We start from the raw sequence: 110,627 nt of genomic DNA, 5'->3' as shown, positions 1-110,627 counted from the left end.
GCAGGTGGTGGGATCCGGTGGTGCTCCTGCAGTGTGCCCTCAAAGTAATTTTGCCCAGGATGATCCCTGGGAGGAGAAGTCAAGCCAGATTATAGGTGCGGTTTAGGTAACAGTTCCTCGGATCCAATGTCCTGGAGCTGAATCCTCGGACTGGAGGAGATGGGGTCAGCAGAGCAACTCTGAGGGCTTGGCAAGAGGTTGAGGTCTTTTCGGGAACCTGGGGACACAAAGACAGATCCCAGCTTGGTTTTATTTGTAAAGTGTGAGATGGGATTCATGGCAGATTGGGCCAGCTAGTTTTTAACCAGAACCTTTGAAATAAACTTTTATTGAATTCTCCCTGTGTTTTCATTATTATCTTGCCCCCTGCCATTCTCAGGTCACATCCTGACCAAAAGCCATCACAGCCAGAAACAGTAATACAGTGGAGTGGCGCAAAGTCCCTCCTGAATGGACTTAGTGTCCTCGATAGCCTCCAACTGCTCACGACACTTGTTGAGGTTTTGGTGTGAGGTTCACACCACCTTCATCATGTTTCTGCTGTGGATGTTGTCCTGCAGTCCGCATCTGCTCCAGGGACTAACAGGGGGACACCAGCTACATTTCCAAGCAGTCAAACACACATAATTATGGTTTCCTGAGCTTAGACTATGGATGAGAAAAGTCTCCCCTACCTTTAGTCACCTGAACATTTAGTTCTAATATTCTTCTAGGAGCACAGGTTATTAAACATCTCTTGTATGGTGTTAAGGAGGAACTCATTGCTGATTATAAACCATTTGAGCTATGAACTTGTCAGTTATGATTAAATTTTTAATTACAGGTAACTTCAGATACATGCACTGTAGGTGATCCTGGGATTATCTAGCCTCTGCTTATCCTCAACAAATTGGTGGAAAAATACACTACAGGACAACAATCCTTCCTTCAGGGTGTCATTTTTTATTAAACTACCCAATTCTGTGAAACACCCGCACACCCAGGACTAAGAGCTTCTCCAGCTTAAAATGTCGTCACTGGCTTCCCTGGGGACAGGACAGAGATGCTCAAGGTGTAAGGTGGTTCACAGCGATCAGCTAGACCTGAATATTGGATGGTCTTGAGCACACCAATGCCTGGTGGTAGCTGAGTTATCTCCTCCCAGGAGAGCAGCTCTGTAGGACCTCGGCGCTGTCACCGCCGTGGTGTCTGCAGCTGTCCCAGGTGTGATGGCCATGGTGGGGTGGAGGATGGAGAGGTCACCACAAACACACCCTCAGCAGCTCTGAGGTCCCTGCTCCTGCTCCAGGCAATAGTGAGTGAGATGCTCCTCTGGGGAAGCTCATCTCGTTTGGAAGCAGATGTCTGGCATAGTTGGAGAAATTGCACTGTGAAAATGCTAGACATGAAGCTGTGGGGACTTGCTCAAGTGTGACTAGCAGATGTCAGCCCAGGAGGCTGCTAAATCCTGTATGAAAAAAAAAAAATGACTGAATCACAGAATCGTTCAGGTTGGAAGACACCTCTTGAGATCATCTTCATTGTCTGCAACAAGTTCCCCAGGACTGTGCAGCTGATGGAGATGGAGACTCCATGACCTCTCTGAGCAGCCTGTGCTGGTGTTTGGGTGAAGGACAAATCCCTTCCCTGTGCTATGGTTGCACCAAACAGTAGCCTCCCTGTGCCATCCCCCTTTCCCAAGCACATCTGGCCAGGTGTGGGACAGGGTAGCAGAAGCCAACCAGACCTTTCCGAATGAGTCCCTGGTACCTCTTGAAGGCCAAGTCCTTTCACCTGGGAGCTCACACTCTTCCTAGCTGGGACCACCCTTTGGGATGGCAGAAGAACCAAGCCCCATGCTACTCCAGCTCAGTTCATGACTTTCCTTTCATCTCCTTTTCTTCTCTGTCTTTCCCTTTGCCCTCAGACTTGTCTGAGATACCTTCTCCCACTGTCTGCGATCGCATGAGTCTCCCTCATGCTCCAGATCGTTCCTCTCCCTGCCTGGAGCCCAAACCCCCAATGTACCACCCTCACCTTCCCTGAATCTGCAAATCTGAAAATGTTTTTGCAAATCTTCAAAAACTGCCGTTTTGCAAATCGACACTGCTACCACTCCTGCCCCACCCCACCTCGCATGCTCCTTTCTGCTCATCTGGTTTCTGTGGTCGCTTCTTGGAGCACCTCTTGGTGCAAGAAGACCAAGGGCACGTGTCCCCTTTTCCCCATGCAGGAGGCAGGATCTGGTCCTGCTCCATGGACACGAGAGCAAATAACATCAATGCTAAGCCATGGTCACGCTCAGCGCAAACGGGACAGGTAATGGCTCTGCTCGTTTCTATGCATTTTCTAACGAACACCTTCTGGAGCAATTTCCCACTTGAATTTCTGTTTGCATCCAAGCGGACACAGTGCCCCTGACAATGGAGCTCCTGGGTGCTCGTGTTCAAAATACTCCCCGTAAACATGCGGGAGAAGTTGAATTTCCGAACATGTTTGTTTCAAAACACCAGTTCTTACACTTGGGTGGCAACGCCAGTGAAAATAGCGTAAATTGGTCTCTCAGTGGCTTTTAGATCTGTGGGGTTTTAGAAATGTTTTTCAGAATAATTAATATCCAGGGATGGGATAATCAGGGCTTGCACGGCTGGTGCTGGAGTGTTCCAAAGCCTTGGAGAGCCCCAGCCGCTGATTGCACAGGTCCCGGTGAGCATCCAGTAGGAGTTTTGAAGGTCCTAAACCTTTGAACTGTTTTGTTTTTGCAGGCCTGGCATGTTAAGAAGCTCTGGGTGACTTGGTCGATGGAGACAAGTTCCACTCTGGGCTGCTCTGCAGACATGGGGTATCATCCTGGAGCCACCTTTTGTTCTCCTATAAGTAATAAAGCCATGGACACTGCTCTACCGTGAAAATGTCCCAGAGCAGCGCAAGTGCTTTCCTTCTCCTAATTATGACTTGCTGGAAAATACTTCCATTTTCACATATATGTTAGATTTAAAGAGAAAAAATCCAGCAAAGGATTAATCTAGGTCAAAAATTCTTACATTTATGCCATGTCTTTATTTCTTTAAACAAAATAAAAATAACATGTCTGCATAAAAATAAATTAGCAGTGCTTGGCCAAGAGCATAAGAGTGCAGCTGATGCCCAGTTGTGTCAAACCATGGCCCAGCTCACCCCAGTGGAGATGCTGATGGGGACAGTACCTTCCTGGGCTACCCTGGGTTCACACAACCACAGCAGCCAAAACTGTCACATCGTCCCTTTGCCATCTGTTCATGGATCCCCCTGCAGTGCTGGGCCAGCTCTGGGTCCTCAGCACAGGACACACATGGAGCTGCTGGAGAGGGGCCAGAGGAGCCCCAGAAATGACCCGAGGCTGGAACAGCTCTGCTGGGAGGACAGGCTGAGAGAGTTGGGGGGTTCAGCTGGAGAAGAGAAGCTCCGGGGAGACCTTAGTGCGGCCTTTCTGGACTTAAAAGGGGCCGAGAAGAAAGATGGGGATAGACTTTTGAGTAGGGCCTGTTGTGATAGGACAAGGGGTGATGGTTTTAAACTAAAGGAGGGAGATTCAGGCCGGACATAAGGGAGAAATTGTTGGCCCTGAGGGTGGTGAGAGCCTGGCCCAGGTTGGCCAGAGAGGTGGTGGCTGAACCATCCCTGGAGACATCCCAGGCCAGGCTGGACGGGGCTCTGAGCAACCTGAGCTGGTGCAGATGTCCCTGCTCATGGCAGGGGGGGCACTGGGGGAGCTGGGAAGGTCCCTTCCAACCCAAACTATTCTGTGATTTTATGATTCTTGAACTTGAACTTCTGGTCCTCTGCATCTCTGCAGCGTCATGGGCTGCAAATCCCCAAGTTGCACTGCCCGCTGCATAAAACCGGATCTTTCCTGTTTTATACCAGTCTTCTGGCTTCAGTGAGCATCCCCTGGTCCTGCTGCTGGGGATGTTCAAATGTCACATCTTATCCCCATAGCTTGAGTTGCCAAAACAAGGACAGAGAGGGGATGTTGCGACAGGATGAGGATGACACCTTCCTTCCCCCATTGCGCTTGTGTTTTTTCTGTTTAAGAGGCATGTGCCATCCTGTTAAAAAGGGGTGCTCTGCAGGTGAGCAGACCCAAATTTATAGGCAGGGCTGGGCATTTTCTGTGCAGCAAGTGGAGGTGGCTGTCAGTGTTTTGATTCACTGGGAAATTTGTCTGAACAGCCCTGACCTTGCAGTTGGGGAAACTGAGGCTGAAGGGAAGCTGGGATGTCCCCAGGACCCACTCAAGGTGTGTGTGGGTGCAACCCTTGCTCACACAAAACTGCAACAGTGGAAACCTAGAGCTGTCATTCATTTTTTCCTTTTGCCTGGCTAAAAGTTGTCAGACAAATTCATTTTATTTTTTTAAAATTTCCTGCCTTTGCCCAGGGATATGCACAGAATTAAAATCCATCCGCAGCCCCAGGAGTGTCTGCGGAGCTGCTGGGCTGAGGGACGAAGGATCCGTGGGGCTCGGGGGATGTGGACTCCGGGACTTTGCGGGCTCCCTGCTTGCATGGAGTGCCCTCCTTCTCTGCTCTAACACTGCCACCCCCCGGCACATCGGCACACAGCTCCCCGGGATCCGCCGGACCCCTCCTCTTCTTTGCCAGTGGCAGAAGAGGTCATCCATCCACCCATCCATCCATCCATCCATCCATCCATCCATCCATCCATCCCCTCCGTCATCCATCTCCATCCTGGGCTGCGGTGGCTGATGTCTCTGCATGTTCCCACCAGCTTTTCAGCAGGCAAATACCCCCCAGGTAGTTATTTTCTGGGGGGGGATACATGGCTCAGGTGACTGGCACTTGGGTGGGAGTCCCTCATGCCTTACCTCCTTGCAGTGTCCACGCAAGTCACACAACCTCTTTCTCTATATGTCATTGAGGTTTTCACTTACGGAAGGGTTTATCATCAATGGACACCCTTTTAATCCTCCTTTGTGCCACACTATAGAATCGTAGAACCATAGAATCATAGAATCACAGAATCACAGAATCATAGAATCACAGAATCATTTTGGTTGGAAGAGACCCAAAAGATCATCGAGTCCAACCATTAACCCAACCCTGGCACTAACCCATGTCCCTGAGAACCTGATCTATGAGATAAAAAAGGATTTGGGATTATATTAGCACAGTCCTAGCCCAGGGACTTGGACTAATGCGCTGGTGGAACAAGGCTCACCAGGGTTTGCAACATCTGCCCTGGACTCACAGTGAAGACTCTGGAAGTGTTGGCTGGAAAAACCTTTCTGGCCATGAACCCAACCTCCCCCTCCAAACGGGACCATCACTCACGTGAGTCAGGGCATCAGAGCATCTGGTTTTTCTCAGTTGAGCCCAAAGGAGATACCTGGAGGTGGAAATCTCCACTGGGTCAGGTGAAGCCCTATTGTGAGATGTGGGCTGGTCAGGGCCCTGCAAACCTCATGTTAGAATCATAGAATGTTTTGGGTTGGAAGGATCTTCCCAGCTCCCCCGATGTCCCCCCTGCCATGAGCAGGGACATCTGCGCCAGCTCAGGTTGCTCAGAGCCCCGTCCAGCCTGGCCTGGGATGTCTCCAGGGATGGTTCAGCCACCACCTCTCTGGGAACCTGGGACAGGCTCTCACCACCCTCAGGGCCAACAATTTCTTCCCCATGTCCAGACTGAATCCCCTTCCTTTAGTTTCAAACCATCATCTTGTGTCCTGTGGCAACAGGCCCTGCTCAAAGTTCTGTCCCCATCTTTCTTATGCGCCCCTTTTAAGTCTGGAAAGGCCGCACTAAGCTTGGAGCCTTCTCTTCTCCAGGCTGGACAACCCCAACTCTCTCAGCCTGTCAGGAGGGAAGGACCTGGGATGTCAGTGGAAGAGAAATTCAGGGTTGCTAAATAGTTAATGACTGTCCTGACTCAGGGAAACGTGGAGTAGTAAATGGTTTTGCTCTTGGGGCCACTGTTGGACCATCTTATGGCTGAGGTGGCTGCTGGCCACTTGGACACGGGTGCCCTCTTCTTAATTGCTCCTGCAACTTTTGAGAGTTCCTCCCAAGCAGGACGATTGCTCACATGTGGACATCTTCCTCTCCTATTCAGAAAATCCAATTAGCCTGGCTTAATGAGAAGGTGCCATTGTGCCTGGAAGGTATTTTTCTGATGTTGTTGCAGCTGAGCTTAGCCCTTCAGAGGGGTGGCCAAGTGTCCTGCTCATGGGAGGCTCTTGGTGTAGAAAGGAGATTGGTGATGGAGCATGTCAGCTCTGCTGTGAGACCTGATCATCACTTGGAAATCAAGAAGAAAAAAGTTAAATTTTAATACTTTGAGGCTGTTTTGTGTGTTGCTGCTCAGGCTCTGATGGAGATGACTTTGGAGCCTGCTGACTGTCACCGTGGCACTGCCCTCCTTGGCCATCAGCAATACCTGGCTCTAAGCTCAGCTTATCTCTGCTCGCAGCTGGCACGGTGGGGCTTAACGTGGTTCCTGCCTGTTTTCTCAGCTGCTTTCACTCTGAACTTTTCCAGATTTTCAGCCTCTCGCTGTGACTTTCCAAAGCCGTCAATGGAAGTGACTCTGTCCTAAGTCCTTCAAAATAAGTCCCAGGCAATTTTAAACTATTGAGATTATCTAAGCTCCCCCTGAACTCCTCTTTCACTGTTTTAGACTCTGTCCATTCCCTTCCACTGCAGGTGTCTACATTGCTCACATCTGCCATTGACCTTTGGGTGAATATTGGTGTGAAAAAGTCATTCAGCAGTGTTGGCTAGCAATGCCACCATGAAGCAGAAGACCAGCTCCTCCCTGGGCTTCCTCCTTCTTACATGCTGGTGGCCATCCTTGCATCTCCAGTTGCTGTCCTTGTGTCTCTGGTGGCCGTCCTTGCTGGCTTCATCTCCTCTACATGCTCCAGCTGCTCTTCAGTATTGTCCCAGCCACGTTGCCCAGTTCCCACCTTCTCTGAGTTTCCTTCTTGGCTTGAGACCAGAGCACCGAACCATGCAGAGCACCCAACCATGCTCTTACAGCACTTTTTGTCCATCCCTTGAATTGAAAATCCCTCATTTCTGTAAACTCCATTGTTTTGGACCTTGTCGGCTGCCAGCAACGTTCCCTCCACCTGATCTTCGTGGCTTTGTAGCAGACCCACACAACAGTGTTCAGGTTCTTGTCCCATCTCTTATGGACTTTCAGACTGTTTAATGCTTGGTGTGGTCTGAACTTCAGAATACATCTGTACCTCTGCAATGGTTCAGAAACCATCATGCTCCTCTTTCACTCCTGTCTGCCCTTCCTGAAAATGTTAGTCCTTTTTCTATAATTAATCTAGTGATGGAGATTTTTTTGCTGGGTCTCTGGTGGTGCAGTATGAGCCACTGACCCAAGTTCAAGCTTCCAGCTCTTCCTATGCCCCTCCACACCCCTCGCATTAAGATATAGAGAAGTTGGGTGGACTAACCCATCATCATCTTCATCCCTCTTTTCTACCCCTGTTAGGACTAAGCTTATTTCTGTGTGGGTCTAGATCCTAGTCCTGCTCCATCCCTACTCTCCCCACTTGCTGCCTCTGCTCGTTTTTCAGGATTCATGGATGAAAGCCAGTGAGATGCTCATCACACAGCCTTCTCACATCTCCACTGGCCTCCTTCTCATCAACAAAGCCTGTGCTAAGGAAGAGCAATTTCAGGATGAGTTTTGTTATTACTCGTTTGTCGTGGCGAGGACATGATAAAAAACAAACCAAAACCCAACCCAACCCAACAACAACAACAAAACCCAAAAGCCACAAAAATCGAACCCAACAAATGAGCAAGTAAGCAAACAAACAAAAAAAACCCCAAAAACTCACCCCAAAACCCAATGAAAACATCTTTAACCTGCAGTATTGGCTTTTTTTGTGGGAAACTCAGTTTGAAGTCTGCTGGAGATGATCTGTCCTTCTTTGTCCCTTGGCTGTCCTCCCATTTCAGCAATATCCAGCTGGTGGCATCACAGAGAGTAAATTCCCCTGGGCTTTTTCTTCCCCTGAGGGTTTTCATATCTCATGCATTTCATGGGCTCCATTTCTTGAAGGACAATATCTCTCAGTCCTGTAGATTTTTAACTGAAATTCTCCCAGGTGGACTTTTATGATGGCAAAATGATTTTTTAAACTACTTTTGGCCCAAACAGTACATTGCTGGACCACACAGCCTGGCCTTAATTCCCCAGGGCTTTCCCATTCTAGAAGACAACTACAGTTCCTTCTCATCCCTTCAGATTTGGTGAGATCTGGCCTTGGTGGGGTTACATTTCAATTGATAGGTGATAGTAGACATCCTCAAAAAAAGAGGAAAAGAATATTGGTGGAAATGGGAAGAACGCGGCTCTTTATCAGGACTGTAATAACATTTACGTACATAGTAATTTATTTAACCTACTCTAGGAAAGACAAAGTGGATCATAATTCAGATAGCTTTGAGGGCAGATAAAGGCACAGTTTTTCTAAGGATTTCTGTGGATAAATTAATGTAAACTTTCACTTCAATAACAACTGCAAATTACAAGCGCTTCCAAGAAGCAGGAACTCGTTCAATTATTAAGCGACAGGCGGTGCCCGCCTTGGACTCGCTGTGCAGTCTGGCTCAGTGACTAATTACTTTTCAGTAAGATGCTTCTTCAGAGAAACTCTGCCCTTCCTTATAGCATTGCTATCGTCATTCAGGTCATTAGAAGCAATTAAGAGCTAATTGTAAGCCTGCATGAGCAGAAAAGCTTCAGGGAGTGGCAGGAGATGGCAGGACCTCATGTCTCCCTGTTAGATGTGGATCGAGCTGCCCACGCTGGACATGGTCACGGGGCTCTTTCCCAAATATCAAGCTTCAAAAAAATCTTCTGCCATCACACATGTCATTAATTAGTGTCCATCTTCTGCATTTTAAAGCCACACTGAAAGGACGATGGGCTTAAATGCTCACCCAGCTGATGTCCTCGACCGAGGAAAGACCTTTTTTTCTGTGATGCTCTGACTTGTATGATGTGTATCATTAAAAAAAAAAAAAAGGAAAGAATTTTAGACACTAGCCTTTATATAATGCCTTTAGCTCTCCTAATTAACACCTAGCAATCAGATATAGCGAGGGGTAGAAATCTGGACCAGACTGCGAAGCATCATGACTTGCAAGCTGGTTTGGTTTTTTTGAACCGAATTACAAACAGCATTATGGCCTCTGTCCATAAATCGCAGTCTCTCTGACACGACATCCCCGAGGAGTGAAGCGCATAATAGACTCGAAACTCTCCGAGAAGTGCATCTTGTGCAATTATGCAGCAACATAAACGCTCTGAGCTCGGGCAGCCTCTCAGCGTGGTGTTAATCCCCCGCTGGAAGGTTTTCAAGTCAAAGCACATCCCTCAGTAAACGTTATTGCTTCTGTGTTATTCATAAAAAACCATTCTCGTCTTTTGAAACATTTTCCGAGACTGAGGACATCTCACACATCACGGTCCCGAAAAAGTTACACCCAAGGGAGTGGGCTGGTGGTTTCGCAAGAACAGAATTGGGGAAAGTTGTACATTTTCCCTTTTTCTTTTTTGTTTTCCTCCTCCTTACCCAGGGCAGGATTTCTCTCTGCCCCTCCCCAGCTATTGCTGCCGATGTTGAAACCGAGCCCTGTCGCAATTTGCTCTCCTGTAACACTGCTCATTCATAAAAATTGAAATTTCAGTTGAATATATGCCTTGAAATTTCCCTCCTCTGCTGCTCTGGAAGAGCTTTGGGATGAAGTTCAGCAGCAGAATAATAAGGATACTTCTCACTGTGTTTGCACAGCCCACAAGATTCCTCTTTCTTCAGGACAGGAAGGAAAGTCCCGTGGTTGAGGGACAGGAAAGGGAACCACAAGTTCAGCCCCTGTTTTTGTCTTTGGCTTTCCTCTTCTGAACGCAGCCTGAGTCGGGATCTGTGCTACGGCTGCCGACAGCTCTCGGTGCATTAAAAGGCGAGGGAGGGGATTCAGAAAGCAGCCCCAAAATATATTGAGGCAAGGTAGCTCATGGCCACCGGTGGAGTTTGGCCACTGAGTTTAGATCCCAGCTCTGCAAACAATTTCTGCAGAATTCAAAATGTTTGCATCTCAGAGTTTGGCTGTAAAATGTCAGCAGAGCTCAGATGTAAAATCACAACTCTAATTCAGCTGTTTTTTCCTAAGCCCACCCGCAGTGCCTCCATCTGAACTCCAGCTCGAGAATCCTCAGCACAGGACATGGAGCTGCTGCAGAGGGGCCAGAGGAGCCCCAGAAATGACCCGAGGCTGGAACAGCTCTGCTGGGAGGACAGGCTGAGAGAGCTGGGGGGTTCAGCTGGAGAAGAGAAGCTCCGGGGAGACCTTAGTGCGGCCTTTCCGGACTTAAAAGGGGCCGAGAAGAAGGATGGGGACAGACTTTTGAGCAGGGCCTGTTGTGATAGGACAAGGGGTGATGGTTTGAAACTAAAGGAGGGAGATTCAGGCCAGACATGAGGAAGAAATTGTTGCCCTGAGGGTGGTGAGAGCCTGGCCCGGGTTGGCCAGAGAGGTGGTGGATGAACCATCCCTGGAGACATCCCTGGCCAGGCTGGACGGGGCTCTGAGCAACCTGAGCTGGTGCAGATGTCCCTGCTCATGGCAGGGGGGGCACTGGGGGGGCTGGGAAGGGCCCTTCCAACCTAAACCCTTCCGTAATTCTATGAAAAGGATCAGCCTCACAAGTAGAGAGGATTTCCATTTCCACAGGAGGACACCAAGCTGCTTCTTTGCAACCCCTGCCATGAGCAGGGACATCTGCACCAGCTCAGGTTGCTCAGAGCCCCGTCCAGCCTGGCCTGGGATGTCTCCAGGGATGCTTCAGCCACCACCTCTCTGGCCAACCTGGGACAGGCTCTCACCACCCTCAGGGCAACAATTTCTTCCTCATGTACGGCCTGAATCCCCTTCCTTTAGTTTAAAACCATCATCTTGTGTCCTGTGGCAACAGGCCCTGCTCAAAAGTCTGTCCCCATCTTTTTTCTCGGCCCCTTTAAGTCCAGAAAGGCCGCACTGAGGTCTCCCCGGAGCTTCTCTTCTCCAGGCCTACAGCAGAGTTGGGGTAACCAGCACAGTCTGGGCAGATATGAGCTCACCAAAGTGGCCTCTTCCAGGCTGAAAGCCCTGATTTATTCATCTCTGTATATCTCTAATCTTAGACATGTGAAATTTTATAATCTCTTTGCACAAGATAAGTGTTGCTACCATTTGCTGCAAACTGGTTTTAATTGTTCCAAGAAATAGTCCTTCCACTGCGTCCTCTGGAGGATTTAACATCACTGAACTGGCTGTAATGAGATTGGTATAATTTTCCTTCTATTAAAGCACTTCATGTAGCCCATATAGGTTTTAGTTTCTGGGGGTTTCTTAATGCTCGCTTTTTAATAGGAATTATCCTTTTCATTTACATGGGATGCAGTTGGGGTCTTCATGTCCAAATATTTGAAGGTTAAAGGCTTGCAGTGACCTAAAAGCTGAAAAAGCTGCAGGAAAGCTCTTGGTCAGAGAGTGGCAGCAGCAGGCAGGAGACGGCTCCAGGCTCGGAGCCATGGGGCTGGCCCACCAGGAGAAACACTAAGAGTTTATGGGCTTTTTTAGAAGCATAGAATCACAGGGTGGTTTGGGTTGAAGGACCTTCCCAGCTCCCCCAGTGCCCCCCCTGCCATGAGCAGGGACATCTGCACCAGCTCAGGTTGCTCAGAGCCCCGTCCAGCCTGGCCTGGGATGTCTCCAGGGATGGTGCATCCACCACCTCTCTGGCCAACCTGGGACAGGGTTTCTTCCACATCCCTTCCCCATATGATGCAATAGCAATTAATATTGCTAGCCGATAAATAGCTAACACGTATATAGCTCATGGAATTCCTGCAGCCCAAGAGGATGGTGGCTGTTGTACATCCCTTGCACAGGGGTGTGGGTGGTGGCCATGGCCACCCACTGTCCCATGGCATCCATTAGTTTAGAGCCAAATTCCTCTTTAGCTCTAATGCTTTGCAGAAAGCTGTTTGCATCCTGCAAGGGAAAAAGACATTTGGGGCTGCAGGAGGAGCCTGTCTGGCCGCGGAAATGCAACTCGGTGATGTGCCATCGAGCAGCCGGCTTGGACCAGTGGGACAAGGGTGTTGTTCTGCGATGCGACCATGCACCTCTGCAAACCAGGATGCTCTGGCAAACACCTGGGATGGAGCAGCAGCTGGTGCACTTGCAAAGCTCCTGCCGGCTCACAGCAGCTGCAAATGTGGTGCTGAGGAAGAGGAGTCAATAGATGGTGCTCTTCTTTCATGCAATATCGCTGAGTGGTGTTGCTGCTGGAAGGGGTGTCCACATTTCCCTGCCGCTCTCTAGGCATGGGGGGGTGAGAGTCCCTTGGCCCAGGCCATTTTGGGTGTCTGTCTTTCTCCTCTGCAGCTGGAGAGTCTCTTGCACCAGGTTATTCCCTCATACCAAGGAGCTCCGACCTCCCACCCAAAAATTCATCACATTTTGTGGGTCCTTGGGTGCTGTCCATGTATTCTCTCTGTAAAGAAAGGAGTTACGCAGCTGTAAAATATTAATAATACATTTTTTTTAGAGATCCTGAGATTTTGCAGAGCCGACAAGAGCTGATAAAGTTTATTTTCTCTGCAGTGCATTATCTGTCTGATGCAGCCCTGCTTGGGAGGACAGCTCAGGGTCACTTGGGCGAAGAGTATTTTTGAACGTGCTGATTTGGCTGTCTCCTACTTAGCACAATGTATAATATCTCTGCTGCTTGAGCTAATAACGCCGTTGTTTAATTATTATTTAATGAGCTTGTGTAGGGAAGGAAGATAATCTTCCCTTCGGAAACATCAAGTGTCTCTGGCCAGCGCGCTCTGTTTCCCATGGCCGGTCTGTCCCACCTGTCAGACCCCAAGAAGAAATGCCAGGAGGAAAATAAGACTTTGCCTTTCTCAGCTGCTACTGCTGCATCACTGCCCTGAGTTGGAAAATATCCCGTTTGGAGCTTCCATCTGGGAGCTTGTTGTGGCTTTTGGGATGAAAAGAGAATGGGCAGCCCGCTAAAAGGATGGACTCAGTCGTCCAGAGGTTTTGAAATCCAGGTATTCAAAAAGGTTCAGGATGACCTGTTTGGTTGGTTGCTTTTTCATTGTTATTTCTTTGTATTTTTTTTTTTTAAATATGCACACAAATTGCTTTTATGGAGGCTATAAGGTGAACTGGCAAAAGCATTTGCAGGATAAAGGTGCCCGATCCACTGAGAGAGCAGCAGCTCGTGGAGTCTCATGACATTTGGTCTGAAAACGTTACCTCCAGAGACTGGATTATCAAACGAAGCAGTTAAACACCTTCAGCATTAATTGTCCAGACCCAGTATCTCACACCAGCCTTGCTTTGCTCTCTTCATCCCATCGAAAGCTCGAGGGAGGCAATGATGGTTGCAGCAGTCCCGGAGAGCTACCAAACCTGCGCTCCCCTGGACCGAGGGCATGACTGAGCCTTGGAGGATCCACAACTGAGGTTGCTCTACTAAAACTTTCCCTCCTTGACCTTTCTCCACAATACCAAGTTCCTGAGCAGCCCCTGGGCTTCCCACCACCGTGGCACAGCAGCAAGTGGAGGGTGAGAGGGGAGGTAGCTGGAGAGGGACCATCTTCCCAGTCCCACCTAAAGGCTTTATAAATCAGGCTCCGCATCTGGGCTAGTCCATCTGCAGATGGTTCTCAGATTTTCTGAGCAAAGAAAGGTATGAGCAGGGTTAGGGCTGGTGGGGAGAGCCACGTTTCCCAGTAAATGGTAGGAGTGCAGGTGTTTCAAGCTGCAAAAGGCCAGCGGGGATGGAGGTGTGGGGGCTGGACATCCAGGGACCCGTTTTGAGAGGGTTGGTTTGTGCTGCTCTCTGGAGCAACTGCCAATATCTCCTGCAGTGTTTGGTGATGTTTCCATCACCTCCTTCTGCAGAGGTGACTGAGAAGAGCCTTCTGGGGCAGACTGAGCTCCCAGGGTGGGTGAGGTGAGCGTCCTCAGAAGTATTTCCAAGCACGTGGGTTAAACACAGCACCTCCAGTCCAGTCCCATCGGGGACCACATCCTCACAGCAAGTCATAGAATCATAGAATCATTTCAGCTGGAAGAGGCCCTCAGGATCATTGAGTCCAACCATAACCTAACCTAAATGTAGCACGAACTCATGTCCCTGAGAACCTCATCTCCACGTCTGTCCAACCCCTCCAGGGATGGTGACTCCACCACTGCCCTGGGCAGCCTGTTCCAATGCCTGACAACCCTTTCCGTGAATAATTTTTTCCTCATATCCAATCTAAACCTCCCCTGGCACAACTTGAAGCTGTTTCCTCTTGTCCTATCACTTGCTACTTGGGAGAAGAGACCAACACCCTCCATACTACAACCTCCTTTCAGGTAGTTGTAGACAGCGATAAGGTCCTCCTGATGTTTCCTCAGCTACGATGAGCTAAACCTTGTCTTGCTTTGCCTCACCAGTGATTGTTCCCTTTGTGGTGGGTTCCAGCAACTCCCGGGTTCTGTGACAACCTTCCACAGCCCTGCTCAAGCACAAGATAACTGAGATTTTCTTTGCTGATGCAATGTGCTCAGTTTTGTGTCGCTCACACCAAGAAAGGCCTTGAGGTGCTGGAGCGAGTTGGGAGAAGGGAACGGAGCTGGTGAGGGGCTGGAGCACAAGTGTGATGGGAGCGGCTGAGGGAGCTGGGGGTTCAGCTGGAGAACAGGAGCTGAGGGGAGACCTTCTGATCTCTGACCTGCCTGAAAGGAGCTTGGAGCCAGGGGGGGTCGGGCTCTGCTCCCCAGGAACAAGCGCCAGGACCAGAGGAAACGGCCTCAAGTTGCGCCAGGGGAGGTTGAGGTTGGATGTGGGGAACAATTTCTTGCCCAAAGGGCTGTGGGGCATTGGAACAGGCTGCCCAGGGCAGTGCTGGAGTCACCATCCCTGGAGGGGTTGGACAGACGGACATGAGGTTCTCAGGACATGGGGCAGTGCCAGGCGTGGGTTATGGTTGGACTTGATGATCTTGAGGGACTTTTCCAACCAAAATGATTCTACGTGTCTGAGTGCAGGCAACATCTCATCTCCCTCATCTCTCTGCAGCACAGAGATGGCTGGGGACCGGTCAGCTCCATCCGTGGCACTGTGGGCACACATGGGTCACCATCCCCAGCCAAACTGGCAGCAGATGGAGCGAACATAGCAACTGGGAGCGAGGAGGATGAGGAAGATGTGTTGAAGTCTGATGGGGCTGGTAAGCAGCTGTGCTGGCATCCAGGCAGAGCATCCCGCCTGGGTCCAGACAAAGAGATCCCCGATGCCCACCCACAGTCCTGCACACAACCCAAACACACAAAAGCACCAGAAAAAAACCCAAAGGGAGAAATCCCAGCTTCCCTTTGACAGCTTTCACTGGGGCTGCCTGTTTGTTAACTCCTCCTGTTCTTATCTGGAAAAGCCTCAGTGACTAGTGGAAAAAGAACGAACAATAGAGAGAGTTATTGAAAAATGAATAACCCAGGGTTATACAAACAAACACACCTGATCACAAATCCCAGGCTAACACGGCAGCTTCAAAAGTTAAAGAAATAAATGCAGATAAAGCAATTGGAATAAGAAAATGTAAGGAAAAAGCTGGGGTGGGATGGGACCCTTGTGCATCGGGGAGAGGGGATAGGAGGCAAGAGATGGAGCAAAAGCAGAGATTAGTTTGGACTGGGACTGTGTGAGCAGTTTGCAAAGCCCCGTTTCAGCAAAACGCATGGGTAGCTCTGTCATTTTTGGATTGCAGCTTCAGGAAAATGAAGTTAAAAAAAAACCCCAAACCAACAAACTATTGAAAGAGATTGCAAAAGTTTTGGTTCAAATGTAGTCCGGCTTTTTGAAATTGCAGCCTAAGCCCCACCTCCACACACCCATCCCCACCTCCCAGCTGGAAAGTAAAAGTGGTGAATGGCCTCAGCAGCTGCTGTCGGAGGAAAACTTTTGGTTTTGCTCCCAGTGCGGTGGGATTGGGATCCAGAGAGTCCTGAAATTGTGAGTATGGCAGCACCATCGCTGCGAGGAGGTGCTGAGGATGACTCCGGTCGGGATCTGCCTCCGGGCTGCAGGATGGGTTGAGGGCTCGGTAGATGTGAACTTTCTCACGCCGCTTTTCCCTGTGTCGTTTTGCAAGAGTCTTCGAACTTGTTTGTCTCAGGAGCTGGATTTTTCCAGCAGCTTAAAAGATAAAGGGGGGGAAAAAAAAAAAAGAGAAATTACAAAAGTTCTTCACTGAGCTTTCTGCACGTGTATTTCGTCGCTTACCCTCTGCTTGTGCTTATTTATTGGAGTCTTTTTTTTTTTTTTTTTTCCCCAGTAATGTAGTTCTACTTTTTTTCTCCCTTTCCAGGGACTTTTCCCAACCTCTGAGGCTGCCACGGTTGGTTTCTCTTACAGTTTTTCTTCTTCTTTTTTGGCAATGCCTCTTCTCACCTCAGGTCTTGACGGGCTTTTGGGGTGGATGCCAGGCAGGTGTGGACCTGACCCATCCCTGGGCTGGCACAGGGTTGGTGTCACACAGGGACCTTGGCCAAACCCAAGGTTTTCCAGCAGTGCGTGGCTTGGGAGAAGAACCTATTCAAAGCAGGATCACTGTGCTGGTCAGAAAAAGCTGATGGGACCTCCCGGCTCAGAGAAAATTGGTGGCAGGGAGTGGTAAAGGGTTAATGCTGGGTAGGGAAAAGTCTTTGTGCAGCTCTGTGAAGATGCCAACAGCCCAGTGACCAGGGTGATGGGTTGCATCCTTTTATTTGTTATGTGCATTTTCTGCTGGGGCTTAGCCTGGGAACAAGCCCGGGGCTGAGCTGCCACCTCCACCTGCTCCTGCCTGTGTTCTGATGGGTTTTCCTTAGCTGGACCTCAGGTGAAGCAGGTTTCTCGGTTTCTCCTGGGTCATGATGGGTGGACCTGGTGTTTCCCTTAAAGCGGCCGATGCTTAAAGCCTTGGAGGTGGGAGTCAGCTGTGGTACCAACCTGTCCTCCCTGAAAACCCTGAGTTTTAACACTTAAGAGGTGAGATTAAATGCTGGAAAAAGAGGGTGTTATGCCCAAGGCTCTCTGCAATGTGGGTGTGTGGATGCAACCTGGAACTCTTATATTTCTGGTGTTTTCAGGCAATTGCTGAGTCAGAAGGAGAACAAGTGTGCTGGGAGCAGCTGAGGGAGCTGGGGGTTCAGCTGGAGAACAGGAGCTGAGGGGAGACCTTCTGATCTCTGACCTGCCTGAAAGGAGCTTGGAGCCAGGGGGGTCGGGCTCTGCTCCCCAGGAACAAGCGCCAGGAGCAGAGGAAACGGCCTCAAGTTGCGCCAGGGGAGGTTGAGGTTGGATGTGGGGAACAATTTCTTGCCCAAAGGGCTGTGGGGCATTGGAACAGGCTGCCCAGGGCAGTGCTGGAGTCACCATCCCTGGAGGGGTTGGACAGACGGACATGAGGTTCTCAGGGACATGGGACGGTGCCAGGGGTGGGGGAACGTTTGGACTCGATGATCTTGAGGGGCTTTTCCAACCCAAATGATTCTATGATTCTATGATCTCATGATCCCTCCCTCACTCCTGTATCACCTGGATACGTGTCTGAGGCACCTTTTCACCGTGTCCATGGGTTGACAGCCATGCCATGGACTTTCTCCAGCTGGAACTCCTGCAATGCATTGGGAAACAGGTGGGATCTCTAGACCATGACGCTATCAGGTCCTGCTGCTTTGTGTCCAACCGGAGAAGGCTCCCAGCTCTTCACTGCTGTTCTTAGTGCTCCAGGTCCACGACAAAAAGGAAAATGCCAGTCAAGGACGTTGTAGTAAATCAAAGAACGAGGGCAAATAGAGCAAAAGAAGAGATAGTCAGGGCTGGTTATGAGCAGCACCAGGGATACCCAGCCATAAAAAAAGGCCAGAGTTGAGCTGCTTCAGGAGCTTATCAATATTCCAGTCTATATTTGACTCTACTAGCTGTGTATTATAACCTTACATAGCATCTGTTCGAGGCAGTGCAGCTCACCCACGGTTGCTGGTACGGCTCCAGCAGGCAACGTAGCTTCCTTTATCCAACCTCCCATCAGTATCAGATTCCTCACCAGTGCTCCAAGCCGTATCGATTCCCTCCAAAGGGCCTTTTATCAGTTGCGTGCAGAAATTTCATGACTGCATTTTTTTTTCTCTCACTCGCTGTGTTGGTCTACGGTGTCTTGTGCTCAGGCAGAAGATGCCAGAAAGGTGAAATGTGTTAGAAAGGAGCGTTGCCTCCCCATCCATCGTGGCATCCATCTGCTCTGCCATCCGCTAAGAGGCAGTAGCTGTTGAAAAATGTGTAGTCTGAACAAAGTTTTACCCCCATCTTGTTTGAACAGACACGTATAAACCTGTGCTCCTGCTTCATCCAGTTCCCTCATAAAGCTTCTGAAGGGCTTTTGGGGGAACCACTGGCATCAAGTTGGCGGTGAGAGCCCTCCTGACTCCCAGCCTTTCTGGCTGTTATTTAATATTTAGTTATTTTGCAATGCGCTCTAATTTATCTTCATTTTTCCCTCCTACTCTTCCAGTTTTCTTGCCTTTGCCAGCCGTGCTGCTGGGTGTGGGTGGGATTTCCAGTCTCTGAAATGTTTAATCCTGTTTCACATGAGTGTTCCTAACCCAGCTTTGCTGAGCTCCTGGGTTTGCTGCCTCGTCCACAGCAGCCCAGGCGTCTCTGGGGACCTTGGTCTGGTCAAAAATAGATCCCAACATGTTTTCTTTGTTATTCCTGGCTCCCAGTTTGGTCCCAGTGCTTCCCTGGGCATACTGGTACTGGTTCGTCAGCACATCCCAGCTTTATTCTGAACTTTCTGCATATGCTTGAGCCACCTCACGGATTAAATATTTGGTGTTTTGAGCTGTTACCTGGATAAATGTGGACTTGAGGTATGTCTTGGGAGCCTCATTACTCATCTCAGCACCTGCCCCCGCAGGCTTTGAAAATGTTAATTTTCAAAAGAAATGGAGGCAGCAGCGTGAGGTGCTGCAAAGCTGCGAGCGAGGTGGGGAATTTCTGGCTTGAAACTTGATTCAAATGCTGCAAGGCTCTGAAATATAGACATAAGGGTATATATACACTCCAGGAGAGATTGATAGTGGGTGGCTGGCTGGAGAAACCCCAGGACAAGATTTCTGCCAGGGTTGCAGGAGAGGACTTGACACCGGCTGGGTGCTGGGCTGCAGACAGGCAGCTCATCTGGGGCCAGATGTGGCTCCAGCTGCAGGTCTGGGGACTTCCAGCGAACGATCTCCTTTTTTCACTGGTCTTCCTTGATCCATTGGGGCGTTCCAGCCCGTACCTGCTCTCGGGGTGAGCAGGAGATGCTTCTTCCAAAGGGTGTAAGAAAACCTGGCAGCAAAAAGAAAAGAAGTAATATCCCTCCACAGTAAAGACGACTTTCTGCAGTCCATTAATATTAAATAATGGAAGAATGACTTTTAGTTGTGATGGGAACTAATTCCCCCTTCTACCCGAAATACCCCGATGGCTTCGCTGGGCCGGGTCTTGCTCCAGCGCTTGTCCTTGTCCCAGCATCGCCCCGTAATGTCACCAACTCTCTTCTACCCTCAGTATTTCCTCACGGGTGTTTACAACCAGCTCCTCTCCGTGTCTCTTTTGCTGGCTAAGGAAGTTTTTTTCACTTCTCCTAATCTCTACTCTCAGTTCCCTGTTCATCGTAGCAGCATTTCTCTGCACCTGCCCTCCGAGCAATCCCTCTCGCGTGCGGGTGGCCGGCACCATTCCCAGCTCCCAGTGAAGCAAATCTTACTAGTTTTCCCAAGATGTTTTGGGGATGCTTTGATTGCTAATCTGTGGCTTAGTCTGGAGGGAGCAAAGAGTTGCCCTTGAATATCCCATGGAAATAAATGAGTAGGAAGCAAATGTGTGTAGGTGCTCCTCACACAATACTCAGCATCAGCGTGGGGGATCAGGTCCATGGTCCTGGGAAGACTACATGTGCAGGTGTAAAATTCTCATTTTGAGGTTTTTTCAGAAGTTATAGATAATATATAGCAGGCAACATCTGGATTTCTCCAGGAAGACTGTGCTCCAGGGAGCTATTGGGGCTTTCACTCAGGATGCCTGTGTGAGACACGAGGCTTTTGCAGCGTCTCCTGCTCTTCATTTTGCAATAGCTTCCTCTTCAAAAAGTTAGTTTTTCTCATCAGAGTGTGTCTGCATCCATCAGGCGCTGGAGCCCCTCTGGCCGCTGCCTTTTTGTCGCTTTTATACCTTTCTTCCAACTCCTCCTTGCGAACGGTGCTGCAAAATCTCACAGCTCTTTAGAAATACTCAGCAAAAAGCCAATATTTTCCTCAGTTTCATTCCTGTCCAAGCATCAGTAAAGCACAGAGGAGAAAAATTATCAGGGAGATATTTATGATGCATGAAAACCCCAAATTAGAAAAACTCTGGTTTGCGACCACCTTCCTTCAGTCTCCTTTCGGCAGATGTTTCTCTATAGACTCGAGCAGCATGTCTATGGGAAGGCAGGTCCTCCTGAAAAAAAGGGCTTTTCATACTTAATTTGTTGTTTTTCCTCCTACTGCTGCTTGGAGCGGGGAGTATTTCCCTGCCAAACACACAGGAGGTGGTGCTAAAATAGAAAATCCCCACTGAGGACACAAGTCATGACTTTTCCGTAGTACACACCACATCTGTTCTTCCCCCCTGCTCAGCATCTGGCAGGGTCCAGAACAGAAGGCGAACTTTTTTGTTCAATGTATTGCAAAAAAAATCTTAACAGAGAATGAGTAAAACTTGCAAAGCTGTGAGATTCCTGTCTGGCAAATGTCTTGAATACCCTTGAGCGGAACTTAGTTCACCCGCAGCACAAACTGCCAGCACAAGCAAGCCCAAAGTTCACGTGGGGAGAAACAAGGGCAGGAATTGCACTGAGGTTTAACGAGATGTTGGTTTTGCAAGGAGTGGGATGGATCCCGCGAGAGCTTGGGAAGTAACAGGAGAAAGATGGAGAGTGGGGGTTCTTTGGGGATAGCAGACCCCGACATCTCTAGAGCTCTGGGCAGCCTTTGAAAATGAAACTGTGCAAATTACTCGTGTCATTATGCAATTCCCAGCCTTGCTGCTTATGTAACTGGCTGAGATTGGGGACCTCAGCTGCAACATCTTGCCTGTAATCTCTTCCCTCTGTGTTCCGAGTCACTTTTGCTCTTGGGACACTTTGTCCTCTTGCAGGCGAGGTCAACCCAACCCATGCGATGGACGCCGTCTTCTTCCCAAGAATGTATGATGATGGCAGTCACCACCATGAAGGTCATCCAGCACCCAGGGACAGTCCCCAAGCCAGGCTTATGGCTCTGGTGGCCTTGATCTGCAGAGTTGCAGGGCAGCTTCATGCTCTCTCAGTGATGACCACCCAAAAGCAACCCATTTTTTTTCAGTGCAGAGACGTCCTCCCTTTTATCCTGACAGAGTGGTGAGAGCCTGTCCCAGGTTGGCCAGAGAGGTGGTGGCTGAACCATCCCTGGAGACATCCCAGGCCAGGCTGGACGGGGCTCTGAGCAACCTGAGCTGGTGCAGATGTCCTTGCTCATGGCAGGGGGGGCACTGGGGAGCTGTGAAGGTCCCTTCCAACCTAAACCCTTTTGTGATTCTATGATTCTATGATTCTTCTGTTGTCCATAGAGTGGGCCATGGAAGTGATGGTCTCTGTTGACTGCAGGCATAGTCCAGGAGATGGTCCAGATGTCCCCAGTGCAGAGGTAGGGTCAGGTGCACCCCACAGCTACGTGACAGCACCCACAGCTCCAGCTCCTCCACATTGGCCTTTTGCAGTGCCTCGTCTCCATGGGGGATGATGTGAGAGCTCCCCTCTCTATTTCGGTATCGCCAGGTGGGCTCTGACCCCCTCACCGCATCATGGAGCAGGTGAGGACCCCTCCAAGAAGGTCGCTTGCTTCCAGCATCTGTCAGAAACTGCTGGGTTGAGCAGGGAGGTCTGGGAGACCCCACCAAAAAAACTGGGAGAAGGGCTTCACCCTGCCCAAGTCAGAGCGGGTCAGGGACCTCCAGAGAGCACCCAGTCCTGCCCTGCAACTGGTGCCCCTGTCTCATCGCCCATGGTTGTGTTTCATGTGTTTCAACATCAATTTTCTCTTTTTTCTAGTCTTTTAACTTCTCAGTAACAGATCTCCTTGTGCTTTGCTTCTTGTGGGGTTTCTGGGATGTGTCATCCCTGACACATTTCTCATTACAAAGAACCACCGAGCTGGGCTGATCTCATTTTCACTTTCTTTTTGCTGGTTGGTGCAAGATGGAAACAGCATTTAGGCATATCTACGCATCCCTTTTATTTCTCAGTCCTTTCTCAGGCAGGGAATGATTTGTATACACTGTTTTTTTCCTTCTCTTGTATTATAAAGCATCTTTGCACCCCCATTTTCCAAGTCAGCTTCCCATTTAACACAGGCATGCTCATAAATACACACACTGACACTATTCCAGTTTTACCGCCGGTGGATGAAAATTATCTAGAAATTCAGCAGAAGGAAGACAAATTACGGGATATTTGCTGGCATTTTGTCTTCCCTGCTGGGATTTAATTTGCTGTGTTACATTCGCGGTTATTTACTCAAGCTCTGCTGAGCCCAGCATGTGTTTTTCTTTGTTCAGCTAACAGGAGCCGTGCTGCTATTAATAAAGTCATCATGACAGATTTGTGTCCTTGGGAATAGGATGGTGTCACCAAGCTTGGTCCCCTGTTATCATAGCCAGGACCATTGCGCAAGTTCCAGAGAAACGGAGAGGTTTTGGGGTAATTCTGCTGCCCAGGGATCAAAGAAAGGACAGCGTGGGGACAAGTGGAGCATCTTAATCTGCACTGCAAATCTTTATGAGATTATCTGTTTGAATTCTGTGCATATGGGGGTTATTCCCCAGATTTTAGCCTCCCACTTTGCCACTTTGCAGGTCACTGACTCCTGGGAGCGGTCATGTCGTACAAGCAAGGCTGTAATTAATGGCGATATTTTATCATAGCCTGATGGCATCAGTTACTGTGGGACTGACCTGCTGGTGCATCCAAGCTCAGCTTCCTGTACCCACAACACCCAGGGCGTGTTGTACTAGGTTCTACTGTCCCAAATGATTCTGTGACCCAGGTTAGAAATGTGGAAAAAATGGGGCTCTGAGGGAAAATCCTTCATCTGCAGCTGAAGGAATAATATCAGCTGATGGCTCTGTAGCACTAGGCACCTTTGCTCTCTGAACAACCACCCATCCATCACCTTCCCCGAAGTCTATGAGTAAAACCTGTGGGTGCTTGGTAGGTGCTGGTTGGGGTCCTGCTGCATGAGCTGCTCCGCTGAGCACCTGCACTGAGAACATCATCTCCGGGATGTCACCCTTGGTGACACCTGGTCACCCCTGCACCTCCTAGACTCCTAAACACTGCTCTTGAGCATCGAGAGTCCCTCTGAGTTTGGCAGGAGAAGCAATTTTGCTGGAGAGTTTACTCGTAGGTGTATAAGGAAACAATTTTCTGCTTCGTCAGGGTGCAGCGCTGGCTTTAAAGGGCTTTGTCTTTGGGTTAGTGACACCGCTTACGGTCACAGATCCTGCCACCTCTGCCTGTCACCCTCTGTCCCAGCTGTCACCATCCTCTCGGTGGCTGTGTCTCCCAGGCAAATGAATTTCACGCTCTTGTGGTTCGGGGGAGAAAATGTGAAATGCACCACTGAGAGCTCCAACGGAGCAGCATTCGGCATCGTAAATATCTCGCTGGGCTGAGATCACGCCTCTCCCCTCTGATGATGTGTGTGGATGAATAAAGCTGTGTCGGAGCGATGGGTACAGCTCTGCACGAGAGAGCAGGGCAGAAATTTCAGGTCTGGCTGCAGCGTCTTCTTGGCTGTGGGACTTTACTCCCCACAGTCGAGGAGGAGAAAGGAAGACGAACAGCCATGTGTTGGGATGAAGATGCTCAGAGGGGTTTCCCAGAACAGAATTGTGTCATCGGGGCTGGTCTGTGAGATACTGAGATGTGAAGATGCGGAGCAGACACTGGCTGAGTTGTCTTTAGTTGCCATCCATGGTGAAGACCATCCCAGAAGGAGGAGACCCCAGCTGCTAAGGCGTGTTAATCGGGAGGTGTTCAGGGAGAAATGTGCCTTTGCCATTGCTCCTTGCCCCACTGTTGTGTTTCTTAGGCATCCCATCCCATCCCATCCCTGTGTGGGTCAAGTTCATCCCCTTTGGTCAGCGAGAGGCCATCAGCTCACCAAGCAGGCTTCCAGTGGCCATGTTGTCCTGATTAGTGTCTTACAAGGAAGAGCTGACTGAAGTTAAGCTCCAGCTTTGCGGAATTGTCCCATCACCATCACCAGTAGACCAACATGCAGAAACCATGTCTCTGAGGCTGGCTGGGAAGGTCTCAGGAAGGAGGAGGGATGTTGTCAGGTTGTCCTCGGGTCTGAAAGGAGCTCAGAGCATCCTCTGCCCTCGTTCCTGCAGGCAGAGATTTGCCTGTGGCCCCGGCAACATTCTTCAACCACCCCAGCCCTCTAAACGTAGAATCAGAATCACAGAATCATTTTGGTTGGAAAAGACCCTCAAGAACATCAAGTCCAACCATTCCCCCACCCCTGGCACCGCCTCATGTCCTGAGAACCTCATGTCCGTCTGTCCAGCCCCTCCAGGGATGGTGACTCCAGCACTGCCCTGGGCAGCCTGTTCCAATGCCCCACAGCCCTTTGGGGAAGAAATTGTTCCCCACATCCAACCTCAGCCTCCCCCGGCGCAACTTGAGGCCGTTTCCTCTGGTCCTGGCGCTTGTTCCTGGGGAGCAGAGCCCGACCCCCCCTGGCTCCAAGCTCCTTTCAGGCAGGTCAGAGATCAGAAGGTCTCCCCTCAGCTCCTGTTCTCCAGCTGAACCCCCAGCTCCCTCAGCCGCTCCCATCACCCTTGTGCTCCAGCCCCTTCCCCAGCTCCGTTCCCTTCTCTCAACTCGGTCCATCATTCCCCAGCTGACAAACAGCAGCCTCTAACACTCATTAAGCACATTGTATAGTCACAATATGCTGTGCAAACACAACCTAATTGCTCTCGGCTAGCTAATTAACATAGGTCGGTCGGCTGGTCATTTTGGACTTGTGTTTGTACGTGGTGCTGGCGTTGCTGCATCCACAGCATCTGCAAGAGCCTGGTCTGGAGATTCCAGGGTTAGATCCTCCTTTACGATGCTGCAGACAGGGTATCGCTGCTTGCAAAAAGGCTTTGCAAAATGCTTTTCTGGGAAGGAGCTTACTCACCCAGACTTCACCCGTGTCCTGGGCTGCATCCCCAGCAGCGTGAGCAGCAGGTGGAGGGAGGGGATTCTGCCCCTCTGCTCCGCTCTGGGGAGACCCCCCTGCAGTGCTGGGCCAGCTCTGGGTCCTCAGCACAGGACACACATGGAGCTGCAGCTGTGAGAGGCTTAGAAGCTGCCCCTCGCCCCGCCACCCTGAAAAAAACCCTCTTTGGCTTAAAACCCTCTCTGTGTGTGGGGTGGGTGACCTTGGTCTGACACCCTTCTGGTGCGGTTTTGAGGAGGTTTGACCTGGGACGGGTGCTGGGCTGTGGGGGTTCTATGGAAGTCATGAGGCAGCCCAAGCTCTTGCAGCAGCATCTCAGCTCCTGCTTTATTGTTTAGGACAAAGTTCCTTGGAAGGCACAGCGGGGTGCAGCCTGCAGCCGTTGCAGGGAGGAGTGAGCAGGGCTCTTTGCAGCACCCTTTCCTCCCCGGCACGGATGAGGAACCGCAGAATCACAGGATGGTTTGTGTTGAAGGGACCTCCCCAGCTCCCCCAGTGCCCCCCCTGCCATGAGCAGGGACATCTGCACCAGCTCAGGTTGCTCAGAGCCCCGTCCAGCCTGGCCTGGGATGTCTCCAGGGATGGTTCAGCCACCACCTCTCTGGCCAACCTGGGACAGGCTCTCACCACCCTCAGGGCAACAATTTCTTCTTCACGTCCGGCCTGAATCTCCCTCCTGTAGTTTCAAACCATCACCCCTTGTTCTATCACAACAGGCCCTGCTCAAAAGTCTGTCCCCATCTTTCTCATCAGCCCCTTTTAAGTCCGCAAAGGCAGCACTAAGGTCTCCCCGGAGCCTTTTCTTTTCCAGGCTGAACGCTCCCAACTCAGCCTGTCAATAGCATGCTGCTATGTTCATGCATTTTTTTATTTAATCTATTTCGTCTTATCTGCCTTTTTATTTGGTCCGGTCATTGTCCTTTTTGCTGGATTGAAGCACTTTTCTGTTTTGTTTTATTCCTAATGAAGCATTGTGGATCAACAATATCTATATGCAATAGGTTATTCTCATTTTTAACTGCTGGCAACCTGTGCAGCATTTCAGATCTCTGCCAAATGTGTTTCCTCCCCGGGTCTTTCAGCCATTCACACCCCTTCCTTCTTTCATCGGCAGTAATACTGAAATAAGAGTAGGAAACCTCACTGAAGGTGTCCATGGTGGGATGGAGTCAGATGTGGCCGTGCATCCTCAGCCACCAGCTGCTGACAGATGATACGGGTCATCCTTAATGCAAAGAACAACCCTGGAGAAAGAAAAAATGAGTTTTTCCATGGTGGTCTGGGAAATTTGGGGTGATTATGGTGCACAGCAAAGGGTGAGGGGCTTTTAGACCCTGCTTGGTCAGGGATTAGCGAAAACATTTCTACCAGTGCTTTCTACCATTCTCTTCTACCAAGATGACTATGTAGGAAAGAGGTTGGACTAATTCCAGGCGTGGTATCTTCCTGGACACCTTGAAGGGTTAAAGGATGCACACATTTAAAGGAGGACGTGGAAAGGATGGGCAGGGGCACCAAAATACTCCTGGAGACCACGTGATTTGTTGTTTGTACATCTATTTAAGTGCATTTTTTGTTGAGGAGGGCGGGCAAAGACATGGAATTGTAGAATCATAGAATGTCCTGAGTTGGAAGCGACCCACGAGGATCACTGAGTCCAACTCCTGTCCCTGCATATAACAACCCCATAGTTCACATCATGTGTCAGAGCGAAATTAAAACATTAATATAGTCAACCAGGGAAAGAAGGGTGTTAAGCCTGCAACGGATACCAGCTCCATGAACAAACCCATGCCTTGAAATCCAGGCTCAGACTCCTTTTTGTTTCCTCCCTTGCTACCCCAGAACGATTTTCTTCCCCCTATGCCTCTCCTGAGCTTTCAAGAGGCTCCAGCAGCAAAGTCATTAGCTGTAAATAATTAATCACAGCTCTGCTCCCAGAGACAGGAAATATTGGATGCCATGGTCTGGAGACAGGCGGGTGCTTTTTCTCTTGCACTGCTTAACCCTCTAGAGGTTCAGAGGAGCTTTTCATGGATGCTTTAATTTACGATCGAATTTACTTTATTGATCCCATCCTGTATTTCGTCGGAGCAATATCTCGTCTCTTGAAATGGGGCTGAGGGCAGCAATCGTTTTTTGCAGAGGATGCTGTGGAGCTTGTAACTCAGCGGCGTGCAGGTCTCTGCTTGAATTTACCTCTCCTGCAAGCTGCACTTAAGGGTGGTATAAATACCACAGTTAAGACAGTCTCCTCTTGGTAGAATTTACATCAGCCCGTGCATTTGTTAATTTGTTTGTGGCTACGGTACTTGCTCCTTCGCCTCTCATCATGGGGGAAATAGAATAACACAGAATAATAATGTAAAGCCTTTCACCCCATTTGCCGTAGAGCTTGCAGAAGCCGCTGAGATGGAAACATCTATCAGAGTGCACTGAACAACAAGCTGAAGCCTAATGGGTTTAACGTGCCTCCAAACAATGCAGCTTCCTGAGCGGGAAGTCTGGGGACTAAAAACCCAACAAAGACATCATCCTCCCCCACATCATTCACCCCACAGATGTGGCTGGTGAGAAGGGAGGAGGGCCACCAGGTCCGAAGGGAAGGAGGCCAATGGTGCAGGGATGGGGATGCTGGCTATCCACTGATCTGTATTTCTTTGCGTGGTTAAACATAGGTGGTGGTTGGGAGCCAGAGAGCAAGCGAGGAAGGATTCTTCCAGGGGAGGTACAGAAACCCTGCGGGTAAAAATGAGAGGCAGGAAAAAGAAATTTAGAGCAGCCCCCAGGAGAAGGACTTGGGGGTGCTGGGGGTGAAAGATTGGCCATGAGCCGCAACGTGCGCTTGCAGCCCAGAAATCCACCCGTGTCCTGGGCTGCATCCCCAGCAGCGTGAGCAGCAGGTGGAGGGAGGGGATTCTGCCCCTCTGCTCCGCTCTGGGGAGACCCCCCTGCAGTGCTGGGCCAGCTCTGGGTCCTCAGCACAGGACACACATGGAGCTGCTGGAGAGGGGCCAGAGGAGCCCCAGAAATGACCCGAGGCTGGAACAGCTCTGCTGGGAGGACAGGCTGAGAGAGCTGGGCTGTTCAGCTGGAGAAGAGAAGCTCTGGGGAGACCTTAGTGCAGCCTTTCTGGACTTAAAAGGGGCTGAGAAGAAAGATGGGGACAGACTTTTGAGCAGGGCCTGTTGTGATAGGACAAGGGGTGATGGTTTGAAACTAAAGGAGGGAGATTCAGGCTGGACATGAGGAAGGAATTGTTGCCCTGAGGGTGGTGAGAGCCTGTCCCAGGTTGGCCAGAGAGGTGGTGGCTGAACCATCCCTGGAGACATCCCAGGCCAGGCTGGACGGGGCTCTGAGCAACCTGAGCTGGTGCAGATGTCCCTGCTCATGGCAGGCGTGGGACTGGATGAATGGGGAAGGTCCCTTCAACCCAAAATATTCTGTGATTCTATGATTCTACGAAAGGAGGGTCTAACCCATCAGAGAGCCAGTGTATGGAGGGATGGAGAAGGGCTTGTTGAGCCCTCCTCTTGCAGGTAGGAGGTGCCTGTGCCTCCTGCCTCTGACCCTGTAGAGGAGTCCCAAAAACCCACCTTCATTTAGGCAGAGCAGTGGTTGTATATAACCAGACAGTGTCTCCAAAACTGGTTGATGTCATGCGCACAATTCTGCATGCCATGCCCTGGTGTGACCATCAGCCCTGTGTGATGGGGAGCTAAAACCAGATACATACCACTTGGACTTGATGATCTTGAGAGTCTCTTCCAACCAGAATTATTTTATGATTCTATGATTCTATTTTATATATCAGCAAACGTGACCTCACCCACAGATGGTGAGCTTGGACTTGCCTTGGTGGGATCTTCATGTCTGGGCAGATCCCCCATACGTGGCTCCAGCACCATTCAAGGACTGAGCTGATGCCCATCTGGGTTTTTCCTCTCAACCCCTTTTCCCATCTCTTCAGTGCTGTGGGTATTTCTGACCTTCAACTACAGTGTCACCACGTAATGCACATCGCAAACATACCTAAGACAGCTTGATATAGGGCAATATATAATGTAGAGGCTGGATCCTGGTCTCAGTGGTGTCTAACCAAATCAGAGGAGCTGCTCTGGGTTTTGTGGAGCTGCACTGCCATGGGAAGGAGAATAAGGCTCATGGAGATTTGCACCAGCATAGTGGAGACCAGAGCCTGCCCCAGGCACTCTATGAAGACCCTGGGATGCACCTTGTGGCTGGAATTCAGGGTGGGATTAGGGGAGGTCCAGAGATCTGTTTACTAATTGAGATGGTCGGTGTAGGTGTGTGGTCGACACCAGACAAAAAGAAGCCAAGATGACTTCTGTGATTCAAGGATATGAAGAGGTTGATCAGGGCAATTAGAGTCCCATAGCTTGGGACAGTAAAAATTGTCCACCTTCCTCCTACTGGTATTGAAATGATTATTACAGGCTCACAGAATGCCTGAGGTTGGAAGGAACCTCTGGAGATCCTCCTGAAGAAGCCTAGCTGGCTTTCCTTGCCATGAGGGAGTGTTGCTGGTTTGTGTTCAACCCCAGATCCTTCTCTGCAGAACTGGTCAGTCCCCAGCCTGTGCTGGTGCCCGGGGTTGTTCCTCCCCAGGGACAGGACTTTGCACTTCTGGTTGAACTTCATGAGGTTCTCCAGCCCCTTGAGGTCTCTCTGGATGGCAGCGCAAACACTGTTGGCGCCAGCCACTTCTCCCAGTCTTTTGTCTCCTGCCAAGTGACTGAGGGTGCACTCTGCCCCGTCACCCAGGTCGTTGATAACGATGTTAAACAGTAATCATCCAGATAAGGTTTAAACAATATTGTCCTTTCTTATCATAGAATCATATAGTCATTTTGGTTGGAAGAGACCCTCAGGATCATTGAGTCCAACCATAACCCAGCCCTGGCACTGCCCCATGTCCTGAGAACCTCATGTCCGTCTGTCCAACCCCTCCAGGGATGGTGACTCCAGCACTGCCCTGGGCAGCCTGTTCCAATGCCCCACAGCCCTTTGGGGAAGAAATTGTTCCCCACATCCAACCTCAACCTCCCCTGGCGCAACTTGAGGCCGTTTCCTCTGGTCCTGGTGCTTGCTGAACAGCGTTGGCCCCGGTTAAACTCTGGTACGTCTGGGATTTGCGAATACGAGGGTCCTGGCCCAGCACTGCTTTGTTGCTTTGAAGTGAAATGATTGATAATTTTTAACCTCTCAGGTGGCCTGGTGACTAGCACTTTAGTGTTTTGCTTTGCTGCTTCGTTGCTTTGCAGAAGCAAAATGCTGAGAGAAAACGAAAAAAACCCAGGAATAATTAATAATTGCTTATGATGACCGTGTGCCTGCTGTGTGGGTGTTTGCAAAGCATGAGAGGACTTTGCTGTGCTGAGCAAGGCGAATTCAGGCAGAGCAACTTAGCATTGTGCTGAATGATTTATTTTGGCAGGCGGATAAAGCAGACCTGACAGAATGACAAGCACCGCTGCAAAGAGCAGCTACCCGGATCAGTCCCAGAAAACACTCTGCAGGAACCCATTTCTCAGTATCAAGGTAAATACTTCCTGCTTTCTATAATCCCCCCTTGGATTACTGGCCTGGTAAAGAGGAGTTTAGCTTTCTGCAGAAGGCGTTGATAGGATTTCTGTTTACAAAATGTGTTTGGAAATGGATGGGGTGCTCCCCACAGCAGATGGATGTGCAGACACCTCCACCCAAAAGCGAGCGGTGGGACGGAGATGTTGCAACGCAAGTTTAACTTTCAGATTCCGCAGTATTTAACTTCTGTCAGTGGAACTCCCGGAGCCCAAAGCAAATTGTCAAGAGAAACAAATCACAGATCTTCAAGAAGCCATGAGCCTTGGTCTTGTGGAAATGCTTTTTTATGGTATCCATGATAATTGCGTGTATGTAAAGGGGGCAACAGAGTGGGAGGAAAGGCAGAATTGATGCTCACTATTGGAGCTTAGCACACAGCAACCTGCAAATCTTTGGGTATTAGCCTCCATTGAAGCAAGGGCTGGCATCTAGTTGGCTTAAATCCTGCCCTTGCTTTAATTTGTTCACTGAAAACCTATGTCCTAAGCAATGATTCAGAACACACCCCCCTGCAATACCTCCTGCCCTTCCTGTAAGTTCACCCAGATCCTCTTGTTTTGCTGGTGGGTGTCTGGGGTCGTATAATAGAATCATTGAATATTTTGGGTTGAAGGGACCTTCCCCATTCATCCAGTGCCCCCCCTGCCATGAGCAGGGACATCTGCACCAGCTCAGGTTGCTCAGAGCCCCGTCCAGCCTGGCCTGGGATGTCTCCAGGGATGGTTCAGCCACCACCTCTCTGGCCAACCTGTTCCAGTATGCAGGGAGGTGGTTTCTCCATCTCTTCACCCAAGAGCTCTGCCAGGTCCAGTGCAGGCAACAAGATGAGTGGACTTCACTAAACCCTTTGGAGAAGGCCCGAAAGTTGGTTGTGGTGGTAACGGCAGGAGCTGGTGGTCACTTCTGCACAGCAGTGTGATGGTCAGAGGGTGCCCAGGGAAGGGAGAGGACCAGTTTGACTTGTTTAACGTAGATGTGAAGCCACATTTCCTCTGTCCTGGAGCACCCAAACCACCGAGTCATGGGGAGCTCTGGGTGAAGGTCCTTTTTTCTTCCCTTATCAAAGCTGGGAAGAGGTGTGAGGCTGGATGCAGAAGAAGCTGAGATCTTCTGGTGGTGTGGCCAGTGCTGCCTGTTTGGGATTAGCATCTTGATCTTGATCTTGCCAGCAGATATGCATGGCCTCTTGTGTCCTTCCCATGGTTGTGTTGGTGCCAAGGAGACTCCTCAGCTTGTTCCTTGCAGAGGAGGATCCATGATCCTTGGCTATGGAGGTGGTGGGGAATCCTTTTCTCTCTGTATAGTGCTAATGGCATTTTTTAAAAAGTCCCATGTAACGATAATGATCACAACACTTATGCAACTGGTGTTCTGCTGCAAGGTGCTATTGGAGAAGTGTGGCAACACACAAAAGAAAAAATGTGTAAACATTTAGATAAGACGAGCATCTGCAAAGTGGAAATAATAATCAGCGTTGAACACTGTGATGTTGGAAAAACCAAGTGCTCAGGCTGCGTCAGAATCAAGTTCATATTTCCATCTTCTTTTTCTTACAAAGAGGACGTTTCAGAAGTTTTGTGCTCTTCTTGTGCATCGCAAGGAAGCAGGAAACTAAAGCTGAGCCAGCTGTAGGTCTAGCTGGATGATAATTGTTATGTTCAATGGAGCATGTCGTTTGGCTTGTAAGCATCGGCTTTCAAGAAGCTCTTGTTTAAACAAACAGAGATGGCAGGTACAAAGTGTTTTGCTGTGGGAACAGACTACTGTGAAGCGGGAGCTCGAGACACAGAGGTCTGGTGGAGCCTAAGGTGGTGCGATGTGGGAGCAGATCAGAAACTGCTGGCTGAATAGATGGAGAGCAAGGTGGAAAATGCTTTTTCTGTTATTACGCAGCCACAGGTTTGGGGATTTTCTTTTTACGCCTGTGGTATGCACACAACTGATTTAACATGAGCTTTTCTTAGCGTGTTGCTGCAAATGTGTGCAGGAAACGATGGTTTCATTTACTTAGGAGAGTTGGTGTTGGCCGGGTAAGCTGGGAGACCACATTCATCATGCTCTCTGTTGTCTCTTGATGTAATTTTAGCTTAAGACACAGCCAGCCATATAAACCTCGCTTTTTCAAAGTCTTACGGCAATGCAATGCTGTGAGTGTCCTGCTGGGCTCGGTGCAACCTCAGGTCCTCTCCAGCTGAAAGTTCGAGTAGCTCTTTGCAGAACCATGTGCTGCACCTGGGGTGGCTCCTTCTGTCCTGTGGCACCTGGTTCATTCTCTTTTGGCTGAATAATTGTGCTTTATGAGTAATTATAGCATTATCATCAATTTATTGCTGCATTTGTTGTGTCGGAAGCCAGTTACCCGACTTGTTAGACAGTCTCACCAAGCTGTAGAGCAAAAGATGATGGCTGGTGTTAAAGGCTTCAGATCTGTCACTTCTGTGGGGAAGAGTTTGGTGGGTTTGTTTGTTTGGTTGGTTTGGTTTTTGGTGTTGTTTTGGTTTTTTACCTGCCAGCAACTTCATCTTTAAAAATAAAATCCCATTGATTTTTCCTTGCAGGGTCTTTTTAAAGGGATTCGAAACTCCAAAGATTAAAGACACTGAAGTGCAAAGTCATCCTGGGCCTGTGAGAGGAATCGATGTCTCTTTTCCTTAGCAAGGGTGTCTGTGTGAATGTAGACAGAGAAGAAATTCTGGGTGGGGGTTGTTGCAGACCAGACTTGGGCAGGACAATGGACAGTTGTTTTCTGAAGTCTGGGCCAGGCTCTCACCACCCTCAGGACCAACAATTTCTTCCTCCTGTCCGGCCTGAATCTCCCTCCTTTAGTTTAAAACCATCACCCCTTGTTCTATCACAACAGGCTCTGCTCAAAAGTCTGTCCCCATCTTTCTTCTCGGCCCCTTTTCAGTCTGGAAAGGCCGCACTAAGGTCTCCCCGGAGCTTCTCTTCTCCAGCTGAACACCCCAGCTCTCTCAGCCTGTCCTCCCAGCAGAGCTGTTCCAGCCTCGGGTCATTTCTGGGGCTCCTCTGGCCCCTCTCCAGCAGCTCCATGTGTGTCCTGTGCTGAGGACCCAGAGCTGGCCCAGCACTGCAGGGGGGTCTCCCCAGAGCGGAGCAGAGGGGCAGAATCCCCTCCCTCCACCTGCTGCTCACGCTGCTGGGGATGCAGCCCAGGACACGGGTGGATTTCTGGGCTGCAAGCGCACGTTGCCGGCTCATGGCCAATCTTTCACCCCCAGCACCCCCAAGTCCTTCTCCTGGGGGCTGCTCTCCATCCCTCCATCCCCAGCCTGGACTGACACCGGGGGTTGCCCCGACCCAGGTGCAGCAGCATCAGGCTGGGACCAACCCCAACAAAGCCATTGCCGGTTGTTCTCCTGACATTGCCAGGCGTTATCCTGGCTGCAGCCCATGGCCAAGGGGAGAAAATCCTCTCTGCCAATTCTATGTCTCCCATTAAACTGCTGAACTACTTGCTTTTACCCCAAAGGCAGAGCTGACCTGACCATGCATGTCACCAGGCCCACAATTAACAGCGGATGTTTTCCTCAGATCTCTTTTTTTTTTTTTCTTTTTTTTTTCAAGAAGTTAGGTCAGCCTCTCCGGTTTCTAAATGATTTCCTCAGAAAACATAGCTTCAAGTCCAGGGTTTGAATGTTTCTTGCAGAAACACAAAACCATTGCTCAATGTGGTTTATGAGTTTGAAGTGGCTGAAGGACCAAAAATCACAGCACTGCAATTTTTATAGATATATATATATATATCTTCAGAGAGAGAGAGCGTGTCATGAAAACTGGCTGCCACGTGTCAAAAGGCAACTGAGAGGCATAACTCAAAGCTGGGGAACACTCCTGGGGCTGATGGATCCTGAGCCTTTAGAGATCCCTGGCATGAATTCCTATGGTCCATCAGACCAGGTTAAATTAAATTGTTGGCCCTGAGGGTGGTGAGAGCCTGGCCCAGGTTGGCCAGAGAGGTGGTGGCTGAACCATCCCTGGAGACATCCCAGGCCAGGCTGGACGGGGCTCTGAGCAACCTGAGCTGGTGCAGATGTCCCTGCTCATGGCAGGGGGGGCACTGGGGGAGCTGGGGAGGTCCTTCCAACCCAAACTATTCTGTGATTCTATGAAACTGGAACAAGCTGATTTGCCCCAGACCTATTTTCTCCTCTCTGTAAGCACAGCCCATTGCATGGGATTTTATCATGTGCAAAGGCACAAAACCCTTTCCTAAAATAGCAGCAAAAGTCTCCCAAACACATGGCAACAGCGTGATAGGGACTTCCCTGTGATAACTGGGGCAAGACTGTGCGTGGCTTTCAGAGCCCTTACATGGAGGATTCGTTGCCAAACTGCGCAATCAACACTAGAAGCACAATGGAACCTTTGTAAGACTTTTTTTTCAGACCATGAAGAGAGGAGATATTGATGTTTAATCCCCAGTTCTGCAATTTATTCTATGATTCTATAAATTTATTGGCTGTTTAGAATTGGGTTTATTTCTCTGTTCTCTTATACGAGTGGAGTGGGAACAGTGATACCTTGCCAACACAATGCAAGGCTTAGTAGTGGAAAGCCTGTAAAAATATATTTAAAAATACAGAGAAATGCAGAAAAGCAGCAAGTTCCTCCAGAAATTCTTGGTTGCAGAGAAGCTCCTCATTCAACCTGTGGTAGAGCAGAGATGGTCTCATCCTGGTGCTGGTTGTGGAAGGTGTAGGCATTGGGTTGGGGCGTCATTGCCTGTGGTTGAGGGTTCCTCACCAGACATCTGCCAGGGATGATGCCCTTCCCTCTGGGGCACTGGGAGGATGTCCTGGGCGCTCTCCATGACTCATGGGTGGTGGGAAGCGGTGGCAGCACAGCTCCAGAGGAGGAAGGTTGCTTTGCACCCTGGCTCTGCAAAGGAGTTGTTTTTTCAGGGGCACATTGATACCAAGCACCCTCTGTCCCTGGTCTAGCGTGATAATTGATGTTATCCCAACACAGAACCTGAGGAGGCTCTTATAATAATAATAATAATAATAATAATAATAATAATAATAATAATAATAATAATGCTTCACGGATGTTTATTAAAAAATAACACATTAAAAAAACTCTCCCTTCCTTCCTCCTCAACCTACACATGCGCTCGTTTGGATTCTCTGAGTTGTTTTGATTCTTCTGGTGTAGAGGGGAAAGGATGTGAGCGTGGTTTGGCCCACAATGGGAAAGAAGTGCCAGACAGCTGGGCTTGGGGTTGCTTCTGCGAGCACCCAGCTCTGGGGCTGCCCCTGTCTTTCCATGAGTACGTTCTGCTGTCAAAATCCAGGTCTTGGGAAAAGGCTGGTGTCTGCAGACCCAAGTCACCTTCTGGTGTTCTCCCACTGCTGGGGTAGGTCATCAGACCCAGGCTGGCTGATCCCATCAGTCCCAAGTCCAGGTGTGGAGGGACCCCAACTTGAAGTCCTTGGGAAAAGTAACTAGATGGCACAGAAAGACCGTGCAAGAGGATCTGCCTGCCCTGTGGTGTGTGTTATACCCCAGACCCGGCTGAGAAAGGCGCAGGGTGGCATCTGGGTCTGCATGGGGTCAACCCTACACCATATATCATGGGAGGTCTCAGAGGAACCTTGTGATAGACACACTGCTGAGACTCAACCACCCACTGCCGTCATCACAGCTACAACAGGGCAATCTGGAAATCACACACTAGCAATTACCGGCTCTCTATTTCTCACTCGTTAAAATATTCGCCAGACTAAAAATGCCCTGTGGTTAGAGTGGTTGCCCACAAAGACTCCCTGTGGTGCAAGAAGGAGACTTGGCCTTGCAGAGCTTCGATTGCAAGACCTCCCACTTTGCTACCTTAGGGAAGTAAACCACCGTCTTGGAGAAACGGGAAACACAGAAAATCCGGCAGAACCTGCAAAAAAGCCGAGTTTTTCTGTGACATTTTCCCAGAGCTATTTGACTGATAATCGTTGCAGAAGTTGGAGAAAACGTAGGCAATTTTCTTCACATTCCTGTTTGTTTCTTCCTTCTCAAACATTTCCATCTTGATTTTGACTTTCTAAATGTTCCCCTGCTTGCTCTTGGCTACAGTTCTGACTTGTGTCTGAAAACCATTGTGCAGTTACCATCCAGGTATCCAGGTTTTTACAAATCTCTTGGTCTTTGCTCTTTCAACACACAGAGTGCAGAAATGTCAGACGTTGGAAAGGCTTGTGTTTGGTTTAGCAGTCATTTGTAAAAAGGCGCACGTTGAAGAACAGAGGTCGAAATGTTTAACTAAAACCTGCTACCGATAGCTTGATCTCAGGAAGCTGTTCCAGGCAGCCCCTGGGGATCTCCTTCCCTTTGTTTCATGCTGCTGTTTGCACTGTGGTCTGATGCCTTTTCAGCTCTTTCACCACCTCCGCTCCCTTGGAAGGACAAGGAGCATACTTGAGGGTTCTGGCTGGGTTGTCTTTAACCAACCCACCAGCTCCTGGTGTTACCCAGACCCCCTGTCCTCCACCTTTGGTTTCCTTGAGCCACTGCAATCCCCTTGGAATGTCCCACCACCACCAATATCCTAATTGCCTTGCACTGACCCAGGATTTAGCTCTTTGCTGTGTTCCCCAGGACCTGCAGAACTGATTTTTTTCTTGCAGAAATGGGAAAGAGAAGCCTGTAAGAGTGCATGGCAGATTTCAGCGAAGGAGCTCTCTTCACTCCAACTCTGCATCTTTATCCCCTGGAAGTCCTGACCTCCAGGCTGTGGCTCCAGGGAGACCTTATTGTGGCCTTTCCATACTTCAGAGGGGCCGATGAGAAAGATGCGGACAGACTTTTGAGCAGGGCCTGTTGCAACAGGACAAGGGGTGATGGTTTTAAACTAAAGGAGGGAGATTCAGGCCGGACATGAAGAAGGAATTGTTGCCCTGAGGGTGGTGAGGGCCTGTCCCAGGTTGGCCAGAGAGGTGGTGGCTGAACCATCCCTGGAGACATCCCAGGCCAGGCTGGACGGGGCTCTGAGCAACCTGAGCTGGTGCAGATGTCCCTGCTCATGGCAGGGGGGCACTGGGGGAGCTGGGAGCTGGGAAGGTCCCTCCAACCCAAACCCTTCTGTGATTCTACTCTACGGTTCTATGAACCGCCAGAGTGAAGACTGGGAGGGTCACAGGTGCTGGTTGCTCTGTGGGTTGCAGAAAGTGAAGGATCCTTCTTCCAGCGTAGGGTTTTGGTCTGGATGACTGGAGCTGCAACCAGCAGCTTGCTGGGAGAAAACCAAAACCCTCTTTACAATGAGCATCGTGTTGTGTCCATCTTCTTGGGCACGTCCTAAAGGCAGGACCGAGCTTGCCCTGCACCTTCACCCCAGCACAGGCTGGGGACCATGGCTGTACGTGCTGACTCTGGTCCTCATATCAGATCCTCCAGGGATGGAGGGGGCTTTTTGCGTACCGAGACCCCGAGCAGACCTCAGCATTACAGCTCATTTGGCTGCACCTCTGAATCATCACCTACTCCATGGCTTGGCTCTGGGCAAGCTACTGCCTTCCTTAAAAAACTGGGAAGCAGAGGACTCGACACCTTTCCCAGCAAGCATTTTGAGTGGAACCACCCTATTTTGAAAACTCATTGAATTTGGTAGGATGAGTGCAAGTTAGTCAGTGCCCACTGGCCTTGGCATCAGAGGACAGCTCAGCCTTTGGGACTCAACCAAAACTAGGCTTGCAGCCATGTGTTTTAATGGAACAGGTTTGAATCACGGCTCTTGGTGTCACACTCCCCTTTCAAGCCCACGTTAAGCTCATAAATACAGCCTGCACTTTGAGAGGGTGGAACAGAATGCTATAGGTTGGGAGGTTTGCTTTCTGGGAACTGAGAAGAAAACATAATTTGATTTTAGTGTGTTGCCTTTATTCTTGAAAACACTGCTGTCTCCTGCTTCTCCCTCCTTTTGCTGGGAGTATGGAGAAGCTCTGCTGGCAGGGAAGGATGTAGATGAAAGTGGAGTTTGTCTGTAGGGTTAGTCCTGCTGAGATCTCCTGGAACAGGAGAAGCACATTAGAATCATAGCATCATTTTGGTTGGAAGAGACCCTCCAGATCATCAAGTCCAACCGTTCCCCAGCCCTGGCACTGCCCCATGTCCTGAGAACCTCATGTCCGTCTGTCCAACCCCTCCAGGGATGGTGACTCCACCACTGCCCTGGGCAGCCTGTTCCAATGCCCCACAGCCCTTTGGGGAAGAAATTGTTCCCCACATCCAACCTCAACCTCCCCTGGCGCAACTTGAGGCCGTTTCCTCTGGTCCTGGCGCTTGTTCCTGGGGAGCAGAGCCCGACCCCCCCTGGCTCCAAGCTCCTTTCAGGCAGGTCAGAGATCAGAAGGTCTCCCCTCAGCTCCTGTTCTCCAGCTGAACCCCCAGCTCCCTCAGCCGCTCCCATCACACTTGTGCTCCAGCCCCTTCCCCAGCTCCGTTCCCTTCTCTCAACTCGCTCCAGCACCATGTTGGTGCGCATGTCCCTATGACCTCTGGGAACCTGGAGGTGCTGTAGGTATTTGTGCCTTGTGTCTCTCAAGCAGAGCTGAGCTTATGCTCTGCAGCAGTTGCTCCTCAGTAAATCTCTCTCTCTGTTTACAAGGGTCACGCTGGTGTCAGTGATGGTCTCTCATTCCAGGCGTGAAGACCATCTGTCTGGGCCATACAAGTCAAAGAGCCAGATGTCTCGGTCAGAGACAGAAACGTAAACGAGAGATTTTTGCAGCAGGACAAAACACAGCATCGTGTGTGCAGCCAAAGACAAATAGGGTCATATATCTCTCTCCAGCAGATCTAAAGTCCGTGAGGCTGTTCCTTCTTTTCCTGGCAAATCACCAGCTGTGCTGTGATTTGGTGGCTAACAGCAAACAGCCCCTGGAAACAGAAGAAGTGGGGTTCTTGCCCCGTGCTGACACAAAGTCCATTACAGGGACATCTCTCTTTTCTGTGCTTTAGTCTGTCCGGATTGGGGAGAATAAAATACCAGATCCCCAACCCATTTTGACCTCCTGTACTCAAGGGGATGAGGGGAAGTGGTGGGCGTCTGCTGAGCTGCTGTAAACCAACATGCCGTGAAGGTCCTGGCTTTGGATACCCAAATGTGAATACAGATGCCTGGAAAGGAATTAATCTGTCCTCAACATTTCCATCCGGACTCATGTATTCAGGAAACGGTGCCTGGACTTAGCCAGCGTGTCCTGCAGGAACACAGGAGTTTTAGGAAAGCTGACTGTGGAAAAGGTTTCCTTTGGCTGGGTGACATTTTCCTAGTTCAAACATGGTCCACCCCTCAGTGGTGACACGAGCCTGGAAGGGGGAAGGTCCTGGATATCATCCTGCTTTGCATGATGCCAACACATCACTTCTGGTGGTGGTACCCATACCCCAGTGCTCCAGCTATCAGGGAGCCAAAGGGGCCTGGCCATCCTATCTTTTATAATGAGGGTGGTGAGAGCCTGTCCCAGGTTGGCCAGAGAGGTGGTGGCTGAACCATCCCTGGAGACATCCCAGGCCAGGCTGGACGGGGCTCTGAGCAACCTGAGCTGGTGCAGATGTCCCTGCTCATGGCAGGGGGGGCACTGGGGGAGCTGGGAAGGGCCCTTCAACCCAAACCATCCTGTGATTCTATGATTCTATTGTCCCTTTTTGCACTGTAAATTGTCTCTCTGCTTATGAAGCAGTCTGGTTTGGCAGTGACCACACTTCAGACCTGGATCAGAACAAGACATAGCAGAAACCCAGGCCAAGCTGAGCAGCTTCTCCAGGAAAGACTCCTGCCCGGTGGGAGCTGGCTGCAAAACATGCAGAGCCGGAGCAATGCCCTGCTCTAGCCAGCGACTGCAAAAACATCTACCGAAAGTCGCACCCTGTGGCTTTGGGCAGCGTCCGAGGTTGAGGGCAGCAGCTCTACAGGTTCCAGGGATATTCAGCCTGTCCTGCAGAGAGACGAGTGGTCTGTCTCCTTAGGGCATAGAATGTCCCAAGTTGGAAGGAACCCAAAAGGATCATCGAGCCCAACTCCTGTCCCTGCACAGGACACCCCACAGGTCACCCCGTGTGTCTGAGGACGTTGTCCAGTCTCTTCTTGAACACTGTCAGGTTGGGGCCGGGACACCTCCCTGGGGAGCCTGTTCCAGTGTCCAGCACCTCTGGGTGAAGAACCTTTTCCTCATGTCCGACTGACCCTCCCTGGCACATCTTCCTGCCGTTCCCTGGGTTCTGTCACTGTCACAGAGAGAAGAGCTCAGCCCTGCCCCTCCTGCTCCCCTTGTGAGGAAGCTGCAGCCCCATGAGCTCTGCCCTCAGCCTCCTCTTCTCCAGGCTGAACAAACCAAATGACTTTAGCTGCTCCTCACTCTCCGGTAGCTTTATATCCTTCTTATACATGCAACAGTTTGGGTTGGTTACCTTATTTTAACTCATTTTGGGGAGTGGAAGGCTGCTTGTGTAGAGCCACATGGCAGTAGGGAAGGACATGGCTTGCTGGATCTTTGCTGAGTATTTTGCAGAGCTGTGGATGAAGAAGAGGTGGTTTCCATCCCCCCTGGGACAGTTCATTCAGCGCTTGCGAAATATTTCAATATAAGGGGCAGGAAGATGGATGCTGCTCTCAGTAACGGGGCAGCTCGAGCCATGTGTTCGCCTGGGCAGCCCAGCACCAGTACATCCCAAACTCTGGAGGGGATGAGGTCAGATGATTTTCTAGGTGATGATGATGACCTTTGACAAGGTTTCCTTCTGGAAGCAGAAAAGAAACGTCACATTTTCCCAGAGGGGACACATCATTTCCACCCAGGGCTTCCCAAGAAGGAAGCGAAAACAGAAAGTCTGAATTGTTCTCCCTGACCTTCTCCTGACTTTCTCTGAAGAAGCTGTTTGTGACTGTGTTTGGAAGGACTCATTCCTGCCCCAGAAGAGCTTCTACCAGCACTGGGGATGGCTGCCTGCCGCAGGCTGCATGGGAGCAGGAAGGTTGTGCAACCTCCCACTTCTGCTGATGGATCTCAGGGTCAAGGCCAACAAAAACTCACAGCGTCCCAAGGGAAATGGTCTCTTTCTCCAAAGCCACTTTCAGCTGAAGAAACTACACTCTCCTTACAAATACTAACCTTACTGTCATGTTTGGCAGAGGACTATTTAATAACCTTGACCTAATTTCAGATGACCTCTGATGGCAGGAGTGAGGGTGATATTTCAAAGGCTCATGGTCGAAGGCTCGTGTTCAATAATTGTGTCTTTGTGCAGTAGATGACATTTGTTATGTAATCATAGAATCATTTTGGTTGGAAAAGATCTTTAAGATGATCAAACCCAACCATTAACCCACCCCTGGCACTGCCCCATGTCTTGAGAACCTCATGTCCATCTGTCCAACCCCTCCAGGGATGGTGACTCCAGCACTGCCCTGGGCAGCCTGTTCCAATGCCCCACAGCCCTTTGGGGAAGAAATTGTTCCCCACATCCAACCTCAACCTCCCCTGGCGCAACTTGAGGCCGTTTCCTCTGGTCCTGGCGCTTGTTCCTGGGGAGCAGAGCCCGACCCCCCCTGGCTCCAAGCTCCTTTCAGGCAGGTCAGAGATCAGAAGGTCTCCCCTCAGCTCCTGTTCTCCAGCTGAACCCCCAGCTCCCTCAGCCGCTCCCATCACACTTGTGCTCCAGCCCCTCACCAGCTCCGTTCCCTTCTCTCAACTCGTTCCAGCACCATGTTGGTGCGCATGTCCATATGACCTCTGGGAACCTGGAGGTGCTGTAGGTATTTGTGCCTTGTGTCTCTCAAGCAGAGCTGAGCTTATGTTCTGCAGCAGTTGCTCCTCAGTAAATCTCTCTCAGCAGTAAATCAAATCTCAGCTCCCTCAGCCACTCCCATCACTCTTGTGCTCCAGCCCCTTCCCCAGCTCCGTTCCCTTCTCTCAACTCGCTCCAGCACATCCAAGGCTTTTTTGTAGTTTATATCTTTATCTTGCAGCTCTCAGTAATCATGCTGGATGTTCTCTTTTTGTATCGTCAGTTCTTCGTTTTCTGCCATGGACTCCTACAGCTCTCCCAGCTCTTGGTCTCCGGCTACCTGAAGAGCTCCATCTCAACCATTGAGAAACGATATGGCCTCTCCAGCCAGACGTCAGGGCTGCTCGCATCCTTCAATGAGGTGAGAACCAGTTTGATTCTCCTCGTCTACCTGGCCAACACTCTTCTCATGCTCCCGTCATTCCCTTGTGAGACCTCTTGATCTATGTGTCCTGCTGCAGGTTGGGAACACGTTGCTCATCGTCTTCATAAGCTACTTTGGGAGCCGAGTGCACAGACCTCGTTTCATCGGCTGCGGTGCCATCCTTGTCTCCTTGGCCGGGTTCCTCATGTCTCTCCCCCACTTCATAACTGGACCCTACGAGTATGATCAGTCTGTTGCCAGTAGGTACTCTAGGAACTAATTTTATGCCTTTTGGGATAGAAAAAGGAAATTACCTTCCCTTGAGGGGTTGGGAGCTGCAAGCTGTGGGTTTGTCCTCAAGGAATTTTAATTTTCTGGGAATTAAATCATCTCAGTCCTGAGAGGCAACAGCTGATGGTGGGAATAAGAGCCAGAGGACAGCTGAAACCATGAGCAAGGGCATGAAAACCATCACAACATGGGCTCTGCCTTTGCTTCCCCTTGTCTTCTGCACATCCATGCAGTAGACAGTGACTAGGTAGCAGGAAAGTCTTCTCCAACCATCAGAGCTCTCATCTTCTATGAGCTGAGGCAAGTTGTCCTCACACACGTGAACTGCTCCCTGATTTTCATAACATAGATAAGAAAAGGTCTCATGAACTCCGTAGCCCTTTACAGGAAGGAAACGAGTTATGGGAGGTAGCTTGATTCAACCCAATGGAGAAGTTTTGGAGGTGAAACACTGTTGTTTGCCATTGGGAAAAGTTGGTTTCACACCTAACTTCTGCTTGAGGGACACCTCACGTGTCTTCCCATCTCCCTGAGCTGTCTTTGAGGTTTTAGATCTCACCAGAAAAAAACAACCTCTTGTGAAAGAAACTTGAAGGTGTAAATCACTTTTGGAGGAGCAGGTCAGGGTGGATTTGGGATTTTCTCACTGAAAGAAGGTGAATGGATGAGAAAAGTAAGAAAGGAGAAAAACCACTTTCTCATTACCTTCCCCAATCCTGCCATGAAGCTCCAGCAAATCTTGTAGAAACCTCCACTAAACAGCTTCTCTCTTGCTCATCAGGGAGCACAGCTGGTTCACTCAGCTGCAGACACCAAAGGAAGACTAAATAGGTGAAAAAATTGCAAACGGGTCAGGTGCTAACAACAATTTGGAAACAATTAACCATGCATTTCAGGAGTGCTGGTGGCCCTGTGTGTAGCACTCAGAGTTGTGTATGATTTGGGGACATAACCATGGAAATCCTGCTATAAATATCCCCTCCCCCAGTGTTTTAAGGAAGATGAGAGTGCTAGAATCAGCACTTCCACTTAGGCAGCTTGGTGATCCATTTCTGGGTAAAAGGAGTTCTCGTTTCCCGAGCAGCTATTCATGAAATTTGCAGTTTTGCTCACTTACCTTTATTGCAAAAATCTGTCAAAGGTCCTGGAAGTGATCTCAGCTCTGCTTTTTCCATGGAGGTGGCTTTTCATGGCACATGCATCCATCTCTCTGTGAACATTTACACAACAATATATGCACTTTCTTTGCATTTTCTTCCATTTGACATCTACTGGGTGCACATCTACATGCTTGCTGCTATCTTAGGGAAGTTGTTTCTCCAGACCAAGCTCCTTAAACCTGTTCTCCTTGTCATCTCAGGCATGTTCAGCAACACCACCGACCTGTGCCAGCCTGGGCTCCAGGGGAACCTCAGCGATGGCAGCTGCACCCCCCACGCTGCCAGCGAGAACCACGAGGTTCTCCTGGTCATGTTCATCGCCCAGGTGCTGTTGGGCGTTGGTGGTGTCCCCATCCAACCCTTCGGGATCTCCTACATCGACGACTTCGCCAGTGAGAGAAACTCCCCCCTCTATTTGGGTAAGGCTGGGGCTGTTGTGAGGAGAGGAGAAACCAGAATTACTCATCTATAGGAAGGCCAGACAATATTAATTTGCGTTAATGAGGGCAGAGCTTGCCATAGCCTTTCTGCTCCAGCCAGTGCTAGGAAGGTTTCTGCAAAAATGGTTTGTCTGCCTCAAGATGGACAGACTGCAGACAGACCAGCAGTGCTGGAAAATGTGATTTAGGGGAGATGCCGGGATTTTTGGCATGGGGGTGATAAGCCGGAGAAGGACACAATAGCCGTGTCCTCCTCCAAAAAGGCTTCAACAAAGAGGAAGAATCTGATCTCTGTGTTCACAGGAGGCAGCTGTGGGCTCAAAATGCAGCAAGGAAGACTTTATTTAGATGTAGAGAAAATTATAGGAAGTTAAAAAAGCAGGATCGACCATCTGGAAGGTGGAAAGCATCCTTCAGGGGAGGGGATGCTGGAGAACTGCTTGGGCACAGAGCTGCGAGGGATGTCCTAGGGTGGTGGGATGGACAAGATGGTCCTTGCAGGTCCTTCTAGCCATTTTCAACCGATTATCTGTGAGGGCCTTTTGAACTGCATGGGACAGCAAGGGTGTCCCAAAACCGAGTCATTACTGTCCAGAGACTGGAAGGACCACATCAAATTTTACTCTCGTAGATGCTCCAAACCTCTGAACCATATTTGAAAGGATCACCTTTAAGACAGGAGTTTAATCTTACATGTGTTTATTTTTTTATCAGTAATTCACCTAGGAGAGTTTGCTGATAACTTTTATCTCCTTAACCTTGTAAAAGATCTTTGCATTTCCTGGATTTCTTATGCTAAGGGCACATTTTGTTCCTGGGTGTATTTCAGTATTTCTGGGAGGATGAAGAAAAGCGGCAGGGAAGATCTGAGTTTTGCAAAACCTTTCCTGCAAAGGGAGCCTGGAAGGCATGGGGGTTGTTATCCTTTGAAAAGTGTGAGATAAGAAAACTGCCAGGGAAATAGCCTGGAGGCAGATGGGGTGGATCCCGGTCCTGCCTCAAGGCATCTCCTGAGTCCCCCTGGTCCCTTCATGGATGACTGAGCCTCTCTCTGCTCTCGCCCCTCTGTAGGGATCTTGTTCTCCTTCACCGTCATTGGGCCGGGGGTGGCCTTCATGCTGGGCTCTGCCATGCTGCGTTTTTACGTCGACATTGACAAAGTCACCCAAGGTGAGTGAACATGCCCTTGGAGACCCACCAGCATCCTCCTCCCTGCATCCCATTTTCTGAGCCAGCAGTGGTCCAGCACCTCTCTGAGCATCCTGACCCCCAGGGGATGAAGGTGCATCCTCAGGCCAGACATGAGGAAGGGATTTCGACCGTGAGTGTGGTGAGACCCTGGTCCAGGTTGCCCAGAGAGGTGGTGGATGCTCCATCCTTGGAGACTGATGCTCAGTTCCTCTAAACCATCTTCTGCAGAAGGGTGTTGAATGAGAAATGTGCCTGAGCAGCCTGAACTGGAGAACATCCAGTTTCAGAGCTGTCTTCAGCCTACTGGGGAAAGCAACCAAGCTGTGGCAGCTAAATCTAATTTAACCTCACATTTTCCTAGAAAAAAACTTAGTGTTTATTCAGGAAGGGATTTAAAATCCCGATTTGCTGAATGCACCACACAAGGAAAAGATTATCAAAGGTCTTTACCCTATCACTTGTTACTTCCAGAGATGGGAGATCAGATGTGGCAGTATCCACCGTACCAAAATCTAGTAAATCGACTGCAGTTTCAATTGCACCCCCTAGCAAGAATATATCATTTGTGTTAAAAATAACGGTTAAGGAAGAGGTTTCTGGGAGGACTCATTTCCTGGGCTTCCTCGTTAATGCTATCTAACTACAGGTATCCCCTTTTTCTTTAGAAATGTTTCTTGTTTCAGACTCGCCCTGTTGTGAATTTGCATTTTGGCTTTGGCATGTCTTGTTTTATTTATGCCAAGTCCCCTCCCAACAGAAGACATTATCTTTGGCAGAATGCCCTGAGAATGACAGGAGAGGAGGCTGGGAGAACTGAAGGAAGGCACTCAGGAGAAAGGGATATAATCTTTATTAAAGTGTGTTTAAAGATAATTTTCTTTGGTTGAGCTGCAAACCAGGCACTGGCTGATGGACCAGACTGGTGGGCAGAGCTCCAGGGTCCAAGTCCTGCTGTGAACAGGATGCCAAAAGTTAACTGGAGTTAACTCCGTTTTCATATTAAGAAAAGATTTTTCCTTCTATCTTGACCGACATCATGCCCTAATCCCCTTGAGTGAGTGTTTCCAAGCTTTTTCCCAACATGGGTGTCTGTTCTCTGGAAAAGCTGTGATGGGGATGCTTTCCTTTGCCTTTCCAGCTCCAGGATATCCTTGTCCCAGTTGTTTCCATGCAAAGGGCTGAGTAGGTTTTGAGACACCCTGGTGATAATGAAGAATGAAATGTGATTTAGCACCATGGGATGAATCAAGTGCAGATGCCGCTGAGACCCCAAAACGGATGGTCGCCAGGTTGGGAGTCACCACTTTGGAGCACGCTGACATCTGGGGTGACTGGGACCACCCATCACCATCCTTTGGTGCACTGGGGTCCGTCTGTTCACCTTTGATTTGATGCCCGTCTCTCCATTTGTGTTGCAGACGAAGTCCAGCTCACGAACAAGGACCCGCGGTGGGTCGGAGCCTGGTGGCTTGGTTTCCTGGTGGCAGCCAGTCTCGTGGCCCTGTCTGCAGTGCCTTATTTCTTCTTCCCACAAGAAATGCCGAAGGAGGTAGGAGAGGTGCTGCAGATCATCTTTTTGGCATTGCACATAAATACCTGGTGCATTTATATGCATGTTTCTTGCTCGCCACCAGCACCAGCTGCTACATCTGTGGGAAACGTGACTATGGAAGTGGTTGTGCAGTTTATATGAGGAGTTTTATGAGGAACAGCAGATGGACCTGGGGGGTTCAGCCTGGAGAACAGGAGCTGAGGGGAGACCTTCTGATCTCTGACCTGCCTGAAAGGAGCTTGGAGCCAGGGGGGGTCGGGCTCTGCTCCCCAGGAACAAGCGCCAGGACCAGAGGAAACGGCCTCGAGTTGCGCCAGGGGAGGTTGAGGTTGGAGCTGGGGAACAATTTCTTCCCCAAAGGGCTGTGGGGCATTGGAACAGGCTGCCCAGGGCAGTGCTGGAGTCACCATCCCTGGAGGGGTTGGACAGACGGACATGAGGTTCTCAGTGCCAGGGCTGGGGGAATGGTTGGACTCCATGAGCTTGAGGCTCTTTTCCAACCGAAATGATTCTTTGATTCTATGATTCAACAGCTGCATCCCAAAGTCAGATGTGAGCTGTGGTTTGCTCTCACCTCTGGTGTCAGAAGGTCTTGTATGCCCAGCAGAGCCCAGTTTGCTTAATGAAACGCAGCATGGTGCAAGCAACTTCATGGATGTGACAATTTCCTTGGTGGGGCATTGAAACAGCACTTGTGTGTTGATTCCTGTGCATAGGAGCATACAGCACCAGACAAGCCCTGTGTGGGTTGAGGTCGTTCTTGCAGCCACCCTCCTGGTGCACCTGCAGGTGGGACTCCTTGCCTTCCCTAGAGAGCAATGGTCCTGCTCCTCTTGCTGCACTTCTTTAGGGAGCTGGCAGGAGATGATGCGCTGATTGTTTTTCTTCAGGAGGAGTCACGTGTGCCCGACGATGAAATCACAAAATTGGTCCCCGTTGGTAGGAGATATGAATCAGGAGCCTTTCCTTAGAAGTAGCTTGTACCCTGAGCGTGTTTGAAATGCCATCTGAAGTGCTGCATCCAGCTCTGGGTCCTCAGCACAGGACATGGACCTGCTGGAGAGGGGCCAGAGGAGCCCCAGAAATGACCCGAGGCTGGAACAGCTCTGCTGGGAGGACAGGCTGAGAGAGCTGGGCTGTTCAGCTGGAGAACAGAAGCTCCGGGGAGACCTTAGTGCGGCCTTTCTGGACTTAAAAGGAGCCGAGAAGAAAGATGGGGACAGACTTTTGAGCAGGGCCTGTTGTGATAAGGCAAAGGGTGATGGTTTGAAACTAAAGGAGGGAGGTTCACGCCGGACATGAGGAAGAAATTGTTGCCCTGAGGGTGGTGAGAGCCTGTCCCAGGTTCCCAGAGAGGTGGTGGCTGAACCATCCCTGGAGACATCCCAGGCCAGGCTGGACGGGGCTCTGAGCAACCTGAGCTGGTGCAGATGTCCCTGCTCATGGCGGGGGGGGCACTGGGGGAGCTGGGAAGGGCCCTTCAACCCAAACCCTTCTGTGATTCTATGAGGCTGGAGGGCAGTTTGTTTTGTTCCTACTGCGAAACCCCGTTTTTATGACCCATTGTCCCTGTGACTTGGGGTTAACTGCTGCTCCTGCATTCAGCCTCACCCACCATCTCACTGCGACCTCTTTGCTGGCCAAAAGGATTTTAGATGCTTTCCAACCCTGGCTCTGTAAAGTCCTCAGAGTTGTCTGGCAGGAAAAAAAGAAGCCTTTAGCAGCCTGAACCCGTAATTAGAAGCCAAACCAACGTCTGCCTGTGGTTTGCTTGCAGGATGCTTGTCCCCAGCTCTTTCTGGAGCCCACTGGTGGGACACGACTTGGCTCTGTGTTTACTACCAGGGTTTTTATTTCTCCAGATCCCTCCTGGGTGCTTCAGCGCTCACGCCACGATGTGAAACATCTTGTGAGCTTCCCAAGCATTTTGCTGGCTGCGGGTCAGGGTTTTCGGGCGACCAGCGCGTCATGAGGAATTAAACAAAGCAAATTGTTCTTTTAGAGGAGGCATCACACTATGGTTTTGCATGTTATTGTAGTTGCTGGTACGCGTTTAGTAGGTGAAATTCTGCTTGTCTCGATGTCTTGGCCATACTCCAGCCTGTTGTATTATCTTTCACATATATTTTACCTTGGAACAGTGTTGAAACTTTCGTGTCTAAACAAGTCCGTGTACTGTCTGGTGCAGAATAATTCTTCATTTCTCCTGCCTGTATTTCCACAGGAGTGAGTGATTCTTGGGGAAATTTGGGTTTCACTTGCCTGGGAAAACGTGACCTGATGTACCAGTTACAATTCTGGGGATATAAAGATCTACTCCTGGGTTATATATGCTGCCAGGTTTGCAAAGGTGCCATGGTCTTGGGAGGTAGTGGGGTGGAAATTGCTCAGCTCTTTGTGGGATGAGGCCGATACTGGATGCAACGTGCCTGATTTATCCTCCTGAAGCTCGGTTCACTTTAAAGTCATTGCAGATGATGTATATTAGCAGAACCTGCTCGGTGTGCAAGGGTGGCACACTATATCTTAGGGGAAAGGTTCTTTATTAGGGCTGATGGGAATATTAACTTTATAAACAGCTCTTGAGAGAGAATAATGTACTTCAGACTAAAACAACTGCCCTTTTTTTTGCCAGTGTTATGCTCTGATCCATCTGAGCAGTTTTGAAGAGTTTAAGGAAGGATTGGTTGGCTATTAATTTAGAAAAAAAAAACAGCAGGAGGATGTCCTCCTGCTCTACTGGTTGCTATCTGTAGGGAATGTTTGCACATGACTGAGCACCCATTTATCTCTTTGCAGCCCAGATCTTCTTGAATTTCTTCCCTTTTTACCATTTCCTCCAGAAAGCTTTTAGAAACTTCTTACATAAAAAAAAAGGAACATAGTCTAAGGGATGGTGAAATTCTGCTCTCTTTGTAGGACAAGAAGTTCCAGGGCCAGCTGAGACCATTGTCTGGGCTCATGCCCGTCCCGTGGGGTATCAGCATCACCAGCAGCAGCAAAGAGCCCTACTTAAAAAAATTTAAAAAAAAAACCTCTTCAGAAACTTTGCCAGACGCTGTTCTGGGTAAAACATGTGTCCGCTGTGGAAGCACTCAAAGCTTTGTAGGAAATCTGCTTCATCACGGGTGATTTTCTGTAGGTTTAGCAGAAATAAGATATACATATAAATCACTTTCTCTTGCTTGCCCTTGGGGTAAGTCAGTGTTTGGTTAAGGGTATAAACAAAACTGCTTTTCCATTGTGAAGGATGGCCCCTTTTTCTCCCCAGTGAGCTGGAAGCAGCAGTTTCTCTAAGGTGACCAAATTACTGCACCTACCACTGAACTTATAGCCATGGTTCCCTTCCAAAAGAGCATCAACCAGGAAAACATTGCAAAACCCTGCAGAAGGGCTGGGTAGAGACAGATATGCAGTAAGGAAATGTGTGTTTCCAGGCACAAAACTCAGTGTTGGCAAAGCGTTGACCTCAATTTTTCTCTCCTCTGCCCCAGCCGGAGCAGATGCCCTTTCCTGGTAGGTCCCTGGTGCTGCGGTGGCTCATGCGGTGGCTTTAGGGTTGCTTCCAGGTTTCCTTTTGTGGCACAGAGCAAATCTCTTTTTGGTTCGATGTTAGGAACAATTTCTTCCCCCAAGGGCTGTGGGGCATTGGAACAGGCTGCCCAGGGCAGTGCTGGAGTCACCATCCCTGGAGGGGTTGGACAGACGGACATGAGGTTCTCAGGACATGGGGCAGTGCCAGGGCTGGGGAACAGTTGGACTTGATGATCTTGAGGGGCTTTTCCAACCAAAGTGATTCTGTGATTTGATGATTCTATCCCTGAGACATTGCAGAGGGGAAGGGAAGAATGGGGTCAGCACAGGGTTTTAGAGCCCAGCAGGACATTGTGATAACCTGTGGGTCAACCTTGTCTAAATACAGCTGCAGTTTCAAAGATGGTCAGCATTTCCTTGGCTGCCTTTGCTTTCAGGGTTTCTGCCTTTCCAAAGCAGGAAAAAAATCTACCAGCAGCAGAGCAGCCACAAACTGCAAGTACTTAAAGTATCAACTGGCCTTTTCCACTGTGTTAGTAAAGCCCCAGCAAAATATTTTACCCACAGCAGATACCTCCAGGCATGGCAGCCATAAAAACACATGAGAAAAGCACAGATCTGCTCTGTCCACAGAAGAAGCCGAGATGTTTCTGGACCACCAACTGTGGGCTTTGTTTCTGGAGGATGACAAGGAATTTCAGGTGCCCCAGGCCAAGCTGTCCTTGTGTCACTTGCTGTCTGCAGACCCCTGGGACCACGCATGGTAGGCAATGAGGCTGCCTGGGATTAATGTGTCCACACCAAGCTGTGGTTATGTTCCCCCCCTGCAGAGTCCATGCAACAAGATCCCAGTAGCAAAGACTGGCTCATGGCTCAGTCCTTTTCGCTGCCAAAGGCACTGTTTCTCATCTCTGATTCTCATCCTACCTCCGCCTGCCTTTCTTTCTCCTGCCTCACTCTATACAACTCATCTGAGCCCTTGGTGGTTTCTCCAGACCAAGGACCATCCTCCTCAATGGGCATCATCCAGCAAATGCTGAGTAACTGCACAACCCTCAGTCTATTGGGAGAATTATTTACCTCTTCCCATCAGCCAAGATAGATCTAGATTATTTATACTACAACCACATTCCAGCTTCACCTTTATTTGATAGCTTCTTTCTTTGAAGTTCCTGGAATGACTTGTGCACTTAATGTTAACTTTAATGATAATGAGAGTTTGCTCTTTTGATCTTTTTTTCATAAATCAATCACTCTGGACCCAGAACATTTTTATTTCTCTGCTTTGATACTTGTCAGTAAGTTTCTAGCACTGAAGTATCCTGAGTAATCCTATTTGAGGGACAATCACTGCAAAGCTATGAAGTTATCATGATCTCAGATCTAGGTGAAGATGTCCCTGCTCATGGCAGGGGATTGGACTAGATGAGCTTGGAAGGTCCCTTCCAACACAAACTATTCTACGATTCTATGAAACTGTTTCCAGTCAAGACCAGATTTTTTATAATAATTCCAGTTTAATCCTTCCTTCATGAGACTGATCCATTTCTTGGGGTTCTTTCCCAGATTGTGGTGAACTACATAATTTGACTATTTTCCAGTTGCTGAACAGCCAAAATTTAGCTTGTGCTTTACCGTCTGTCCCTGGTGTTGTTGTCATATCCCAACCCAGGCTGTTGTATTCCATCTGCTAAAGGCTTTCCCCGTAGTTTTGCTTGGGCATAGTGTCTGCAGCTGGTAAATCACCTCCCCAGTCCCTGCAGCTCCATGGGTGATGTGAAAAAGTGTTTGAAAAGGGGAAAGGTGCTCTTGGGAGCATCTTGAAAGCAGGAGAATTTCCTGTCCTCAGAATTTCTCCTGTGCAAGATCTGTCTTGTACACTAAATTACCTCCTGGTTCAGGTTTCGTGCTGTGACATCCCAAGGTCATGTGGAACCAAACGACTCCCAAACGCCCTGACAAAGCCTGCCTTGTAATGTCAGCACATGTTGTCTGCAAACAGATGCCTCATGAGAAAGCTCAGATGCATTTTATGGGAAGCAGGTCTACACGAACCATTTGTGTCCAAGCCTTGGTGGCTCCTGTTTGCTGTCACGCAATCCCTTCTGGATACCAGTCCATCTCATCAGGTCTTTCCTCCCAAGCCTCTCCGTTAAGTGGTTTCCAAAAATTGTTTTCCTGCATGTTCCAAAGCTTTGTTTAATCCCCAGTCTATAGTTTAGCTCTTAGTTTGTTTTTCTGCCCCTAGTCCTGATTAAATATTTTTTCCTACTCCTTGTCATATTGGCATGGTTATAGAAAACCTTCCTTTTGCAGGGCGAGGGAGGATAGCTTGTCTTCTACTGTCAAAGAACTTCTCCATCCCAGGAGCTCTGCTCTTCATCCATCCCAGCCAACAGGGTGGTTTTCCCAGTGCTGCACCAGTCTGGATCTGGTCTCCAGTGGTGGTGCAGTGGGGTCTGCAGTTCCCCAGCTCTCCTGGAAACACCATCCTTGGTTCTTCTCACATGATATTGTACTTATTCCCTCCATGGTTGCACCATATGCTTGTGCAGAGAGAGACCTGGAGCTATTTGTGGCCTTTCTGTACTTAAAAGGGGTGATGAGAAAGATGGGGACAGACTTTTGAGCAGGGCCTGTTGCCATATGACAAGGGGTGATGGTTTTAAACTCAAGGAGGAAGATTCAGGCCGGACATGAGGAAGAAATTGTTGGCTCTGAGGGTGGTGAGAGCCTGTCCCAGGTTGGCCAGAGAGGTGGTGGCTGAACCATCCCTGGAGACATCCCAGGCCAGGCTGGACGGGGCTCTGAGCAACCTGAGCTGGTGCAGATGTCCCTGCTCATGGCAGGGGGGGCACTGGGAAGGTCCTTCAACCCCAAATATTCTGTGATTCTGTTTGTCATTCTCCACCCCTCGTTTCCCACAGTGTTGGGTTAACACTTGGACTCAATGATCTTGAGGGCCTCTCCCAACCAAAATGATTCTATGACTTCCAGCTGTGCAGCTGAAATTATTTTTAAACCCTAGGCACATGGCTGTGCCCTTTGTCCTAAGTTTGGTTCAGTTTCTCTTATTTCTGCCCTCTAGTTGCCTACGTTTTCCTACATGGTGTCCCAGCCCCCTATGTATGGACAATATCCACCTTCCTTCTCCTCTGCAAATTAAGTAATACATGTCTTCTCAGTATGCCAAGGAGATTACTGAATATTTTATTCGGGACCAAAGCACCAAGGAAGCCACCAGCACCTCCCAGTGACTCAGTACATCCCTCTGGGATCATAGAATCATAGCATAATTTTGGTTGGAAGAGACCCTCAAGATCATCGAGTCCAACCATTAGCTTAACACTGTCACTAAACCATGTCTCTGAGAACCTCATGTATTTAGCCACGTTGTGTGTACTCCCGTAGTTTTCATGTCCCCCAGTTCAGATAATGGTTTCCTGTTTGGTGCTGCATGTTTTGCTTTGCCCAGGTCTGTAGAGATTAGACCTACTGCATTCCATTTATTTATTTGATCATTAGGGTTGTTGAGGAGGGAGAACAGGCTGCTGCTGATCCATCAGCCCCTAACTCAACGTACCCATCTACCTGGGGGACATGTGGGTGCCAACCAGAAGATCTGATCAGGATGGCATCCTTTTCATGTTGGGTCCTTCATCTCAAAGCTTCAGATGTGGTGCTTGAACTGGGAGAAGTGCAGAAACAGGTTGGAAAGGAACCATGCTCCTTCCTTGACTTTGTTAACAGGGGAGGTGGAAGGGGCAAGGTCATCTCCTGTTGGGTGGGATGGAGAGGCTGGGAAAGGCTGGGAGAGGCTAGGAGATTAAATCCTTTGCAGAACAGAGGAGGTGGATTTCTGGGGACATTTCGTGGCGAGGCTGGAGAGATGTGAACTGTGGGAGTACTCAGGGTGTGCAGAAATGTGATGGTTCTGTGGTGGCTTAGCAAAGTGCAGCTGATAGGATTTTCTGCTGGGATGGTGGGGGGACATGCCCCCTGTCATCTGTACAATATCTTCCAATTTTAATTGTCCTGCTGGATAGTTGGAGCGGACGCTTGGGGAAAGAGAGAAATGCCAAGCTGGATGTGCAGGAGGAGGAGGAGATGCACATGTCAAGGCAGAGGGCCAAGAAGTCATAGAATCAGAGAACAATTTGGGTTGAAGGACCTTCCCAGCTCCCCCAGTGCCCCCCTGCCATGAGCAGGGACATCTGCACCAGCTCAGGTTGCTCAGAGCCCCGTCCAGCCTGGCCTGGGATGTCTCCAGGGATGGTTCAGCCACCACCTCTCTGGACAACCTGGGCCAGGCTCTCACCACCCTCAGTGTAAATATCCAGGGCAAAACCCATATGTCTGGGCAGTACCTCAAACCACAGAGAACTGGCAACTTTATAACCACAACTGAGACTGGATTTTCATCCCGAAAAGCACCTGGTGCATGGTATGAGTAGGGGGCTACAAGGACATAGAAACCTTGAATGAGATGTATTTGTGTCCTGACTAGACATGTCCATCTCAAATGTTTGGACATCACCGTTCCTGGTGGAGGTGGCATTGCTTGGCAAGGTCCAGGCAATGCCTGTCCCTCCAGTCCTGAAGCAGGTCTGTGAGGAGGAGAAGTGCCTGCAGGTAAAATGCACCCGGGACCCCCCCTGCCCTATCCTGAGGATGCCCCATGGATGCTGGTGTTGCTCTCAGCTACATCACGGGATTGCACCAGTGTGACCAAGCATGCAAGGAGCCTCCTGCCCTTCACCAGGGTTGCTGGGGACTTCCTGATCCATGGAAGGTATTTGCAGGGTGCAAACATCTGATGGCTTTATCTGGGGTTGTCCCCAGGGGTTCCAGTGGACATCCCAGGTCCAGCGTGGTGGGATGGTGCTGGGACAAAATCTCAGCCCTTCTGTGCAGGCAGAGACATTGTGCAACGGTGCTGGGGAAGTGAAAAATAACTTCTCTGGTTTCTGTCTTGGGACGGCTTGCCTGCATTTCTATAAATCCTGCCACGTTGATTCAGCAGTGACCTGGTGCACTTCCAGTGCACGCGAAAAGCTGAAATGAAAATAACTGATGGAGGAACTCTCTTAAAACGCCTGCTCCGATTTGGGTTATCAGTTAATGGAGAAAGGTTAAAGAGTGGGGACAGGGAAATCTAAATCTCTGTCTGGAAATCTTTGCTCCTGGGGCTGCGATGCCTCGTTAAAGCTCCTAAAGCAATGGCAGTCTGAAAATACAGGGTATCATTTGGGGAGCAATTAGGGACCAAGAGGCAGGGTGTGGTGGTGCCAGTTGCATGTTATGGGAATGGGTTGGTCCCTACATTTGGATTTTCCCCAGGGAGCTTTAAAGAAGACAGGCAGAAACAGTGGCTAAAAATAATCATCCCATTTTGTGGGAGCAAGGTGGTTATTTTAACACTTTAGGAAATAGGGTCCCTGGTGGGACCTGCACTTGCTGTAAGAGGCATAATGAAGTGTTTGTAGGGAGCATGACCTTGTCAGGAGGAAAAGAATTCTTTTTTTCGAGCTATGAGGTTTTACATTCTGTTTGTTTAATATGAAAATAACTCTTCTGACCTTGTTTTTCACTGAGCTGGGAGTGCTGGATTCTGCACAGCCAGAGGGAAACTCTGCATGAAGCCTCAAATTAAGCAAGGAAATACCTCCCTGTCACAGAGCAGGTCATTTATCCTTTTTTTCCAGCAGTGTATTTGAATGAAACCAGACCGCCAGCACCTCTGGCTGCCCTTCTCGCAGGTGCAATAGCAGCAGGATGAAAGCAGGAGCCGGGCAAGCTGCCTTCATTTGCCTTTTCTGCAAAGCAAATCCCCGTCTGAGCCCTGCTCCATCACACCCAGTTTATTTGTGTCCCTGGAGGTAAACAGGGTTTTTACCCAGGTCTGGGTCACTTTAAGGATGCTCTTCCTAATGCGAAGTGTGTGGGGAACTTCATCCTGCTCCCCCAAAAGCCATTCTGCCTCCTCCATCCCCACCACGAGGCTAGAATTGATGGCGATAAATAAAATCATTGCAAAAACACAAATTGCAACAAGAACCCGTTCACCACTGGACAAGCACCAGGAAACTGAGTCCTCTGAGGAATCATCCTGAAAAATCAAAGCGTGGGGGGCATTTTGCAAGATGTTTCCCCACTTTTGTTTTGTTTTGGTTTGGTTTTTTCGTTGGCATGATGCTGCGGCAGATGGCTGGGATGGCGCTGAGCAACCAGCTCGTGTTGTGTTGCTTCACCTACCAACTCTGCCTTGCCAAATCGCCCGCTCTGAGTAATGCTAAAATCGTCTGTGGCAGGAGTACGGCACCATTGGCAGGGCTGGAGCACCTCCGATGGTAGAACCAGCACTGTTTTCCTTCCTTCCCGCACTGAGCAGGCAGGATTAGTGCCAGTCCATCCACAGCTCACTTTCTCAGTGTGTGAACATGCCTACTTCATCCCCAAAGAATGCATTTCCTGATCCTTTCAGGCAGTAAAAAAAATAAAAATTATATTATGGGGCCAAACCAGCATGGGGAGAGAGTGTTTTTCTCCTTCTGAAGAGCTTTGCTCCCTGTGCAGACGGCAGCTGCTCCTCGGGTGGGTGCTACGCCAGCAGATGTGCACAAAAATGTCCCATTTGCAAGGGTCACACTCCCACAGAGGCATCCCAGACTGGGGAATTTGGGGGGATTTGGGGCTTTTTAATTTTTTTTTTTTTTTGATATGCAGACAGCGCCCAGCAGACTCTCTGAAGTACAAACAGCTGGGAGCTGAGGAAGCCACAGTCAGTAACAGCTTGAATGTAATTTTTGGAAAATTGTGCAGTTTTAGAGCAGAGAGAAGAGACCCTGTAGCCTAATTGAAAAGTGAAAGGAAGTCGGATTTTATCTTTGCATTTGAAAAATGTATTAAGCCCTGAGCTCTACCAATAAAAACCATGAAAGGAGTTTTATCACTTTCGCCTTGTAGAGGCTCTTCAAAAAGGGAATGTGGCATTCGCAACGTGGGATGTATTGACCTCTCCGATGTTTAATAATCAGTCTCAATTTCAAAGGAAACTAGATCATTTTAGCCAAAGAGCTGTCCAGTTCTTTCTGTGAATCTAATTTCTGTTGAACGCACTCGTTTGTCTGACTCATATTAAATTTGTGTCAAGAGTTGCAAGACCGTCGTCGTTGAGCTGATGTGGGATGTCAGAGATGAGGCTGCTGGCTTTGTCCTTCTGGCTAAAAATATGCCATGGTTTTCCGTGAAAACCATGCTCCCACTGAACAATTTCTGCTCTTAAACATCAAGAGTATCACATCTAATCTAATTAATTCCTTCCATCCAGTGACTCCCCTAAAAGCCTGGCAGAAAAGGGGATGGGAGGCACGTCCAAAAAATCCTCCTTTCCCTTGGCTTGCTGTTGAGTTGTTGGACATTTGCCTCGAACATGAAGGCATCTAATGAGGTTGGGATGGACCTTAGATGTTTTTCCCCTAAATACAGAAAGAAAAAACAGGGGGAGCTGCAGGATCTGTCTCTTTCCATGGAGCATGACCAAGAAAAGAGAGGGTGTCCTTTCCATGCTGCTGCTGTTCAGTGGGAAAGATGTTCAGGGGCGAATTTTCCCCTGGCCTGGGCACTGGGGAGGTCAAACCTCGAATGCTAAGGTCAGTTTTGGGCCCCTCACACCAAGAAAAGCCTTGAGGTGCTGGAGCGAGTTGAGAGAAGGGAACGGAGCTGGTGAGGGGCTGGAGCACAAGTGTGATGGGAGCGGCTGAGGGAGCTGGGGGTTCAGCTGGAGAACAGGAGCTGAGGGGAGACCTTCTGATCTCTGACCTGCCTGAAAGGAGCTTGGAGCCAGGGGGGGTCGGGCTCTGCTCCCCAGGAACAAGCGCCAGGACCAGAGGAAACGGCCTCAAGTTGCGCCAGGGGAGGTTGAGGTTGGATGTGGGGAACAATTTCTTCCCCAAAGGGCTGTGGGGCATTGGAACAGGCTGCCCAGGGCAGTGCTGGAGTCACCATCCCTGGAGGGGTTGGACAGACGGACATGAGGTTCTCAGGACATGGGGCAGTGCCAGGGCTGGGGAACGGTTGGACTCGATGATCTTGAGCGTCTTTTCCAACCAAAACGATTCTATGAATCAATGTGGCTAAAAAAAAGAGTTGCTTTAATTCAGCTGGGGTTTGCAGGAGAAGAGTGGAGAGGGGCTGGGAGAGACGAGGGGTCTGTGGCTGCTCCCTTTGCCCCCCAGTACATCCCTGGGTCAGCTCCTCTCAGCTTAGGAGGTGAAAACTATTGTGCCTCAATCCCAAACCCGCTCCTTTCTTGGATCTTTTCCTCCTACAATTGCTGGTGACAGGAGCAAACGCACGTGCACAGCTGCTTGTTACGGGACACACAGAAATGCAGCAAAAATGCTCATCCTGCGTCCAAAACCAGTGCCCAAACCTGCTTTTGGCCCAGGTTTATGTGTATTAATATCTCTCCTTGGTTCCTGTGCCTGCTTCCCCAGCACACAGGGGCAAAACAGACTCTCTGGGGAAGAAAAGCATCTCCCTAAGGATATCTGTCTTTCCTGATGCAAAGACTTACACCTCCCGAATTTCCATATTCGCGTGAGCTCAGCACATGCTGTGCTGTACCTGGGTAATGGCCCAGCTCGATATTTATGAAGTGTGATTTATTACTGTTGGAAAAAGGAGGAGAAGGCGGTTTTTACCCCTCAGAGGCAGACATTTTCAGCCCCATCGGAGACCTGACCGTGCGGGCACAGAGCAGGGGTGGGAGGACGCCTGGACACGGACAGTGCTGGCCAAGCCTAGAAGCATTGCAAACTCCGTCTGCAAGAGGCATGGGCTGCTGTCTGTCCTGATTTGAAAATAAGATTTTCCTTTCTTTCAGCAGCGCAGCTGTGGAAAAAAAGCGAGTTTGGTGGAAACTTTGGCATGGTCGGTGCAGTGACAGGCTCTCCTCTGTCCCCAGGTGGTGAGCAGGAAGGAGAGCAGCAGCAAGAAGAGTGAGGATGTGCTCAGCCAGCTCAGGTCGAGATCCGAACACCTGCAAAACCTCTCCCTAACCAAGTTCATCAAACGTGAGTGTCTGCATCCCCTGCCTCCCGCTTGGATGGGGTCTCTCTGCGCAAATATTGGTCGTGGCAGGGCAGGGTGGTAAGAAAAAGGGACATTCCTCCCTGTGCTCAGCCTAACTCCTCCTAACTGGAGAGAATCCAGCGGAGGGACACAAAGATGAGCATCTGGAGCATCTTTCTGATGAGGAAAGGCTGAGTGAGCTGGGGCTGTTCAGCTGGAGAAGAGAAGCTGAGAGGGATCTGATCAATGGGAATGACCTATTAGAGAGCAGTGTAGGGGAAAGGGACCTGGGGGTCCTGGGGACAGCAGGGTGACCATGAGCCAGCACTGGGCCCTTGTGGCCAGGAAGGGCAATGGGACCTGGGGGGGATTAGAAGGGGGGTGGTCAGTAGGTCAGAGAGGTTCTCCTGCCCCTCTGCTCTGCCCTGGTGAGACCTCATCGGAATATTGTGTCCAGTTCTGGGCCCCTCAGTTCCAGAAGGACAGGGAACTGCTGGAGAGAGTCCAGCGCAGCCACGAAGATGCTGAAGGGAGTGGAGCATCTCCCTTATGAGGAAAGGCTGAGGGAGCTGGGTCTCTTTAGCTTGGAGAAGAGGAGACTGAGGGGTGACCTCATCAATGTTTATAAATATATAAAGGGTGGGTGTCACGAGGATGGAGCCAGGCTCTTCTCGGTGACAACCAACAGTAAGACAAGGGGTAATGGGTTCAAGCTGGAACACAAGAGGTTCCACTTAAATGTGAGAAGAAACTTCTTCTCAGTGAGGGTGACGGAACACTGGAACAGGCTGCCCAGGGAGGTTGTGGATTCTCCTTCTCTGGAGACATTCAAAACCCGCCTGGACGCCTTCCTGTGTAACCTCACCTAGGTGTTCCTGCTCTGTCAGGGGATTGGACTAGATGATCTTTCGAGGTCCCTTCCAATCCCTAACATTCTGTGATTCTGTGATTCTGTGTAATATCTCAGGGTGGGTGTCAGAGGATGGAGCAGACTCTGTTCAGTGGTGCCCAACGCCAGGGTGAGGGGCAACGGGCACAGACTGAAACACAGGAGGGTCCATGTGAACATGAGGAGAAACTTCTTTGCTGGGAGGTGCCAGAGCCTGGCCCAGGCTGCACGGAGCGGCTGTGGAGTCTCCTTCTCTGAGACATTCAAACCCGCCTGGACCGACCTGTGTGATCTGCTCTGGTGACCCTGCGTGAGCAGGTGGGTTGGACTGGGGGATCTACAGAGGTCCCTTCAACATCAACCATGCTCTGATTCTGTAACTCCTAGGCAAGTCCTCAAGATGCAGCTTAGGCAGACTGTTGAGTTTAATTAGATCTGCAGATCTCACCCTGGTCTGCTCACAGCAGATGCTCGCCATCACATCCAGACCACCCTGCTCCACCTCATGCTGGCCGAAGCATCTGGGGTTGGTAACTCTCAATGTTGAGTGGCTTTATGGCTCATTTGGGCAGTGGGAGACAGAGACCAAGGTTTGAGCAATGAAAATCAGAGGCATGTTTGTACAGGGTGATCTTAATCCCATGCAATTAACTTGTTTAGAAATGAGGAGGCTCCTTGTGCTGAAGGGAATCAGCTGGGCTTCAGTCTGTGGAGGCTGCCGTTATGGCTTGGTTTTTTTCTTTTGAAGGAAATACTCTGCACTTGGGCAATTACTTAAGAAAAGTGACCCTCAGAAGTCAATCTATGCCAGCTTCCTCCATATTTCCTGAACACTATCCCTTTAATTTATTGGAAATTCTCTGTTTTATTAAGGTCAGCGCAGGGCAGGCACAGCCAGACAAGCGTGGGCAGGTTTTTATTCTGCTCCTTGCACTGTTTGCTTGCCAGCCTAATGCTAAATTAGAGGAGCAAGTCAGGGGTTTATTCGTCCCCCCCTGACCTTGTTGCACTGTCATTTAGAAAACCCGTGCGATGGAGGTGATTGCGTGGGAACAGATTTATAGCGCTCAGATGGGATTTTCACAGCAAGACTCTGCTCTTTGCCTCTGAAAAATGAATAAAAACGAGCTGCCCGCTCCTGTGTGAAGAGAGGAGGAAATATCTTACTTCTGCTTGAGCTGCAGGTTTGGCTTGGAGTTTGCATCGGGGCAGCTGTTGTCAGGGCTGTGGAAGCTGCGCTAATAAATTCATTATTTCTGAGAATTTATCCCCTGAAGACCAGTTCTGAAAAAAAAAAAAATGACATGTCTGTAGTTTTTGTCAGGAGAGCAATCTTGCTGAAATCACCGGGATTTCCAATACAAAACTGGTTTTAGAGCCAGAAAGTGGACAGTAGCTGGTGTGTGATGGTTTAGATGCAAGCAATTTGAGTAAAGTCTGAAGACTTTAGTGCTAGCTCATCTGTGGGTCACTGGAAAGAGAATTTTGCCTCCTGTTTTGTGATTCTCCTGCTTATTTTTTTCTTCTTTCTGTCACTGAGCATTCTTTCATCTCTATTTTTGCTATTCTTTACTACATGATAGTTTATGCAAAAAGTGTTTGGAGATTTTCCAGCCTGAATCACACCACAGTTTTATACCTTCTGTTGATGGGGCTGTGCTGTAAAATATTTGAGATATACCTGCTTGGTTTTTCTGAGTTCATCTGCTAACTCTGCATGCAGCGTGGGGAGGAGGAGATGAACATTTAGGAGATGGGCAGTGCCAATCCACCACCAGAAAAGACACAGAGCAGATTCCTACAATACCTTGTAAGGGAAATAGCAATGTGTATATTAATTCAGTCTTAAGTCAACGGTTTTTCATTGCTTGTAAAAAAATATGATTTTTATGAGCAAGGAGCTAAGGCTTATGCTGGAGATGGCTGTTGGCAAGAAGTGGCTTGGACCTCATCTGCTTGCTGGTCCATCTGCATCTCGAGGGGAGCTTTCGCAGATGGTCCCCTTCCCAGAGTTGCCTGGTACTTTGGTGTTGTCCATGGGACAGGCAGACCCACGCCTGCTCAACGTCGATAGCTACGGGTCCCCTGTTCACTGATGGCTTTGCGTCCCCTGTTCAGGGTGGGATGAAGGTCACTGATGACTATGGGTCCCCTGTCAGGCGTTGGGATGAAGGTCGTTGATGGCTGTGGGTTTCCTATTCAGAGTGAGATGAAGGTTGGTGATGACTACATGTCCCATGTTTGGAGTGGGATGAAGGAAAGCATTAGGATACTACATGAAAGGAGGTTGTAGCATGCAGGGTGTTGGTCTCTTCTCCCAAGTAGTAAGTGACAGGACAAGAAGAAATGGCCTTGAGTTGTGCCAGAGGAGGTTTCAGTTGGATATTAGGGAAAAATTCTTCACGGAAAGGGTTGTCAGGCATTGGAACAGGCTGCCCAGGGCAGTGGTGAAGTCACCATCCCTGAAGGTGTTTAAAAGGCATTTAGATGAGGTTCCTAGGGACATGGTATAGTGCTAGAGTTAGGTTACGTTATGGTTGGACTTGATGATCCTGAGAGTGTCTTCCAAACAAAACAAATCTATGATTCTAGGACTGGATGAAGCAGTGACTGCACAAGATCTCAGATTTTTCCCTATGGTATTTTAGTCCTATTCCTCCTGCATCCCTCATAAGACAGAGTCTTCCCTCTGGTTGAGGTCTTTAAACATACTTGAGGTGTTTGAATAGCTCAAGTAGGTTGTAAAATGGACACGGAGATTAGGGCTGTGCTTTGTTATTTGGCTCATCTACAGGTCTTCAGCCACTTTCAGCTAGAAGATACTTTGTGCCATCAGTGCTGGGTCTGCCCAAACAAAGCACTTGGGGGTTGGAGTCCATGGAGTCAACACTTGGTTGGAGTCCATTGAGTCAACACTTGGAGGTGGCTTCTCGCTGGTGTTAAAACCAATTGCAAACTTTGTACTTTCACATGGACTATGGCAGGATGGCTGCAAACTCAACCTGGGACCAGGAACACTTTGCCTGGGAGGAAGGCAGAGACCTTATTGCGGCCTTTCTGGACTTAAAAGGGACCGAGAAGAAAGATAGGGACAGACTTTTGAGCAGGGCCTGTTGCGATAGGACAAGGGGTGATGGTTTTAAACTAAAGGAGGGGAGATTCAGGCCAGACATGAGGAAGAAATTGTTGCCCTGAGGGTGGTGAGAGCCTGTCCCAGGTTGGCCAGAGAGGTGGTGGCTGAACCATCCCTGGAGACATCCCAGGCCAGGCTGGACGGGGCTCTGAGCAACCTGAGCTGGTGCAGATGTCCCTGCTCATGGCAGGAGGGGCACTGGATGAGTTTTGAAGGTCCGTTCAACCCAAACCCTTCTGTGGTTCCATGATTCTATGAATGCAGCATCTCCTGTTGGGAAGTGTCCCTTTGCCTGTCACCTGGAGGGAAGAGGGATGTCTTTCCCTAATGAGTGGCCAAAATGCAGCTCCTGCTCCAAACCTGTCCCAAGCCTGGAGAAACTCTAGATGAGAAAGACGATCTGTTCAGGCTGTGATTCAGAAATGTGCTTGAGGAAGCTCCTTGAGCAGAATAAGACTGAAGAGCACCTTTCAAGGTTCATAACTTTCTTAAGGGCTTGTCAGAGGCAAGTCTTAATTTACTAAGCTGACCTGGAGGAGCAGGATGTTCAGAAATGCTGTTTAGTCACTTATTTCAGGTTAAATGATGCAAAATGCAGCATGATTATGGAGAAGGAAATGCGTTTTGGCATTTGTTCTGTTGCTTCAGTGCACATGGTGATAACTGAGAGCGAAATCAGGCTTGCGGGAATTTTTGCTGTTTACTTTGTTGGGAACAAAATGAGAATGGGTTAGAGCCCATCCCATGAGATCCTTCACGTTCTGCATTTCTCTGGAAGCCACTGGGCTTTGCGTGTTTCTGGGGCAAGGTGTGATGAGCAGAGAGCAGTTTGCAAAGTCCTGGGAACTCAGCCTCAAGGACAGGAAAGAGCTTTTCCATCCACACTCAGCAACAACAGGATGGAGCTGTGTGCGGGATAAACACTCAGGCAAAGCACTGGGGACATTTCCAGACAATGAGGTCAATTATCCAAGAAGGGAGCAGGCTCCACACGCTGTAGTTATTCAAAAGTAGGAAAGTCAAAGCACTGTGGGGAACGATCACAGCCCTTGCACAGATGCTCTGTGTGACATTGGGTTGCACCTTCCTCCTCGTATGCACGACATGCTCCTTTTGCAGGCATCAGACCTGCTCACAGTAATCAAAAAAAGTAGGATTTAGCCAGTCTGAAGTCATTTCCATTGCTAATTTCTAGGCTTCTGTTGAAAACACCTGGGAGGATGTGCGGCTTCTGTTGCACATACTGGGAATTAATCCATTAAAGGTGATCTTCAAAGCAATTAAAACACTGGGCTTGTGACTTGTTTGTTTCTCTGTGGTGCCTAAAGATAGTTTCAAGGATATTTTTTTATTATTATTATTTTGAAGTTTCCATTTGCTCTTAGTATCTGCCTGGCTTCCTCTCCGGAGCGGTAAGGAAGATTGAATTAGCAATGAGACAGTGATTGCAAGGACGGCAGTTTTGCTGCCTCCTACCATGAAGTGGGAGATTTGCTCACTCTGGGAGCTTCATAGCTCTGATCTTGGGTGGCAGAAGGGTGTAGTTTGACCGAAAAGACCAAAGAACTATAGGGAAAAGAAATATTTTTGGTGGAAGATTCCCACTACCTCCCACAAAAGGCTGGATTAGCTGTCAGGAGATCTTTCAGCAAGCTGAGGTGAAATCGGTCAGATTATCTCCATTGTGCTGGCTGTCTGTAAACCACTTCATGCAGAAAGGTGATCAGACACAATTTCATAAATAAGAGTTCACAAGGGGTGACGGTTTTAAACCAAAAGTGAGGAGATTCAGGCCGGACATGAGGAAGGAATTGTTGCCCTGAGGGTGGTGAGAGCCTGTCCCAGGTTGGCCAGAGAGGTGGTGGCTGAACCATCCCTGGAGACATCCCAGGCCAGGCTGGACGGGGCTCTGAGCAACCTGAGCTGGTGCAGATGTCCCTGCTCATGGCAGGGGGGCACTGGGGGAGCTGGGAAGGGCCCTTCAACCCAAACTGTTCTATGATTCTATGATTCTTATTTGCAATACATCTGAGATATTCTAGCATGTAAAGTGGGCAGGAATATGCTTTGGAAAGGAAGACCTCCATTGATACTTCAGAGCAAAACCACTTCTCTTTTTTGGGGTTCACCTCGGTCTAGGGCAGAGATATCAGAAAGGAGGCTGTAGCGTGGAGGGTTTTGGTCTCTTCTTCCAAGTAGCAAGTGATAGGACAAGAGGAAATCACCTCAAGTTGCACCAGAGGAGGTTTAGATTGGATATTAAGAAAAAATTCTTCACACAAAGGGCTGTGGGGCATTGGAACAGGCTGCCCAGGGCAGTGCTGGAGTCACCATCCCTGGAGGGGTTTAAAAGGCATTTAGATGAGGTTCTTAGGGACATGGTTTAGTGCTAGAGTTGGGTTACATTATGGTTGGACTCGATGATCTTGAGGGTCTCTTCCAACTGAAATGATTCTGATTCCCTCTCTGGTTGACTGCTAACCTCCCATCCCTCCAGCACGTCAGTATTTCATGGTCCTTGAACTTGCCTTGCACAATTGAACCCCCTCTAGTGCCCTGAGTTTGCTGCTCCCCAATGTCTTCAGATGCTTCCCAACCCCTGAGAGCAGCATGTGGAGCCGCAGAGGTGATACTCCCATGAACGAGAGCTTTGACTTTGTGCATGGGAGACCCCCTCGCAGCCACGGAGGGACCTTTGCTCTTCACAGAACTTTTTTAGGACAGCCAAAACAAATACACAGCTTGGGGGCAACTCCCAGGCAAGCACAAGACCTGCTACAGTCTCCCAGCGCCTGTGTGCTGGAGCAGATATAAAGGTTGTCCCAATAGTTCGTGAGCTGCTAAGAATTAACATCATTAATTTATGGCAGGCCCTTGTGTTAATCCTCCCTGTTAATTCCTTATCTCTGCTCTAGCATATTTGCTTTCAGAGCCCTCATCTGGGAAAATCATCATCTATTTGTGTGGAAGTTGCCCTTTGCTTGCATGCTACAAAGCAGGACGAAGAGCAGGGGGGAAGGGAATGGTCCAGGGGGAGCAAATGCATGAGCAGAAAATGGGTTTGGGATGCGCACGAAGGAGAAATCATAGAATGATGGAATCATTTAGGTTGGAAAAGACCCTCAAGATCATGGAGTCCAACCGTTCCCCCAGCCCTGGCGCTGCCCCATGTCCCTGAGAACCTCATGTCCGTCTGTCCAACCCCTCCAGGGATGGTGACTCCAGCACTGCCCTGGGCAGCCTGTTCCAATGCCCCACAGCCCTTTGGGGAAGAAATTGTTCCCCACATCCAACCTCAACCTCCCCTGGCTCAACTTGAGGCCGTTTCCTCTGCTCCTGGCGCTTGTTCCTGGGGAGCAGAGCCCGACCCCCCTGGCTCCAAGCTCCTTTCAGGCAGGTCAGAGATCAGAAGGTCTCCCCTCAGCTCCTGTTCTCCAGCTGAACCCCCAGCCGCTCCCATCACACTTATGTTCAAATCACACAAAATCGTTCCAGGCTGGAGAATGCAACCTCCCAGCTGGTGGGTATCAACATCAGACATCTCTATTCTTGCAGTGCTGGGAGCAGGGCAGCTGTCTTTGCGGAGCAGACTGAAAATATCTTTTTCTCGAGCAGTAAACGGTTCAGCCTCGGGGGAATTTGCCTGAGTGTTTCTTGCCTGTAATAAAAAAATACATCTTCATGATTGAAATGAAATGGACACTGAAACTGCAACTGCAGCAAACAAATAAATTAACTTTTAATGACTTTCCTGTTCCTTTTGTATTTTAGTAGAAGCCCTGCCAGAACACTTCAGGGAAAGGAACTGAGGCTGTGTTTGCTCGGCCATGTGTGTTTGTAGCAGCCCCTGTGATCACTCAGTGCCTTCAGCCTTCAGCCCGTGGGTGGTGGGGGAAATATTGAGGTTTCGATCTTCCTCTCAGCTACTCTAGTACAGTGCACCCATTGAAGGCAGGAGATATAGACAGTATTTACAGAGGCTCAGCTGAAAAAAGACATCATAAGGCCCTGGCAGCTCTGAAGAAGGTCTCAGCAGGAGATATCGCTGCAAAAGGCAGCAGATTCGTCTTCTGCATTTGCAGAGTTTCGGGGTTACTTGAGCACATCACCAGAGTGTTGATGTGAGTTACCAATATTCTTGAGTCAAGATGCTTCGCTTAGAGTTTAGTAAACACTTCTTTACCAAGAGAGTGGTCAAACATGAGAATGGGCTTCCTGGAGAGGTGGTCGATGTCCCAAGCCTGCCCATGTTAGGAGGCATTTGGATGATGCGCTTAAAAACATGCTTTTTTGGTCAGTTCTGAAGTGGTCAGGCAGTTGGACCAGATGGTCATTGAAGGTCCCTTCCAACTGAAAATGTTATGTTCATGTCTTGTCTTGTCTTGTCTTGTCTTATCTTGTCTTGTCTTGTCTTGTCTTGTCTTCTCTTCTCTTCTCTTCTCTTCTCTTTCCTTCCCTTCCCTTCCCTTCCCTTCCCTTCCCTTCCCTTCCCTTCACTTCACTTCTCTTCTTCTCTCCTCTTCTCCTCTTCTCCTCTTCTTTTTTATCTTCTTCTATTCTACTGATGCTGACAACTCCAACAGTTTCCCATTTCATTGGCACAGACCCTTTACTTGTTGCCTGTTGTGTGCACATGCATTCAGATCAGTTTCCAGTCTCAACTTCATTGGCTTCAACAGAAATTAAGTGTGGCCAACTTCCGCAGCAGATCAAAAGGATTAGCAGATATGGAGGTGAACTCTGCATGGATGGGACATGTCCAGAGAAGAGTTGCCCTCTTCTGACATTCACTTCTAGGCTGGGCAATCTTTGAACTGAAAACCCTACTGTTTTTCTTTACCTTTTGCAACAACAAACTTCTGCTGTTGATTCGCCCATCCCACGGCTGATTCTTGAGGCAGGTGGGATGAAGGATCGTCAGCTTTACTCTCTCACCCTGTTTTGAAATTTTCAGGTATTTAATTTTTGCAATGTCCTGATGCTTCATCCTGATTTTTTTTTAATATACAAATGGTCGTGCAATCAAGCCTCGAAATGATAAATCCTGAAAGCACACATTCTGCCCTTTTGTAAATGAAACATTCAGAAAAGGTTACCACTCTTAAATTAATTCTGCACAAAAAAGTGTAGGAAAATTTCAAGGTTTTGCCACCTTCTGTGGATGAGTATTTTGCTGTGCGCCTCCTTCTTATGCAGCAGGTTTCCCTTTTTCCTTTCAGATTTTCCTGTGGTCCTGTTGAGGAACCTGCGTCATCCCGTCTACCTGCTGGTGGTGTTGGCTCAGGTCAACCTCTCTGCCATGGTTGCTGGTTTAGCAACGTTCATGGCGAAGTTCCTGGAGAGACAGTTCTCCCTCACAGCGTCCTTGGCCAACATGGTCATCGGTAAGTGTTGCTGCCAAGGCTTGCCAGCTTCTGAGAACCTCTTATGAAACAATTTAGTGATTACTAAGCATCATCTCTTTGTCTGGAGCTGCCAGTCTCCTTCCATTACCTACAGACAGATGTGGCACAAAGTCCTTGCCCATATGATTTCTCAGCTACCATCTACCTTCCTTTACATTGCAGCCTGAGCTTGTTAGAGTAACATCTTCTAAGACCTGGATAAATGTTTGTTATCTAAAGCTGTTCACCATAATCAAGGAAAGGAGACTGACTCATTGCATCAAAGAAGCAAAGAAACATCAACTATGAATTATGCATGTTTCTGTAGCAGGAATTATAGTACATTGATCCCTTGGTTAAGGGTCTTAAAAAAAAAAAAAAGTAGATAGTAAATAAAATTAAAACCAGCACTAATGTATGCATGCATTTTGAAGATGCTTTGCAGCAAGAGACCAGTCAGGCTGGTGTCATAATCATGATTAAACTCCTCAAAATGTTTGCTATAGTTAGACTAATTGCTTGCAATGGTTGGGCTAATTACTTGCTGTTGGTATTGTTAAGAAGGAAAGGAATAAGTGTTAAGCAGGATGTGTGCTCCTGAGATTAGACTGCTTTTGCTTGTATTGGAAAATCCAGAATGTCCTGTTCAGGGCTGAGGTCTTCCTGTGTGAGCCTCTCATGGTAATAAAAAAATCAAGAATAAAGCCCTACTCTTATACTCAGTTAGAGAGTTCAGAGACACAAAGACAGAAGTATTTAAAATATATTTTTGAACAAACAGCATGCATCCTCAGAGGAAGAGCCTTCTGAAGTCTGCAACAAATAAATCAGAAGAAAGTGAGCAAGGCAGGCTGGCAAAGCCCAGCAACCCAGGCTAAATACAGGCAGAAAGGTTAAATGCTGAGACGGTTGTGTCCTCCACTGATGTGCCCTGCAGAGTTGTTCCCAGGCTTGATTTATCCATTCTGTTAAAGATGTGCACCCTATTTCTTGCACAAATTTATCTAGCTTTTGTTCCCAGCTTCTGAATCTTGCTTTGCCTTTTTTTCTGCCAGATCAAAAAGCTTTTTGGAAATCCCTTCTTTCTGTGGGTATTTATGGACTGAAAACAACCTCTCTATCAATTCTTTGTTGAATTAAACAGATTGCATTTCTCTGGTATCTCACTCTAAGGTGGGTTTTGCAAAACTCCACGTCTGTCGTGGAAACCTTCACAGTTTTGTAATGATGATAACAGAAGTCAGCACATTACTGCATTACAGATAAATTAAATACCCTCTCCAGTTTTCATTGATATTTGCTCCTGTCTACGCTGAAAAGTCACATTTGCTGGATTAACCAGAGCTTTTTGCTGGTCCCTACATCTTCTATGCATGGATACATAGGACAGCCAGTTTGCTGTGAGATCCTGCTATTTTTGCAAAACTGCTCACTCTTAGCATTATTCTGTCAGTCCCTGCAAAAACCTGGGTCTCCTCCACATGACCAATGCCAAAAAATAGGGATCCAACAACAAACCCTCTGGGCTTTTGCTGTAACGAAGGGACCGATAGGGCTCAGGGGATGGAAAACAAGGACCTGCCTTTCCCCAGGTGCTGTGAACATCCCTGGGGCCATGGTCGGGATCGTGGTGGGTGGTGCCATCCTGAAGAGGTTCCAGATGTCCCTGAGGCAATGCAGTGCCATGTGCGTCCTCGGCATGTTCCTCTGCCTGCTGCTGGCGTTCCCCCTCCTCTTCCTCGGCTGCCCCACGCAGAAGGTCGCAGGCGTTACCTACAGCGAGAGGTACGGACATGGGGGGGTCGTTCCCAGGGCTGTGGGTACCCCCCATCCCCAGCTACAGTCCTTGGGGTGGAGCTGGGCATTAAGCAGAATACCCAGAAATGCATTTGTTCCCTCATGAGAAACAGTTAATGGTGATAAAATAAAACTAGAAATTAACACTTGCATGAATAAACACTGAATCTGCTGCATCCTTACTCGTTCTGATTTCATCAACTGGCAATGAAACCTAAAGTGAGTGCATTTTTGGCACAAACAGCACAAGGTTTCGTCTTGGAAAGTGCGGCACGTTACTCACATGCAAATAATTTGGGCAGGGGCCAGCTCTGGGATCACACCTTCAAAGCTGTGGCTGCTTCCCTACGCAGCTGAAGGTGGGCAGAACCTTCTTGTCTTCCCTCAAGGCTTGGTCCCCGTTGCTGTAAATTCACATGTTCATCATCCTGTGGTCTCAGTGGATGCTGGTCCAAGCCCTCAGTGGGAAGCTCACCACCTCCCACCCGTAGTGAGGTGTTGCTCTACCCCAAACCCCATGTTTGGGCCCAAATCTGAAGGAAGTGGGTGATTCCCTTGACTATTCACGGTCAGGGTGCTTTGCCCAGGCAGAGCAAAGGCTTGGTGGGTTATAGTGGAATTTCTGTGGGTCCTCACTTACATATGTGGAAGGTTTTGTTAAGCAATCAAGTGTTTCTTTACTAATCTCAATATACATGCAGTATATTTTCTATATAAGATGCATATTAATGATACTCAACACCATGCATTAATATTTTCTTCCTGTCGTAGCTCTGAATTTGGACACCATGCCATGGAGTGCAACCTCCAGTGTAACTGCCCTGAGAAAGCCTATAACCCCATCTGCGGCTCCAACGCTATCGAGTACACCTCCCCCTGTTCCGCCGGCTGCAGAGCTGTAAATATCAATGCAGAAAACTCAGTCCTGGTGAGTCATTCCCACTGTGTCCTGACTTGGGATGGCTAATGAGGGATGACCAAAGCAGCGCTCAAGTCTGGCAATGAGGTTTTCTGATGTTCGTTAGTGTTGGACAAGATCTGCATGGCCCTGTGGGATGAGCAGGGAGAGGTTGAGAACACCCCAGGAAAACTTGTAGATGGTGGCTCTTAGCACTCTCCAATACAATGCAGCTCTTTCCAGTACAGGTCGTTGGCCAACGCAGCAAGGAGAAACCTTTTAGGTGTCCAGAATTTACGATGTCAAGGTGTCCTTCCCCATCTACCTCTCCCTCCAGGTCAGGTTTTATTCCACAAACCCTAGCTTCAATATAGAATTATAAAATAATGGAATAGTTTGGGTTGGAAGGACCTTCCCAGCTCCCCCAGTGTCCCCCCTGCCACGAGCAGGGACATCTGCACCAGCTCAGGTTGCTCAGAGCCCCGTCCAGCCTGGCCTGGGATGTCTCCAGGGATGGTTCAGCCACCACCTCTCTGGCCAACCTGGGACAGGCTCTCACCACCCTCAGGGCCAACAATTTCTTCCTTGTGTCCGGCGAAGCCTGGAGGGACCATTGCCCCAGTTCGCACAGCACTGACGTTTAACAGACCTTCATTGAATGCTCTGGGAAGGCCTCATTAAAGCGATGTTATTCCACCTTTCAGCCTGCAGATTTTCAGGTTAAAAAGTCATGATCTGATTGCAGCCTGCATCCTCTCCATAAGTACCGGTTGTCAAGCCAAGTGTCTGCGTAAGAGGATAATTTAGCTGGAAAGTCCCACTGTGGGGGCTAGAGAAATGGGGTTTGCTCTTGGCTTTTCCTTAATTTGCAGACTTGGCTGGGTTATTTTTCTCTCCTGTGCTTCTCCCTCCTCTGCTGCTCCCTACCTGCCACCAAAACCCCAACATGGCTGAGTTTTCCCAGTGCCAATTGTCTATTGGCTCTCCAGGCAATACAGTTCAACAAATAAATAATAAGGAAATCTTTTCCAATTCAAATACCTATCTGAAAAATGTTAGCAATCCATACACAGTGAATAGTTTTCCGCTGTGTTCTTGGCACAGGATATAACAGCAGCATGGGACTGTCTGGGCACTTCTTAGCAGCATTTTGTTAATTAACAAAGCTTCATTTTAATAACAATTACACTTTGTGCCAGAGCTTAGTCCCAAACGTGCTTTTCTGCATCCCTGCGCCTGTTTTTTGTACAGCGGATCCTTTTTAACTGTTTCTTCCTCCTCAAAGATGCTTCCAGCCCTTTGACACCCAGTGCTCCTGAACGTGACCCGCTCCTGCATTCATTATACATCTAATTATGTGTAGCCACATGCTACAGCGAAACCAAGGCTCCCTTGATGTTTCCAGGCAAATGTTGCTCAGTAAAGCCAACATTAGCTCTTCCTTTAGTGCTGAGATGATTTGCTGAAGCTTCTTTCCACCTATTGATGCATCTTGACCCCATTTATGTTGTGCAAGAGCTTCTTCTGCACAGGGACTGTATCTCAGTGTGTTGTTATAAATGCCAACCCATGAGCCAGCATGTAGTCAATGCAGCATGTTGCACCTCCCTGGGATGAGGGAGCTCATGGCACACAGTGATGTGGCTACAGATGCTGGTGTCTGCAGAGCAACCTCAGTCCCTCTCTGGTTTTGGGTATTACCTGTTGCAGGAAAGGAAAAATATTATTGCAGCTGCTCCAGCTCCTGTTTCCTCTGCTATATTATACTTTTCTTACCATTCTCAGTATCTCTTTGCCAGTGCAGGGATCTGTGGCACTCATGGAATCATTGAATAGTTTGGGTTGAAGGACCTTCCCAGCTCCCCCAGTGCCCCCCCTGCCATGGGCAGGGACATCTGCACCAGCTCAGGTTGCTCAGAGCCCCGTCCAGCCTGGCCTGGGATGTCTCCAGGGATGGTTCAGCCACCACCTCTCTGGCCAACCTGGGCCAGGCTCTCACCACCCTCAGGGCCAACAATTTCTTCCTCATGTCTGACCCGAATCTCTCCTCCTTTAGTTTAAAACCATGAGCTTCACATGGGCCCATTTCTCGAGCTTGTCCAGGTCCTTCTGGATGGCAACGAAATGGATGCACAAATGGAAGGGGCAGAGTCCTGCCTTGTGACTCCATCACATGCCATCTCCAGCCCCTTGTCTCTATTTCGCTTTGTGCAAGTCCCCTAAATATTGTGACTCCAATTCTTTGTAAAAGGTGGCAGTCGCACGGATTGAGCGAGTTTTAATCTATATAATTGCATTTTTATTAACTGCTTTGGCCCAAATTCAGCTCAGCTATCATAGGCACTCATCTGTGGAGAGTCCTCTGGAGACCCACCTCTCCCTCCATGACCGCAGAAGGAGCCCAGATGATGAGTTTGGTTTAGTTTGTTTCAGATGGCTGGAGAAGATAAATCCCAGTCTTAATTTAAAATATTAAATCCTCTTTCCTAGAAGTGGGAGGAGGGATTGTGTCCATTTTCATCTCAAATCTCCCCCATGCTCTCAACAGGGAGCAGTTCCTTCTGGGTCTCATTTATAGACATTGGCCATCCCACTGTGAACCTGTCCCCCTCTGGCAACTCATTATGCTCATTTTAAAAAAAACAAGAAACAAAAAAACCCCAAACCAACTAACCAAACAAAACCCAAAAACAACAAAAAAAGAGACAGAGAATTGTGACTAAAACGTTGAGAAAAACAAAAAATCCACATCTCTTGTCCCCAGGCATCATTCTTTTGCTAACACTGAGCTAGTTATTTATGACCCTCTACTCAAAAGTGAGGTTTTGAATTTTCCCTTACCAAGTATTTTCTCATTTAATACTCCCCTGAGCTTGGGCTCTGGCTTTGGTTGCCAGCTCTGCTCAACACGTAGCCCCTGGATGAAAGTTGGAAGGGACCTTCGAAGCTCATCCAGTCCATCCTGCCATGAGCAGGGACATCTGCACCAGCTCAGGTTGCTCAGAGCCCCGTCCAGCCTGGCCTGGGATGTCTCCAGGGATGGTTCAGCCACCACCTCTCTGGCCAACCTGGGCCAGGCTCTCACCACCCTCAGGGCAACAATTTCTTCTTCACATCCGGCCTGAATCTCCCTCCTTTAGTTTCAAACCATCACCCCTTGTCCTATCACAACAGGCCCTGCTCAAAAGTCTGTCCCCATCTTCCTTCTCGGCCGCTTTTCAGTCCGGAAAGGCCGCACTAAGGTCTCCCCAGAGCTTCTCTTCTCCAGCTGAACAGCCCAGCTCTCTCAGCCTGTCCTCATACGAGAAGTGCTCCATGCCTCTGATGTGCGTGTTTATTTTTCCCCCGCTGCTCCCTGAAGTGCTGAGTGCTAATTGCTGCTAATTATTTACAGACAAAACCTAAACACCCTTGCTGCCTATGACAGCTGGCGGCTATCCCTGGTACCTCCACAGCATTGAGCCGATGAGCAGCCTTTGGGTTTTCTCTTTGCAGAACTACACCAACTGCAGCTGCATCTCTGGAAACGGGCTCGAGGGGTTTGCCAAGCCCGGGACCTGCGGCACTGGCTGCTCTCACCTCTTCTTGCCCTTTGTGGTCCTGTCCTGCCTGGCTGGGATCCTGGCCAGCACGTCCCACACGCCGTCCTTCATGCTCATCCTCAGGTGAGCAGACTGGGTCGGTTTGCCATGGTGTAGGTGCAGCCACGTCTTTAAGCACAGCAGAAAAGGCATCCAAAGCTTGTGCTTGGAAAACCTTGAATTGCAGAAAAAGTTTTTCTCCAGCTGAGTGACTGGAGAGATAAATCAACCCTGTGTTGCACCTCCTGCCCGGTTTCTCACATTGATTTTACATGTTTTTTGCATGGGCGTGGGTGATGGGGCTTCCCTGCTCCTGTCACCTGGCAGTGCTTGTGGTTGTCCACCTAGGACATGTCTAGGACATCTAGGACATCCAGGCTATGTCTGCCTCAGGAGCAGGCTGGGCTTTGCTAGCAAAAACCTGGCATATCTGGGCAGGACAGGAACATCAAGAGGCTCCAGTCTCAAATGTTGAAGTGGGAGAGACCTTCAGGACTTGCTCTTGAAGACCGTGCACTCACTTCTGCTGCCCTGAGGCCACTAAGGCTCTTCCAAGGTCTCTTGGGCTGTTTCTGCTGAACTCCCTGTGGAATTAAGGGGTAAATGGAGATTTCAGGCTGCTGGAGGCTTTATCATGGAGACACCAGTGCTGCATGGCCAGCTGCTCTATGTGGGGAGCGCGGTGTCCACCAACAGGGTCAGCCAAGGAGCAGCAGGTGGGTAAGTGGGTGTCACACCATGCCAGACCCCCTGCGGCACCTCCACCCACCGACGGGGCCGTGGGGCTCACAGGAGCCCCGCGTCATCCCCAGCACCCCCCATTCCTGGCCTCAGCACAACCTTCAGATCCAGAAACCAGCCTGCTCCTTCTCCCCCCCCACGGCTGATACCTCCGTAACGAGATGCACCATTAACTCAGCATTAATTTCGCACGGCAGTACTTTGGCAGTTTTTAGTGCAGCTCCGCGTTAAGAAGTTTAATTACCTTCCTTTCCTCTGATGGATCTTGCTTGACTACAACCCCCCTTCCCAGCGCAGAGAAGCCATTCTCCGTGTTAGTCTGTAAATGATATTTCCAAGCACATTTCTGTTGTCGAAACACTCACTGTTGCTTTTTAGGGAAAAGCTGTGGTTAAAACTTGTTTTTACCTTGACTCCCAGGTATTAAATCACCTTTTATGCCATGAGTAAACTACAGCAGTCAGAGAGGAAAGGGAAGCTGAGGCCCCTGAGGTGGGATGACCTGGGAGTCCTCTGCCACCAAGTCCTCTCCCATGTGTGACCCCAGCAGGAACCACAGCCTGAAACATATATTTCAGAAAACTGGGATACCACCAAAATATACCCTGGGGCATCCCACCTCAAAAAAAGCCACTTCCTCAATGGGTAAATACTTTTTCAGTTGCAAAAAGCGTTCCTTGTACTGCTTGTGTTTGGCAGATCCAGCGGCTATATTGGTTTTTATTTGTGTTTTACTCATACGGATTCTTTAAATTGAAAGTCAAAATACTTAGCTGAGCTCCTCCCTGTCTCTTACCCAGATTGGTAGGTTTTTCAGGCCAAGAAAAGGCTGTGGTAAGCTGCTAGCCCTAATGAATGAAACATCATTATTTTTTCTGACGTAAACTGGAACTGCCTGGGGTCCTTGGCGGTTGGGTGGAAGGATGAGTTTTTTGGGTAAGGCTTCACGCAATGCCAGTGGGGGAAACATCCATCTTTGTGCAAATGCCAGAGGGCACACTTTCCATTTTGTTTTCTTTTGTTGTTTTTCTTTCAGGAGCATCCAGCCTGAAGACAAATCGTTTGCGGTTGGGATACAGTTCATGCTGCTGAGAGTTTTAGGTAAATTAAAACGTGTTGAAATGCCATCCTGGAAAACCATGGCAGCTTTTGGGGATTTGTGGGCATTTCATCCCTGAGCAGCCCCGAGGCTGCAGAAATGCTGTTTATTCAGATTTTCAGATTGATCCAAGCCTGTCCTAAGACAGAGAAAGAGGCTGCCTTGCAAGATCTGGTGGGGGGTTACACATGATGTGGAGGGGACAAGGCATCTCTGTGGGGCTACATCTGCATGGCTAAATAAAAGAGGGCAGGGAATAAGTTTGATTCCAGGAGGACAACCCTTGGTTGTGTGCAGATGCTGCCGTGTTTGCCTCCAGCTTATCAGGGTGGTTGCAAACCATGTCCTGTCATCCCACTGATTATTTTTCTTATGGTGAAAATTCCATTTTCACCTGGAGGCCCCCAGAACGTGCCGCTGCAGTCCTGGGAAGGAGTGCAGTGCAGGAATGAGGCGAGCATCATTCCTGGGATGAGCGATGGTCCATTATCAAAGAGCGATGAGAAAAAAGGGACCTTCTTGTGTCTTGGTGGGGTGCAAACACACAGCCAGCCCTTGGCGTGCTGGATGGGACCAGTAGCTTCATTGGCCACAGCAAAGAAGACCATGTCCAGCCACTGTCCACCTTCTTATCACATGGGAAAGTAACCAGGGTTATAGAATCATAGAATAGTTTGGGTTGAAGGACCTTCCCAGCTCCCCCAGTGCCCCCCCTGCCATGAGCAGGGACATCTGCACCAGCTCAGGTTGCTCAGAGCCCCGTCCAGCCTGGCCTGGGATGTCTCCAGGGATGGTTCATCCACCACCTCTCCGGCCAACCTGGGCCAGGCTCTCACCACCCTCAGGGCAACAATTTCTTCCTTATGTCCAGCCTGAATCTCCCTCCTTTAGTTTAAAACCATCACCCCTTGTCCTATCACAACAGGCCCTGCTCAAAAGTCTGTCCCCATCTTTCTTCTCGGCCCTTTTTAAGTCAGGTTGTGCCTGTCCTGGCAGAGGTGCTCCCGTAACATAACAAAGCCCCCTCTGACCTTCTCCTTCCAGCCTGGATGCCAGGGCCCGTGCTGTACGGCAGCGCCATCGACACGACCTGCATCCTCTGGGAGAAGAAATGCGACAGGAAGGCAGCCTGCAGATACTACGACAACAACCTCTTCAGGCAAAGGTAGGGATGAGCGTCAGCATAAGGGCTGAGGGTGCAGAGGGAAACCCAGGGGGAATGTGGCATCAGGCCACCTCCAGTTTATCATAAGTTGTTGCACATGCCATGGTAAGAAAATAGGGGCACTCACATCCCCCCGGCCCATGCTATCTCCCATTGGTGACCAGGAATGGTTTGGAAAGTCAAAAACACAAGCCAAAACCCTGCCAAAGACCATGCTAACTTGCTGCTGTAGACCACAGAGGTCCACTTCCAGAAGCATTCCCTCCATTATAGTGAAAACAACCATTCACTGGAACAACCTCTCCATGGACATGGTAACCTCCTCATCACTGGGGTTTTTCGAGATATGAGTGGACAAAGTGCTAGATAATCTCACCTAGGCCCCCTTTCTCCCAAAAGGTTGGACCAGATGATCTTCTGAGGTCTCTTCCAACCTGGGCTGTTGTGTGATGCTATGATTGCTCATTCTACCAGCATAGACACAAGCAGTCTGTCCTGACACCTTCTCCATGGAGGTAATACAGCAGCAGGGGTGACCCCAGCCTCAAAGCTGCCTGTGAGGTGGTGCAGGGTCCACGCAGGGTGCCTTGAACCCTGAGGTTCATCTTCCAGCAGAACAGCCCAGCTCAGCAGGCAGAAGACACCAAATCTAGCCTGTGCACTGTGGGGAGGCTGGAAGGGAGCTGTAGGTGGGTCTTCCATCCCCTTTGCAAATTCACCGTTGCTGAACGACTCAGTGACCAGCAGCTGCAGCAAGTCCTATTCACCCTCAACCTCAAGATACATTTTTATAGGCCTCTTTCTTTCCACAAATATGTTCTCTTAATGTAACATTGAAAAGAAGTGCATCTTGGATAGCTTCTCCTCTTTCTGCCACTCTTCTCGGGACCCAGGCTTGCAACAGTTGCTTGTCCACTGTTGAATGTGCCCAAGGAACCCAACCCCATGTTCAGGGTCTGCTGGGTCTGGGGACATTGAGTGTTGGTGCTTGGTGCACATAGGAACATCCTTGCTACCCTGATCTATTGTGTTTCTGCACCACAGGTACCTCGGTCTCCAGTTTTTCTTTGAAGTGGGTGCTTTCCTGTGCTTTGTGACTGTGTATGTGATTCTCAGACGACAGGAGAAGGAAGCCAGCAATGCTGCAGAGACAAAGGCAGACCCAGAGAAGGAGAAACTGGCAGGAAACTCCACAAAGAGCCCAGAATCCAAAGTGTGATACCAAAAATGTGAACTGCAATCCGCGTCCGCAGAGTTGAAGCCATATGAATAAACCCTACACTTGAACTGTGAAGGATGGATGCTTGGAGTGATAGACGATGGAGCTGCTTCCTAATCTTCTGGGTGGGATGTTCTACTTCTGTACTGCCGTGGGAGTCTGTCTGTACACTGTTCTACACCTGCCTCATCCTCCTCGGTGGTGCAACTTGCTCCTTCATATAGATTAGCCCACACACATTAACTTTTGGACGCAGCAGTCTTCTGGATTGATGTCCTCCAAAGCATTTGGTGACAGTCTTGGTGATGTCAGCACTGAGCATTAACCATATAGCTGAAGGGTTTTGTTTGTTTTTTAACGAATCATTTTTAAGAAATGGTTTTGTACTGAACCCATAAATCTCCATGAATGATGGTTTGTCCTTGCCCCCAAAATGTCAGTTGTTCTTTTTGCTTTTGTGGTGTTAGATGATCTCTCTTCCTTGAAGGCTTCATCCAGCTCCAGCTGACACTGATGGGATTTTTGTCCCAGGCTGTGGACCGTTGCAAGGACCAACTCACATGCTTCATCTAGATGCTGCTTTAGTGGCAAGGGGAAGGGATGAGGATGCTGGGGAGGGGAGGACATCAAAAAGAACCACAGGTCCAGCCCAGAAGAGAAACTCCAATACCCGCACACTCGTGGCAGCACATCCACATTTTGCAGCGATAATTATTATAATAATAATTCTCATTTTTGCATTATCAGTGCTTGTCACAGGAGCGTACTGAAGCATGTGAGCGTTATGAGAAAGGGAGGTTGAACCCAGCCCTCTCGCAGACTGGGCAGAGCTTGTGGCTAAAGCCATTCGACCACAGAGCCAGCCAGCCCTGCTGTGCTCCTTGAAGGGGTTACTGTCAAATTCAGTTATAATTATGGGGTGAAAGTGGAATCTGGTGTTATTTTGGTGCAGCTCCCTTTATTTTCTGCATTCTTCCCATCCCGGGGCTCCTTTCTGCCCAAGCACAAATTGTGTTACTGGTCTTATAATACCAGTCTGCAACCAAACCATTGAGTAACTTGTCATTTTTGGCTCCAGAATGGAATTCAGGAAAGAAAACAGAAGTTCAGTCCAAATATGCAGAAGAGAAAAGAAATACACCGTAGAGAAAATTCATTAACTCCTCACAGCCTGGAAAATACTCCTATGGTAATGTCTGGGGTGTGCAGAGAAGTACAGCGGTGGACAGTGGAAAGGCCAGTGGTTAAGTGGCTGGTTTAGATATTTCACCAGAATGTTTGCCCAGCCCTTTTCAGAGACCCAATTAAGACACTTCAGAGTGAGAGAATTATATTTATTTTATTTTATTTTATTTTATGTTATGTTATGTTATGTTATGTTATTTTACTTTATTTTACTTTATTTTATTTTATTTTATTTTATTTTATTTTATTGTTTTGGGAGGTTTTTTGCATGTTTTTGTGCAGTGCTTTTTGTTTACTGAGGAGCTGGTTGAGAGAGTCTACAGCCACATTCACAGGTACCTACACACAGAAGTGACTTCTGACTTAAAAGAAGGTTTTAGAAGACAGACGTGAGCATGGTTGCTGAAGAGATGTAGGTGGACCCATTCAAGGAAGGATGAGTAGCATATGCTAACCATGAACATCAGAAAGCCAAATCTGGGGGAGGTTTGCACTGTTCTCAGTTTTCAAGCCATGACTAGGTAGCATCTGTTTCTAAGACTAGGAGTAGGCACAAGGTTCTTTGGGGAGTAATAGGGAGTCATAGAATCACAGGATGGTTTGGGTTGAAGGACCTTCCCAGCTCCCCCAGTGCCCCCCTGCCATGAGCAGGGACATCTGCACCAGCTCAGGTTGCTCAGAGCCCCGTCCAGCCTGGCCTGGGATGTCTCCAGGGATGGTTCAGCCACCACCTCTCTGGCCAACCTGGGACAGGCTCTCACCACCCTCAGGGCCAACAATTTCTTCCTCATGTCTGGCCTGAATCTCCCTCCTTTAGTTTAAAACCATCACCCCTTGTCCTATCACAACAGGCCCTGCTCAAAAGTCTGTCCCCGTCTTTATTCTCAGCCCCTTTTAAGTCCAGAAAGGCCGCACTAAGGTCTCCCCGGAGCTTCTGTTCTCCAGCTGAACAGCCCAACTCTCTCAGCCTGTCCTCCCAGCAGAGCTGTTCTAGCCCCAGATAATTTCTGTGGGCCATGAAGAATAGATGGGCCACCATGTTCACAGTGGTCCCTCCAGCTCTTGGCAGCCCATGGATTTGTGACATCCTCGCTGCATCCAGCAGAGAAGAAGGTTCTTTCCTGGCTAAGCACAAGCCCTCAGCTCGCATACAAGGGTTTCCTGCCTTGTTCAGCACAACCTCAAGTCACTCCAGGGTACTTTCCAAATCACAACAAAAAAATAACACCACAATTTGCTTCATATAGCATGAAAAGTTGAGCTGCAATGTGCTTTGTCAGGAACTGTGTCCAGTTCTGGGCTACGCAGTTCAAGAAGAACCAGAAATCACTGGAGGGAGTCCAGCGGAGGGACGCAAAGATGCTGAGGGGTCTGGAGCATCTTGGTGATGAGGAGACACTGAGAGAGCTGGGGCTGTTGAGCTGGAGAAGAGAAGCTGAGAGGGATCTGATCAATGGGATCAATATCTCAGGGTGGGTGTCAGAGGATGGAGCAGACTCTGTTCAGTGGTGCCCAACGCCAGGGTGAGGGGCAACGGGCACAGACTGGAACACAGGAGGGTCCATGTGAACAGGAGGAGAAACTTCTTTGCTGGGAGGTGCCAGAGCCTGGACCAGGCTGCCCAGAGCGGCTGTGGAGTCTCCTCCTCTGGAGACATTCAAACCCACATGGACACGATCCTGTGTGACCTGTTCTGGCGAACCTGCCTTAGCAGGTGGGTTGGACTGGGGGATCCCCAGAGGTCCCTTCCAACCCCAACCAGTCTCTGTTGGGGGTTGCAGAATGACTTTTATAAAGTCAGACAGGCTGCACCTCCCTAACATTAGGACAACTGACTTCAGGTGGGGACCAGACCGTGCCCAAGCATGAGAGCAGCACAACCTGGCAGCAGTGGCCACCACACAGGCCCAAGGAGCCCTGACCTTTGTGTTTTCATCTGCCAGTGCAATCCTTCTGCAAAACCAACGCTGACCCTTTGCTCGTCCTGCTCTGCCTGGGTCTGCTGGGTTGTTGGGCAGCGGTGGGGACAAGAGCAGGCTGTAGCTGTGGTCTTGCAAAGCAGACAGCATAGCACCCGATTTCTGTTATAAATCACAGGGAGACCCTCACAGCGATGTCTGTGCAACCCTCCGAAAGCCCCCCCCAGACTGCAGCAGCTGTTCCTTAATCCTCACGATTGCTCAAGCCGTGGTGCTGCTTATAGAAAGGAGGGAGAAAAAGGGAAATAAAAAACCCAACACCCTTGCACAGCAATTTGTCTTCTAAGTTTGTTCACAAACAGTACCAGGCAAAGACAAACAGCCAGTTCAATTATGTCCCTTGGATTGGGGTGGTGGGCAGGCTGCACAGTCCCTCGGCCATCCAGGTCTGCCGGGCTCATGATGGATGCAGGAGCAACCCACAGGCTGACCTGGCCAGCATGGCATGTTCTCACTGCCAGGCTCGGAACTCTACATCCATTTTCCACTTGGAAAACTCCTCCTACCACATCGTACAGAGATTTTTCTCAGGCAACGCACAAGCTGGTACAACCTGAATTCTTCCTTTCCTCAGCACCCCTCCAGCAGGGCAGAGTTCCCTGTGGTTAAGCATCTGAGGCAATTTGAAACAGTGTGTCTTAGCTTTGTGGTCAATTATAGGCCTGTGATTATTCTTTTACCATGGTAATTTCCATTAATTTGGGCTGGAGTTTCTATAAAGAGGAATAAAACCATGGTTTTTTCCCCCTTTCCCTCTTCTGTGCTCTTTAAGAACACTGTTGAAAGGGACCGACTTGTAAGAGAAGATTAAGAAGAGGCAGTTAGGAAAGGCTAGCTCCTGCTGTCAGCAGGGAGAGAGATAAAAAACAGGAAATAAGAAAAGATTGTCTGCACTGAGGTAGGAGGAAGAGTGTTTGATGGAGAGCAAGGGGCAGATAGGAGGATTGCAAAAAAAAGGAAACAAAGGAAGGTGTAGAGTCAGCAAAATCCACCCTGTGCTGTTACGATTTGCCAGGTTTTCCCCAGAGGAGATATATATTCTCCCGGAGATAGTTTAAAATAGATTTTACAAAGTACTTAAGGATATACCTTAGGCAACAGCCATTAATTGCATAGGGGAGATTAAGACGAGTCAGTCCAGACTGCCTTAAGTCCATTGACTTTCTTCAGTCTTGCTCCTTTGTGCTCCAGGAAGGCTAAAGGGCAGAACCTACAGCAAGGCAGGGGTAGCAAAGACATCCAGACCAGGAGCTGAATGCGCTGGATCACAGAATCATAGAATAGTTTGGGTTGAAGGGACCTTCAAAGCTCCCCCAGTGCCCCCCTGCCATGAGCAGGGACATCTGCACCAGCTCAGGTTGCTCAGAGCCCCGTCCAGCCTGGCCTGGGATGTCTCCAGGGATGGTTCAGCCACCACCTCTCTGGCCAACCTGGGACAGGCTCTCACCACCCTCAGGCCAACAATTCCTTCCTCATGTCTGGCCTGAATCTCCCTCCTTTAGTTTGAAACCATCACCCCTTGTTCTATTGCAACAGGCCCTGCTCAAAGCTCTGTCCCCAGATTTTTCTCTGCAGCCCTTTGTAGCACCAGGGGTCACAGATGTGAAGGTAAAACAGTCTTTAGAGCCAGTGAGAACTGCACAGGGTCAAGATGATGAATTAAAGCAGGAGAGAAGATTGTTTCTCCAACTACAAGAAGGCTTTGCAAGGTGCAAAGAGGTTGGGAGGGTGGCACCAGTTCCAAGAAAAGCAGTGAACTGGTGAGCAGAGACAGGTAGCTCTGCAGGAAAATATCTTCAAGGCTGGGAGCTGCTTTTGTGTAGAGTTACCACTTCTGAATCACCCTGTTCATGTCAATCCCTTGCAAATTCATCCGTGGTCTACAGCATCTTTTCATTATAGAATCACAGAATCATGGAATAGTTTGAGTTGGAAGGGACCTTCAAATATCATCTAGTCCAATGCCCCTGCAATGAGCAAGAAGACGTTCCCAGCCATGGTAGAGGGAGTTTGAACAAGATGATCTTTAAGGTCACTTTCAACCCAAACCTTTCTATGATTCTGTGATTCGATGATCTCCACACCCTCTCTCATGCCACCTCTGCCATTTCTCCAGCCCTCCTTCAGCCGAGCAGTGCCTTGGGCATGCAGACCCTGTCCTGGACATAGCCATGCTCCAGTGCTCTGGGTTCTCCCTGTTGATGGGCACTTGGGGTGTGAAACCACCCTCCAGAGGTGTTAGCACTGAGCATCATCACTTCTCTGCTCTGGTTGGTCCTGAGGAAGTCCCAGCTATGCCTAGACGAGTGCCGCACTTTCAGAAATGTATGAAAGAACCAGAGAGGGACCAGAAGATGGTGATTCAGGGTTTAGAAAACACAAGCTGGGAGGAAGAGGTTGAATCTGTTGGGTTTGTTTACTCCAGAAAAGGGAAGGTCAAAGGCAATGGATAAGTAAAAAAAAAACCACAATCAACTTGCTGTCAAGAGGATAAAAATCAGGTTTTCCCCTGTGTCTCCTGAGGAAAGACAAGAAGAAGTATGTTAATTTTGCAATGGATATTTGAGCTGGCTGCTCTGGAGGACTTCCCAGTGCTCTGACCACTGGGCCAGGCACCATGGGTGAAAGGGGAAGGCCAGCTCTGAGAGGGCTAGTCCAGCTTTATTTTGGTGTCTCAACTCCTTCTGGTTTGAAGGTAACGGATGGTAACTTGTTGAGGTACTTTGGAGTGGTGCCTCATCATCATGGGTACCACTGCCCCACCATCATTGTGTTGTCCTGGCTACCAAGGGATGCTGTGCAGCTGTTAGACAAGAAACCTTGTTAGGACTGGATGGAAAATGAATGAGGCTGGGTTAGATCTGCAAAGAAAATGGGTTCAGGGCTGATAACAGAGGAGGAGGAACTGGATCCATCATAAGAAAGTTCTGGGATGGAAATCTCAGGCTGTTAGAGACCTCAGGTCACTACAGCAGCAGCGTTGGTGGCTGCAAGTTCCAGGTTTGCTGTAATATCCATGGTGTTATGGAAAAATTGCAAAGGCCCATCTGAATTTCCAACCCTCTGATCGTCTTTGTGACCTCCTTTGGACTTGCTCCAACAGGCCCATGTCCTTCTTATGTTGGAGATCCCAGAGCTGAACACAGCACAACACCTGACAGAGACTCGCACTTGAAGAAAAGGGGATAGGGAGGAATTTGAAAAGCTTCCCAGGGTTGTCCTATTTCCTCAAAGCAGGGCCAAGGCCACCTCCTCCATCCCTGATGAGAGGTAACCCAGTCCTTCCCAGCAGCCCCTTGCCAGAGGCCAACAATTACTCAGGTAGAAGACGTGACACCAACGTCCCAGCCAGGGATGATGACTGCCTTGTTACCGAGGAGTGAAAAACGGCGGTGCAAATGGTGAAAGCAGCAAATTCAGTAATTGCTCTTGTCAACTGTATTAAATTGAGCCAGCTTAATGCAGCAGTTCTTTGGGTGACCCTGGCCAACACCTGGACTCCATCCATCCAGCAGTACAGGGGGAGCAGGGTGCCTTGATGTCCCACCAAGCACAGATGAAGGTTTAAAAAGGGGCACAGCTGCATTTCCAGCACTTGACATGGCTTGACATTGCTTGACAGTCTCTTACACAAGGCAGGAATGGGGACCAGGACCTCTAAATGGGGCTCACAAAAGATGAGGTGCAGTACTAGGAGCTGATAGAACCTAGTAGAGACAAATACCAAGGAGGTGTGAGGGAGATCATAGAATCGCAGAAGAGTTTGTGTGGAAGGACCTTCCCAGCCCCCCAGTGCCCCCCTGCCATGAGCAGGGACATCTGCACCAGCTCAGGTTGCTCAGAGCCCCGTCCAGCCTGGCCTGGGGTGTCTCCAGGGATGGTTCAGCCACCACCTCTCTGGCCAACCTGCGCCAGGCTCTCACCACCCTCAGGGCAACAATTCCTTCCTCATGTCCAGCCTGAATCTCCCTCCTTTAGTTTAAAACCATCACCCCTTGTCCTATCACAACAGGCCCTGCTCATCCCCATCTTTCTTCTCAGTCCCTTTTAAGTCCTGAAAGGCCGCACTAAGGTCTCCGCGGAGCTTCTCTTCTCCAGCTGAACCCCCCAACTCTCTCAGCCTGTCCTCCCAGCAGAGCTGTTCCAGCCTCGGGTCATTTCTGGGGCTCCTCTGGCCCCTCTCCAGCAGCTCCATGTGTGTCCTGTGCTGAGGACCCAGAGCTGGCCCAGCACTGCAGGGGGGTCTCCCCAGAGCGGTGGGGCAGGATCACCTCCCTCTACCTGCTAGTCATGCTGCTTTTGATACAGTTCTCTGCCTAGAACGTCGTAGCAATTCTCTTTTTTCCATCCCGTTGCCCCATGATCAAAGCCCTTGCTTGGGGCAGAGGAACCCAGACTCCAAACCTCCATCTCCATGAGGGTTTTCAACGTGTTGCATCTTGTAGATATCAGCACTGGTGCCCCTTCCCACTAAACAGCCTGTCTGGTGAGCTGTAATCCAACCCGTGAACATTCACTGTTGGTTCAAATCTCTGCAGACTGGAGAAGAAAAAATATCAGCAGAGTTTGCCAAGGATTCAGTGAACATGGTTTTTCACTGTCTGTCTGAGTGGGGAAGGATCCAAGGCTGAGAGCTACTTTATAGCTAAGCACAATGCTCATTCTTCTGGAAAAGAGCAAAGCTGAGGCTTTTAAATAACCTAATATCCCCTTGGTCTATTTATCTCAGCTAGATCTCACCCTGGGATGCTCCTGGCCATTGATCTGCTGCAATCAAAGCCCCAAATGTTTCTCCTGGTCATCTCCTGCTGTTAAAGGAGCAGATTTTTCAGCAGAGGGGATAGAGATGGTCCCACGTGGATTTGGTGACTGTTCACAGATTGCGAACAAAAAACCTGTGTCAAAACCCACTGAATGTTTCTACTAAGATTCACTCGAACTGCCTCTGGCAACCTGAAATCTGTTCCCAGAAAATGCTCATTGAAGAAACATGATTTGTAGCAAAAACACCGAGAATCCCTGTGCCTGGCCATAGCCTGGGGCTGAGGCAGAACTGCGAGAGAAACCCAGTTCCTGGTCTGGGGAAGAGGAAGTCAAAGAATATATATATATATATATATATGTGCGTATTTATATGTGAAATATAGAAATACTCAGTTTAGGAAGGTCTGTGAAGTTCCCATGAGGATACGGAAAAGATGAGCCAAGGAATCACTGACTTGCTATCAATTAACCCCACAATTCACAGAGGTTGGGAGTTCCTGGAGGATCTTAGAAAGGGAAAACTGAGAAATCAGGCAGATCCAGACCCAGCTCAGCCCTGAGCATCAGAAAGATGCTGTAGCAATTGCTAACTCATGTACAATCACTTGGATAATAATGTCATGGCTTGTCACAGGCAGATCACATAAAACATTTAATTTCTCCTTTGGGCAGGTAACTGGCTCATCTGGGAAAGCTGTGCTACCTCTTGACTTAAGGATTTTGATCCTCCCCCACCGTATTCTCATAAACTAATTAACAGCCATGTGAAATTATCATGCAGAGAGGAAAAAAAATAAGGGGAAAGAGCATGCTTAATTGGAAAGCTTCACTTCCAGGAGTTACGGGTGGTTTACTGCATACCCAAAAGGATTTATCTAGCAGAATCTCACTGGGGTCTGTCTTGTCTCTGGCACTAATCAATATTTTAATTAATGACTTGGATGATGAGAGAAAGAGGAGCTAATAAAATTTCTGCCTGCGGTTGCAAGTGCTGCTGATGGCAGGATTGGAATTCAAATTGTTCACGGCAGATTGGAGAAGTGGCCTGAAATCAATAACACTGGGATTCAACATCGAGAGCAAAACAGTGGTGCCGAGGAAGGAGGGCTCTGGTGCAAAATCTGCCTTGCAAGAAAGGGGATGTGGCAGCCACCTCTCATACAGAGTAGCTGTAAAGAGGAGGGAAGATCAGAAAAAAAAAATTAGCTGGGGAAAATCTTCAACTGCAGTGAGGTGCCCAAGCAGATTGTTAAGCCCTGGGTCCATCAGGGGAAGGTTTTAGGAATGGGAGATGCAAGTATCCATCTGTCTAATCCAAAGTCACAGTGTGACTATAATAAAACCAAAATATTTTCTTAGACCAAAATATAAATGAGGATGTTGAGCCCCTTCCAACCTGCCCTTCCCAGGCTCTACTGAAGTGTTGAAGAGCAGCAAAATGGAGAGGACATCTCGGGACCCTGTGGATCCTGTAGACAACACCAAGTTGGGTGGGAGTGTTGATGTGCTGCAGGGTAGGAGGATCTACAGAAGGATCTGGACCGGCTGGATCTATGGGCTGAGGCCAATTGTCTGAGGTTCAACAAGGCCAAGTACCGGGTCCTGCACTGGGGTCACACCAACCCCAGGCAGCGCTCCAGGCTCGGGGAAGAGCGGCTGGAAAGTGCCCGGCGGAAAAGGAGCTGGGGGTGTTGGTGCCAGCGGCTGAACATGAGCCAGCGTGTGCCCAGGTGGCCAAGAGGCCACCAGCATCCTGGCTGGGACCAGCACTGGTGTGGCCAGCAGGCCCAGGGCAGTGACCGGCCTGTGCTGGGAATGGGGAGGCCAAACCGCGAACCCTGGGAGCCAGGGGAGGTTGAGGTTGGATGTGGGGAACAATTTCTTCCCGAAAGGGCTGTGGGGCATTGGAACAGGCTGCCCAGGGCAGTGGTGGAGTCACCATCCCTGGAGGGGTTGGACAGACAGACATGAGGTTCTCAGGGACATGGAGCAGTGCCAGGGCTGGGGAACAGTTGGACTTGATGATCTTGAGGGGCTTTTCCAACCAAAATGATTTGATGATTCTATGATGCTGTGGCAGCTGGCACTGCTCGGGAGCTGGCCGCACTGCTGCTATCACCGCTGTGTCAGTGCCGCCAGCTGTGTGACAGTGAGTGAACCAGACAGGTGACACGTTCAGTATGGTCATAGGTAATATTTTCCCAAATAACAACTTTTTTCGCCCGTGCATCTCTCTAGCAGGTGGGAGAGCTAAAGCCAATACTTATTTGGGCATTAAAAGGATACAAAATTCATGTAGAGCTTAGTAATGCTCAAAATTATATCAGGCATGGTTGCAAATGTAAAAGGGAAGAAAATCTCTTACTTTAAAGTATCTTCTGTCTGATGAGGAGCAGGAGAGCTTGCTTTTGGGGTTTCTGCTGTGGCCCAGCATCTGAGACAGGTTATAGAGCAATGCAAAGTGCTGCTGTGACTTGATCTGGCAGCACCCACATCCAACAACGTGCCTGGTCTTGTGGCTTGTCCCCCAGTTGGTGACATGAAAGAAAGCAGATCCTGACATGGAAATGTGTGAGAGAAATTCGTGCGTCTTGTTGGAGATCACTGTGCTGTGCAGGCAAGCATGAAAACAGCCAACATCTGTTGGTTCGCTGCCTTGCTTTGTGAGTTTTGACCGCACGTCTGGATTTGGGGACAGGAACACAACTGGCATCCACAGGGGTCTACAAGACCATGGACTCCAGGGTTCCAGCCAGGCTTCCTACCCCAACACCAGGGGAGGTGTGGGAGCAGATTTTGGGATCTTCTACTCCAGTAGCAGGAACCCTGCAGTTTCATAGAATCATAGAATCATCTAAGTTGGAAAAGTCATCTCTTTTTCAAGGACCTGAGGGAATGGCAGGAAGATGTGCCAGGGGAGAGTCAGTTGGACGTGAGGAAAAGGTTCTTCACCCAGAGGTGCTGGACACTGGAACAGGCTCCCCAGGGAGGTGTCGCAGCCCCAAGCCTGGCAGGATTCAAGAAGCATTTGGACAACATTCTCAGACACATGGTGTGAACTGTGGAGTTGTCCTGTGCAGGGATGGGAGTTGGACCTGATGATCCTTGTGGGTCCCTTCCAGCTCAGGACATTCTGTGATCCTATGATTCTAAGAAATAAATCTTAGTCTGGCTAGTCCTTCCTCATTTGTAAGCCATTATAAACCCACAGCTGAAATAACCCTTACTAGAGTTACCTGAAAGAAGGTTGGAGACTTTGGGGGGTCGTTCTCTTCTCCCAAGTAACAAGCAACAGGAGAAAAAGAAAGAGCCTCAAGTTGTGCCAGGGGAGGTTGAGGTTGGATCTGGGGAACAATTTCTTCCCCAAAGGGCTGTCGGGCATTGGAACAGGCTGCCCAGGGCAGTGATGGAGTCACCATCCCTGGTTGAACAGATGCAGAGATGAGGTTCTTAAGGACATGGGTTAGTGGTGGACTTGGCAGCGTTGGGTTAACAGTTGGACCCGATCTTAAAGGTCTTTTCCAACCTAAACGATTCTATGATTCTATCACCTTTTTAAGATCATTGAGTCCAACTGTTAAGTTGACAGAGGCTCTCCATGAACAAGGCACTATGAGGCTCATAGACCCTGCAATGCTGTAGCAGGTAGAGAATCACTGAATCACACCTGCACGGTGTGATCTGGTGCTGCTTTCCAGAAGGTCTCACACCAAAGAAGCTGCAGCCCAACAGAACTATTGCAAAGAGCATGTAACCTGCCTTTTCCATCACACCAAATGAAAGGAGGAAGGGGAAAGCTGAGGGATTTGTGGCTGCAGGGAGGATCTGAGCTGCTCCTCCTCTTCTCCGTGCTGCGGCCATATCTTGTTGCACCATTTAGAGAAGTGGCACAGATGCTTCCCTGCTGCATAAAAGGTATCACCTCCAATTTTTGACTTACTACAGCATCTCTAAAGTTAGATTTTCCATTTTCCAAGCAAACTGCAGTCTCTCAAAGAAGCTGGAGCTATGCGCTGTCTCTGGGAGAGCTCACAAGTAGAGCAGGGACAGGACCACTATTTGGACAGGAGATCATCAAGAAAAGACTGTGTCCTGCAAGAAACGTTGCTGTTGCGTAACAGTTGGCTTTGCTCTTGGGTTTGATCAAAGACCCACCACCATTTGGCATCTGCCTGGTGCATGGCAGGGAGAGGTCAGAGGCAGCTGTGAATTCCAAAATAGTGGTTTTTTAAGACAACAGGAAAGAAAAAATAAATATCTCAGATCCCATGAAACGCTACTGATTGCTCTGGTGGGCTTTTCTTGTAAGCAGTAATTGCACCATCAGACCAAGACCAAGAAAATCATCCCTGTTAGCCATTTCTCCAATGATTCCATTCTTCATTTGCTTCTCTGAAGTGCTGCATGGCATTTGACTGTCCTTTTAAAGAGGTTCTTGCATTGCAGTCTTAGTTACTTAGGTCAACATTTCCTTACAGAGCCATGACACCGGAGGTCACAGAGCACCTGCCATTTACAAACCTTTCTTCCTTCACCTGAATCTCAAAATACTTTCAGTAAAAAAAAATAAATGAGCTGTGCATTGAAGAATGACCATCCCATCCATGGGATGAAGCTTTCACCGGGGTGACTTCCCTGTCCCTTGGCCAAGGACACTGCAGGACATAGTGGAGATGGCAGCTGCCTGAGTGCACAAGAGGCAGAATTTACTGGGATTTGGCCATGATGCCGGCCCTTTGTTATAAGAGCTTTAAGCCCATATCATCCCCTTAAATTAAATTGGCATTGACCATAATTCACTTGCTGTCCTGTGCGGAGAAGTTACGACCCCTTGCACTTCGAGGCATAAAATTATCTCCCCATGTTGCTAAATTAAGTGCATTTTCCTCCTTATTGCCGAGTGCCCTCCCCTCTTCTCTTCCAGTTGTACTTACTTGAAGGTCCAAGGCAAACAGAGCAGAATAAATCAGGAAGTCTCTTCGGCGTTTAGAGACAGGTTGAGTAATGATTACTCATGAAATATGAAATTCATCTTTGGGGCTTAATGTACTTATAGCGAAGTTGTGTGGGAACTTGTTGTTGAAGGCTCTGAAATTATTGTGGCGAGGGAACAACATCCTTTATCATTTGGATCTGATAAGAGCTGACGCTGCGTCATTGAGCATATTCCAGCTTCATCGTAATCTGTTGCTTTCAGGGCACTGAAGGACAGAAGTGTTTTCAGACGGTGCTGATAAAGGCTGCCATAACATTTTAATCCCTCTCACCTCACTTTTCTAGTTAAAATGTCATTTCGTAAGTAGACCAGAACCTGAGACGGTTCCAAGCGGTGCACACTGTTATAAATTTCTGAGCAAACTTCGGTGAAAAAAAAACCTTTGCCCAGCTAAACTTGCTATTGAAACCTTCTTGCTACTATATGGGCTATTGAAAAAAGGTTTCCCTTTCCACTCTCCCCATCTCCTACTTCTCCCAGTGCAATGACCTACCTACACCTTGGTGACTGGATATATCCAAATTGCACTCGTACTGTCTTGGGGACTTTGTACTCTTTTTTTTTTTTTCCCCCTCAGCTTCTGATTTCTTATGACTGCTGGGCACAAATACAGAAATATTCAGAAATCTTTGCAAGCAGGGAGTACAAGCAGCCACATAGAGAGGACGTGGGTCTGGCCAGGCTGAGACACGGTGGGTCTGCACATCACTCACTCCTTCAGTCCCAGCTCTGTTCACAGGCGGTTCTCGAGGGAGACCTTCAAGGTGGGATGTGAAGGAGGCGAGAGAGATGCAAATAAATATCTGCAAATGTTTGCAGATAGATTTTCCAGCAGGCAACCCTGGAGAAAACACAGACATGTGGATAAAGCGGTGACCTGAGGCTCAAGAGGCTGGTATGGTGGGCAAGGACACAAGATGAAGGACCTCTATAGCATAGAGATGATATCTACACCTCCAGGGGTGGAGTAGATGGAGGTGTAGAGAGAAAGATAAGCATGTGAGAGCATATGGAGACCCACAGAGATGGAGAGGAGGAAGAGAAGTGATGCAGAGGAATGGGTCGTGATAGCCAAGGACAGCACTTCATAGAACAGAATCACAGAATCATAGAATCACAGGATGGTTTGTGTTGAAGGGACCTTCCCAGCCCCCTCAGTGCCCCCCCTGCCATGAGCAGGGACATCTGCACCAGCTCAGGTTGCTCAGAGCCCCGTCCAGCCTGGCCTGGGATGTCTCCAGGGATGGTTCAGCCACCACCTCTCTGGCCAACCTGGGCCAGGCTCTCACCACCCTCAGGGCCAACAACTTCTTCCTCATGTCTAGCCTTCTTATCAGCTCTTGTGGCTTGCTGCCTTCAGAGAGTTTCCAGAGAAGCACATCATGGATAAACATCTTCTCTCTTCATCCTTTAAGTGTTTCCAGCATGGGGACAGGAGACACCAACTGGCTTTGAGCCCTTGGGTGCATCCCACCCTGTGCCTCCCAGGGGTCTTTGACAGAGGTGCTGAGGTTAGTCTGAGTGGAGGGTGATGGAGAATACCTGTGTGTGAAAGCGATGGGAGGATGACGAGGAGGTGCCAGTTCATGCCCTCATCCTGCAGTCCCGCTGGGAGACACGCTGGAGCCATGCCTAGCCCCAGAGCAAGGAGGTGTGGAATATTTGCCTAAGACTCACAAAAGCCAAAATAAGCAAGATTTTGAGGCAGAAGATACCTGCAACAGACCTCTTTCCAAAAAAACATTTGTCACTGCCAACGAAGAGGAATCCAAGAGAGATGGGAAGGACCAGACATTTCAAGGCCTTGATCTTCCTCATTGCACATAGATGATGCTGAGCAGATATGTGGGTAGCAGAGAGGGAGTGGGTCAAATCTAGGAGCAAAAGACTGAAACTCATCTGGATTTAAAAAAGTATCACTTTCTCTTCTGGAAAAGTCTCATGTTGAGTGTAGCATTGATCTCCTACACCAGGAGCAGAAAGGGGCACAACCTTCATGACTGTCACCTCCAGTAGAGAGGTGACGCAGCTGAGTGCCCCAGGTCTGGAAAGACATGGAGCTGCTGGAGAGGGGCCAGAGGAGCCCCAGAAATGACCCAAGGCTGGAACAGCTCTGCTGGGAGGACAGGCTGAGGGAGTTGGGGTGTTCAGCTGGAGAAGAGAAGCTCCGGGGAGACCTTAGTGCGGCCTTTCCGGACTTAAAAGGGGCCGAGAAGAAAGATCACAGAATCACACAGAATCACAGAATGTTAGGGATTGGAAGGGACCTCGAAAGATCATCTAGTCCAATCCCCCTGCCAGAGCAGGAACACCCAGGTGAGGTTACACAGGAAGGCGTCCAGGCGGGTTTTGAATGTCTCCAGAGAAGGAGAATCCACAACCTCCCTGGGCAGCCTGTTCCAGTGTTCCGTCACCCTCACTGAGAAGAAGTTTCTTCTCAAATTTAAGTGGAACCTCTTGTGTTCCAGCTTGAAGCCATTACCCCTTGTCTTACTGTTGGTTGTCACCGAGAAGAGCCTGGCTCCATCCTCGTGACACCCACCCTTTATATATTTATAAACATTGATGAGGTCACCCCTCAGTCTCCTCTTCTCCAGCTCCAGAGCCCCAGCTCCTCAGCCTTTCCTCACACACGAGATGCTCCACTCCCTTCAGCATCTTCGTGGCTGCGCTGGACTCTCTCCAGCAGTTCCCTGTCCTTCTTGAACTGAGGGGCCCAGAACTGGACACAATATTCCAGATGAGGTCTCACCAGGGCAGAGCAGAGGGGCAGGAGAACCCCTCTGACCTACTAACCACCCCCCTTCTAATACACCCCAGGATGCCATTGGCCTTCTTGGCCACAAGGGCCCAGTGCTGGCTCATGGTCACCCTGCTGTCCCCAGGACCCCCAGGTCCCTTTCCCCTACACTGCTCTCCAACAGGTCATTCCACAACCTATACTGGAACCTGGGGTTGTTCCTGCCCAGATGCAAGACTCTACATTTTCCCTTGTTATATTTCATTAAATTTTTCCCTGCCCAACTCTCCAGCCTGTCCAGATCTCGCTGGATGGCAGCACAGCCCTCTGGCGTGTCAGCCACTCCTCCCAGCTTGGTGTCATCAGCAAACTTGCTGATAGTACACTCAATTCCCTCATCCAAGTCATTGATGAATATATTGAACAGTATTGGTCCCAGAACTGACCCTTGAGGCACTCCACTAGATACAGGCCTCCAACCAGACTCTGCCCCATTGACCACGACTCTCTGGCTTCTCTCCTTCAGCCAGTTTGCAGTCCACCTCACTACCCGATCATCCAGTCCACACTTCCTCAGTTTTGCCGTGAGGATGCTGTGGGAGACGGTGTCAAATGCTTTGCTGAAGTCAAGGTAGACCACATCCACTGCTCTGCCATCGTCAATCCACCTTGTTACGTCGAAGATGGGGAAAGACTTTTGAGCAGGGACTGTTGTGATAGGACAAGGGGTGATGGTTTTAAACTAAAGGGGGGAGATTCAGGCCAGACATGAGGAAGAAATTGTTGGCCCTGAGGGTGGTGAGAGCCTGGCCCAGGTTGGCCAGAGAGGTGGTGGCTGAACCATCCCTGGAGACATCCCAGGCCAGGCTGGACGGGGCTCTGAGCAACCTGAGCTGGTGCAGATGTCCCTGCTCATGGCAGGGGGGGCACTGGTGGAGCTTCAACCCAAACTATTCCATGATTCTGTTATTCTATGATTCTATGAGCTGGTGCTTATCCTGGAGAGAAGATGTTTAGGCACACAAGACAACACATGGCTTTTGGACCCTGGTGATAATGACAGGCAAACCTAGAGGAAATTATAGCTTTACTGTTTCCAGAAAACTGGAGAAAAGCTGTGATTAACAGCCCGGCCTGCCAATATCATTCTCCGAAATCCCAGCTGTGAAGTCTTCTGGATTTCTCATGCCTCAAGGGAGCAATTGCAAATGATGTTCTGGGAACAGAGAATGCAGGAGTGAGGGATATCTAAAAACAGCCAGGAGTCTATGGCAGCTCAGGCAAGGTGTCAGCTGCAGCGAGCACACTGCAAAGCAATAACACGTCCAAATAACGCAATGCCTTCTTTCCTGTGTGGTCTCCACCATCCCATTCCCACTCCCTGGACCTGCCGCTGGGATACCGGCCTCACACTCCCATTTTCCTGAGGCTGGAAGACATTGAAAGTGCAAATTGTGCACAAAACAGAGAAATGATGCAGTGACTGATGAGGACCATGATAATTTTTAAGCCACAAGCATCTTTCGTCACTGCCCCCCCGCCATACAGATGTCAGGATGTAGCTTGTACATTAAATCTCCTAAATGTAAACTCCCACATACCTCCATGTGAGCTGAGTTCCTCAGCTCCCATTGCAGATTTGGTTCTACAAACACAGCTGTGTAGTGTTATTTAAGATACTAGGGTACTAAATGTTTAAAATATGTTCCTGTATACTCCGTCTAGCAAGAGCACCCCATGGGAGTTTGTAGCGAGGAAGACATCAGTCTCTTTTCCCAAGTAACAAGCAATACAACAAGAGGAAACAGCCTCAAGTTATGCCGGGGAGGCTGAGGTTGGATCTGGGGAACAATTTCTTCCCCAAAGGGCTGTGGGGCATTGGAACAGGCTGCCCAGGGCAGTGCTGGAGTCACCATCCCTGGAGGGGTTGGACAGATGCAGAGATGAGGTTCTTAGGGATGTGGTTTAGAGGTGGACTTTGAAGTGCTAGCTAACAAGTGAACTTGATGGTCTTAAAGGTCTTCTCCAACCAAAATGTTTCTATGATTCTGCAATTTTATGACCTGCCACTGCTTCAGAGCCACCAAGAGAAGGCGCAGAAGAGGCTATGATGGACCAGGTCAGGTAGCACCAGGATGGTTTCTGCCTAGGAAGCCCCCCGGGAGAGGACAATGAGAGGAGGATACAAAATTAAACCCTTCCAAAGATAATAGCCCTGCTATAATTGTTAAGGTTTAGTTTGGCACATACTGACCAAATGGCCAAGTCTCAAAGGACACAATTCTGTAAAATATAGCAAATCCTGGATGCCCTCAGATCCCGTCGTGTTGGTGATGCTGGAAAGTAGCACGAATTGCGGCTGATCCAAGCCCTGAAGGTGATGAAGGCTTTCAAACACACCTCTCATCTCTTCTGGTCCATGCACAGCTTCAGCTTTAATTTAAAGGCAACTTTTGAGCCAGAGGACCCTGCCTGTAGCTTGGGTATAGTTAAATAATAGAAAAGGAGGGAGAAATTAGGCAGCAAATGTATATATAAATAATAAATAGCGAAGAAGAAAGAACTGAACAAAAGCAAAGGCAAGAGTGAAACAAGCAGGTGAAACATGAAGTAGAAAGTGACTCAAGACACCATGGACAGCTGTGGAGAAGAAGGCTTGAGATTCTCATTGGCTTCATCTGCTGGGGCTCCATCATGAACCAGAGAGTCGCTGGCTTGATTTGGGGTCAGGTGTAGCAAATACTGTGCATGTTAACCCATGGGGATACCTTGCAAGAGACAGAGCAACTTGGGGAATAAGAGCTGGGAAAGCTGCATCTGGCTTTTAAATCCAATATCTCTCCACAGCTGCAGGATGAGTGTGAAGTTTTTCAATTTGTACAAATAGTTTTAACTCTGTCCATTAATAACCTCCGTACGCTGCTGGCCAGCAAGGTGTGCTCATCCCTGGAAGGTAGAGATCTCTGTCATGCACAGCAGGGCAGAAATTTAAATCTTTAGAGTCTGAGCATTCCTGTGTCACCTGGGACCAGCCACTGCACCTCAGTTGGGCTGATGCATCACCCGCCCCAGTGATTCTATAATTCTATTCTATGATTCTAAAAGTCAGGGCTTCTGAAATGGATGGAGAACCATAGAATGACAGGATGTTTTGGGTTGGAGGGCCCTTCCCAGCTCCCCCAGTGCCCCCCCTGCCATGAGCAGGGACATCTGCACCAGCTCAGGTTGCTCAGAGCCCCGTCCAGCCTGGCCTGGGATGTCTCCAGGGATGGTTCAGCCACCACCTCTCTGGGAACCTGGGCCAGGCTCTTACCACCCTCAGGGCAATGATTTCTTCCTCATGTCTCGCCTGAATCTCCCCTCCTTTAATTTAAAACTGTTACCCCTTGTCCTATTGCTACAGACTTTATAAAAAAACATCTGTCCTCATTTTTTTTTTTTAAACTAGCTGCATGAATGACAGCCTATCAGCAAGGTACTTGCATTGCTTACAATCCCCTACTGTTTTGTGATGTTCCCCTGATCACCACAGACAGTAATTGCTGCTCTCCCCCTTTGCTTTTCATTCGAGCACACTCCAACCAAGACTGGCGAGGTCAGCAGGAAGAGGAATGATGAATGCACCGTGCACGTTGCCCAGCTGTCATAACAAGGATAGATGGTGCAAGTGCCATTTATCTAATGCGGCTGTATAAATCAAGCAAGGAGAAATGAGAACCTTCAGGGAAATCCCAGGGGTAGAGAAGAGGAGATTGGGAAGGAGTACAATATGGCTCTGATGTGTCACGGAGCCCTTTGTTCAGTGGAGATGGGTGGGAGGGAGCAGCAGAGGTGCCAGGGGATCACAGAATCATTTTGGTTGGAAGAGACCCTCAAGATCAGTGAGTCCAACCAAAAATATAAAGAGAGCAAGCGAGTGATTTGCACAAGAACTCAGAGGAGCACAAACTATGATGTGTGTCTGTGTTCAAGTGCCTGCACATGCTGAAACACCCTCCTTGCCCCACCAGACCCCAGTTATTAGTCTTCAGAATGACTCCAGCTTTGGCGAAAGGCACCGAATGAGCCTTTGCGGGGGGAAGCTCATACCCAAAGAGCTTTCATTGTGCCATGAAATTATTTTCTCTCCTCTACTGGCATTTCTTAATGGCTATTTTATTTGTTTCTTGCCCAGAGGCACAAAAGCCAAATAAAAGTGCCAATGGTCTGGGTCCAGCTCCTGAGAAAGGGCAGATTTACAAGGGATAGTAAAAACGTGTGTGTGTTTCTTATAAAGGGGGGAAAAGGTTTTTTCATCACATAACACAGCCACAAGTCCAGTGACGTTTCTTTTCCTCCCTTCCCCAAAATTCAGCCATTGACAGCCCTCACCCTGAGTGCAGGGAATCACTGAAGTGCTGTGGCTGCACAAACCTCAGTGCTGTGGTTTATGTATATGAGTGCATGAAAAGTCTTACATAGAATCACAGAATCGTAGAGTCATATAATCATTTGGTTGGAAGAGACCCTCAAGATCATTGAGTCCGACCATTAACCCAGCCCTGGCACTGCCCCATGTCCTGAGAACCTCATGTCCGTCTGTCCAACCCCTCCAGGGATGGTGACTCCAGCACTGCCCTGGGCAGCCTGTTCCAATGCCCCACAGCCCTTTGGGGAAGAAATTGTTCCCCACATCCAACCTCAACCTCCCCTGACGCAAATTGCAGCTGTTTCCTCTTGTTCTGTCATGCACATGGGTGGACATGGACCACCTTGGATCAAGAGTGAATCCTCTTGAATGGGGCAAGCAACCAGGATATGAGACCTACAAGAAGCCTCTGCCCTTGCTGGCACGTAGCCAGGTCATGCCAGGATGCCCAAGGGCGTCTCAAACTGCCCTGGACACCTCTGGCAGGCAACTGGACCAGTATCATTTACGCAGGGGAATCTGAGGCCCTGAGGGATAAAAGCAGTAGTTACAACCCAAAAAGCAGCATTAGAAATTTCTCCACAGCCCTCCACCTCTCAGCCCACAGATATATGATCTTTCTGCAGCTCATTTTCACTGCAGCCCACTGTGCTGCTCAGGAACGGTTGTCTGAACTGAATTGTAAAGCAAGCTGTTCAATCTGCGGTAAACCCCTGTGCAACTGCACTTACTCGCTGCTAAAGGCTGTGTCTGTTAGCAAATAAGAGGCAGGTGAGGAGCACAACCTCCGCATGTCTGTAGAGATGAACACAGAGTCATAGAATCAAAGAAGGGTTTGGGTTGGAAGGGACCTTCAAACCTCATCCAGTGCCCCCCTTGCCATGAGCAGGGACATCTGCACCAGCTCAGGTTGCTCAGAGCCCCGTCCAGCCTGGCCTGGGATGTCTCCAGGGATGGTTCATCCACCACCTCTCTGGCCAACCTGGGACAGGCTCTCACCACCCTCAGGGCCAACAATTTCTTCCTCATGTCCAGCCTGAATCTCCCTTCTTTAGTTTAAAACCATCACCTCTTGTCCTATGGCAACAGGCTTTGCTCAAAAGTCTGTCCCCAACACTGTTCTGGTCACAACCGCATTTCAGGAATCGGCTAAAAATGAAGCAACCTAGGAGATAATGAGCAAAGCCTGGGGCTCATAGCTCAGCCCTGGCTAGTTCCTAGTGCAGAGAGTGCTAGTTTTGAGATACTGTATTTCACTTCCACATTTGCCTTCCAGGGAGGGAAGCTAGGTCAAGGATACCTAATTTCTTAGGGGAAAAAAAAAAAAGAAGAAGAAGAAAGGAGAAAGGAGATGCTTTCTGTTAAACCACTGTGTGTCTTGTAGCGTCCTAGGATGCAGCATCGGTTCCTCTGGGAATCACTTCCTTCCCAAAAGTAAGTTACTATCTCCCTCCAAATCAGGCAAAAATAGGTTTCTTGGTCAAAACAAAATGATCGGCTGCAGATGGGATTGGACAGCATGGCCACAGCATTGCACGGAGATTCATCTGACCACATACAGCATAGAATCTTCTCTGTCAGAGCCACTATCCATGGGCCAACCAGCCATCAAGGAGAGAACATGAGCGCCGCTAGGTCAGGTTTAGCATCCTCCTGAAGCAGTAGTCTCAAACAATGGCTCATACTCCAGAGAGCCCTCGTCCCTCTTGGCCACAAGGACCCAGCTGAGAAGTTGACCTGTTGTCCTAATAGAGTTTCCAGCACATACAACATGTGCATGCCCCCCTCTGGACAACATTCCCGCATCCCCATCCATCAGCTGTCCAAGAATTAAGATAAGGGAGTGTTTCCTGGCACATCTACTCGTGCCCTATCACTGCAGCCTGGAGAGGAGGAGGAGGGTTGGAGTGTGCGCAGAGGGAATGGGCGATGCTGAAGAGAGTCTGATTCTGCCAAGACAGCTTTGGCATCGCTGCCTGAACTGGTTTCCAACCCCGTACAAAAAACCCCACACCTTTCTTCACGACTTGCATAATCATCTGTGCTGGTTTGACTGAAAATGGGTTAATTTTCTTCGTGAAGTTACAAACCTTTCTTTTTCATAACTAGCATGCTCATTATTTGGACTTAGTTTGAGAACAAGCAGATAACACCTCAGCACAGAGTTAATGTTTTTAATTGCTCTGGTCTGAGAGCCAAGGACATTCTGGGCGCCTTGCTTACAGGTGTGAGGCATTGAGGAAGGGGGGCACGAATGGGGCAGACCCTGACTGACATCCAGACTGATCAATGAGAGTGTTCCATCCCATTAGCATCACGTTCCAGATATAAGAGTGGGACCTTCCAGTTGGCTCTTATGCTATCTCTCTGGCTTCTGAGGCACTTAGTCTTGTGCGCATTGTTTTTCCTTCGTGCTTGCTTGCTTTGCTGTCGAAGCCAGGGGAGTCTTTGGTGTGGGACCTTTAGTCCGGCTTTTGCCATTTTGCAGAGGCCTCTGAGCCTTTCTGCGTTTTTCCTCTCTTTTCTCTCTCTGGGATCGGCTGTTTGGACCAGGTGTGGTTTGCTGGGACTGGCTGCTCAGTTATGGACAGAGTTCGTGCGGAATTGCATTGAGTATATTTTATTTCTATTTTATATATATACATATTTATTAGTAGCGTATTAGTATTTTCTTATTTTATTAAACTGTGTCTATCTCAATCCAAGTTTCTCCCCTTTTGATTCTCTCCCTTGTTGGGGTCGTGGGAGGGGGTGAGTGAGCGGCTATCATGGTTGTATTGCTAGCTCGGATTAAACCACGACGTTATCTTTCTTATCTATACTAAAATGGGGATATGAAAACCCTCAGGAAAGAGTCATCCTCTTTTTTTTTTTTTTTTTTGCTTAGAGTCTCCTCATGTACCATGGGGAAGGCAGGAAAGAATTCCCAGCAAGCTGTTAAGTGTCTGGTGCCTGTCAGCTTGCAAAGCCATCAGGATAAAATTCTCAGCTGGTGAATCCCCAGAGATAAGAAAGGAAGGAGAAGGACATTTTTTACAATGAGGAAGAAATTGTTGCCCTGAGGGTGGTGAGAGCCTGTCCCAGGTTGGCCAGAGAGGTGGTGGCTGAACCATCCCTGGAGACATCCCAGGCCAGGCTGGACGGGGCTCTGAGCAACCTGAGCTGGTGCAGATGTCCCTGCTCATGGCAGGGGGGGCACTGGGGGAGCTGGGAAGGGCCCTTAACCCAAACTGTTCTATGATTCTATGCGATTCTATGATTCTATAACAATTTGGGGCTGCTGGAGACAGGCATTGCTACACTTTCAGATGCTTTCTCTCTGTGATCCAGTCCTCCGTGCTTAATTCCCCTCAGACTTTTTCAGACACAGAGATAAGAGATGAAGCCAAAATCCTGAAGCCAGGGAATAAATCATGACATGGGTGACACTTGTAATTGAGAGTTTCCTAATTGCTGCGCTTGATTAAAGAGAGCTACTGGGTTTGTGCATAAAAGGTAGAGACTCCAGAAACCCCGGGAAGGAATAAAAGAGGATAAGAAGGTAATGGGAACAGAAAAATGCAAGATCAAGGAGAAGAAAGATGCAGGATAAATCTTGTCCAAGTACCAGAGATAAGGGAGACAGAAAAAGAATGAGTGGTTTCTCTTGTGAATATATCCGTGTTTCTTTCTGCCTTTTTGGGACAGAAATACAGGGATTCGCACTCTCGTGGAGTGAAACGTGGCAGCTATTGAACACCATAAAGTACCGAAGATAAATGCAACGTATGAAGAAGAACTAAAACCGGCTGGGAAATTGCTTTTTTGTTGAAATAAAACCCCAGGGAAATAGGAAAACCCTTCATTAGAACTTACATGGCTACAGTACCAAGAGGTTCATCCTCCAAAAAGTCACAAGTCTGCAGCCCAGGGCACTGCTGGTCCATCCCCTGTGTGTCTCCCAGTTCTGCAGCTCCAGCCTGAAGGACTCCATCCAACCCAAGGAGACGTCCATCTGTCATCACAGGTGGCGTCAGGCCTGAACAAGACCCTTCTGGGATGGTGCCAGAGACTGAAAAGGATAATGGCTCAAACATCGTGGCAAAACCAGTTCATCCAGCCACAGGAGATGGGACATTCCAAGGAGCAGGAGATGGGACATTCAGTATAAGGTGAATTGTGATTTACATATCAACAACAAGCTAAAGACAACAAGACACAGACAAAGGCTGTCTGGCTGATACAGGAGGTGGGAGGCGTGGTGGAGAGCATGTACCACCATCTTCTGATAGGCCCAGCATGGCACTAAGGGAAAAGTCGAGACCCTTTGAGATGGCCGGAGACTCGTCTCTCTTTCGCAATCACCCCTCCAGTTCTATCTTTCACCATAACACCTCCGCAAAAGAACAAAAATTAGGCAAGCGGGCAACCCAGAGGGTTATAAAGGCCCACCTTGTGCAAGCACTGGTGGCACACACCCACCATCCCGAGGACCACTCTGCCCACCAGTCTCACCACATGAACTGAACAAGACACCAGAGGACACCGCACGTCGCTGGATCCGAGACTGCGAACTCGTATACGTAAAGAGGAGCCATAAGGACGGTGAAATCTCTCTCTCTTTTTTGGAGGGTGTAGAAGAAATCTGTGTCCTTCCTGGGGTGTTATTCACTCACATCAAAGCATGATGGACTTTGCCAGCACACACTTGCCTGGTGGGCAAAGCGAGGTGCTATAGTCATCAGAGTTGTTGAAGAGCCCTTTTCCCAACCCAAGAGATGAAGGGAGGGGGTTACAGCCTTTTTCCACCACCCTTTGGTGTAGATTTTGGGCTAGGCCATCTCCTGAGCTCCCCCCAGCTCTACATGTATGTGGTGCTGTGGTCATGGGGATGTCCTTTGCATTGCGTTGGGTCACCTGGAGGAAGGTATGGCTCTTTTTCCTGCTGGTTTTGAATGGCATTTGTCTCAACTGTTATGAAATGAGAATTTTTTGTGTCCGGCTGTGAGAAGAGGGAGGCTGCCACAAGATACATGCACTCTCCTGAGACTTTTCTTCCTTCTTTTTCATTGTTTTCTTTATTTCCAAGTGAATCACGCAAAATAGGAGTCTGGCTGTGGTGCTCATGGTTAGATGGGCGTGAATAGGAATGGCGATGATGCTAAAGGCTTGAAGTGAAACATAGTCTGGCTAAATCCTCAATCCTGTACAGATTTTTCGAACTCAGATGACCTTTTTGTCTTTTTATGAAATCCTTAAGACTGGCCCTGTTGCTTCCAAGTGGAAGTGAGAGGCTTTGGGACACTGCAAGAATAAAAATACTCCCTCTGTTTCCCCAGCTGGCATTTCCGCCTGCTTTTATTACCTTCCTGGCTTCTATCTGTCATGTCTCCAGCCAGCTCTGAGCAAATCTGTTCTCTGAATGCAAATAAGATCTCTGATATAGATTAGTGGAAACAGAGAAGAAGGAGAAATCGTGGTACAGAAGAGGTTTGAGGGGGTTTTGTATCTGGGCACTGGCCCATGCTGGGGCCAGCATGTCAGCTATTATATTGGTGATTTCCAGAAATAAATGCAGTTTCAGCTGGAAGCAAAACCTTCAAGAGCCCTCTGCGGTGGCTGCTTTGCACCAAATCGTACTGGGGCTTTTGCCATATTGTGAATGTACCACGAAGAGCTTAGCTTGAACGTAAATTTTCACCCTTAGAAATCTTTGTATTGAGCAAAAACAGACTGAAGACTACAAAATCTGGTGCAGTTTGTAAATAGCTTTTTTTTTTCCTTCAGAAATCTTCAGATAAATGGCATGATTATCATGAGAAATAGCATAACCTCCCCAAAATCACCCTGTTCCAGCAGCACAGGCAGTTGCTCGTAAAACTTCCAGACTCATTAGTTCCTTCTATCACCATCAACAAAACTCGGGTTCAGTAATTTCTAATGGTTTTCTTTGTGAGCAGAGAATTGAATTTGACCTGCTTCGTTAGTACAACTGCCAATCGCTTCTCACTGATGGTTTTCTCCTCCAGGTCAGTTATGTCTGATTCCCTTTAAACTTTGACAAATGCGAGGGCTTCTGGCACAGACGAATGGCGCATCACACCTTCAGATAGCTCGGGAGCATCTTAATTGCCTTCCTCTTGTCATACATCCTCAGCCTTCCTTTCTGTGACAGCAATGTCCCAGTAATTTCAGAACTGTCACCGTGGCTCCCTGGGTGAAACTGGTTCTGGAGAACCACAACCTATTTATCTCCATGATCTTGCACCATTAAGCCCTGCTGGGAAAACTCCACGGTGCAATTACAGAAGCAACGTTCACTTGGACTTTCAATACTTAAAGGGGCTGATAAGAAAGATGGGGACAGACTTTTGAGCAGGGCCTGTTGTGATAGGACAAGGGGTGATGGTTTGAAACTAAAGGAGGGAGATTCAGGAAGGAATTGTTGGCCCTGAGGGTGATGAGAGCCTGTCCCAGGTTGGCCAGAGAGGTGGTGGCTGAACCATCCCTGGAGACATCCCAGGCCAGGCTGGACGGGGCTCTGAGCAACCTGAGCTGGTGCAGATGTCCCTGCTCATGGCAGGGGGGGCACTGGAGGAGATTTGAATGTCCCTTCAAACCAAATTATCTGTGATTCTATGATTCTCACAAGCCAGCTCCTGGAGTGCAGGACCTATGCCACCCTGTGGCATCCATCAGGCTTTATTTACCCTTTTCAGGCATTTTCAGGATCTCTGAGTGATCTCTCCAGGTCTGACACAGTGAGGAGGTGACAGCAGAACTGGCACTTTGTGTCTTCTCCACTTACAGACCATGGCTGGACTGCTGGGTCTGGTTTCAATATCCCACTTCAAGGACAACCCAAAGAGCATTTGTGTGACAGTAACAAGTATAATCAGAGGCCAGGAAAACATGAGCTATTGGGAAGCAATTGGTGTCATTTAATCTGGAGGAAGGACAGCTGTGAGGAGACACAATAGCCATCTTCAATTATGTAAAAGGTCATTGCAAAGAGGAGGAGAATAAACAGCTCTTCCAGGGACAGGACAAGCAGTCATGGACTGAAATTACAGCAAGAGAGAACCACACTGAGATAGTCTTCATAGCTAGAGGAGAGAATAGGAGAGAATAGGAGAGAATAGGAGAGAATAGAATAGAATAGAATAGAATAGAATAGAATAGAATAGAATAGAATAGAATAGAATAGAATAGGATAGGATAGGATAGGATAGGATAGGATAGGATAGAATAGAATAGAATAGAATAGAATAGAATAAATAGAGTAGAATAGAATAGAATAGAATAGAATAGAATAGGAATAGAATAGAATAGGAATAGAATAGAATAGAATGGAATGGAATAGAATAGAATAGAATAGAATAGAATAGAATAGAATAGAATAGAATAGAATAGAATAGAATAGAATAGAATATTCTAAATTACAGCAAGGGAGAACCATGCCAAGATAATCATGTTAGCTAGAAGGAGAGTCTGGAGCCTTCGGCACACACCAGACATGGACCTGTTGGAGAGGGGCCAGAGGAGCCCCAGCAATGACCCGAGGCTGGAACAGCTCTGCTGGGAGGACAGGCTGAGAGAGTTGGGCTGTTCAGCTGGAGAAGAGAAGCTCCGGGGAGACCTTAGTGCGGCCTTTCCGGACTTAAAAGGGGCTGAGAAGAAAGATGGGGACAGACTTCTGAGCAGGGCCTGTTGTGATAGGACAAGGGGTGATGGTTTTAAACTAAAGGAGGGAGATTCAGGCCAGACATGAGGAAGAAATTGTTGCCCTGAGGGTGGTGAGAGCCTGTCCCAGGTTGGCCAGAGAGGTGGTGGCTGAACCATCCCTGGAGACATCCCAGGCCAGGCTGGACGGGGCTCTGAGCAACCTGAGCTGGTGCAGATGTCCCTGCTCATGGCAGGGGGGCACTGGGGGAGCTGGGAAGGGCCCTTCAACCCAAACTGTATTATCATTCAACAATTCCCTGATTTTAGGGTGACCCAGCTTTGGGATGTGCTAAGAGGAGAAAGTTATGCAGAAGCCGGGAGGTGCTATTATCTGTAGCTGCACTCCCGGGAAAGTCATTTTAACATGATGGATCTCTTCCTTTGTCCAGGTTGTAAAAGTGCAGAGAAATAAATGGGAGACACTGCAGGGAAGCGGTCGACAAATGATTCAGGAGCTGGAAAAGCACACGCTACTGCAAGAAATGAAGTTCTGGGCATGGAGATTATCACAGCAAAGGTTAAGAGGCTGTTTAATCGCTCTCTGTGCTTGCCAGCAAGGACAGAGAAGGGCTGATACGAAAGGAGGTTTCCCTCTAGTCAGCTAATGGCCAGCAGATAACAAGGGCCAAACACTGCACCTTCAAACTTCAAAAGCAGCACGTTTTTTGTCATTGAGAGTAATTAGCCACTAGAACAGATTACAGAAGGATGCGGAGAACTTTTGTTGCTTTGAAGAATTATGCATTGCTCTCAGAAGTGCCACAATCACTCTCCTTGATAATAAGGGTTCCTTGTGGTCTTACAAAAATCACCCAGACCATGAGCACCTCGAGGTGGGAGGAGGCATTCTCCCATGCTAAACCCATCAACATGCTCTCCAGCCCCAGGCGAACGCAGCATGGCATGGTGGTGCCCATGCTGCTGAATCCTTTGCTCCCCAAAACCCAGAAGGTGCATTTACTTTACCTCCCAGCAGTGATCCCTGGTCTGTGCCACCCTACTCTATGTCCAGGCATTATTTGGAGGAGACCTGCAGGGCACAGGCTGGAGGAGAGCTAGCAATTAAACAGCTCAGATAATTGCAGGTTGCATTCCTGAGAAGTCTGTAGGAACTCACTAACACCAAAGGAATCAGATATTTCAGCATTATCTTATTTACAGACCTACATATGTCCTCCCTGCTGCCCTGAGGATCCTTTTCAAGTGCATTTTTGCTAAGTACAAATGTTTCAAGTGATGGAAATTCCCCATGGAGGAGGAGGAACCATAGAATCATTTTGGTTGGAAAAGCCCCTCAAGATCATCAAGTCCAACCATTCCCCCAGCCCTGGCACTGCCCCATGTCCTGAGAACCTCATGTCCATCTGTCCAACCCCTCCAGGGATGGTGACTCCAGCACTGCCCTGGGCAGCCTGTTCCAATGCCCCACAGCCCTTTGGGGAAGAAATTGTTCCCCACATCCAACCTCAACCTCCCCTGGCACAACTGGCACAGCCTTGCTCTGACACAGTGGATTAAAGAGCCACACAGCAAAGTCCTGGTGTGAGTTAGATGGAGAGGGGCCATCTATCCAACTGGGCTCTTTTGCCAGCATTAATTACACCACTTACTTACCTTTTTTACAGCTGACATCTCAGTTTTGAGTCATTCCAGCCACTCTTTTTCTCCACGTCCAAAGCCAAACTGGATGGCCCACAAAAGGCAGAGCACAACTTTGCTTACAACTTCTTAACCAGGTTTTGACTGTGTCCATCATCAATTAAAACAGAGCTGAAACCCGCCAAAAAAGTCATTAGCAGTTTAGCAGAGGGTCAGAAAACAGGTCATTGACTTGCTTTATCATGGCTCTGAAATTCTCCTAAGAATAGAGCACTTTAGATTAATTGGGGGAAAAATGGATTGGAAAGTTGCAATTAAGTTGATGTCATAATTTTGAAAAAATCAGGTGCTCTGCTACAGCTGTAGTTTTCACCTCCTGACTTTAATTGGTGTTCCAGTCCCAGTTGGCTGTATCGATAAAATGCTGCCCATAAGAAAAGTATAATTAGCATTGGTTTAACAGGTATAAACTTTTTAAAGAAAAAATGATTAAGAGCTAGACGAACTGCAACATTTTTTTTTAACCTTCTAGAAGCTTTGGGTAATTGTAGCAGCTCTATGCAAGAGTGAGGTGAGATAAACAGGGGAGAAGAGAATGATGCTTAATTGCACAGACACTGGAATAGTTGGGCAGTGACCTCTCGGTTACATTGGTTGACACCAAGGAACTGGGTTGTTGTTTAACCGTGACCTGATCAGTACATAAACATTTTGCAGCCCTGTAAGACACAGAGGTGAACGCAGTTAGAAGGAAGGCAGGGAAACCAATATTGCTGGAAATAAGTATTTCTGCGAGACAGGAAATCATGATTTCTCATGGCAAATAGGAAGGAAGCGTGGCCTGTTTATAGATGATTCTATGATTTTATGATCTTGCTATTAACAACCCCATGTGGGAGGCTTTTTCCAGCCCAGATAAAATACGGCTTCCCATCA

General features: G+C 48.9%; 1 protein-coding gene across 2 annotated transcripts; it reads left to right on the top strand.

The window, feature by feature from the left end:
• Positions 1 to 15,982: 15,982 nt before the first annotated feature.
• Positions 15,983 to 81,279, top strand: SLCO2B1 (solute carrier organic anion transporter family member 2B1). Of its 2 annotated transcripts, XM_065642231.1 has the most exons (15): positions 15,983 to 16,068; positions 30,856 to 30,959; positions 43,027 to 43,164; positions 43,265 to 43,427; positions 44,819 to 45,037; positions 46,130 to 46,228; positions 47,668 to 47,798; positions 60,304 to 60,412; positions 69,652 to 69,816; positions 71,409 to 71,601; positions 72,385 to 72,541; positions 76,007 to 76,176; positions 77,870 to 77,934; positions 78,977 to 79,097; positions 80,142 to 81,279. In XM_065642231.1, exons 2-15 carry the CDS (start codon positions 30,879 to 30,881, stop codon positions 80,314 to 80,316), a joined length of 1,986 nt encoding a protein of 661 aa, XP_065498303.1. In that variant the 5' UTR covers positions 15,983 to 16,068; positions 30,856 to 30,878; the 3' UTR covers positions 80,317 to 81,279. The 2 variants fall into 2 exon arrangements, with proteins under 2 accessions (XP_065498303.1, XP_065498304.1); XM_065642232.1 differs by lacking the exons at positions 15,983 to 16,068; positions 30,856 to 30,959; positions 43,027 to 43,164 and having other exon boundaries at positions 43,329 to 43,431.
• Positions 81,280 to 110,627: the final 29,348 nt, after the last annotated feature.

This window comes from Caloenas nicobarica, chromosome 1 (assembly GCF_036013445.1).
Source record: "Caloenas nicobarica isolate bCalNic1 chromosome 1, bCalNic1.hap1, whole genome shotgun sequence".
NCBI lineage: Eukaryota > Metazoa > Chordata > Aves > Columbiformes > Columbidae > Caloenas > Caloenas nicobarica.
The sequence above is the reverse complement of the archived record's forward strand: the minus strand, read 5'-3'. Positions and strand labels throughout refer to the sequence as shown.

Coding starts and splice junctions, on each gene's coding strand:
- SLCO2B1 (XM_065642231.1), top strand. CDS start 30,879: ATGACAAGCACCGCTGCAAAGAGCAGCTACCCGGATCAGTCCCAGAAA. Junction 30,960..43,026: donor ACCCATTTCTCAGTATCAAG/GTAAATACTTCC, acceptor TTGTATCGTCAG/TTCTTCGTTTTCTGCCATGG. Junction 71,602..72,384: donor GGCGTTACCTACAGCGAGAG/GTACGGACATGG, acceptor TTCCTGTCGTAG/CTCTGAATTTGGACACCATG.